This window comes from Trachypithecus francoisi, unplaced genomic scaffold (assembly GCF_009764315.1).
Source record: "Trachypithecus francoisi isolate TF-2019V2 unplaced genomic scaffold, Tfra_2.0 Lachesis_group5, whole genome shotgun sequence".
In the NCBI taxonomy this organism is placed as follows: domain Eukaryota; kingdom Metazoa; phylum Chordata; class Mammalia; order Primates; family Cercopithecidae; genus Trachypithecus; species Trachypithecus francoisi.
In genome coordinates, this window is record NW_022681470.1 from 101244383 (window position 1) to 101364204 (window position 119822).

A 119822-nucleotide genomic window follows, 5' to 3' on the forward strand; every position below is an offset into this window, starting at 1 on the left:
TGATTTTTTTTTTTTTTTTTGTATTTTTAGCAGAGACAGGGTTTTGCCATTTTGGCCAGGTTGGTCTCGATCTCCTGACCTCAGGTGATCTACCTACCTTGGCCTCCCAAAGTGCGGGGATTACAGGCGTGAGCCGCTGCGCCTGGCAGGGATGATGTCTTTTTTTTTTTTTTTTTTTTTGAGATGGAGTCTCGTTTTGTTGCCCAGGCTGGAATGCAGTGGTGCAATCTCGGCTCACCGCAACCTCTGCCTCCTGGGTTCAAGCGATTCTTCTGCCTCAGCCTCCCTAGTAGTTGGGATTATAGGCATGCGCCACCACGCCTGGCTAATTTTATACTTTTAGAAGAGACAGGGTTTTTCCATGTTGGCCAGGCTGATCTCGAACTCCCGACCTCAGGTGATCCGCCTGCCTCGGCCTCCCAAAGTGTTGGGATTATAGGTGTGAGCCACCGCACCCGGCCGAGGGATGTCTTTTAAATCAAGCTACAGACTTGGGCCACTAGGCTGTTCATGGTTCCTGCTTCTTTCTCACTGACCCTTTGCCTCTGGATGGGATGGTCCCCAGAGGGATGAGGTCAGGCTGAGGCTGTGGCCTTGAGATCCCTGACACTTTTCTTGCTCTTCTCCTGTTCCCCATTCTGGGCCGCTGGGGGCCCTTGAGGGTCTGGCTTTTTAAGGCAGAATCCAAACTGCCCAAGGACCACTGATTGTTTCTGTATCTTTTACAAAGGGGCAACCAAATATTCTTTTTTTTTTTTTTTTTTTTTTTTGAGACGGAGTCTCGCTCTGTCGCCCAAGCTGGAGTGCAGTGGCCGGATCTCAGCTCACTGCAAGCTCCGCCTCCCGGGTTCACGCCATTCTCCTGCCTCAGCCTCCGAGTAGCTGGGACTACAGGCGCCCGCCACCTCGCCCGGCTAGTTTTTTTTTTTTTTTTGTATTTTTAGTAGAGACGGAGTTTCACAGTGTTAGCCAGGATGGTCTCGATCTCCTGACCTCATGACCCGCCCGCCTCGGCCTCCCAAAGTGCTGGGATTACAGGCTTGAGCCACCGCGCCCGGCCCCAAATATTCTTTTAACCAATACTCTAAGAGTGCCAAGACCAGACCTTGCTATATGCAGGAACTCAGAACATGGCATGTTCTTGTTCTGTGCCTTTTTCTTATGTGGAAAAGGATTGTGTATTCTGACCCCTTATCTGGGAAAAGGAAGAGCAAATGAATTACTACTCAGATATCCTTGGCAGCCAGCTTGCAAGTATTAATAATTCACAGCTCTCCAAGGATCCTCAGGCCTCCCCTGTCCTGACACCTGGTTACTGAAAAGAGCTAGAAAGCTCCAGTCAGCAGTCATGTGGAGCCATGTGGCATTGCCCTGTCTCCAGCTTGTCACCCACACTGCTGTAAAACATTTATCTCAGTCTTGCATCTGGACCCTGGCCTAATAAATTCCTCCAAAGGTATGCAGAGTACACAGGCTGCCACTTAAGGTGGGATGAGGCCAGAGTAACAGAGAGAGTGGAAAGGGAGCCTGTCATAAATATTGACTCTAGACAGGGAGAGAAAACCACTGGAGCTTAAAATTCCAGGCTCAGAGTAAGTTAATGAGCTACTAAAAAGACAAGGTAGTAGGACATGCATCCTAGGACAATCAGACCTGAAGTTGGAGAAAAATTTGAGGATACCCATTATTTTGTTTTTGTTTTTGTTTGTTTTGAGACGGAGTCTCGCTCTGTCGCCCGGGCTGGAGTGCAGTGGCCGGATCTCAGCTCACTGCAAGCTCCGCCTCCCGGGTTCACGCCATTCTCCTGCCTCAGCCTCCCAAGTAGCTGGGACTACAGGCGCCCGCCACCTCGCCTGGCTAGTTTTTTGTATTTTTTAGTAGAGACGGGGTTTCACCGTGTTAGCCAGGATGGTCTTGATCTCCTGACCTCGTGATCCGCCCGTCTTGGCCTCCCAAAGTGCTGGGATTACAGGCTTGAGCCACCGCGCCCGGCGAGGATACCCATTAAACCAGTCAGACTGGTATAGTAGAAAGGGCATTGGCCATGAAAGCAAGAGCACAGTGTTTTTAGCCATGTGTCTGCCTGAGGTGACTTTGGCTAAGTCACTTCACGTCTCTGAGTCTTTGTTTTACAATAAAGAAAAATTGAGATGATACAATTCAATAACAACAAAAACAACTTGATTTTTAAAATGGGCAAATTGAATAGACTTTTATCTAAAGAAGACACAAATGGCCAGTAAGCACATGAAAAGATGCTCAACATCATGAATCATTAAGGAGATGCATCAAAACCACAATGAGATGTCACCTCAAACCCATTAAAATGGCCATCATTTAAAAAACAAACAAACAAACAAAAAACAGAAAATAACAAGTGTTCATGGGACTATGGCGAAATTGGAACCTTTCTATGTTGCTGGTGGGAAGCTAAAATGGTGCAGACACCATGGAAAATAGTATGGCAGTTCCTTAAGAAATTAAACGTATGATCCAGCAATTCCATTTCTGGGCAAATACCCAAAATATTTGAAAACAGGGACTTGAACAAATATTTGCACATCCATTTTCACAGCAGTATGATTGACTACAGCCTAAAGGTGGTAGCAATTCATTCCGTGATGGATGAATAAATAAAATGTGCTGTATGTACACAGTGGAATATTATTCACCCTTCAAAAGGAAGGAAATTCTGACATGTGCTACAACGTGAATGAACTTTGAAGACATTTGCTAAGTGAAATAAGCCAGTCACAAAAGGACAAATAGTATACTATTCCACACATAGAAGGTGCTTAGAGTAGTCAAATTTGTAGAAACAAAGTAGAAAGGTAGTTGCCAGGGGCTGGGGAGGAGGGAATAGAAAATCATGTTCAATGGCTACACAGTTTCACTTTGGGAAGATAAAAAAGTTCTGGAGATGGATGGTGGTGATGGTTGCCCAACAGTGTGAAAGTACTTAACGCCACTGAATTGTATACTCAAAATGATTAGAATGGTAATTTTTTTTTTTTTTTTTGAGGCAGAGTCTCGCTCTGTCGCCCAGACTGGAGTGCAGTGGCGCAATCTCCACTCACTGCAAGCTCCGCCTCCCGGGTTCACGCCATTCTCCTGCCTCAGCCTCCCGAGTAGCTGGGACTACAGGCGCCCGCCACCTCGCCCGGCTAGTTTTTTTTTGTATTTTTAGTAGAGACGGGGTTTCACCATGTTAGCCAGGATGGTCTCGATCTCCTGACCTCGTGATCCGCCCGTCTCGGCCTCCCAAAGTGCTGGGATTACAGGCTTGAGCCACCGCGCCCGGCCAATTTTCTTTTTTTGAGACAGGGTCTCGCTCTGTAGTCCAAGCTGGCATGCAGTGGCATGATCGTGGCTCACTGCAGCCTTGACCTTGCAGGCTCAATCAATCCTCCTGCCTCAGTCTCCTGAGTAGCTGGGACTATAGATGTGCACCACCACACCCAGCTAATTTTTGTATTTTCTGTAGAGATGGGGTTTCACCATGTTGCCCAGGCTGGTCTCAAACTTCTGGACTCAAGCATTCCTCCCACCTCAACCTCCCAAAGTGCTGAGATTATAGGCATGAGCCACTGTGCCCAGCCAGTTTTTTAAAAATTGAAGTGGAGAGATCAAAGCTTCCTGACCAGATTGCTCAGGTGTGCCACATGTAGGTTATTGGCATGCCAAGATACTGATCCCTTCCACTTTTGAATAGATCATGCAGAGCTGAGCATAGCTGAAATCCTCAGGCAGGTCACTTCTAGCCTTGAAGAGCTTCTTCTTACTCCAGTGTGCTAAATACATATTGTAATGTTTAAAATTTCAATATAATTTAATTATTATTTATACAGAATTAGTGCATGAAACAAAAATGCATAGCTCAATAATTAATCTTAAATACCTGTGTAACCTTCACTTAGCTCAAGAACTAGAATCTTGCCAGTATACCAGAAGTTAGGGTCATGTGTTACCACCTAACCGGGAATCCCCCAAAGTTCTGCCCTATATTTGGACATTATGTAAATGGAATCCTAGTATGAAAACAAATGAACTACGGCTACTCACAGCAACATGAGTGAACCTCACAAACATCATATTGAATGAAATAAACCAGATACAAAAGGAATACACCAGGCCTGTAATCCCAGCACTTTGGGAGGCCAAGGCGGGCGGATCACTTGAGGTCAGGAGTTCGAGACCAGCCTGGCCAACATGGTGAAACCCTGTCTGTACTAAAAATACAAAAAAATTAGTCAGGCATGGTGGTGGGCGCTTGTAATCCCAGCTACTCGGGAGGCGGAGGCCGGAGAATCACTTGAACTCAGGAAGCGGATGTTGCAGTGAGCTGAGATTGCACCACTGCATTTCAGTCTGGGCAGCAGAGTGAGACTCCATCTCAAAAAACACAAAAAACAAAAAAACTCACAATTTTTAAAAATTTCTAAAAACCATACAATAACAACTATTTATACGTGATGAAGGTAAGTGAGGCCCAGAGTGCTAAAACTGAATTACTTTGGATCAAACACCTGGGAAACGGTGGCGTCAGAATTGAACTCAGGTGTTCTTTCTTTCTTTCTTTCTTTTTTTTGGAGACAGGGTCTCCCTCTGTCATTGAGGCTAGAGTTCAGTAGCATGATCACGGCTCACTGCACCTCTGCCTCTCCATCAAGTGATCCTCCCACTTCAGCCTCCAGAGTAGCTGGGACTACAGGCATGTACCACTATGCCTGGCGTTTTTTTAACCTTTTGTAGAGATAGGGTTTCACCAGGTGGCCTGGGCTGGTCTCGAACTCTTGAGCTCAGGCAATCTGCCCGCTTCGATCTCACAAAGTGCTGGGATTACAGTGAACTCAGGTGTTCTGATCCTAAATCCAGATTTTCCCATTCTGCCTTCTGCTTTGAAAGATATAGAGGAAGCCAAGAGGGCTTAGCTCCGAGGTGGAGGAAGATAAGCTGGTATGAGGAAGCCGCTCAGTGTTTGTCATTTTAAACCGTTTATCCACTGGCTCAGGTCATGTCTTTGTTGGGGGCCAAGCCAAGGCCCAGCAAAGACAAATGGCCTTTGCAGTGTGGGTGGAAGAGGGGTGAGGTCACCCAGTCCTCGGCCTGTGGTTTGCTTTGCCTGAGTGCCGGGAGCAATCTCTTGCCCTGATTTGCAGTGTGGGCTGAGGATCCAGGTCAGTGAGAAGGCCAGTGCTAGAACTGTCTGTGGGTGCTGCTGATAGGAATCAGCTGCTGATCTTGGCTAGGGCTGGGGGCTGAGCACACCGGCACCAGCCTACTTCTCGGGCAGCAAGGCAGCAGGATGGAGGGGTTTGTAAAAATGTCTTCCGCCTACCCTGCTGGGCTTGCCTGAGAGACTCTGAGTGTATGAAGGGAAGACAATTATCACTAGGCTGGAGAACAGAAAGAGCGCCGTCAGGTGAGAAAGAGAAGAAAAAAAAGAGAGGGGAGAGAGTGGATAAGAAGGAAGCCTGGGACATAAGAGCAAGGGCTTTGTTTGCTAAACTCCTAGGGAGCACACAAGTGAGAATCCAGGGCGGAGGGAAGCAGGATGGGTGCCCTGAACGCTTGGCCGCATTTCCTGGGGCTTACTGGCCTCCTGGGTGGGAGTATTACAGGCTACTGCTCCTTGAGGAGGCCTCAGTGATTGAGGATGCTCCTGTATGAGTCTCGGCCCCGACCCCGGGATAGGGGACTGGAGGACCCTAATAGGATTGGGGGTTGGTTGGGTGTGACCAAGGCATCTGCCAAAGGGAGAGTACCAAGGAAAGTGGAAGCACCTCCTCCCTGGCTGTCCTTCGCCCTCTCTCTCCTCCTTGTTCTCTGGGAGTGTCTGGCAAGCAGCAGCCTCCCCGCAGGGCCAGGCAGGTGGGCCAGAGCATTTGGTTTGCTGAGGTTTGTCAGGTTTTCCAGCTCAGGGCCCAGCCAGCTGGCAGGAAGCAGGACAGAGGTCACTTGAATTCAGACCACATGTCCCTGTTAAATACATTAGCTTTTAAATCAACCTTTGTTCAAAGTCCAGTGAGTTGCAAGCCTAGTGCTCACCTGCAGAGACAGAATTCCTGATCGAACGAACAGAGCCGCTCGTCTTCCATCTCCAGGTAAGAACTGCTCGTGTCCTTGAGGGTGCTGGCCACTGGGGCCTGAATTACCTTCTTTCTTTTCCTTTTCCCTTTCTCTTTTTCCAAGCCAGTAGCTGGCTGTCTAGGGCAGAGAAGAATCCCATGGGGAGGGAGCCAGGCCCCTTTGGCGGTGGTTGGAGGTGAGAGATGATCCACACTCTGAGATTCTTTCTGCTGGAGAGGCCCCTCACCCTTGCAGGCTGGGGTCTGCTTCACAAAGAAATTGGCAAGCCGATCTCAGAAAAAGCTTTCCCTGGGTTGTACGGGGGTTTGATGTGCAGCCAAAGGGAATGAGACAACCGACTTCACAGGTAACCAGGCGGATACGCCCAGGACCTTCCTACTGGTACAGGGCCCTTGGGTAGCAGAGAAGACTCTTCTGGAAGCAGCCCTTAAAGGATGCAGCCTAACTTAGCTGGCCCACTTGATAATAAAAGCAGGCATCTTTCCTCTCTGTATTACATTGCAGCACTAAGACATGAGAAAAACCAGTGAATTTCCAGGCTGGCTGAATTTTAAAGCATACATTCCCCAGGCTCTCACCTTTGGCATTTCTAAGTCTCCAGGTCTTGTGTGAATCGAAAGATCTTTATTTGAAAACTCTCCTAGATCATTCTGATCAGTGCAGGTAGGTTTGGGAACCACTAGTAGTTTATTTATTAAGCAGAAGACTCATGAGACTTAAATATGACACTCATCTAAGGGTTCACTCACTATGAAGACTCCCGGTCTGGGTTGGATCCAGCTATGAAGATTTGGGGGTTGGCTCTGAGAAACACATTCTTCTTTATTTACTAAAATCTCTGCAATGTGTCACCAGGGCAGCTTTCAGTCTTGTACCCAGAAGGCAAGAGGGGATAGCGGGGACTGCCTCAGGCCATGATTGTCCAGTCATCTGAAGTCTGCAGCAAATTACTCAGGGTCTTTGAATTTCTGTGTTATGACAGTAATTTGTGCTTATCTTTGACTTTTGTATGTTCTTTGCACCATAGGGTGTGAAGTTGCTGGTAATGATGTCTTATATTCATAGACCACTGACTAGGCAGCTACTTCTCACCCAGGGGAAAGAACACAGGACTAGAATACAAATCATCAGAGTTTTGATTCAGTTGCTAGTGACAGGCCATTAGACAAACTACTCAGCCAACTGGAGGCTCGATTTCATTATCGATCAAGTGAAGGCCTGTCATTTTTTCCCCAAGAGTGTACTGAAAATAAAATTGTAAGTACAAATGTGTGGTCAGGCATGGTGGCTCATGCCTGTAATCCCAGCACTTTGGGAGGCCCAAGCGGGAGGATCACTTGAGGCCAGGAGTTCCAGACCAGCCTCGGCAATGAAGTGAGACCCCGTCTCTACAAAAAGTAATAATTAATCCTGTGTGGTGGCATGTGTCTGTGGTGTCAGCTACTTGGGAGGCTGAAATGGAAGGGTTGCTTGAGCCCAGGAGGTCGAGGCTACAGTGAGCCATGATTGCACCACTGCACTCCAACCTGGGTGACAGAGTGAGACCCTGTCTCAAAAACAAAAAAAACCATGAATGTGTTAAAAACACAACTTAAGATGCCTAGATGTCAAATGTATATATTGAAAGTCTCTATAGAATAGTAAGAAGAAACAAATTGCAGTCAGTTGGGAAACCTTGTCCTAGTCTTTTAATCTCACTGAGCTTCTGTTTGCTCACTGACAAATAAGAAGTTGAGACCAGATCATCGTTAATGTCTTTTTCAGTTGGCCAAGTATAAGGTAGATCCTGGAGCCTTGGAGGGTAGCTCCTTGTCATTTGGGTATGAATTCAAATGTCACCTCCCAGGAAGGACTTTCTAAAACAGCCTCCCATCTCCATGCCACCAGTATCTATCATTCATAGCATGTACCATCAGAAATCATCTCATTTTGGCCAGGTGCAGTGGCTCATGTCTGTAATCCCAGCACTTTGGGAGGCCGAGGCAGGTGGATCATCTGAGGTCAGGAGTTCGAGACCAGCCTGGGCAACATGGTGAACCCCCGTCTTTACTACTAATACAAAAATTAGCCGGGCATGGTGCCACACGTCTGTAGTCCCAGCTACTTGGGAGGCTGAGGCAGGAGAATGGCTTAAACCTGGGAGGCAGAGGTTGCAGTGAGCCAAGATTGTGCCATTGCACCCCAGCCTGGGTGACAGAGTGAGACTCCATCTCGAGAAAAAAAAAAAAAATCATCTCTTTTACTTGTCACCTTTGCCAGATGTTAAGCTTCAAGACTGCAGGGATCTTATCATTTGTGTTACTTGCTGTATTACCAGCCCCTTGAGCACTACCTGGCACAAACACATTTGCATAAATGGAATTGGTGTGGCAGGGAAGGAGCTGGAAGAATAGATGATGCAGATGGTGATGACTTTGATAAGGTGTTCCTCAGGAAAGGAGGTTGAAGGACTCCAATACTCTCTCAGGGCATCTGAAGCCCAGGGTCTAATCACGTGGGAATGGGTTTTTCTGGTCACATCTTAGTGAAATGATTCTTGCATTCGTTGCATAGGGGTGCGATGAGAGTGGCAAGCTGGAGCTGGACGTGTTTTCCTCAAGATCTCAGCAACTTCTTTCTTTGGTTCTTCATGAGGGACTGCCCAGATTTCCTTAATCTCTTTGCCTGGTGGGTATCATGGCTAAGTGATTAAGAAAATGAGCATTGGGATTGGAAACCTGCACTCTAGATCAGACTGACTTTTGCTCTCTAAGCTTCTATTTCCTCATCAGTCAAATGGGCATATTAGAATCTAGTTCCAGAAGTTACGAGGGTTAAACGAATGCACATAGTGCCTAGCACATCTTAAGTGCTATTGAGATAATCTTCAGACAGCTTTGCTATTACATGATCCCCGGAAATGAAGGAACCCAGGGAATGGCAGGAGTTTTGATAAGTAGAAAAGATAGCCCTAGCCCACTTAGTGGCAACTAGAGGAGGTTTGCTGTTGGTCTGAGGTGGTCACTGGTTTCTGAGTTGCCAAGCCTTGTTGGAGGCACAGATAGTCGGCATTCATAAAGCTGCATAAAACCACGGGGTCCCACTGGGGACGTGAAACTAAATGATCCAGAAAAGCCCGTGGGCTTTCCACCAGTTGTATTGAATACAAACTTGATGGTGTGAAAATACAGAAAGGGGCTGTGGTGCCTGCTCTTAAGAAAGCTTGTCTTGGCTGGGCACGATGGCTCACGCCTGTAATCCCAGCACTTTTGGAGGCTGAGGAGGGTGGATCACTTAAGGTCAGGAGTTTGAGACCAGCCTGGCCAACATAGTGAAACCCCATCTCTACTAAAAATACAAAAAGTAGCTGGGTGTGGTGGGGGGCACCTGCAATCCCAGCTTCTCAGGAGGCTGAGGCAGGAGAATTGCTTGAATCCAGGAGGCCGAGGTTGCAGTTAGCCGAGATCGCACCACTGTACTCTAGCCTGGGCCACAAGAGCGAGATTCCGTTCCCCTGTCCCGTGCGCACGCGCGCGCACACACACACACACACACACACAGCTTATCTTGCTGGGGACACACGACATGGACCCTGAAGCTCCTCTGTAGTCTACTGGATTGAGTCCGGGGTGCTTCACAGTCTAACCTACTTCTTTTTTTCAACATGTAACTGTGTTCTGACCTTCCTGAACCATTCGCCATTCTGGGAACGCATCTCGTGCTGTTCCTTCTGCCTGGGATGGCTTCCTCTTCCCAGTCTGACTACACGTATTTCCAGAATACATTCTACACCTCAGGCTTGGGAGGCAGGGTAGATGGTGGAAGGAATCCAGACTCAACTGGGTTTGAATCCAGACTCTGCTTATCCAAATAGCCAGGGGAAACCAAGTTGACTTTTCAAAGTCTCTTTTCTTTTTCCTTGTAAAATGGCCCATTAGGATTGAATCAGAATCCACAAAAAGTACCTAGGCTAATGCTAGTAGGAGCTCAATAAATACATATAACAATAAGAAAGCCTTTGTATTTAAATATTCCAGCACCCACACCGTTGTTCAGCAGTTATACTTCATAGCTCTCCCCGCTGGACTCCGGGCTCTTTCAGGGCAGGATGGTAGCTCTTCTGGATTGAACGCTGATACCTGCCTTGCAGCAGGTGTCACATAGAACTTGTTAAGTATATGAGCAATAACTGAAATTCAGAAGATGAAATGATACCTTCAGACTGTGGTGGTCATGGAAGGGTTTGTATATAATCTAAAATTTCAACTGAGCCTTGAAAATGGTAGGTCTTAACTTTGTTCACTTGGAAAAAATGTTTACTTAGCACTTACTGTGAATAAGTAGTCAGAAGTGGGGAAGGGATTCCAGGCAGAGCATGGGGCATGAGCAAAGGGCAGGCTCGTGTGGGTGACCATGCATAGACCATTTGGGGCTTGCTGAGGAGCTGGGGGCCTGAGGTAGGGCTGGATTATGCTGAGCCTCAGTGCCTGAGCAAGAAACTTGAACTTCTTTTCCTTGAGTGATTTTTTTTTTTTTTTTTTTTAGAGTATAGTATAAAAAAACCAGGGTCAGAAAGTTTGTCTTGAGGCAGGACTCTTGTAGTAGTTTAGATATACCAAAAAAAATGTGAGGGGGGTAGAAATGCAAGTTCAAAAAGTCATGTAACACTAAATGTCGATTTGGGGAAAACCCTTGTCTCAGCTGACCCTCAGGATGGTTGAGCTATTTTCAGGTACTAGTTCTATCAGCAGCGTGAGGATGTCCTCTCTCTGTGGGTGCCTCTGTTTCCACACAATATTGGCTCCATCCCTCTCCCAACTCACAAAACTCTTAGATAAGCAATCCAACTGTGAAAGGCCTTGAACTCCAGCCCAGAGTCTCGCCATATAGGATGAAGTATTGTTTATGGTGGCTGGGGGTAGGGAAGGTACTTAGTATCAACAGGCCAAATGAACTTTGAGATAAGTAGATTCCATTCTTGATCATAAATGAGAAATAAAAACTACTCAGTGGGTCTGTGATCACTCTTCTCCAGATAATTCTCAATGGAATAGATTTCATTGATTTCTCACATTTGAAAGTTCTCTCTGGCTAAGACCAGTAACTATCACAATGGGAAAGTACACTAAGCAAGTACATATTTTAGAGCCCTGCTTCTCCTTCTATTTTTGATATTAACTATTTGAAGTAAATACACTTGAGTATTTGAATTTCCATATGCCTTGCTTTTCAAAGGAGAAATCCAGGCAGCCTTAAATATGATCTGCATAAAAATATAGGATCTGTTCTAGGTAAAATATATTTGAAGAAGGTTGAAATTGAGTTGTCTTTATCTCTTCCTTGCTAGAGACATCAGTCAGTACCAGCTCAGATACAGCAGGATATTTTCCTTATGCTGTTGAAAGGAATGGCATGTGCCAAGGCTCTGTGGCAGACTCTGAAGAGGCCAGCCATGGCTGGTGTGAGGCATGAAGTCTTGGAGTCAGGGCTGATGCCTGTAAGGAATTCTCAGCCTGTCTATAGTTGCTGACTTAACATTGCACAGTCTCCACCAACTGTATTTTCCTAACAAAAGTCTAGTGGGTTTGTTTTCTTCTTTCTTGTTACACAGATGCATACAAGTGCTGCAAGAACAGCATTCCTCAAAGTGCACACTGTGGTCAAGCATCCTGAGAATGCTGCTTTTTTCTTGCTGAAGTTCAGAATGTTTTATAGGCAAGCGCGGAGTTCAGTGGAAAGTAAATAATGTCTAGGTTGAATGTTGCCAGAGAGACCCTGCCGTTTCTTTTCCTTATCCCTCAATGAAACAGAAATAACTTACTCTATGGTTTCACACTAGATTATACAATCAGATACCCTTCCACAGTCAAAGTAATTAGGGTTAAACATTCCTCACCAGCAGTCTTGCTAAGTGTTTTTTTTGAGATGGAGTCTTGCTCTGTTGCCCAGTCTGGAGTGCAGTGGCATGATCTTGGCTCACTGCAACCTTCACCTCCTGGGTTCAAGCAATTCTCCTGTCTCAGCCTCCTGAGTAGCTGGGACCACAGGTGTGTGACACCACGTCCAGCTAATTTTTGTACTTTTAGTATAGATGGGGTTTCACCACATTGGTCAGGCTGGTCTCGAACTCCTGACCTCAGGTGATCCACCTGCCTCGGCCTCCCAAAGTGCTGGGATTACAGGCGTGAGCCACCGTGCCTGGCCCCTGCTAAGGTTTTAGGGTTTAGTGTTTTCATGGATTGCGTGTTGGCTACATAAGTGCCTTGTGGGGAGAGGCTCTGTTTTCTTCGTGGTGTGATACTGACTGTGTAATTGATTCCTGATTACTATTAGATAAGGTGATGGTGGGTTCGGGTGTAGATGACTATATTTTTGGAATAATCCTGCCACTTCTAAGTCCCAGACCTTGGAATATGAGCAGAGATGACAGTACCTGGGCTCTTTCTTTCCTGATGGTAGTTCATTGCATCTGGCCATCGCTGGTGACAGCCCCCTTCATTCCAGCTCTGTGCTCCTTGTAAATCTAGAAATCCTCACATCCTACACTTATGGGTTTGTTTGAGATGGAGTCTTGCTCTGTCGCCCATGCTGGAGTGAGTGGTGCAATCTTGGCTCACTATAACCTCCATCTCTCGGGTTCAAGCGATGCCTGTGCCTCAGCCTCCTGAGTAGCTGCGATTACAGGCATGCACTACCATGCCCAGCTAATTTACTTATTTACTTTATTTATTTATTTTTTTATTGAGACAGAGTTTCATTTGTTGCCCAGGCTGGAGTGTAATGTCGCAATCTTGGCTCACTGCAACCTCTGCCTCCAGTTCAAGTGATTCTCCTGCCTCAGACTCCTGAGTAGCTGCGATTACAGACGCCCACCACCATGCCTGGCTAAATTTTGTATTTTTAGTAGAGACGGTGTTTTGCCAAGTTGGCCAGGCTGGTCTCAAACTCCTGACCTCAGATGATCTGCCTGCCTTGGCCTCCCAAAGTGCTGGGATTACAGGCGTGAGCCACTGCCCCTGGCCTTTAGTTTTTATTTTTTGAGGCATAGTCTCGTTCTGTCACCCAGGCTGGAGTGCAGTGGTGCAATCTCGGCTCACTGCAACCTCCGCCTCCCGGGTTCAAGCAATTCTCCTGCCTCAGCCTCCAGAGTAGCTGGGATTATAGGTGCCTGTCATCACACCTGGCTATTTTTTTTTTTTTTTTTTTGTATTTTTAGTAGAGACGAGGTTTCACCATATTGGCCAGGCTGGTCTTGAACTCCTGACCTTAAGTAATTCACCAGTCTCGGACTCCCAAAGTGCTGGGATTATGGGTGTGAGCCACTACACCCAGCCTACTCTTACGTTTTAAAAACATGTTAAGCCCCAATTTAGGGTAAAAGTTACCACTTTCCTTTTCTATTCTTGATGTATATTACTGTGAGAAAAAATAAACTTGCTGCTCCACATTTATTATATTTATATTTTTAACCTAAGTTGTTTCTTAGACATTTAAATTCAATTCATTGACTCTTTGTAGTGAACTAATGCTGTGGCCATTCGTTCACTGCCTTAGTTCACAAGCCTTAGTTCACCGCCAGCTTGGGGGCTCCATTCTGTTTTGGTTTACATAGAATTTCTTTTAAGTTTGAAATAGCTGTCAGTTTTTTTTTAATGGGGACATTTTATGTAAACCTAGATTTCCAGAGTCTCTTGAAAATTGAAAGGTGGCATGCTGGTCTCCTCTTCCTCATGCAGTTGTCTTCTCATGAAGAGCAGCAGCTGTTCCTCCGTCCCCTCCTGGCCACCTTCACTGATTTACCTGTTTGACCCTAGAGACTATTTTTCTGTGGTACTTTTGCTCCATATTCTCCAAGTTCCTGATTTTTGTCAACTATTTCATAGGAGAGATTGATGCTGAGGTAAGTGACCTTGTTTTCTTCTTTATCCCATTTTTTTTCTACTTCTCTCCTGCCCCCGGAGAAGATCATCAAGGATCATCAAGGCTAATCCCAGTTTTCATGTTCTCCATATCATCTCTTGATACAGAAACATGCCGATCATTTCCTTAATGTTAAAAATAAAAACATCCAGGCCGGGCGCAGTGGCTCATGCCTGTAATCCCAGCACTTTGGGAGGCTGGGGTGGGCGGACCATGAGGTCAGGAGTTTGAGACCAGCCTGATCAACATGGTGAAACCCCGTCTCTACTAAAAAAAAAAAAAAAAAAAAAAAAGCTGGGCGTGTTGGCATGCACCTGTAATCCCAACTACTCAGGAGGCTGAGCAGGAGAATCGCCTGAATCTGGGAGGCAGAGGTTGCAGTGAACTGAGATCGTACCACTGTACTCCAGCCTGGGTGACAGAGCGAGACTCTGTCTCAAAAAATAAAATAAAATAAAAATAAATAAATAAAGCATCCATCAATCCTGCTTTTCCCTCCAGCTGCTGCTCCAACTCTCTCATTTATCTCTTCTCAAATGTATCAATATTTGTTGCCTCTCTTACTTGGTATCCACTTGCTTCTTAGTGTCTTATCAGGCCCAGACTTCCATTTTCTGAATGTCAGTGGCATTTTCTGTTTTCATTCTCTCTACCTCTTAGCATTATTTGGCATTGTTAACTATCCCATCTTAAAATTCTTCTTTTAGTTTTGATGACACTGAAATTTTGGCATTTTGATTTCTGATTATTCCTTTTTGCTCTCTCTCTCTCTCTTTCTCTCTTGCCCCCCTCCCTCCCTCCCTCCCTCTCTCTCTCTCTCGCTCCCCCCACCCCAACTTTAGTTTTTTTGGAATAGGGTCTCACTCTGTTGCCCAGATTGGAGTGCAGTGGTGTGATCTCGGCTTACCACAACCACTGCCTCCCGGGTTCAAGTGATTCTCCTGCCTCAGCCTCCCAAGTAGCTGGGCTTACAGGTGCGTGCCTCCACACCCGGCTAATTCTTGTATTTTTAGTAGAGACAGGGCTTCACCAGTTGGCCAGGCTGGTCTTGAACTCCTGACCTCAAATGATCCACCCACCTCGGCCTCCCAAAGCACTGGGATTACAGGTGTGAGCCACCGCGTCGGCCTTTTTGTTTCATCTTCCTATCACTTAGATATAGGTATTGCACAAGGCTTTATCCTTGGCCCCTCCTCCTTTCGTATTTTCATTGATGGGCTTCACGTAGTGCTGCTGTGCAGATGGTCCCAAACCCAGACTCTAGTCCAGCAGCTCCTGAGCTCTAGGTGATGTTCTGTCAAGTCCTCTAATTGAAACCTACCCCAAACTGACGTTGCCATCTCATTCCTCGTGCCTACACCATCTTTTAATGGCATCACATTTCTGCCAGTCACCAAAGCATGAATTCAGTTTCCTTTGACACATTCCCTTTCCAACACACAGCCTGGGTGGGCAGCATTCCTCAGAAGGTGCTAGAGCTGCTGTAATAGAAGACCATAGAAGGCGTGGCTTAAGTAACATTTATTTTCTCACGGTTCTAGAGGCTGGAAGTCCAAGGTGTCAACAGGTTTGTGTCCTTGGAAGCCCCTCTCCTGTCTTCTGCCTGTGTCCTCACATGGCTTTATTCTCTGTGCAAGTGCATCTCTGATGTCTTTTCTTCTTTTCATAAGGGCGCCAGTTCTGTTGAATTAGGGTCCCACCCTCATGACCTCATTTAACCTTAGTTACTTCTTTAAAGTTCCTGTCTCCAAGTATAGTCACATTGGGGATTAGGGCTTCAATGTATGAATTGGAAGTTGGGGGCAAAAATCAGTCTATAATAGAAGGGGAGTTCAGGGCTTGAAGTAGGAAAGCTATCCAGGCTGGTTAGTAGAAAATACTGAGCCAGGGTCATTAGTTCAGGGAAAGTATTCAGCTAGCCCTTGTGGAGAAGCAGGCAGAATAAGTGAGCGTCCAGTGTCCTTACAATGCCTGGACTAAGAGGAGCCCAAAGCACAGTTGTGTTCAAATTGAGCTGTGGCCTCTGAAGACTTAACTGTGCATTTGCTGCTCTGTGACAGGGGAGCTTTCATGACAGTGAAACCAGAACAAAAAAACTACATGCCAGGGGAGTAAGCCGTCATTAGGAAGTGTGGCAGGAGCCTATGGGCCCTGACACTGACTGGGTGCTGCACACCTGTTGTTCCTCCTGGACACTTGTCATGGTGAGTGTAAAGAAGTGTTTTGGACATCTGTGTTGTCACAGCTGTTCTGTCTGAGATCATCTCTGCATGGAGAAATCTGAGGGGACAAGGCTGAAGAGTTACTACAATGTCACTTAGTCCTCTCTGTAGTTCCTCAACCTCTATCACCTTCATTCTGCTTCTTTCTTTCTTTCTTTCTTCTTTCTTTCTTTCTTTCTTTCTTCTTTCTTTCTTTCTTTCTCTCTCTCTCTCTTTCTTTCTTCTTTATTTCTTTCTTTCTTTCTCTTCTCTCTCTCTCTCTCTCTCTTTCTTTCTTTCTTTCTTTGTCTCTCTCTCTCTCTCTCTCCCTCCCTCCCTCCCTCCCTCCTCCCTCCCTCCTCTCTCTCTCTCTCTCTCTCTCTCTCTCTTTCTTTCTTTATTTTTTGAGGCTGAGTCTCGCTCTGTCGCCCGGTGGTTGGATCTCAGCTCACTGCAAGCTCCGCCTCCAGGTTCACGCTATTCTCCTGCCTCAGCCTCCCGAGTAGCTGGGACTACAGGCGCCCGCCACCTCGCCCAGCTAGTTTTTTTTTGTATTTTTTAGTAGAGACGGGGTTTCACCGTGTTAGCCAGGATGGTCTCGATCTCCTGACCTCGTGATCCGCCCGTCTCGGCCTCCCAAAGTGCTGGGATTACAGGCTTGACCACCGCGCCCGGCCTGTCACCTTCATTCTATTCTGACGGCTGCCATGTGTGTCAGGCCCTTTATCACGTGTGAGTAGGATTTTGAGAACAGCCTCTTACCTGGCCTCTCTGCAGTGTGTCTTTGCTTGAATCCAGCCTACCTGCCATTCTTGGAACCCAACTCTGATCCTGTTACTCCTCTGCTTAAAAGCCTTGAGTGGTGCCCCTTTCCACCAAGCTAAGGCCAGATCCCTTGGGCTGATATTAATGGCCTTTATAGTCTAATTTGTCACTCATGATTTCCCTTCTGTTGGCTGTCCTTCAACCACATTGGGTTTTAGCTCTTCCTTGACTACACCCAAGCTTTCCCTCTTTCTCTCTCTTTCTCTCTCCCTTTCTCCCTCTCTCCCTCTCCCTCCCTCCCTCCCTCCTTCCTCTTTTCCCTCCTCTTTGTCTCTTTTAACAGTGTCTCACTCTGTCACCCGGGCTGGAGTGCAGTGGCACTGTCTCGGCTCATTGCAACCTCCACTTCCTGGGTTGAAGTGATTCTCCTGCCTCAGCATCCTCAGTAGCCAGGATTACAGGTGCCCACCACCATACCTGGCTAATTTTTGTATTTTTTTGGTAGAGGCAGGGTTTTGCCATGTTGGCCAGGCTGCTCTTGAACTCCTGACCTCAAGTGATCTGCCCACCTCTACCTCCTCCTCCCAAAGTGTTGGGATTACGTGTGAGCCACCGCACCTGGCAAACTTTCCCACTTTCATAACATGGTGTCCACACTGTTCTGTGTCTAAAATGGTGTCGTCCTTCTGCACTTGTTGAAATGTCATCCATCTGTTGTTAGGGTTTAAATCAAGTCCTGCCTAATTTTGAAGGTTTCCTTAATTGTTTCATATTGTAGGTCTTACCTCACTTATACTCTGCTCACAATGATATTTTTCTTTCTTTCTTTCTTTTTTCTTTTTTCTTTTTTTTTTTTTTTTTTTTTTTGAGACGGAGTCTTGCTCTGTCACCAGGCTGGAGTACAGTGGCGCGATCTCGGCTCATTGCAACCTCCAACTCTCTGGTTCAAGCGATTCTCCTGCTTCAACCTCCCGAATAGCTGCGACTACAGGCATGTGCCACCGCACCCAGCTAATTTTTGTATTTTTAGTAGAGATGGGGTTTCACCATGTTGGCCAGGATGGTCTAGATCTCTTGACCTCATGATCTGCCCTCCTTGGCCTCTCAAAGTGCTGGGATTACAGGTGTGAGCCACCGCACCTGGCCAGTTATTTTTGTTCTAAAACTTTTTCTTAACTCTATTCAACTATAAAGTCTCTTGAGAATAGGGGTGGTGTATAAGTTTATCCTATCAACCACTTGACAGTGTTTTGCATATAAGTGAGGGGCAGATGCCTGTGGCATGAACAAATGAAATCAGGTTTGGGTAGTATATCTTCTTGATGCTGAAGTGGAAAATAGAAGGAACTATGTTCATGATCCCAAACAGATTTCACCTGCCCCAGCATGCTAACTGAAGAAGCTAATTGTTTGGGAAAGGGAAGAGATTGGTAGGGAGCAAAGAACTGTGGAGTAAATCTGGCAACCATCACTTTTTCTCCAGGGTTCACAGGATGACAGGTAGGGCCTCAATCCTGGGTAGATTCTGCCCATAGGATTGGAGGAGGATGAGGAACGGCCTCAGCTTTTAACGTTTAGGTTTGGGAGGTGGGGAGCAATCCCCTAGACTTAATTCATAGCATAAAGAGCCCATGTGAACTGTAAAAGGTTGTTTTATCTGCTTGGTTCTATGCTCACCCAACTCAGAACTAGAACTTGGGGAGGGAGGCACAAGGAACAGATTGCAGGTTGCGACATGCTCCTATCCTGCTGGCTGGGGCACTGATTGTGGGCACACAGGATCCCGAGGACTGCACAGTGTGACCAAGAGCTTCTCCTAATCAGGCTGCCACCTTGGCCTCTCAGGTTGGATAAAGGTGAGCCCGGGGTGGCTGTGATTAGTTCACTCAATCTCGACATTCCTCTGTGACCCATGAGGGAAGGAGTTATCCTGAGGCTGAGGGGAGACAGGAGGAGTCAGAGGCAGCCTAGGGTGATTTTTAAGCTCTAGTTCCTTTGCTCTGGTTTAGGTCTTTTGGTCTGCATTAGACCTGAGGTGGGGCCTAAGCATCGATTTTTCTAAATCTTACAGGTGATTCTGAGGGGCAGCTAGGATTGAGAATCAAACTTGTAAGGTGATTGTGAGCATTAAATGAGATAATGTGCCATAGAGAGTTTTCAAATGACATGATTTATTATTGCTAGCATCACCTGACACAGTCTACAGAGTTACACAATTTAAGCTAATTTTTTTTTTTTTTTTTTTTAGACGGAGTCTCTCTCTGTCGCCCAGGCTGGAGTGCAGTGGCGGGATCTCAGCTCACTGCAAGCTCCGCCTCCCGGGTTCACACCATTCTCCTGCCTCAGCCTCCTGAGTAGCTGGGACTACAGGCGCCCACCACCTCGCACGGCTAGTTTTTTGCATTTTTTAGTAGAGACGGTGTTTCACCGTGTTAGCCAGGATGGTCTTGATCTCCTGACCTCGTGATCTGCCCATCTCGGCCTCCCAAAGTGCTGGGATTACAGAAGCTAAATTTTTCTGCTTATTCAGATTAGACAGCTGAAGTCTTTGGGCATGGGTGGACAACTAGGACTGAGGAAATGAAGGAAGATCTTGTTATTCTGCTGACTTCACTCCTCAAGGAGTTGCCATTTATTTTCCTTCTTCAGAAGAAGAATTTATTTACCCCATGGCCCATGTTTTCTCTGGTCTCTAGCAGCTCCAGAATTCCTTTTCTTTTTTTCTTTTTTCTTGAGACGGAGTCTCTATCACCAGGCTAGAGTGCAGTGGCGCGGTCTCAGCTAACTGCAAGCTCCGCCTCCCACGTTCAAGTGATTCTCCTGCCTCATGCGCCACCACACCCAGCTAATTTTTTTTTTTTTTTTAATTTAATAGAGACAGGGTTTCACTATGTTGACCAGGATGGTTTCGATCTCCTGACCTCATGATCCGCTTGCCTTGGCCTCCCAAAGTGCTAGAATTATAGGTGTGAGCCACTGTGCCCAGCACAGAATTCCTTTTCTTTCTTCCTTCCTTTTTTTTTTTTTTTTGAGATGGAGTCTCACTCTGTCGCCCAGGCTGGAGTGCACTGGCACTATTTCGGCTCACTGCAACCTCTGGCTCCCAGGTTCAAGCGATTCCCCTGCCCCAGCCTCCCGAGTAGTTGGGATTACAGGTGTGCACCACCATGTCCGGCTAATTTTGTCTTTTTTGGTAGAGACAGGGTTTCGCCATGTTTGCCAGGCTGGTCTCTAACTCCTGACCTCAGGTGATCCACCCACCTTGGCCTACTTAAGTGCTGGGATTGCAGGTGTGAGCCACCACACCCGGTCTAGAATTCCTTTTCAAAATAACACCTGGAAGCTTATAGGAGTTACATGAAGAGTGCTCAGGAGCAGCTCCCAGCTCAGATTTCCAGCTTTCTGTGCAGAGGAGTTGGTGAGGGTGGTGCTAAGGATCTCATGTATCAATTCTGTTGGTGGCTGTCTGGGGGCTGAGAGTCCTTGGCCTGCCTTGGGCTTGGAAGAAGTCACCTAGGTCCCACCAGCTATTTCTTTCCTATGGAAAATAGACCAGTGGCTTTAGTTCTTTCTACTCTGCCATATCCAGAGGTCATACCACCCTCCTTTTCATGGTCATTACCAAACCTTCTTAACTTCTAAAAGCTATCTAATGTTTCTTCTTGACTGTGGCCCCATTATTCTCTTCCCTGGCAGCATTAATCTAATCATTTTGGAAAAAAGCAAAGTTAATAGTATAATTAGCTTTTTCATCAATAAAATTGGTGGAAAAAAAAATCTCACTGGCTCTCACCCCCGAGCGGTTCCTGTCTGCCAGCCAACACTTCATTCTCGTTCCCACAGATAAACAACTTTGTTGTCAACTATTGATTTTTCCCCCAGAGCTCAGGAATGGTTATAGCTTTCTTTCATCTCCAGTTTTTTTTTTTTTTTTGAGACAGGGTCTCATTCTGTTGCCCAGGCTGGAGTGGAGTGCAGTGGTGTGATCTTGGCTCACAGCAACCTCTGCCTCCAGGTTCAAGCCATCCTTCCACCTAAGCCTCCTGAGTAGCTGGGACTAAAGGTGTGTACCACCATGTATTTTGGCTGTTTGAACTGGGGAACAAAACCTGCTGGATTTAATGGACTCCAGCTTCAGATGATTTCTGCTAATGATAGTCTAGAAATCCATAGGCCTTCACTTCTTCTGTGTCTATCCACCAGAGGGGTCTGATCTCCAGATTTTCTCAGGAGGCAGAAGATGAGGTGGGGTTGAAGAAGTAGGAAAGAGTATCCTTAAATACAAAGACCCTTCCTAATTAGGCCCTGTGTTCCAGAGTCCCAGGCATCCTTATCATGGAGCAGTGACAGAGTCTTGCGAAAGAGACATACCCTAGCTCTGAATTAGGGGCCAGAGTAACACCAGGATGTGGACTAGACAGAACCAGGCCTGGAGGTAGACCAGAGCCCAGCTCTCCTGGCTCCTAGATGAATCATCTTTCTGCAAGATGGCAAAGGAAACAGATAGTTTTAGGGTCCCATGTAAGACCAGACTTTTGAGGTTTGGGTCTGCTTTCCCCATTGGTGCAGCTGGGGGTGTAAATATTTAATCAGTCTGGCCTGGGTACATGCAGATGGATGGACACAGCGTTAATCCATTAATGGCTGTGTGGTGGGGAGTACATAGTGGCAGGAGGCAGTCGGGGGCTTGCAGCAGTAGCTGTTTGCCCACCAGCATGGTAACATTTCACTATTGGTATAAAGTGGCTTTAATTTTCTGGCTTCAAACAGCCAAAAAAGGAACTGACCCTGAATGCTTAAGGCTTCAAAGCCATAGGTGCAGATCTGAGCGATCACCATCGGGCTGTTTGAAAACTCCAAACAAAAATGTCAACTTGAGATTCTGCCAAGAAACAGTGATTTGTGTTTCCTTGTGTGTCAGGCTCACAGGTCTCCAGTGAGACACAGGAAAACCTTTGTCTCTTCCCCTCTCTCCAAACACAGGGCTGGTTCTCCTAGTGAGGAGGTTTCACTTTCTATCCTTGGCCTACAAACAAAGAGATTAAGAGTTTGTGGTTGGCGCTGCAGAGCGTGAGACTGCTGAATCTTGGGTGTGCGTGCCTTAGAAATAAGCATTCACATGCTGATCACAAACAGCCTCATCTCTTGATGAAAACATAGTATCTGCTGGCCTTATTCTGATTGTAAGGACTTATTTTAAATTGTGTAGGATTTGAATGAGGTTCTCCAATAATTACCCCCAAGTTTAAGAGGGCTTCATATGTTTTGCTTGACATTCTATTTTCTTCACAGCAAGTGTCATTATCTGAAATGATCTTATTCATTTATGTAATTATTGTCTGGTCCTCCCCGTAAAGGACATTGAGACGTCGTCTTTCTTTTCTGATTCTTTTTCTTTTGAGGTCTTTTGGCCCTATGAAATGGAAAGGCGTAGGGATCGACAGGTGAGCTTGGACGTAGATGTGAACTCAAGCTGAAACTGAACTGATGCTCGCAGGTTGGGATCAGCAGAAAGAGGAGTGAAAGGTGAGGGAGCTGGAATGGGCTTGGATGTGACTCAACTCTGGTGATGCCATATTTTCTCCTTTCATCCCAGAGTGGTGGTTTCCTGGCAGCTGGTCATGGCTTTTGATAAGGCAGAGCTGCCTAGCTCTCCCAAGGTGCTGGTGTTGACCACTGGTGAGTGTGGCTTCGCTGTTTTCTTGCCTTGATGCTCGATGGGGAGTCTGTTTGTTTATTTCTTTCATGGCTGCTTAGTCACTTGTGCCACTGGCAGCATGGGCTTCCGACTTTGCGGAGACCGTGTGAGAAGCCTGGTATCAGGCAGTTGAGGCCTTTCTGTCCGATTTGTACTGTACGTCTCCATGGGCATGGTCAGGCATGGCTATCTTGAATCATCACAGCATGGCTTCTAGGGTGCATGGAGTACTTTGTGGCCTATTCTCCACCCTCCCCCATATCCTGTATGGTCATCTGTTCTTGTCCCTCCAGGAGGGAAGAGATAGGTGGTTTATTCTGATTTGTAGGTAGGGAACTGTGATGAGAGGAACTTGAGGGCTTGCTCTGCAGGTGGTGTGAAGAGCAGACTCCAGGGCTCTCTCGTGAGCCTTCTGCCTTCTGTATCAGCCTGTTGCTGTTCTGGCCCCTGTTCTTATTCTCCTATAAAAGAAAAAGCTTTCAGCCAGCAGGTGTCAGCGGCACTGGCAGAAGTCTTTCCCTTAATAATAACTGGGTGTTGGAACCCCAGCTGTGGTTTTACACTTGTCCTGTCTTCCTCCTATGGCTCAGGACCTTGCCTCTGCCATGAGGCAACAGGAGGGGCAGGATGAATGGAAATAGAGCTGCTTCAGACCAGGCATGGTGGCTTATGTCTGTAATTCCAGCACTTTGGGAGCCTGAAGCATGACGATCACTTGAGCCCAGGAGTTTGAGACCAGCCTGGGCAAAAAAGGGAGACACTGTCTCTAAAAAAAATTAGATAGCAGGGCATAGTGGCATGCGCCTTTAGCTCCAGCTATTCAGGAGGCTGAGGTGGGAGGATCGCCTAAGCCCAGGAGTTTGAGGCTGCAGTGAGCGGCGATTGCGCCACTGCACTCCAGCCTGGGTGACAAAGCGTTTGGGAGGGAGAGCCCCGACCTAGCCACAGGAATCCCTTTTCTATGGGGCATCTCTGCTGTGCTCTGGCTAGAGACTTCAGGGGCCGGAACAGTCTTTTCTAGTGCATCTCCAACATATTGGACAATCTCTAAGGCCTGGTGTCTTTTTTTTTTTTTTTTTGAAACAGAGTCTCAGTCTGTTGCCCAGGCTGGAATGCAGCAGCATGATCTTGGCTCACTGCAATCTCCACCTCCCGGGTTAAAGTGATTCTCCTGCGTCAGCCTCCCGAGTAGCTGGGACTACAGGTGCCTGCCACCATGCCCAGCTAATTTTTGTATTTTTAGTAGAGATGGGGTTTTACCATATTGGCCAGGCTGGTCTCAAACTCCTGACCTTGTGATCTGCCCGCCTTGGCCTCCCAAAGTGCTGGGATTATAGGAGTGAGCTACTGCGCCTGCCTTTTTTAATGGTTTAAGCTCTTCCTTGTCCTGTCCTACCTCACCAAGCTTTTACTAATCCTTCAGTTCTTGGAAGTGTCATTCCTTCAGGAAGGTTTCTTAATTCTTCCCATCCCGCTCCCTATTCCCAAGACCCTTTGTTATTTTCCCCCTTATCACTGCATTCTTCCCCAGCATGACACTCACCACGTGTGGTTATGGGAATGTAACTATGTTCCCCAATAGGAAAGGCAAGGTATGGGTCCGTCTTGTCTACAGATTTAGCCATGATTCCTTGAACTTGAAAAGCTCTTCAAATGTTTGAATGAGAGTGGGCTTGTCATAAAGTTTTGGGTTCATATATTTGGACTTAATTTCTTTAGGTCAGAGGACAAAGAGGAGTTTGGTTGGAGATACTGAAATGGCAGCATCTGTGTCCAGTACCCAGTAAAATATGTGGGTCTGAAACTCTAGTGAAAAGGTTGTCCTTGGGGAAACAGATTTGGAAATCATTAGCACGTTCTGGAAGGTGTCCTCCTGTGCCCCCAGCGTGTACCCAAGCAGTCTAGATTTGGTGATTGGAAAATAGAATTATAGGAGATGGAGGATGGGGTCCTCACTCCAATTAGTTTCTCTTTTCCATGGATTTATTAATTTTTTTTTTTCATCACAGAAATGACCTCCACCTTCAACCCCCGAGAATGTAAACTGTCCAAGCAAGAAGGGCAAAACTATGGCTTCTTCCTGCGAATTGAGAAGGACACCGAAGGCCACCTGGTCCGGGTGGTTGAGAAGGGGAGCCCCGCAGAGAAGGCTGGCCTTCAGGATGGAGACCGAGTGCTTAGGATCAATGGTGTCTTCGTGGACAAACAAGAACATACGCAGGTGAATGAGACATTTGGGGCTCCTCTTCCAGGATCTCTTCAGCCCCAATATCTTCTCTGCTGATTATAATTTTGGGGGTCAGTAGAGTTTGGTTCTTTTCTGGCTGCCACGGGCAAGGCAGGACACCTTTATTGCTGTACCTTATGTTGGCCAATCAAGTCTCCTATGAGGAACCAAGAACTGTAAACATTACTCTTGGATTTGAATAGCATCAGGTCTAACATGAATTGCATGTTCACTACATCCCAAAAATGGTGCTAGGCAATTTTATATTCATTATCTTGCTAAGTCCTCCCTATGACCTTGTGAGGTATATGTTACAATCTCACAGATTAGGTAGCTAAGTACAGACAACTTAGCTTGCTAACATGTTCATGCAGAGGATATATGGGAGAGTCTGGCCTTACCCTATTCTGCCTGACTCCAAAAGCATGCTCTTTTCCTTACACTGTGCTGTCGCCATGCACTCAGGAGGAACGGTTGCAATCTAGGGCAGCGCTCCTCTCTAGAAAGGGGCAGTCCTTGTAAGAAGCCTCTGGGCTGGGGTTGGACCACACTCTATATTCCAGCAGTGCCAGAAGCTCAGCCTAATCTGCACCTGGATCTCGGGAGGGCAGGGATGGAGGTGGCTGAGGAACTACCTGCTTCTACTTGGGTGTCAGGGGTCAACTAGCAGGATCTCCAGGGCCAGATATTGAGCCAGATGGTCAGCATTTCCCTCTGGCAGTTGATAGAGGGTTATTAAAGTTTTTTTTTTCTTCTTCCCTCCTAGGTTGTGGATCTGGTCAGAAAGAGTGGGAATTCAGTGACTTTACTAGTTCTGGATGGGGATTCCTATGAGAAAGCAATGAAAACACAGGTGGACTTGAAAGAGTTGGGTCAAAGTCAGAAGGAGCAAGGTTTGAGTGATAATACACTTTCCCCTGTGATGAATGGAGGCGTGCAAACTTGGACCCAGCCCCGGCTCTGCTACCTCGTGAAGCAGGGAGGCAGCTATGGCTTCTCTCTGAAAACTGTCCAAGGTGAGAATTTTTTGGGGGAGTAGGGGGAGGCAGGGGCAGGGCACAGACAACAGGCTTCCAGAACAAAGATGCTATTGGTTAACGACTTTTCTTCTTTTACTTTTCAGTTGCTTTAGATAGTTTGCAACAGCTTTCCTCCCTCCCTCTCTCCCTCCCTTCCTCCCTGCCCTTTCCCTTGCCTTGCACAGCTGTGCAATCGGGGAGGGACACTGGACAGCAGTGGGGGTGGCGGGCACTGGGCACTCCTCTCCCTGAGTGTTTGTCAGGCTGACACTTGAAGACTCTTTGAGGTCAGGGGGTCAGAGCGTTGATGCTTCTAGCCCTCTTAGGGTGAAAATGAAGGGGAGAATGAGGAATAAGAGGCAAGAAAAATGAGATTTTTCATAATATCTACTTTTGAGTAAGACTGGTGTCTTTTTTTAATCTGGGTGCCCAGATAGTCATTCATTTATTCAACAAATTCTTGAGCACCTACTGATGTGCCAGGCACTGTTACCTTTGCTGAGAATACTGCAAAAATCTCCACCCTCCTGTAACATTTTGATAGTATCCTCAGCTGTGGCTCAGCCCCACCTGTTCTGAGGTGCATCTTTGAGCTCTAAGAGGTACAGAGTGATTTGAGAAACCCTGACCATCAGGAAGCACTAGAAGTTCTGTTTCTAGAATTTCAGAGGTGCAGACTAACCTGTGTTCAGTTGACCATGGCTCTGGGGTATTGGTTGGAACCAGAGGGGCTGTGTTAGCTAGTCGGTTCCTTCTTGAACGTTGCCTCTGCCCATATTCTTTCTGGGGCTGGAGAAGCACTGGTGGTAGGTCATGATCTGGCAAGTGGTACAGCAGCAGACCAGTGGTAAATTCACAATAGTTTATGAGGCTTATTTAACCTGTACCAAGAGATGGAAACTCGCGATAAGGGGTATTTCTCAGGTTGGTCAGCTATTAAACACAGTGGTGTGGGTAGTCAAAGGAAGCTTGGCACATCTTCGAAGCCTATTATCAGTAAAGTGGTAAAAAAAAAAAAGAGAAAATCATAATTCAGATTCTACTCATCTGGCTCGTGTGCTAACGCACATGGTGAACAGTTTAGGTTAGCTCTATGAGGAAAATGGTTTCTTCATGACAAATATATAACAAGGTGGCAGAAGAAATGCTGAATGTTTAGGGAAGCAGAATTTAAGTTACTGTCATTCCTTACAAGTGATTTATGTAGTCATTAGCAAGCGATCCCTTGCCTAGGTTGAAATACAGGAGTCCCCCCTTACCCTGTTTTGCTTTCCATAGTTTCTGTTACCTTACCTGCAGGCAACTGTGGTCTGAAAATATTAAATGGAGAATTCCATACATAATGTTTGCATTGTGAACCATTATGAGTAGGGTAATGAAATCTTGTGCTGTCCTGCCCCGTCTTGGACATGAATCCTCTGTTTGTCTAGCATCTCCGTGTGGTATGTGCTTACTTGCCTGTTAGTCTTACTACTTACTACTCAGTTATCAGGTCAACTGTTGCGGTATTAAAGTATTGTGTTCAAATAATCCTTATTTTGCTTAATAATGGCCCAGCACAGAAAGAAAAATATCACGTGTTCTCATATGTGGGAGCTAAAAAAGGTGAATCTCACGGAGGTAGAGAGTAGAATGAGAGATACCAGAGGCTGGGAAGAGTGTATGTGGGGTAGGGCAGGGATGAAGAAAGCTAGGTTAATGGGTACAAACACAAAGAGAGAATAAGTTCTAATGTTTGATAGCAAAGTGGGGTGACTATAGTTAACAACAATGTATTGCACATTTCAAAAGCGTTGTAAGAAGATTTGAAATATTCTCAACACAAAGAAATGATAAATGTTCAAGGATGGATGTCCTAAATATTATACCACGATTTGTTCATATATGCTCTTGGTATCAAAATATGACACACACCCTACAAATATGTACAAATGTTATGTATCAATAAAAAATAATAGCCCAGGCCGGGTGTGGTGGCTCACGCCTGTAATCCCAGCACGTTGGGAGGCCGAGGCGGGCAGATCACGAGATCAGGAGACGGAGACCATCCTGGCTAACACGGTGAAACCCTGTCTCTACTAAAAACACAAAAAGTTAGCTGGGCATGGTGGCGGGCGCCTGTAGTCCGGCTACTTGGAGGCTGAGGCAGGAGAATGGCGTGAACCCGGGAGGCGGAGCTTGCAATGAGCCAAGACTGCGCCACTGCACTCCAGCCTGGGTGACAAAGCAAGAGTCTGTCTCAAAAAAAAAAAAAAAAAAAAAGCCCCAAATGCAACAGTTGTGATGCTGGCAGTTCAGACATGACAAAGAGAAGCTGTAATGTGGCCAGGCATAGTGGCTCATGCCTGTAATACTAGCACTTTGAGAGTCCGAGGTGGACGGATCACCTGAGGTCAGGAGTCAGGAGTTCGATACTAGCCTGGCCAACATAGCGAAACCCCATCTCTACTAAAAATACAAAAATTAGCCAGGTGCAGTGGCAGACACCTGTAGTCCCAGCTACTTGAGAGACCGAGGCAGGAGAATCGCTTGAACCGGGGAAGCAGAGGTTGCAGTGAGCCAAGATTGTGCCCCTGGACTCCAGACTAGGTGACAGAGCGAGACCCCATCTGTTAAAATAATAATAATAATAATAAAAGGCTGTAAAGTGCTTCTTCTATTAAGTGAAAAGCTCTCAATTTAATAAGGAAAGAAAAAATATTGTATGCTGAGGTTGCTAAGATTAGCTCAGTTATTGCTAATCTCTTACTGTGCCTAATTTATAAGTTAAACTCTATCATAGGTACGTAAGCACAGGAAAAAAAAAACATACAGGGTTCGGAATACTATCTAAAGTTTCAGTCTTCCGCTGGGGGTCGTGGAATGAATCCCCCATGGTTAAGGGGGAACTGCTCTATTAATATCTTTGAAGAATTGACAGCATTTCTGTAAGTAGCAGCTAAATCTCACCACCTAAATGCATTCATGTTCTTCCCTCACTCCTGTGCCTGTCCTTGTTAGCCTACATTGGTGAGATGACTCCATCAGAATACGATGGCTAATATAATAGTACAAACTAAAAAGGAGGGAATGGGAAAGATGCTTTCTGATTCTACAAATGCAAAAAAAGGGCATATAGACACAATAATGCAGTGTGGGTATGGTTTAGCGCTTTCTGGTACAAGGGGCCAAGGCCACCCAAGATTCCATCTTTGCATTTAGCTGACCTCAGAAATTCTATTCAAATCAACAAATATCCACTGAGTAAAGGCTGTGTCAAGTTCTGTGCCAGGAGCTATAACTGTGATTTTAGATCAGAAGCCAAAGGCTGTTTGAGTTAGCTCTAAAATTGGAAGTTCTAGTTTCACATTATTGGGAGAAAAGTCTTTACCACTGGATTTCTTTTTTTTTTTTGTGCAATGGAGTGTTCTATGAAAGGGTGGTGTATGCAAACCAGTCCTCGAATGCCGAAGGAGCTCAGAAACCAAAGAACAAGGCAGGCAAATCCAGTTTGTAGGTATATTGGAATTTATCAGGGGAACTTATGAACAGAAGGATGGTCTTGGACAGCCACAAAACATGTAGATCTCTGCAGTGTTACTCCCCAGACCCAAGGCTGATATGCCATAGGGAAAGGGTATATGTGCTCCAGCAAGGCATTCAAAGGCAGCCCTCTGCAATAGCCAAGAATGCTATATGCATCATGGCCTGTAATTTGTGTGGTAACATTAAGGTTGACATGTTCTTACACTAGGGACAGTAAATGAACTAGGAATCAGGAGGCATTCACAGGACTGGGGCTAATCAGAAGTCAGCATCGCAGATTACCATCCAAGAGGGAGTCACTTTTATCTCCACATGGAGTTCACCCCTACTCTCTTCCAGGTAAAAAGGGGGTATACATGACTGATATTACACCGCAAGGTGTGGCTATGAAAGCTGGAGTTCTGGCTGATGATCACTTGATTGAAGTGAATGGAGAGAATGTAGAGGATGCCAGCCACCAGGAAGTGGTTGAAAAGGTATGCCCCAAAGGGTACTTTTCTTACCGTCTTCCACTCTATTCTCATTGGAGGTGACAGGAAGACGGGTGGTAGGGGACAGCATGAGTTTATGATGGAAAAAATATCCAGCTGAGTTGCCCCTTCATATTAAGGGTGAACAGTGGTATCTCACTAGTGGTATAAGCAGTGTTAATACAGGTTTTGGAATAAAGCCTTCCCTAATTTCACATAAGGTCTACAAAACTATTAACTTTACCTTTTGGATCTTGTTTGTATCGGATTGGGAGCCCCCTCTGAACTGTCTGATTGAGACAAGGTCTCACTGTGTTACCCAGGCTGGAGTGTAGTGGCACCATCTTGGCTCATTGTAGTCTCGGCCTCCTGGGCTCAGATGATTCTTCCACCTCAGCTTCCTGAGTAGCTGGGACTACAGGTGTGCACCACCGCGCCTGGCTAATTTTTGTATATATATATATATATATATTTTTAGAGACAGGGTCTCACTATGTTGGCCAGGCTGGTCTTGAACTCCTGAGCTCAAGTGATCTGCCCGCCTTGGCCTCCCAAAGTGCTGGGATTATGGGCGTGTGTCACTGTGCCCTCTGAATTTACAATAAATTCACTGTTGAGCCGATAATACTGAAATGCTTTAATAGGAAGTGGGATATAACTGAGATTTTCCTTTGAGGTCATATGGAACCTTAAAAATTGACCAACCTTCTCTTCTCTTTGTAGAATGATTTTTTGACGTGGACTCCTACTTTATTTTCTTTTCCAAACTCCTGTTCTAGCTTTTATCTAGGTACCTTTATGGGTTTTCTGAATTCCAGCTCCTACTTGGGCTCAGTTAGTACCTATGTGGGTGGGTTATACTTAAATAAGGGAAAACAACTCTAGAAGTGGAGATAGATACATATCAGTTAGCTGGTAGGACATAGTGTAACAGCTTAAACTCAGGCCTTCCATCCCCTATCTTTTGTTGAACCTAGAGACTGTGTGCCTTCATACAGAAACTTTCTTATCCTCCAGCATTGTTCTCGGGGGTTGATGTTGTTTCTCATCTGTGTGTGTTGTTACAGGTGAAGAAGTCAGGAAGCCGTGTCATGTTCCTGCTGGTGGACAAAGAAACTGACAAGTGTCACCTTGAGCAGAAGTTACAATTCAAAAGAGAAACAGCCAGTTTGAAACTGTTACCCCACCAGCCCCGAATTGTGGAGATGAAGAAAGGAAGCAATGGTTATGGTTTCTATCTGAGGGCATGCTCAGAACAGAAAGGTAAGGTACAACAGCAGGAAACTTGGCAGTGTAACCAACAAATTCCTCATCCCAGTCTGACTCCAGAGTTCCATTAGGCTCCCAACTTCCAACCAGATGCATGAGGGGCACAGCAAGAAACTAGAAGGCACAGCTGGGTCAGAGTCTATGTCACATGAGGCTCTGATGTTGGGCATCAAAAGTTTCCATAGCATTATGATAAGGCAGAATTTGGGATCTGGGCAATGGTATCCTGGTAAGCTGGCTCTCTGGCGTGGGGGCGGGGGTGGTGGTGGAATACAAATTGGTAGCATTTGTTGGTTTTTGTGATGTAAATACTCCTCCCATGTCCAATTTCAACTTACTAACACGATGTCACTGAACACAACGAAGTGGTGCCCAGAACTGGCTTTTGTGAGCCAGTATAGCACACCGCTGGACCTGAGGCCGAGGTGTGGGTGAGGATCTGGGACTCAGAACCAGGAGTCCTCCTTCTTTGCAACTCAACAGGAAGAACACTAGGTTCTTTCAGGGAAGGTAAATACATAAAAGAACATGAGTTCAGGCCATATAAACTGTTATTCACCCGTAAGTTGTTATTTTCTTTTCACTTTATGTTTACATTAATTTAGCAAATATTAATTTGGTTTGTGTTTTGTAAAAACATCCTCAGTGCCTTGGAGAAAGAAAATCACATGAATCAGACAGGAATTCTTTAGTCAAGGCGTCTACCATTTAGTAGATAAGAGATAAGGGACTTATGTCCACAATGAAGGGAGATAGAGGTTAAGTACCTTCATACAGGGCAGATTAAGCGCTGTGATAATTCAAGGTTAGAGTAAGCTTTTCTCACTAAAAAGGTACCAGAAGCCCTCATAGTGGGGGTGGCCCTTGAGTTCAGGCTTTGTAACATGAATAGATTTGGGAAAGTAGGCAGGGCCGGGACAAGGAAGATCATTCCAGGAAGGGGGGAGTCATGTGAACACTGTCAGGAGACATGGGCACAGTTTAATTGGCACATGATGCGTGGTGCAAGAATTCATTGGAAGGGTAGGCTGGAGAGAGGTGATAAGGGAACTTCTATGCAAGATTGACGAGTTTGGACTTGGCTCATTAGATGATGGGGAGTTGTTTTTTGAGCAGTATAAGGGAGAAGAAAAAACCAGTCTATAATGTCTTGGGGGCTTTGCACGTCTCAATTACTCCTAACAATTATGCAGGAAGAACTGCTGAAATTGAGGGCTTGGAGAAGATACAGTAATTATGTAAGGTCAAATAGATGTTTAGTTCCAAAGCCCATACTCATTCTGTTGCACCAGGGAGTGACTTGGTTAAGAAAGTGCATCAAGATGGATCTGAAGGCCGATCTGTATCAAAGAGAAGGATTGGGGAAGGGAGAGCAGTAGGAAGGTGCTGTAGTAGTTTATGTAGAATTCTAGACAGGAACTAATACAAACTGCATTCAGGGTAGAGGAAGTGGGATGTGTAAGATATTAGGGTAGCATGAGAGGACTTAGCAATCATTTAGATACAGGGATTGGATGCTGGGGAAGAATCAGTTGCCAAGTGTTGGTGGCTAGGAGGATGTTGCTCCACTAACAGGTAACCAAGAGGAGGGGCTTTGGGGTGGAAAATGGGCAAAGCTCATTTTTGGTTTGAATACATTACAGTTGAGAGATCTATGAGATATTTTGTTGGAGATACCCAGCAACTAGCTGGAAAAGGGAAACAGGAGCTTGTTTAAAAAAAAAAAAAAAAAAAAAAAAAGCTCTGGCAGCATCTGGTAAAGATACCAGAAGGCCAAAGGCACATGGAGGCATGTATATACAAATACGTTCACAACTGAATACACCCAATTGCTACTAAAATGCCAGCATGGGTTTCTTAAGGTCCAAAGTTTTAGGTTTTGTTCTTTATTCTTCCCTGTCCTTTATGACAGCTTTTACATAAGAAGAATGGCTACAAGTGCGCCCACTGACTTCCTGGGAACTTACAGTCTTTTAATATGCTGTTGTGCCAAAATCGAACGTCAGACACTTTTAGTAACATGATTATTTCCAATAAGACCCCTTCATTGTTAATGGCTGGGTTAATTTCTGGAGCGAGTTCTGAGCAGGAAATGAGCCTAGATAGTGTGCTTATAAACTTCCTGGGATGCTGGTGGAAGGGACTATAGTTGTACTCAGCATGCCTTTTACATCTATTTCATCAGGGCTTTACGCTCCAGCAGAAAATGTTTTTTTTTTTTTTAAAGGGCCTTATTAATAATTTTATTTTTTGGGGTGGGGGGAGGACAGGTCAAATCATCAAGGACATAGATTCTGGAAGTCCAGCAGAGGAGGCTGGCTTGAAGAACAATGATCTGGTAGTTGCTGTCAACGGCGAATCTGTGGAAACCCTGGATCATGACAGTGTGGTGGAAATGATTAGAAAGGGTGGAGATCAGACTTCACTGTTGGTGGTAGACAAAGAGACGGACAACATGTACAGACTGGTAAGTAATACAAGGCCATATATTCATGCATTAAGGCTGGGCCCATTCCCTCATGCCCTCAACCTTTGCACTGAGTTAGGACTTTGTTCCTTAAACTGGAAGAGGCCTAACAATCATCATTAAGGCTGAACTGAAGCTCAACTCAAATTGGTAGTGATAAGAGAATGCCAAATGATTGATAAATGGGTTTTAAGTCCTTGGTCTTAAGATTTTCAAACAATTTGTGAATATAACTGCAGACTTACTCTTGGTGATCTGAGAAAATCTATGGAGAATATAAGCCTGGAAATAAAATTGTTCCCCAAATGCGGAACAATTAGATTTTAAGCTTTAGGTCAGTTAAGTTCTATCAACTGCACATAAAAGCCTAGAAAGGATTATTAAACAATTTGTAAACCTTTAGCAAATCAAAGAGAAACACAGATAGACCAAGACCAAGCTGAATCAAACTAACTTTTCTCTTAACAGCTCTTTATCGTAACATCTACTACATGTTTTAAGGTTTTATTTTATTTTAACACTTTTAACACAAGAACTGAGGTTCAGTCTAGTTTAACAGATACCTGGGGGGCCTTCTAAGTACCATCTGTCTTGCTAAGTGCTGATCATAAAGATGAACAAGATAAATGTTTTCTGTGATGTACAATGATAGTAGAATCTAAAATAAAATAAGTGGTACAGAGGGGGGAATATGATGGGTGGTGATATATTAGGCCTTCATCATAGATTAGGAAACTGAAGCTTAGAGAGACTAAGTGCTTTGCTAAAGTCACGCAGCTTAGTGAAGACTGAAGCTGGTATTTGAACCCAAATTCTTGGACTCATAATCCATTATACTATACTCCTCCTCCGCACATTTTCATGAGATATTTCAAGATAATCTTGTAAGCAGGATTAAAGAATGAATTGGACTAATAGCTTTTTTAAACTACTTGAACAATCATACCTAGAAAATACTTGCTATCAACCTGAATATCAACTTGAATAGAAGTCTCTAATGGCATGCTACTTGTTCCTAACTGTTTGTATTTAAAGTTGAAAGGAGATATGGAAAATACATTAACATACTTAAAGTGGTACTAGATAATTCATTTGCTGGAGAGTGTAATTAATACTCAAAATATTTAGTCAGGATAGAAAGAATAAAAACTAAAGAAGAATAAATTTCAGGTGTACTATGCTAACCTAAAAGTAAATTGTATGAATACCACATGGTGAGACCTGATCGAGGACTATAGAAAAAGATCAGAAACTTGATACTTCAAGTAGTTGCCCCATCCTAAATTGGCAATTTAAAAATTAACTGACACTTGGCTTCTGGAGATGACCATTACTGTACTTACTTGGTTAGAGCATACTTAAATTCCTGGTAATCCAGTTACCCCCTCTATCTGTGCTTCAGTTTCCTTAGTTTTAAGAGAGGGGTAGTAGCTACAGTTTCCTTAGTTTTAAGTGAAGGGTGGCTATGAGGGTTGAATTGGAATATTTAGAGCATGTAGAATAATGCCTCACACATCTAAATGTTCTATTTGTTAAATCAATATTGTGTCCGGTTTCAAGAACCTCACTTAAGAAGGCAATGACAAGGGTAACCAGGGAAGAGGTTTTGGAAGCCACCATGTGAGTATTTAGCTTGAGTAAGGCTTTGGAGACGAAAGCATCTTCGAGAATTTGAAAGGCTATTACATGTAAGAAGCAGCACACTTTTTTTTTTTTTTTTTTTGAGACGGAGTCTTGCTCTGTCATCAGGCTGGAGTGCAGTGGCGCCATCTCGGCTCACTGCAATCTCTGCCTCCCGGGTTCAAGCAATTCCCCTGCCTCAGCCTCCTGAGTAGCTGGAACTACAGGTGCGCACCACCACGCCCAGCTAATTTTCTGTATTTTAGTAGAGACGGGGTTTTACCATGTTGCCCAGGATGGTCTCGATCTCCTGACCTCGTGATCCACCCGCCTCGGCCTCCCAAAGTGCTGGGATTACAAGTATGAGCCAACGCGCCTGGCCTACACAATTTTTTAAAGGTGTCCTGTGGGGCAGAGCAGGACCAAAGAAGCCATAGTGAGCTAGCTTTTGGCTTAAGAACCAACTGAAGCTGCCAGGAATGATGAGTCATTTCACAGTTGGTAGAAAAAGTCAAGCAGAAATCAGAGGTGGCTCTGCAGCTGTTTGTTGTAAAGGGGATTCTGACCCCTCCTGATCTTATCACAGAATAATTTAATTGTAATTTTTCTGTTTTGGTTAATAGAGAACTTTGATCTAAAAAGAGGCCTGCCCTCATTCTCTCCTTCCCTCCTCTCCAAAGTAAGCCCTGTAGGTTGGGGTACAGGGTGGGTCTTTGAGATACATGAGTGAATAAAACACAACCCTCTAGCAGTCCCTGGCATATACTATACACCCAATTATCTGAATGAAGCATGAATAAAATCTCATTAAGTATTTGTTTGTTTTTTGAGACAGTGTCTCCCGCTGTTGTCCAAGCTGGAGTGCAATGGTGTGTTCTTGGCTCACTGCAACCTCTGCCTCCCACATTCAAGTGATTCTCCTGCCTCAGCCTCTCAAGTAGCTGGGACTACAGGTGCCTGCTACCACACTTGGCTAATTTTTTTATTTTATTTTATTTTTTTTTATTTTATTTTATTTTTTTTTTGAGACGGAGTCTCGCTCTGCCGCCCAGGCTGGAGTGCAGTGGCCGGATCTCAGCTCACTGCAAGCTCCGCCTCCGGGTTCACGCCATTCTCCTGCCTCAGCCTCCCGAGTAGCTGGGACTACAGGCGCCCGCCACGTCGCCCGGCTAGTTTTTTTGTATTTTTAGTAGAGACGGGGTTTCACCATGTTAGCCAGGATGGTCTCGATCTTCTGACCTCGTGATCCGCCCGTCTCGGCCTCCCAAAGTGCTGGGATTACAGGCTTGAGCCACCGCGCCCGGCCAATTTTTTTATTTTTAGTAGAGATGAGGGTTCACCATGTTGGCCAGGCTAGTCTCGAACTCCTGACCTCAAGTGATCTGCCCACCTTGTACTCCCAAAGTGCTGGGAATTCAGGCATGAGCCACCAAGCCCGGCCAAAATCTCATTAAGTGTTTTGATGTTACTGTACTTTGCCTCGAGATGAGCTGCGACTGTCAGATGCAGTTGATTTGCTTGTTTAGGTAGTGTCATCACATGTTATTTTTGTATGTAATGAGTCACCTGATAGTTTTCCATATTTTAAAGAGGGGAAAGACTCCATTGTGGAACTTGCAAGTATATGACTAAAAGGTCTGAAGTTAGTTGAACTGGGTAACTAGGAGGTTCTGTGCTGGTGGTATTCTCACTTAGAAAGGAAGGAGATGTGGTCTTGTGGTTAGTAAGACAGATTTAACCAGAGGACTCAAAATCTAATTTTAGTCAGGCTGCTAACAGTGCGATTTGAAGTAGAGCCCACACTGTGCTCACCTTCCATTGCTTGATTTCCTACTCATCGCCTAACAAATGTTTCAGACACTTGTGGGCAGCCATTTTGCTGCTGATCCAGGATCACACCATACCCAGGTCCACTCTAATTGTCTCAACTAAAACAGCCAGTTAGGCTCATAATTCTATTACAAAAAATCAGTCCTGTTTCCTGTTCTATGCCTCTTCGGTATTCAAGACCATCATTTCTTCACATGGATGGTCTGGGAGTTGCTATGAATTAGGAGTATTTAAAGATGTTGAAGAGTTTGGCATAACACAAGTGACAGCTAATGGTTACAATAATACGTAGTAAAATAAGCACACAGATCCCAGGTCTGGAAGGGGAGGGTGTTGGCAAGCAGCAAAGGGTTGGAATTAACTTTTGTTACAGTATGTGACCATATAATAGCTGTCACCCTCTCACCAATTATTACTGTATATATGGGTTGTTCTCTTCTAGTAGCTTTGAGTCTTCGGATAGTGATAAAAATAGTGTTATATTAACATTCTCCAGAGAGACAGATCTAGTAGGATATAAAGATACAGGTATGAGAGGAGATTAATTAGGGGAATTTATGGAGGCTGAGAAGCCCCACAACAGGCTGTCTTCAAGCTTGAAACCCTGGGATGCCAGGAGTGTGGCTCCGTCCATATCTGACTGAGCCACACTACTGGCATCACCCCTGGTTGGCAGTCCTACTTGTTTGCTTCTGTGCATTTGGCCTGAGAATCTGGGGGGCTGTGGCTGTAGATCTTTGAGTCCAAAGGCCAGAAAACCTGGAATTCTGATGTCCAAGCACAGGAGAGGAAGAGTGTATCCCAGCTCTAGCAGACAGACTGACACCTTTGCCTTTTCTGTAGTTCACTCGGACTCGCACACCAATCCCCTCTGGAACCACCCTCATGGATGCACACCAAAATAATGCTTTACCGGGTTTCTAGGTATTCCTTAATCCAGTCAAGTTGGCACCTAAAATTAACTATCACAAGTGTCTTGTGTTTTACATTTTTCGAATGTGTTTAAGGAGCTCTGAAGACCATCTGACCGAAAGGAAAAGCCAGAAGAATGTACTTTGCATGAGGTACCGGGCTAGTCAGTCAGATGTGTCATTTCCCAACAGGGGAATTATGTATAGGTTGTTCAGTGACTTGCTCACTATCATGAACTCAAAAGAAATTAGCAATTTTTTAGACATCTTTTTGGATCCTTGTACAGCATCCTATACTGCTTTTATGTTCATGTGTGCATTTGTGTACATGTATACACATATTACTCCACAACGAAGCACAATCTTCTTTTATACCTTTCCTGGTTGGGGTAGTAGAGAAATTTTACAGCCTACAATCAGACATATCCAGAAGAACAGTGGAATATGTATGATACCATAAAAATTAGCACATTTAACAAAGTGTAACTTACTTATGGTTACAACTAAGTTAATGTTTTTTCCCTTTATTTTTCAAAAGGCTCACTTCTCTCCATTTCTCTACTATCAAAGTCAAGAACTGCCCAATGGCTCTGTCAAGGAGGCTCCAGCTCGTACTGCCGCTTCTCTGGAAGTCTCAAGTCCACCAGATACTACAGAGGAAGTAGTTCATAAGCCTAAACTCTGCAGGCTGGCTAAAGGTGAAAATGGCTATGGCTTTCACTTAAATTCGATTCGGGGTCTGCCAGGCTCATTCATCAAAGAGGTATGGTAATCTGGTTCCAGCAGCCCAACAAACACAGCCACAATTAGGATAGTCTCAGCTTTTCCCACCCATTGACGGCTTAGTAGAGAGGTTCCATTGAAGGCACACACTCAGGGGTCTCACCTGGGTTCAGATAAATATTGTCATGGTCCCATACCATTTAGGTTAGCTACCAGCACATCATAAGTTCACGTGTTTTTTGCTTCCCAAACATCTGTTCCAAACAGTGTGAGTTGACTGAACTCTAGCTGACAGTCGCTATCAACCCTGATTGGCAGTCATACTTGTTTGCTTCTGTGCATTCGGCATAATGCCCCTTACCCTGTAGGGACTGATAAGACTCCCTATAGCTTTCAAGTTGGGAGTGAAGAAGGGGGACCTATTTATCCTCCTTCATCCCAGAAGACATGTGACACTGAACCATTAGTTATAATACCACTAATCATGTGAGTATGGAAGTTACAGCCTTCATAAATACAAAAGCATTAGAACATCTTTTTCAACTCTATACCTCAAGGAGAAATAACAACATGATTAAGAATAAATTCTTGAACTCCTCATTTGTCCTCTGAAGGAGACCTAGTCTGACATCCCCTTCTCTGTGTTTGAAATTGATGATAACTCAGAACTTCTGTTCACAGGTACAGAAGGGCGGCCCTGCTGACTTGGCTGGGCTAGAGGATGAAGATATCATCATTGAAGTGAATGGGGTGAATGTGCTAGATGAACCCTATGAGAAGGTGGTGGATAGAATCCAGAGCAGTGGGAAGAATGTCACACTTTTAGTCTGTGGAAAGAAGGCCTATGATTATTTCCAAGCTAAGAAAATCCCTATTGTTTCCTCCTTGGCTGATCCACTTGACACCCCTCCAGATTCTAAAGAAGGAACCGTGGTGGAGTCAGGGCATGACTCGCACATGGCAAAAGAACGGGTGAGTGGCAGCCTATTTCTTTTCGTGATCTAATTTACTGGAGTATGGGTATAGTCCCTATGAGTATATTTAATGTCTGTTTGCCACAGATTTTTTTAAAACTAGAAAATGACAATGTAAAGATAACTCACAAATCAAGTTGTTGTAGAGGACAGGCTGCAGTACAAGGACAACAAATTTCTTACTTTCATAGCATGCAGCTGACAGCAATTGTCTAGAGCTAATAAATCAAGAGGTAAAAAGTTTATCAGTATTGCAATGGGAACCCCCAGAACAGCCTGAATTGGATGATCTATGTATGAATTCTGGTTCTGTCATTTGTCAGCTGCGAGGAAATGGATTTATTTGTTCTGTTCCTCAGTTTTCCCACCCATAAAACAGGGATAATTTGTAGGATTGTTATCAGGATTATGTTAACTAAGATTATATTAACTATATTAAAGTGCTTTGAATAGTGGCTGGCTCATAGTAAGCATGTAAATGGTGATGGTTATAGACAATATTGTTTAAAATAATTGACAGGTATTCCAGTTTTACTACTAGGAAAGATTAAGCATTCTCTATATATTTGGATTAAACTTCTTGGTAAGTCTCAGTTTCATATTTTTGCCCAATTTTTCATAGATGAACTTGAGGTCCAAAAGTAAACTGACATCCAAATTCATAAAGGAAATTTATAGCAAAGCCAAGACTCTAAAAAAGTTTAACTCAATGTTGTTGTTCTTTCCATTATATTCTGCTAATTGGTGAATACTCATTTTAATAAACTCAGTTTAATGAACACACACAATGCCCACTGATTTGTATTCTGGAATGCTTAATAAACACTATTTTAGTTGTCATTTAAAAATTCTATAATTTCTCTTTAGGAAGTCAATATCCTAGTCTTATAAAAAAGAAATATATACAGACATTAAGGAATTTGTTAATGTGTCAAACAGCAAGTTGAAAATGGTCAAGTGTAGAATTCAGGTCACCTGACTTCTAGTCATACCTAGATCATCTGATTCAGGCTCTTCTGGGGGTTCCCATTACAATATTGATAAACTTTTTACTTCTTGATTTATCAGCTCTAGACAATTGCTGTCAACTGCATGCTGTGAAAGTAAGAAATTCTAGTGAGTGACCCTGCTCCCCGACTTAAGTCATGCAACTCTAGAATAGATCATCCCTCTTTCATTACTCTACCATTTGTAAATTCTTTGTTTTCTTTTACACAGGCCCACAGTACAGCCTCACATTCTTCTTCCAATACTGAAGATACAGAGATGTGATGAAAACAAGTAATAGCGTTGGCTGTTTTATTTGATAGCTATTTCTGGGTATTTAATAGGAATCCTTTCTCAAGGAATGAGTTGCGACCAGTTTACTGTCTCTTTAGAAGAAAAACTCCACTGGAAACCATTCACCATGTGTGATTGGTCTTACGGGCGGCTATTGCAGACTGCTAATTTATGCTTAACTTAGGAAGAGATAAGGCAAGAGCTAGATTTTTTTCATGTGATCTCTTCCAAGCTTCAACTTAACTACATTTCTCTGTATGATGATGTCTCTTACTTCTACAGGTTCCTTGAGCACCCAAAGATGATTCATAACTCTGTATAGGTGATAGCTGCTTATTAAAGCATCTTAGCAGATAAGCCTATTAAAATTGTGCTTTTGTAACAATGTTGTAGTTGCTAGAATAAATACCATTAACAAATGCCTTTTGAGTACACTTGATAGAGCTTTTGTTTTGGATTCACTTTTTATACTTTAACCTTCATTTGCTTCTAGAAACCCAAAACACATTAAGTACAGAATAAGACCTTAGTAATAAAATTCAGAATTTTCTTAAATTGCATGTCTGAATGTTCTAAAAATTTTTCAACATTTCCCTTTCACAAGTGACTTATTCCCCCAGTTAAAGTTATTCATGGTTTCACCCCACAGTGTGAGGGGCAGATAGAAAAAAAAAGGAAACATCACTACTGAATTGAAAGTAGGGTATAATACTAAGTTGACAGGAACTCAAGAAAAAATGACATACCTGAAATCTCTCTTTTGGTAGAATCTATTTCAGGTGCACACTACCCCTTTCCCGGAAAAGAACAGATAACCTCTTGGTTATTTTAATGGGGGTAGGCTCAGATGAGGAGGTGTGGGATGCTAACTCATGTCAGATCACACAAGCACAACACCAAGCTATGCTTGATGAAAGGAACCTAAGGCCAAAGTGTTACAATCTCTGATTTTAATGAGTCACTCTCAAGGGAAAGCTATAACCTTCTCCATGTGAACCTTAAAACGGAAATCCTATGTGTTTGGCCCAGCTACCATAGACATCTCTTGCCCCAGAGTTCCAGTGTATTTTTCCCCTTTAGTTTCTTGGCTCCTCTCCGCCTTTGCACCAGCCTCAAATCCACACGGGACACTCTCTGCTGAGTACTGTCTTGAGTTACTTCTCCCTCTCATGTTCTGGCTGATGCTACTCATGGTCGTTATCACCCGACAGGGAAACAGTATGCTATGAGGTGAAAAATGCTACCACAGCATTTTGTTGTTTATAAAATGTCAGACCCTGGTTCAATTTTTTCCCCCTCTTAGATCTAAATTTTGAAACCACTTGGCCTCTAACAGTCTGTAGTAGGCTTAAGTTCAAGGTGCCATATGTTTCTCTGGTGCCTGTTTGTGAGCCAAATAGAGGAAAAGTATGCTAGAGAGAGCGCTGACCAGGAAGATCACATCAAACCAACGGTGATAGAAGTTGAACTGTAGTTCTCCAAGGACTTCAGTGATTATGGTGCGGTATTCTAGAGGCATACTCATTCGGATCAGCAGCACAGAGGAGACAAAGTACATGCCCTGTAAGTCAAATGAATTAATCCAGAAGTGACTCTGAATGTAGTGAGGAATAGGACAAAGGAAATTATTAAAATTCTTAAAAGTATCAAGCACATTTCTGATATTTTACAGCTGTAAACATAAAGGTAACTCATTAAACTTACCATTATCTGTGCTAATAGCAGGACAATGACATTGGAGGACTTACTGCTAGAGATAGCATAAAAGAACTGTCAAGAAAGAGGGAGATAAATTTATGCAGTACTGTTAGATTCCTGTGTCATGAACAATAAGAAATATGGTTAACATTTGACTAAAAGTGTCTCTTCGATGCCACAATCCTGTATAGAACAATTCATATGATTAAGCCTATAAAGAAGAGACTTAAAATAGACTGCAGAAAAAGTTACAGTTTCCCCCGGAGGTAACTTCTTTACATAACATATGAAAGGATTCCTATTGCTATCACACTTCAGAAACTATGTAACACATGTGACTTAACATCACTATAAACATTAAGTCAGATCACTCCAGCCCACTCCGAGCGAGCGAGCGAGCGTTTGTAATTGTTACTAGGCTCCTGCGCTCTTTAAACTCTGCTGGATGCCTGCAGATCCCTTCCCGTCCCAACCCCTTCTTTCATTCAAAAGCTCCTGGATTTTAAATCCCTACCTTTCCTACCAGAGAGGACTCACTTTCCACCTCCGTGAAGTCTTCTTACATTGATTAGAAAATAGTTGAATTCAGTAGGTCCTTACTTAATGCCATTTATAGGATCTTGGAAACTGAGATTTTAAGTGAAATGATGTATAACAAAACTACATTTTTCGGCCGGGCGCGGTGGCTCACGCCTGTAATCCCAGCACTTTGGGAGGCCGAGGCGGGCGGATCACAAGGTCAGGAGATCGAGACCACAGTGAAACCCCGTCTCTACTAAAAATACAAAAAAAAATTAGCCGGGCGCGGTGGCGGGCGCCTATAGTCCCAGCTACTCAGGAGGCTGAGGCAGGAGAATGGCGTGAACCCAGGAGGCGGAGCTTGCAGTGAGCTGAGATCCGGCCACTGTACTCCAGCCTGGGCGGCAGAGCGAGACTCCGTCTCAAAAAAAAAAAAAAACTACATTTTTCTCATCAGCATTATAATGAAATGTTGAATGAAACATTTTTTTGAGGACTTGGTATATAGTTTTACTTAAAGCCGCTGTTTCCAAGAACTTATTGATGACATTGAGGACTTGCTATATTCTGTCCCCCTACTTCCATATCTTCTCTACAAGTGATTCTCACAATTATTCTTCCAGTCTCAAATATCTGCTGAATACCTGCTTACCATGTGCTAGGTTCTGTTCTAGATACTGATAACATATCAGTGAACAAAACAGAACCATATCTTTCTCTATTACCTTTAGTGAATGTACTTATCTATAATTGGTATATGATATAAATATATTGCCATCAATTTATGTAGTAGTTTAACTTTTTAAAAATTCGGTTGTATGTCTTTTAAATCCTTGGGACTATTTAAAGTCTCAGGAGGCAGAATTCTTAATTAGGTAAAATTATCTCATGGTACCACTTTTTTTTTTTTTGAGACGGAGTCTTGCAGGCTGGAGTGCAGTGGTGCGATCTTGGCTCACTGCAATCCCTGCCCCCCAAGTTCAAGTAATTCTCCTGTCTCAGCCTCCTGAGTAGCTGGGACCACAGGCACATGCCACCACACCCAGCTAATTTGTTGTATTTTTAGTAGAGATGGGGTTTCACCATGTTGGCCAGGATGGTCTCCATCTCCTGACCTCATGATCCGCCCACCTCAGCCTCCCAAAGTGTTGGGATTATGGGCATGAGCCACCACACCCAGCTGGTATCACATTTAATTAAACAAATGATAAGCAGTACTTTTTAACACTGTGATAAAACATACCTTGGTAAGAGTGATCAGCAGTCCTCTGATGGATGTAACGATGATTATTCCAACAAGAATGAAGGAAATGTGTTGGGACCAAAACTTCACCTGCCACCATAACAGGAATAAAAAACAGCTGCTAAAGCTCTGTTCAGAGAGATGTAAAGGCTAAGTAAAATCTATATCCTGATCATTTACGTGACTGTGAGAAGGAACTTCATTAGACCCTACCTGATTTTTTTTTCTTAAGGGAGAGAGGAAAGCAAGTAAGTGGCAAATAAAACAACTACAGAAAGACTGCAGTAGACATCTTAATTAGCAGACTTAATTAAACCTTAAAATTAAAAAAAATTTTTTTTTTAGAGCCAGGGTCTTGCTATGTAGTCCAGGCTAGTCTCAAACTCCTGGGCTCAAGCAATACTCCCATATCAGCCTCCCGAAGTGTTGGTATTACAGGCATGAGTCACCATGCCTGGCAGTAAGTACTGAGGAGTGATAAAAATAACACTAATAAATCAGAAGAAACAGAACTAATGATACAGTTTTACTGTGATAAATGAAAAGCAGGGATTAAAAAGAAACTAAATAATAGCTTGATTATTTTCAATCTCTATGAATAATAGTTCCCTAACCACCAAAACTTCAAGAAATCTTTCTTTTTATAATAAAGGAATATATAGACATTCTCAGCTAAATTCTAGGAAATAGCTGAACTTCACTGGAACCACATGATACCTTTTTCTCCTCCTGCACTGCTTCATAGTGAGAAGGAGTTTTGGGACCCTGTGTTTGATTCAGTTCTGAAAAGTATCTGCAAGGGAGCTGCTATTACTAACATCTAAAAGATTCGTTATTCAGAATTACAAAATATGGCATAAACAGATGAATTATAGATGGAATATATACATGACCATCTAAGTATCCTCAGAAAGTACAGAAAAGGAGAAGCATTGCTAAAAATTCAGCCCAGTAAAACACTTAAGAAAACACAAATGCAACAATAGCAAAGCATACTTTTTGTTGTTTTTTGAGACAGGGGTCTCACCCTATCGCCCACAATAGAGTGCAGTGGCACTATCTCAGCTCACTGCAACTTCTGCCTCCCTGGCTCAAGTGATCCTCCTGCTTCAGCCTCCTGTGTAGCTGGGACTACAGGTGCATGCCATCATATCCAACTAATTTTTATATTTTTTCTAGAGATGGGGTTTCACCATGTTGCCCAGGCTGGTCTTGAACTCCTGGACTCAAGTGATCTGTCTCGGCCTCTCAAAGTGCTGGGACTACAGATGTGAGCCACAGTAGTGCCTGGCCTGTAAAGCATACTTAATATAATTTATATACTACTTGAATAAAAGATACCATGCTCCTTCACACTCAAAGAGGATATACTATTGATCTAGCATCAAGAAACATGTACATTGAACTGTTTCTCAAGGATTGGGGCTCAGTTTGCTCTGGTTCATTTTCATTTTATCCAAGTCCTTTTGAGATCAGGGGCATGTCTGGCTGGGATGGATGTCTGGGGGTAGCATGCACTCTGCGTCTAGGTTGACAGCACAGCTAAACGGCCTATACTGGGACTAAGAATATGACATTGGGCCGGGCGCAGTGGCTCAAGCCTGTAATCCCAACACTTTGGGAGGCCGAGACAGGTGGATCACGAGGTCAGGAGATCGAGACGATCCTGGCTAACACTGTGAAACCCCGTCTCTACTAAAAATACAAAAAACTAGCCGGGCGAGGTGGCGGGCGCCTGTAGTCCCAGCTACCTGGGAGGCTGAGGCAGGAGAATGGCGTAAACCCGGGAGGCGGAGCTTGCAGTGAGCTGAGAGATCCGGCCACTGCACTCCAGGGTGGGCGAAGAGCGAGACTCCGTCTCAAAAAAAAAAAAAAAAAAGAATATGACATTGGTCTTACCATTAAAGTGCTATTCAGCCTGAGTCATTGGCTCTGGTTTATGAATAAATACACTGAACTTCAATTAGGACAAGGGTGTATTTATGACAGTAGTATTATGAAACAGTAAAAAGCCAATTTAAAAAAACAACTTTGTGCAGAAGTGACAGTTACCATCTTTAGCCCAAGGTCCACATTAATTGATAAAGATCATTTCTTACAGCAGAAATCGTTTCAGCTCTAACACGGAACACTAATTAGTAGTTAATTTTCCACTGGGGCATCAAAGGTAAGTTGTACGTTTGAAGAGCTCATCAAGAATCAGAGGGAAGTATTTGAATACTTTGGTGGGGAGAAGATGGTAAACTGGTAGCTGGCTATAGAGAAGCAGAGGAGCAGCTGTAGAAATAATCAGCATCTGACAATATTAAGTATCAGTCATTACTTCTGGCTTCATGTTAAGAGAGAGAATCTTGGCCTTTTACAAATTTTCCATGTGAATACATCAAAATATAAAAATTTTCCATGTGAATATGTCAAAATATACAGAGGAGAATGGGAAGAACAAAAGCAGAAGCAAGTACCTAAAGCATACAAATTAGAATCTTAACAATAAGTTATAGCAGATACAAGAGAAAGAAACATGACAAACCAGTATCTTGAATCTTAATATAACACTCACATCAAATTGGATTCCCAGATAATTCACAGTGATCTCAATGCCTCTTGTGACAGGATCCGTTTTCCCAACTCGATCAAAAACAATATTGATGGTAGCCTGCAAAGATGCAGATTTTTACATTGGAGCATCTTAACAATCACTTACTATTTCAAAAAGTGACTCAAACTAATGAATTAATCACTATATCTTACAGGTCAATGTTCCTAAAAATGCAGTTCTACTCTTAATCCAAATCATATATAGGAAATCTATTTTGGATACTCATATATAGGCAAACAAAAGTCCCTATTTACTCCATCTTTCTTTTCTGTAAAGAGTCAAGGGAAATAAAGCTATGGCATTATGCCTTAATTTATCAGGAGCCAGAAAGGTAACATTCTGGTAGATTGAGTCAGATTAAGAGAATCAAGACATCCTAGGGTCATTCCTTGTGGTTATTTTCTGAATGCTCTAACAGCAAATACTAAAACAATAATAAAAAAAGAGTTATAGCTAATAAGTCAACAAACGATATCAAATGGAATAATGAAAAATACCCAATTAATCCCCAAGACGGCAGTTTAAAAAAAGGAAAAAGGGAGAAAAGAACAGATGGGACCAATGAAAAGAAATAGCAACACAGTAGTTTAAAATCCAACTACATAAAAAAAAAATCCAACCACATCAATAATCACATGAAATGTAAATGGTCTGCATAATAGGTGAGCAAACTCTGCCACTGGAGTGTGACAGCAGCCACAGACAATACACAAATGAATGGACTTGGCTGTGTTCCAATAAAACTTTATTTCCAAAGGCAGGCAGTAGTTAGGTTTGGCCTGTGGGCTATAGATTGCTGATCCTTGGTCTAAACATGTCAACGAAATGGCAGAGATTGTTAGATTGGATAAAAATGCAAGACCCAACTATATCTTCCTTACGAAAAGCCCACTTTAATAAATATACAAATAGGTTAAAAGTAAAAGGATGGAAAAATATATTATGCTAACACTAATCATTAAAAGAAAGCCAGAATGTCTATATTAACGGCAGACAAAGTAGACTTCATAGCAAAAATACTGCCAGGTATTAAAAGGGACATTTCAGAATGATAACAGGATCATTTCAATAAGGGGTACATAATGATTCTAAATGTTTATATACCTGACAGAGCTTCAAAATACATAAAGCAAAACTGATAGAAATAAAAAAGAAATGGACAAATCCACAACAATAGGTGGATCCCCTCTCTCAATAATTAATAAAATTAGTCAGAAACTCTAATAATACCATCAATCAATTTGACATAATTGACATTTATAGAACACTCCTGCCAACAAGAGCAGAATACGTATTCTACTCACATACATGTAGGACATTTATCACCATATTCTATCTGGGACAGAAAACAAGTCAATAATTTGAAAGATTCATATCATACAAAACATGTTCTTAGTCCACATGAAATTAAATTAGAAATCAATTAGAGAATAATATTTGGAAGATCCTCAATATTTTATAACACACTTCTAAATCACCCATGAATCAAAGAAGAAATCAAAGGGAAATTAGAAAGCATTTTGAATTGAATGAGAAATACAATTCATTAAAATTTGTGAGATCTAGTACAGCAGTACATAGCAAGAAATGTATAGCATTAAAACCCCTATATCAGCAAAGGTCTCCAATCAATGATCTTAGTTTCCATCTTGAGAAATTAGAAGAAGAAGACTCAAAATAAGCAGAAGAAAGGAAATAACAAAGACCAGAGCAGAAATCAATGAAATAGCAGAAGATGAGAGAAAACTAGGCCGGGCACGGTGGCTCACGCCTGTAATCCCAGCACTTTGGGAGGCCGAGGCGGGCGGATCACGAGGTCAGGAGATCGAGACCATCCTGGCTAACACGGTGAAACCCTGTCTCTACTAAAAATACAAAAAATTAGCCGGGCGTGGTGGTGTGCACCTGTAGTCCCAGCTACTCGGAGGCTGAGGCAGGAGAATGGCGTGAACCCGGGAGGCGGAGCTTGCAGTGAGCTGAGATCGTGCCACTGCACTCCAGCCTGGGTGACAAAGCGAGACTCCATCTCAAAAAAAAAAAAAGAAAACTAACCCAGAAGTTGGTTCTTTGAAAAGTTCAATAAAATCAATAAACTTCTACTACACTGATAAAGACAAAAGAGGGAAGTCACAAGTTACCAATATTAAGAACAAGAGAGACATCACTGTCACACCCATGAGGATGGCTATAATAAAAAAGTTAGTAACAAGTTGGTGAGGATGTGGAGAAATAGGAACACACATTCCCTGCTGACAGGAATGTAAACTGTTGCTGCTGTTTTGGAAAAGTCTGGTAGTTCTTTAAAAGGTTAAATATAGGCCAGTCGCAGTGGCTCATGCCTGTAACCTTAGCACTTTGGGAAGCTGAGGTGGGCGGATCACAAGGTTAGGAGTTCAAGACCAGCCTGGCCAATATGGTGAAACCCTGTCTCTATTAAAAATACAAAAAAATTAGCCAGGCGCGGTTGCATGTGTCTGTAATCTCAGTTACTTGGGAGGCTGAGGCAGGAGAACTGCTTGAACCTGGGAGGCAGAGGTTGCAGTGAGCTGAGATTGCGCCATTGCACTACAGCCTGGGCGACAGAGCGAGACTCCATCTCAATAAATAAATTAAAAGGTTAAACATATACTTAGCATATGACACAGCAATTCTACCCCTAGATATACACGTAAGAGAAATTAAAACATACATCACATAAAAACTTATACACGAGGTCGGGCACGGTGGTTCATGGCTGTAATCCCACTTTGGGAGGCCGAGGCTGGTGGATCACCTGAGGTCAGGAGTTGAGACCAGCCTGGCCACATGGTGAAACCCCGACTCTACTAAAAATAGAAAAATCAGCCAGGCTTGGTGGTACGCACCTGTAATCCCAGCTACTCAGGGGGCTGAGGCAGGAGAATCGCTTGAACCCAGGAGACAGAGGTTGAAGTGAGCTGAGATCACCCCACTGCACTCCAGCCTGGGCAACAGAGTGAGACTCTGTCTCAAAACAAAAACAAAAAACTTATACACAAATGTTCACATCAGCATTATTGATAACAGCCCAAAAGTGGAAACAATTCTAATGTACATCAACTAATAAATGGACAAAAAATGTGGTATATCTATAAAATGAAACAGATATTATTCAGCCGTAGAAAATAATGAATTTTTTTTTTTTTTAAGACAGTCTTGCTCTGTTGCCTGCTGGTGTGTGGTGGCACAATCACGGCTCACTGCAGCTTCAACTTCCCAGGCTCAAGCGATCCTCCCCGCTCAGCCTCCCAAGTAGCTGGGGCCACAGACTTGTGCCTTTATGCCCTATTAATTGTGTGTGTGTGTGTCGGGGAGGGAGGGGTAAAGAATGGGGTCTCCCTTTGTTTCTCAGGATAGTCTCAAACTCCTGAGCTCAAGTGATCCTCCTTCCTCAGCCTCCCAAAGCGTTAGGATTACAGGCATCAGCCACTGTGCCTGGCCAGGAATGAAGTACTGAAAGACACTATGACATGGTTGTACCTTAAAAACATTATGCTGGGGCTGGGTACAGTGGCTCATGCCTGTAAGCTCAGCACTCTGGGAGGCTGAGACAAGAGGATCACTTGAGCCCAGGAGTTTAAGACCAGCCTGGACAATATAGTGAGACCTGTCTCTATGAAAAAAATATATATATATATTTTAAAATTACATTAAAAAAGCCCCCCCAAACTCCATTATGCTAAATGAGAGAAGTCAATCATAAAACAATATAAATTATGTGATTCCATTTATATGAAAGATTCAGAATAGGAAAATCTATAGAGACAGAAAATAGATTAGTGGTTGCTAAGGGCTGGGGGAGTGGGAATTGGAGGGAAATGGGGAATGACTGCTAATGAGTATAGAATTTCTTTTTGGCTTAATAAAAATGTTCAAAAATTGTGGTAATGGTTATAAAACTATGACTATATTAAGAACCATTGCATTGTACACTAAATGAGTATATTGTATTGTATGAGAATTATATTTCAATAAACCTGTTATATGAAAAAAAGAAGTCTCTACAGGTCCTAGATATTAAAAGGATAGTAAGATAATATTATGAGCAATATCATGCCAATAAACAACTTCAATAAAAATAGACAAATTCCTTAAGACTCAAATTGCAAAAGCTCACTCAAGAATAGATAACCTGCATAAACCCTGTATCTTATAAAAAAAAAAGATTGGTACTTAAAAATATCTTCCTGCAAAGAAAACTACAGGCCCAGACAGCTTTATCGACAAACTCTATAACACATTTAGGGGAGAAATAACAACTCCACACAAACTTTTCCACTAACTGAAAGATGTGGCAGTACTTCTCAACTCATTCTCTAAGGTCAGTAAGCATTACTTTGACACCAAAACCAAATACAGACATTATGAGAAAAGAAAACTATAGTCCAATATCCTCATACATATGGAGGCATTTTTTTTTTTTTGAGACAAGAGTCTCCCTCTGTCACTCAAGCTGGAGTGCAGCAGTGTGATAATAGCTCATTGCAGCCTTGGACTTCTGGGCTCAAGCGATCCTCCCACCATAGCCTCCTGAGTAGCTGGGGACACAGGAATGCCACCACACTCAGTTAATTTTTATTGTTTTGCTGAGATGAGGTCTTGCTATGTTGCCCAGGCTGGTCTTGAATTCCTGGCCTCAAGCAGTTCTCCTGCTTCAGCCTCCCAAAGTACTGGGAATACAGGTGTGAGCCAACATCCTCAGACAATGCAAATATTCTTAACATAATTTTAGCAAATCGAATCTAACAAAATAGAAAAATGATAATTTACCATGACCAAGTGAGGTTTATTCTAGGAATGCAAGATTGGTTTAATATTCAAAAATTAAGTAAATAACTATAGCAGACTAAAAAAGTAAAACCTTGATCATCTCAATAGATGCAGAAAAGGCATTTAACAAAATCCAACACCTTTTCATGACTAACAACACTCAATAAACTATGATTAGAATGGAACTTCCTCAACCTGATAAAGGGCATCTAGGGAAAACCTAACATCATAATGAATGGTGAGACTGGATGCTATCTCCCTAAGATCAGGAATAACAGTAGGATGACTATTCCTACCACTTCTATTCAACTTTGTACTGAAGGTTTTATAAGACTGGAGGAGGAGCAGGAGGAAAAATAAGAAGGAAGGAAGGAAGAACAGGGGAAAGGAACAACTTAATTAAAACACTGGCAAGGTCACAGAAGGGGCCAAGATGGCCAACTAGAAGGAGCTGCTGTTGGCCGCTCCTATCAAGAATGAAAACAGCAAGTAAATGCTGCACTTTCAGGCTGAGGTAACCAGGTTCTCTCATTGGGACTGACTAGGTGGTGGGCACGACCCACGGACAGCGAGGAAAAGCAGGGTAGTGCAACAGCCCCACCTGGGAGCCACACAGGGCAAGGGGAGTTCCCACCCCCAACCAAGGAAGGCAGTGAGGGATTGTGGCACCCTGCCTAAGGAAACCATTCTTCTTCCACAGATCTGTGTAACCCGTGGATCAGGAGATTCCCTCGTGAGCCCACACCAACAGGGCCTTGGATCCCAAGTACAGAGCTGCCCAGATGCTCAGTGGCCACTGAGGTTGCAGCCAACAGCAGCAGACTGGAGATTGCCTAAGACGACCAAGTTCCCGGGATGGCCGCCATCACTGTGGGTCCAGTCTGGCCTTTTTTCCCTGCCAGTGCTGGGAAGAATATGTGGTTTGGACCAGGAAGAATTCCCCACAGCACAGCACAGTGGCTGTGGCAGATTGTGGCCCGACTGCTTCTTCAGGTGGGACTTGGATCCATTCCTCTTCACTAGGCGGGGCCTCCCTGCAGAAATGTCAGCAACTCCAGGTAGGGGTTTAGGGGCAGAACTGATCTCTCTGGGAAGGAGCCCCCGGGGGTAGGGGTGGCTAACGTCTTTGTGGTTCAGCAGGCTTAGTCTTTCCTGCCTGCTGCCTCTGAAAAGTCTGGGCAGTCCAGAGGAGGGCGATTCCCTTCAGTGCAGCACACCTGCTCTGCCAAGGGGCAGTCAGAGTGCTTCCTTAAGCCGGTCCCTGAGCCCATGCCTCCTTACTAGGTGAGACCCTCACAACCAGGGGTCGCCAGACACCTTATACAGGACCATTCCTGCTGGCATCAGGTCAGTGCTTCCTCCCAGAGGAAGGAGCAGGCTGCCATCTTTGCTGTTCTGCAGCCTCTACTGGTGATACCTCCAGATGCAAGAGGGACCCAGGTGAGTAGAGTATGGATTCCACCCCCAACAAATGGCAGCAGCCCTACAGAAGAGGGGCCTGACTGTTAAAAACAAACAGAAAGCAACAACAACAACAACATCAACAAAAAAAGACCCCACACAAACCCCATCCAAAGGTCAGCAGCCTCAAAAATCAAAGGTAGATAAACTGAGGATGACGAGAAAGAATCAACACAAAAATGGTGAAAACTCAAAAAGCCAGAGTGCCTCTTATCCTCCAAATGATCACAATACCTCTCCAGCAAGGGCACAGAACTGGGCTGAGGCTGAGATGGATGAACTGACAGAAGTAGGCTTTAGAAGGTGGGCAGTAACAAACTTCGCTGAACAAAAGGAGTAATGTTCTAACCCAATGCAAAGAAGCCAAGAACCATGAACATTATAGGAGCTGTAACAACCTGATGGAGCTGAAAAACACAATGTGAAATTCACAATGCAACCACAAGTATCAACAGCTAAAGAGACCAAGCAGAGGAAAGAATCTCAGAGCTTGATGACTATCTTGCTGAAATAAGACAGGCAGACAAGGTTAGAGAAAAAAGAGTGAAAAGGAATGAACAAAACCTCTGAGAACTATGGGATTATGTAAAAATACCGAACCTATGGCTGATTAGGGTACCTGGAAGAGATGGGGAGAACAGAACCAAATTTCAAGTTGGAAAATATACTTCAGGATATCATCCAGAACTTGCCCAACCGAGCAAGACAGGCCAGAACTTCTCCAACCTAGCAAGACAGGCCAACATTCAAATTCAGAAATCCAGAGAACTTCAGTAAAATACTCCATGAGAAGATCAACCCCAAGACACATAATCATCAGATTCTCCAAGGTCAAAATGAAGGAAAAAATGTTAAGGGCAGCCAGAGAGAAAGGACAGGTTACCTATGAAGGGAAGCTCATCAGACTAACAGTGGTCCTCTCAGTGCAAACCCTACAAGCCAGAAGAAACTGGAAGCCAATATTCAACATTCTTAAAGAAAAGAATTTCCAACCCATAATTTCCTGTCTGACCAAACTAAGCTTCATAAGTGAAGATGAAATAAAATCCTTTCCAGACAAGCAAATGCTGAGGGAACTTATCACCACCTTGCAAGAACTCCTGAAGGAAGCACTAAATATGGAAAGGAAAAACTATTACCACGCACTACAAAAACACATTGAAGTACACAAAGCAATGACACTGTGAAGCAACTACAATAGCAAGTCTGCAAAATAACCAGCTAGCACCATGATGACGGGATCAAATCATACATAACAACGTTAACCTTAAATGTAAATGGGCTAAATGCCCCAATTAAAAGACACAGAATGGCAAATTGGATAAAGAGTCAAGACCCATTGGTGTGCTGTATTCAGGAGACCCATCTCACTTGCAAAGACACACACAGGCTCAAAATAAAGGGATGGAGGAAAACTTACCAAGCAAATGGAAAGAAAAAAAAAAAAAAGCAGGGGTTGCAATCCCAGTTTCTGACAAAACAGACTTTAAACCAACAAAGATCAAAAAAGACAAAGAAGGGCTTTACATAATGCTGAAGGGTTCAATTCAACAAGAGCTAACTATCCTAAATATCTATACACCCAATACAGGAGGACCCAGATCTATAAAACAAGTTCTTAAAGACCTCCAAAGAGACTTATACTCCCACATAGTAATAGTGGGAGACTTTAACACCCCACTGTCAGTGTTAGATCATTGAGACAGAAAATTAGCAAGTATATTTAGGACTTGAACTCAGCTCTGGATCAAGTGGACCTGATAGATATCTACAGAACTCTCTATCCAAAAACAATAGAATGTACATTCTTCTTGGTGCCACATGGCACTTACTCTAAAATTGATGACATAATTGAAAGTAGAACACTCCTCAGCAAATGCAAAAGAATTGAAATCAAACAGTCTCTCAGACCACGGGACAATCAAATTAGAACTCAAGACTAAGAAACTAACTAAAAACTACACAACTACATGAAAATTGAACAACTTGCTCCTGAACGACTCCTCGGTAAATAATGAAATTAAGGCAGAAATCAAGAAGTTATGTGACACTATGAGAACAAAGAGACAACATACCAGAATCTCTGGGACACAGCTAAAGCAGTGTTAAGAGGGAAATGGATAGCACTAAATGCCCACATTAAAAAGCTAGAAAGATCTCCAATCAATACCCTAACATCACAACTAAAAGAACTAGAGAACCAAGAGCAAACAAACCCCAAAGCTAGCAGAAGATAAGAAATAACCAAGGTCACAGTGGAACTGCAGGAGATAGAGACATGAAAAACCCTTCAAAAAAATCAACGAATCCAGGAGTCACTTTTTGGAAAGATTAATAAAATAGACCACTACTAGACTAATAAAGAAAAGAAGAAGAATCAAACAGACACAATAAAAAATGATAAAGGGGACATCACCATTGATCCCACAGAAATACAAATAACCATCAGAGAATACTATAAACACCTCTATACAAATAAACTGGAAAATCTAGAAGAAATGGATAAATTCTTGGACACATACATCCTCCCAAGACTGAACCAGGAAGAAGTTGAATACCTGAATAGACCCATAACGAGTTCTGAAATTGGGGCAGTAATAAGTAGCCTACCATCCAAGGAAAGCCCAGGATCAGATGGATTTACAGCCGAATTCAGAGATAAAAAGAGGAGCTGATACCATATCTTCTGCAACTATTCCAAACAACAGAAAAAGAGGGACTCCTCGCTAACTCATTTTATGAGGCCAGCATCATCCTGATACCAAAATCTGGCAGAGATACAACAACAACAACAACAACAAAACTTCAGGCCAATATCCCTGAAGAACATTGATGTAAAAATCCTCAATAAAATACTGGCAAACCAAGTTCAGCAGCACATCAAAAAGCTTATCTACCATGATCAAGTCAGCTTCATCCCCAGGATGCAATGCTGGTTCAACATACACAAATCAATAAATGTAATCCATCACATAAACAGAACCAATGACAAAAACCACATGATTATCTCAATAGACACAGAAAAGGCCTTTGATAAAATTCAACATCCCTTCATGCTAAAAACTCTCAATAAACTAGGTATTGATGGAACATACCTCAAAATAATAAGAGTGATTTATAACAAACCCACAGCCAATATCATACTGAATGGGCAAAAGCTGGAAGCATTCCCTTTGAAAACTGGCACAAGACAGGACGCCCTCTCTCCCCACTCCTACTCAACATAGTATTGGAAGTTCTGTCCAGGGCAATCAGGCAAGAGAAAGAAATAAAGGGTATTCAAATAGGAAGAGAGAAAGTCAAATTTTTTTTCTGCATATGACATAATCTTCTATCTAGAAAACCCCATCGTCTCACCCCAAAAGCTACCTAAACTGATAAGCAACTTCAGCAAAGTCTCAAGATACAGTCAATGTGCAGAAATCACAAGCATTCCTGTACACCAACAACAGACAAGCAAAGAGCCAAATCATGAATGAACTCCCATTTACAATTGCTACAAAGACATTACAATACCTAGGAACACAGCTAACAAGGGGAATGAAGGACCTCTTCAAGGAGGACTACAAACCACTGCTCGAGGAAATCAGAGAGGACACATACAAATGGAAAAACACTCCATGCTCCCAGATAGGAGGAATCAATATCGTGAAAACGGCCATACTGCCCAAAGTAATTTATAAATTCAATGCTATTCCCATTAAACTACCATTGACATTCTTCACAGAATTAGAAAAAAGTATTTTAAAATTCAATATGGAAGTGAAAAAGAGCCTGTACAGTCAAGACAATTGTAAGCAAAAAGAACAAAGCTGGAGGCATCACGCTATCTGACTTCAAACTATACTACAAGGTACAGTACAGCATGCTACCGGTACAAAAACAGACACATAGACCAATGGAACAGAATAGAGAACTCAGAAATAAGACCGCACATCTACAGCCATTTGATCTTTGACAAAACTGACAAAAACAAGCAATGGGAAAAGGATTCCCTATTTATTAAATGGTGCTGGGAAAACTGGCTAGCCATATGCAGAAAATTGAAACTGGAACCCTTCTTTACACCTTACACAAAAATTAACTCAAGACGGATTAAAGATGTAAATGTAAAACCCAAAACTATAAAAACCCTAGAAGAAAATCTACGCAATACCATTCAGGACATGGAACAGGCAAAGGTTTCATGACAAAAATGTCAAAAGCAATTGCCACAAAAGCAAGACTTGACAAATGGGATCTAATTAAACTGAAGAGCTTCTGCACAGCTAAAGAAACTATCATCAGGGTGAACAGACAACCTACAGAATGGGAGAAAACTTTTGCAATCTATCCATCTGACAAAGGCCTAATATCCAGAATCTACAAGGAACTTAAACAAATTTACAAGAAAAAATCAAATAACCCCATTAAAAAGTAAGCAAAGGACATGAACAGACAATTCTCAAAAGAAGACATTTATGCAGCCACAAACGTATGAAAAAAGCTCAAGCTCAGTATCACTGATCATTAGAGAAATGCAAATCAAAACCACAATGAGATACCATCTCACACCAGTCAGAATGGCAATTATTAAAAAGTCAAGAAACAACAGATGCTGGCAAGGCTACAGAGAAATAGGAACACTTTTACACTGTTGGTGGGAATGTACATTAACTCAACCATTTTGGAAGACAGTGTGGTGATTCCTCAAAGACCCAGCACCAGAAATACCATTTGACCCAGCAGTCCCATTACTGGGTATATACCCAAAGGAATATAAATCATTCCATTATAAAGATACATACGCATGTACATCCATTGCAGCACTATTCACAACAGCAAAGAATGGGCTATTTGGAATCAACCCAAATGCCCATCAATGATAGACTGGATAAAGAAAATGTGGTATATATACACCATGGAATACTATACTGCAATAAAAAGTAATGAGATCAAGTCCATTGCAGGGACATGGATGGAGCTGGAAGCCATCATCCTCATCAAACTAATGCAGGAACAGAAAACCAAATACCACATGTTCTCACTTATAAGTGGGAGCTGAACAATGTGAACACACAGACACACGGAGGGCTAGGGAAAATAGCTAATGGATGCTGGGCTTAATACCTAGGTGATGGGTTGAGAGGTGCAGCAAATCACCATGGCACATACTTACCTATGTAACAAACTTGCACACCCTGCACATGTACCTCAGAACTTAAAATTTAAAAAAAAATCGGCAAAAGATTTGAACAGATAATTCACCAAAAAAAAAAAAAAAAAAAAAAAAAAAAAAATTGGTGGAAAATAAGCACATGAAAAGATGCTCAATATCATTAGACATTAAGAAAATATAAATTAAAACCACAATGCAATATCACTTCATATCTATCAGAATGTCTAAAATTAGTGAGACTGGCCATATAGAGTGTTGGTGAGGATGTGGAACAACTGAAACTCATACACAGTGCAAGTAGAAATGTAAATGATACAATTTTTTTGGAAAAGAGTTGTCTGTTTCTTCTAAAGCTAAACATTACATCTGCCATATGATCCAGACATTCCACTCCTAAGTGCCTACTCAAGAGAAAGACAGCACATGTCTATACACAAAATTGTACACAAACGTTCACAGCAACTTTATCTGTAATATCTCCAAATTGGAAACAACCAAATATTCATCATCGGATGAATGGACAAACAAAATTGTGGCACATCCAAACCATGGAAACACTAATCAGCAATACAAAGGAATAAACTACTGATACACATCATAACATGGATAAAATCTAAAATAATCATGCTGAGTAAAATAAGCCAGACAGAAAAAGGATACATACTGTAGGATTCTACTTACATAACATTCTAGAAAATACAAAATATATAATGAGAGAAAGCAGATTGGCAGTCTGGGGACTAGAGGTGTGGGAGAGAGGCATTATGAAGGGACACCAGGAATCTTATGGCAGTGATGGATGGATGTGTTCTCTGTTTTGACTGTGATGATGGTTGTTGCATAGGTATATATGTGTGTCAAAATGTACCCAGTTGTACATAAATATGTTTGGTTTATGTATCAGTTATACCCCAATAAACCTGTTAAAAAATGACATGCTGGCTGTGCACAGTGGCTCACGCCTGTAGTCCCAGCACTTTGGGAGGCTGAGGCAGGTGGATCACAAGGTCAGGAGATGGAGACCATCCTGGCCAAGATGGTGAAATCCCATCTCTACTAAACATACAAAAAATTAGCCAGGCGTTGTGGTGTGCACCTGTAGTCCCAGTTACTTGGGAGTGTTGCAGGAAGTCAGGGACCGTGAATGGAGGGACCGGCTGAAGCCACGGCAAGAAGAACATAAATTGTGAAGATTTCATGGACATTTATCACTTCCCCAATCAATACTCTTGTGATTTCCCATGCCTGTCTTTACTTTAATCTCTTAATCCTGTCATCTTCGTAAGTTGAGGATGTATGTCGCCTCAGGACTCTGTGATGATTGTGTTAACTGCATAAATTGTTCATAAAGCACATGTGTTTAAACAATATGAAATCTGGGCACCTTAAAAAAAGAACAGGTAACAGCGATGTTCAGGGAACAAGGGAGATAACTGTTATGTCTGACTGCCTGACAGCCAGGCGGAATAGAGCCATATTTCTCTTCTTACAAAAGTGAAAAGGAGAAATATTGCTGAATTCTTTTTCTCAGCAAGGAACAGCCCTGAGAAAGAGTATGGATTCCCAGGGGTAGGCCTCTAAAATGGCTGCTCTGAGAGTGTCTGTCTTATACGGTTGCAGATAAGGGATGAAATAAGCCCCAATCTCCCATAGGGATCCCAGACCTATTAGGATGAGGAAATTCCTGCCTAGTAAATTTTAGTCAAGACTGGTTGTTGGCTCTCAAACCCTGTCTCCCGATAAGATGTTATCAGTGACAATGCGTGTCCAGTGGGACATGAAACTTCATTAGCAATTTTAATTTCGCCCCGGTCCTGTGATCTCACCCTGCCCCCACTTGCCTTGTGATATTTTACTGCCTTGTGAAGCATGTGATTTCTGTGACCCACACCCTATTTGTACACGCCCTCCCCTTTAAAAATCACTAATAAAAACTTGCTGGTTTTGCAGCTCAGGGGGCATCACAGAACCTGCTGACATGTGATGTCTCCCCCGGACACCCAGGTTTAAAATTTCTCTCTCTTGTACTCTTTCCCTTTATTTCTCAGACCAGCTGACACTTACGGAAAATAGAAAAGAACTTATGTTGAAAAATCAGGGGCTGGTTCCCTGATATGGGAGGCTAAGGCAGGGGAATCACTTGAATCCAGAAGGCGGAGGGGTTGTAGTGAGCCGAGATCGTGTCACTGCACTCCAGCCTAGGCGATAGAGTGAGACTCCATCTCCCGCCCTGCCCCCCAAAAAAGACATGCTTCCCTAGGCCAGGTGCGATGGCTCACACCTGTAGTCCCAGCACTTTGGGAGGCTGAGGTGGGCAGATTGCCTAGCTCAGGAGTTAGAAACCACCTTGGGCAACATGGTGAAACCCTGTGTCTACTGAAACACAAAAAAGTTAGCCGGGCATGTTGATGCATGCTTGTAATCCCAGCTACTTGGGAGGCTAAGGCAGGAGAATTGCTTGAGCCCAGGAGGCGGAGGGTGCAGTGAGCCGAGATCACACCACTGCATTACAGCTTGGGTGACAGAATGAGACTCCATCTAAAAACAAAACAAAACGAAACAAAAAAACAAAAAACAAAAAAAGACATGCTTCCCTAAAGGCTGCATCTTAGGAAAATACCTTTTAGTAGCTTTGCTAACTGAACATACTATCTTCATTCATTCTCTCCCACTGAATGAATCCAGATTTTAAAACGTCACCTGAGTAGTACTGACATCAATTTATTATAACACTAGATCCTTTATATAATGAAAATCCTCATTCATCTATATTGATCAAAATGAACTAACAAGCTGACAAAACTCCTCTTTGCACAAATACAAACCTAGCAGGAAAGTCATCAAACTAGGAAGTCAAATCAGCCTTTTCTGTAATCACACTGAAATCCATTAGTACCTGAGTCAGAGGTAAAGACAAATACTGTACATAAAAAATATTATGAGAAATCCACAAAAGAATTAGAGCTATATGTACAGCAAATGAATTTATCTATGGAAATACATTTTAGAATTTATTGTGAACTTAATTTTTTTTTTTTTTTTTGAGACGGAGTCTCGCTCTGTCACCCAGGCTGGAGTGATGTGGCCGGATCTCAGCTCACTGCAAGCTCCGCCTCCCGGGTTCACGCCATCCTCCTGCCTCAGCCTCCCGGGTAGCTGGGACTACAGGCGCCGCCACCTCGCCCGGCTAGTTTTTTGTAGTTTTTTTTAGTAGAGACGGGGTTTCACCGTGTTAGCCAGGATGGTCTCGATCTCCTGACCTCGTGATCCGCCCGTCTCGGCCTCCCAAAGTGCTGGGATTACAGGCTTGAGCCACCGCGCCCGGCCGTGAACTTAATTTTTTAGGTATACACATTATTAAAAAGGACAAGTAAATTCTGAGCTGAAGGTAGAAGCTGAGGTTATATACAGTCATGTGCTCATGGGTAACACAGAAAGGAGAATGTAAAGTAAGAATTGTTCACTCTCTCTCTCTCTCTATAGATAGATAGATAGAGTCTCACTCTGTCCCCAGGCTGGAGTGCAGTGGCGTAATCTTAGCTCACTGCAATGTCCGCCTCTAGGGTTCAAGCGATTCTCCTGCCTCAGCCTCCTGAGTAGCTGGGGTTACAGTGTCCACCACCACACCTGGCTAATTTCTGTATTTTTAGTAGAGATGGGGTTTCACCATGTTGGTCAGGCTGTTCTCGAACTCCTGACCTCAGATGATATGCCTGCCTTGGCCTCCCAAAGTGCTGGTATTACAGACATGAGCCACCACGCCTGGCCTCAATTTAGATATTTCATAAAATAAGGCCTTATTAACAATTTCTGACAGAAGAAAAATGCAACCTCCCTTTTCTATGTAATCTAAAAAGGAGAGAGGATAACGAATGAAGCCCAGAGATGTGAAAGATCATGCTCTCTGCTGACTCAATCACATTTGGAATTTAGTTCAATATATCAGTCAAATCCACTCTTATCTCCCTGCCATTACTAGGAAAAAACATCTAAATTCTGACAACTAAAAATAACATACTTACCATGAAAATTTTCCAAACACAGTAAATAGAGAAAAAGTAACCAAGAAAATTAAAGTATTTCCCCTTGAAAGTTTTGGAGTATTCTATTCTCTCCTGGGGGAAAACAAACACAAAACATGGTTCTCAGCAAAATATAAATTTATATTCAACACAAGTATTCTTCCCTCTATGAATCACTGCTCAGACTAAGTAAAAAAAAATTAATTTTACCATACACTGTAATAATATTAAACTAATATTACCATATACTGTAATAATATTAAACTAATAATAGTAGTTATGGCCAACACTTGTTGAATGCTTACTTTTAGCCAGAGACTGGAATAAACATCTTACATGCATTATCCACTTAATCTTCATACAACTCTTGTGAGATATGTTCTATTATCTTAATTTTACAGATGAGAAAATTGAGGCTTTGAGAGGTTCAATAACTTGCTCAAAGTCATACAGCTGGTGAGTAGGTTCAGGTCTATGTTTCCAAAGCCTATGTTAACTTCTATCCTATGAGGTTACTCCTGTAAAGTTATCCTAAAAAAGAATTAAAAGTTTGCAATCTTCACTAACAGATTTTGCATATTTAAATTATATTTTATTTTAGGTGTACATAAGAAAGTTACTTCTTGCAGTTTCGACACTTACTGATCTGGATCCTTTAAAACAGGGCTAGGCCATCCATGGCAGATAGGTGTCTACTGCTCTTAAAATATCACTAACTTATAAAGGAATAAAAGTAGCTACCATCTTTACCCCAGGTTAGTAGGAGGTGGTACACGCCACCTTCCTAAATGTTGAAAAGCCTCTTCTGACTATCCCACCAACTGCTACTATTGAGAGTGTTCCATTAAGGATTTTGCTAGTGATAGGAGCAATTTCATGAAGAGTGAAGATCCCTTATCCCCTAATGCTTCCTGGCTGATTTGAAGCTGTGAGGTATCTCTTGCTTGGCCACAGAGAAACCTAAAAAGCCATTTAGTCTTGTTCTCTCTTTAATCATAATGGTAAAAACCACACTTCAGATTCCTTGCTCTGTACCTTGGTAGCATACAGATCAGCTGTTTCCAGAAAAAGCTGCCTGCTTAGTTCTTCCAAAGCATCCACTTCCTGTTGAATAAGAGTAAGATCTGATACAGAACGGGCATCAAGGTTTAAATCACATAGGAATTTCCAGAAATGGCAATGAGAAAGCATATACTTTTGGTTTTTCCTATAGTGGATTCCAGGAATTGCCTGTGTTCTCAATTTCTTGTTTCACAGCCAGCAGTGCTACTTCAGAGCAACTTTCCCAACCTCTGACGCAGGTGTGTAAAAGCTTCTCCATCAAGAGCATCACCACCAAACAATTACCACTCAGTTTCTCTTAAGTTAAGCGGCTCAAACAGATGGTTTCATTTGTTTTTTGATTTACCTAGTTAGATTAAGTCAAATGTAATGTTCAAGATTGTAAATAGTTACATAATAATAACACCTCTAATAAAGCATAGCTGTGTCCTACATTATCTGAATAACTATAATGTTAGAAAAGGGAACTAATACTTTACTGTGTTCTAATATAGGCTAGGATTTACAGACATTACCTTCTTTCCAAACATTATCTTCTTTTATATCTTATCTTCATGGGATTGTCTTATCCCATGGTGTTATCCATTTTGCACATAAGGAAAGTGAAGCTCAGAGAGTTAAATAACTTGCTCAAAGTCACACGATTAATTGATAGAGATGCAAAGTCAGATCTTCTTTTCCTCCAAAGCCTGCTCTTTCCATTACACTATGTTATTTTCCAAGAACTAAATCAGGTAGAGTTATTATTCTCTCATTTAGAGAACAGGGACTCAGGGAGGTTAAATAATCCTGATACGTTTGTTGACTCATCATTAACACAGCTCAAACTCATATTATTGGCTTTTATGAACTTTTAAGTAATAAATACAGTAAATATAGCCCCTTCTAAAATAGAAGCACATACTTCAATCCAAACACTCTCTCCTCTCTGATTTTTCCCACTATTACCCAAATCAGTAAGTGCCCTTCAGTTCCTTCTTAAATACAGGCTACTACTGGCACGGTTCAGGCCACCAAACAATATGGTTTAACTAGTTACATGTCTGTCTCTCCCATGATTAGAGGGTAAGCTCCTTGAGGAGAAAGGCTGTACTCTAGTCATCATTTTATTATTTAGCACTCGGCCTGGAAATAGGAGATACAAAATAAAAGTTTCTTGATTAAATAAATCTAAATTAATCCTTTTTCTTTCTCTTCCACAATCGTCTTGCCTTTCTTTGATCTTATTCTTATCTTCATTTGACACCAGGACATAAATCATAATTTGTAGCAAGAATAGACATCTTTCTGTAATTGGGGCAAAAGGGAATTTGTATTTCCCTGGGACAGAGAAGGAAACAGGAGTATGCTATCTCATGTTTAGTTCCCCAAAGTTTTGACCTAATAGTGCCAGAGCCACACAGAAATTTGGTTACATAATTTGGGAAGTAGTTCAACATCTAAGCAGTCAGGAAAGAACAATTTATGAATCTATTAATCAAATCTCCTTTATTCTTTCTTAGTTTGAGACTGGGTCTAGCTCTGTTGCCCAGGCAGGAGTACAGTGGCACGACCTGGGCTCACTGCTACCTCAGCCTCCTAAGTTCAAACAATCCTCCCACCTCAGCCTCCTGTAGTAGTTGGGACTACAGGCACATGCCACTAGGCCTGGCTAATTTTTGCATATTTTGTAGAGATAAGGTTTTGCCATGTTGCCCAGGCTCGTCTTGAACTCCTGGGTTCAAGTGATCTGCCCACCTCGGTCTTGCAAAGTGCTGGGATTACAGGGATGAGCCACTGCGCCCAGCCTCTCCTTGATTCTTTAAACCAAAATGTTGCTGGAGAAGCAGAGCTACTTAAAAATTGTTTAGGAATACTAATTACTTTAGAAATGGGCCTTTACCATCCCATATACAAGCCATTTATTTTAGGTAGCCATTATGCTTTATGGTGGTTTTTCAGAGTTGAGAAATGTAATAGTGTAGTGGAAAGAACTATGAAGAGGAGATCACAGTTACGTTTCTAGCTTTGCCACAAACCACTGTGTGACTTAACCTCTCTGGGTCTATTTTCTCATCTGTAAAATGGAAAGACTGACTTTTTAGGACTGCTTCAGCTCAAAGACAATGATTTTATGATCTTGTGCGGGTGTTGGAAAGATGACTGTACACATGGTATTTCCTAAGCCTAGTAGCTCTTAGGAGTTTGGACTCTGATGCAGTCAGGTACCTTACTTAGAAGGGACTATCCCAATACTACTTTTTTCTTTTGCTCTTGATCCAGAGTTGAGAGAAAGAATCAAGTAGAGAGACAAAGGATACTTTCACTTCCTGGTGCTGAAGTGGTAACACTTTTTATCATTCCCCAGAAACCTGATGGTTTGTTATGCACTTCCCCTTTCTGGAACATTGTTCTCCGTGCCATTGCCATCCTGAAATGAAAGAAAATATAAAGCCTCAGCAAGGAAGCATGGACCCTCACAGTCTAGTCCCATCCACTTTCCAGTCTCACAACTGCCTCTCATGTACTGAGCTGTTTCTGGAAGGATATTGATTCTGGAGTCCTACTTTTCCACTACTTACAACTGAAGGGAAACTATGTGGAAGCAATGTGGCCTGGGTGAAGAACAGAATTTGGGCTGGGCAATAAATTTGAGGACTGGCTCTGCCACTTGGAAGCTGGGAGGTCTTAAGAGTCTTCGGCCGGGCGCGGTGGCTCAAGCCTGCAATCCCAGCACTTTGGGAGGCCGAGACGGGCGGATCATGAGGTCAGGAGATCGAGACCATCCTGGCGAACACAGTGAAACCCCATCTCTACTAAAAAAAATACAAAAAACTAGCTGGGCGAGGTGGCGGGCGCCTGTAGTCCCAGCTACTCCAGAGGCTGAGGCAGGAGAATGGTGTAAACCCAGGAGGCGGAGTTTGCAGTGAGCTGAGATCCGGCCACTGCACTCCAGCCTGGGCGACAGAGCAAGACTCTGTCTCAAAAAAAAAAAGTTTTCATTTCCTCATCTCTGGATGGTTGTGAAGATAAATGAGATAATATATATGAATTCATGTTGTCAACTACAACGTGTTATACATAGTTTAATTACTACAGTTACCATTTAAAGACAAAATAAAACAGCTAACATACCTGGCCGGGCGTGGTGGCTCACACCTGTAATCCCAGCACTTTGGGAGGCTGAGGTGGGTAGATCACCTGAGGTTGGGAGTTCAAGATCAGCATGGGCAACATGGTGAAACCCCGTCTCTACTAAAAATACAAAAATTAGCTGGGCGTGGTGACCCATGTTTGTAATCCCAGCTACTTGGGAGGCTGAGGCAGGAGAACTGCGTGACTCTAGGAGGCAGAGGTTGCAGTGAGCTGAGATCACGCCACTGCACTCCAGCCAGGGTGACAGAGTGAGACTCTATCTCAAAACAAAAAACAAAAAACAAACAAAAAAAAAACAGCTAACATACCTAACTAAAGGACCAAATACAGAGTTAGAAATGAAATACATGTTTTCTTCCTTCTTTTTCAAAGGCAGACAAAAGGAAAAAAAAAATAGCAAAGTTGCATAAACCCGTCCCCGTCTAAAATATTAGTCTCTAAGTCCAATACCCTCACTTTCTATAATCTGTCCTATGGCTGAATAAATCAACAGGAAACGTATCACTCTTTGTCCTCTCAGTCTGTGGAGGACCGACTAGCACAGTGGTAGCTGCTGGCATATCCCAACCCACCACAAAGGTATTAACAGGGTCCTAGTGAGGATCAAAAAAAAGATCATTTGTACATAATTGATTATTTAAAGGGTTTAATGGGCCAAGGCCTACAGGCATAAAATGAACTAGGATGAGTCTAATAAAAATAGAGTAGCAGGACCAAAGAAAAATGTAACTCAAGGTGGATGTTTTTGGGAGGCAAAAGATAAAAATGGTGAAGAGCAAGAAGCAGCATTGGTATTTATGCCTGGGACTAATACAAACAGTACCAATGGTACCAAAGATCAAATGATATTTCTATGGGTGAAATTCTTTGAGTCATTAGCTAAAATGATATTAACAAGAAAGAATGTCAGCCATGTTGACTTAACTGTTTCCTTTTGAAAATGACCTTTGCCTGGATACTGAGTGAATGAAACACAGCTCTTTTAGCTCTTTCTGCCTTTCTTCTAACTGCACATCTACCATCACTCACCATTTTGGGAAGATGTAATAAACAACCAAGAAGAGGCTCAGACCTAGGGAGATTCTGACTTGTAAGATTAAGGCTTAGTAATTCTAGGTTTTTATATTTTCATAGTTGAAAAAGCTAGAACACATACATAAAGAAAGCAAGGGTTTTATTCCATTCATTTAATAGTTCATTCCAGCTTAACATGCAGGATTAAAGGAGGCAGTTGTAAGAGAGGAAGCACAGAGCTCATTTCTACTGTTCTTATTTTCAGTGTCTACAATACAACAAACACTAATGACTGGCTGTGGAGTGGAATCGATTGAGTACGTAAAGTTGACTGACACTGTGCTGTGGTCTCATAATAGGCAAAGAAGTGTAATCACTAGAAGTGAAAGTTAGAGGCACATAGACAAGCATGGCCTTGTTTTAAACAATTCACTTTTACTTTCAATTGCATCAAGAATCTATTAATTCTAAACCAATTTTGCTCTTATCAAATGAATTGTAGATGAAAAAGAAATGATCATATATTTAAGAAGGTAACAATATTAAACCTTCTGAAACGTGAAAAGGAATTAAAAAACCCCCAACAATATGAGGTACTATAGAATTAGATCACCTTCATCTTCAACTTTTCTTTACTATCAACATCACTATTGACTCTTTATAACAAAGGTAGCTTACAAGAAATTATCTGTTACTAGCCCAATGTCATTTAAAAGTTCCTAATATGGAAAAACATATGCACTAGGCTGAGGTTTGGTGGTAGTGTACAAGAGAAGAAGCTAAAAAATGTCTATTGTGGTTTAAATATCAGTCAATTATTTTCTGGTCTCTGCTGTTTCTAGTAGGAAGTCAGCCATTATTTTTTTTTTAGTTAAACTTTTGAAATAATTGTAGATTCATAATGTGGTTTTGAGAAAAAACACAGAGAGACTCTATGTACCCTTTACCCAGATTTCCTCAACTGAAACATCTTGCAAAGCTCTAGTACAACCAGGACACTGACACTGATACTGATAGAGTCACAATACAGGACATTTCCATCACTACAAGGATCCTTCAGGCTGCACCTATACAGCTTATCTCCCTCCCACCTCCAATTCCTTAACTCCAGCAACCATGAATCTGTTCTCCATTTCTGCCATTTTGTCATTTCAAAAATGTATATATAACTAGAATCATACAGTATATATTATTTGGGGATTCTTTTTTCACTCAGCATAATTTTCTAGAGATTTATCCAGGTTGTTGCGTGTATCAATAGCTTGTTCATTTTTCCTGCTAAGTAGTATTCCATGGCATGAATGTACCAGTTTGTTTAACCATTCACCCACTGAAGAATATCTCATTTGTTTCCAGTTTTGGAGCTACTATGAATAAAGCTGCTATAAACGTTCAAGTACATTTTTTTGTGTGAACATAAATCTTCATTTCTCTGGATGAATGCCCTGGAGTGCAATTGTTAGGGTGTGTTAACTGCATGTTTAACTTTTTTTTTTTTTTGAGACGGAGTCTCGCTCTGTCGCCCGGGCTGGAGTGCAGTGGCCGGATCTCAGCTCACTGCAAGCTCCGCCTCCCGGGTTTACGCCATTCTCCTGCCTCAGCCTCCCAAGTAGCTGGGACTACAGGCGCCCACCACCTCGCCCGGCTAGTTTTTTGTATTTTTTTAGTAGAGACGGGGTTTCACCGTGTTAGCCAGGATGGTCTCGATCTCCTGACCTCGTGATTCGCCCGTCTCGGCCTCCCAAAGTGCTGGGATTGCAGGCTTGAGCCACCGCGCCCGGCCTGCATGTTTAACTTTTAAAGAAAGAGCTAAAATGTGTTCCAGAGGGACTATACCATTCTACATGGATGCCAGCAATGTGTGAGTGATCCAGTTGCTCTGCATTCTTATTAGTATTTGGTGTTGTCACTAATTTTTATTTTAGCCATTCTGACAGGTGTGTAGTGATATCTCAATGTGGTTTTAATGGCATATCCATAATGGCTAACAACGTTGAATCCATAATGGCTAACAACGTTGAACACCTTTTCATGCAGTTATGTGCCATTTGTATATCCTCTACAATAAAACGTTCATCATTTTTGCTTATTTTCTAACTGCACTGCTTTTTTTTTAATGTAAGCTTTGAATGTTTTTTATTCTAGATACTAGTGCTTTCTCAAATAAGTGGCTTGCAAATATTTTCTCCCAGTGGTAGCTTATCTTTTCATGCACTTAACAGTCTTTTTTTTTTTTTTTTGAGAAGGAGTCTTGCTCTGTTGCCAAGGCTAAAGTGCAGTGGCTCCATCTTGGCTCACTGCAACCTCTGCCTCCCAGGTTCAAGCCATTCTCCTGTCTCAGCCTCCCAAGTAGCTGGGATTATAGGCGCCCGCCACCGTGCCTGGCAAATTTTTTTTAGTAGAGATGGGGTTTCATCATCTTGGCCAGGCTGGTCTCAAACTCCTGACCTTGTGATCCAGCTGCTCTGGCCTCCCAAAGTGCTGGGATTACAGGTGTCAGCCACCACACCCGGCCTTAACAGTCCTTTACCGAGCAAAAGTGTTAAATTTTGATGGAGTCCAATTTATCAATTTTTCCTGTTATGGATTTTACTTTTGGTATCAAGTAAATAACTTTTTGCTTATCCCTTGATTCCAAAGATTCTCTCCTGTTTTTTTTTTTTTTTTCTGAAAGTTTTATAGTTTTACATTTTAGTCTATTATCTGTTTTGATTTTTTTTTTTTTTTTTTGAGATGGCGTCTTGCTCTGTCGCCCAGGCTGGAGGGCAATGGTGGATCTCGGCTCACTGCAACCTCCACCTCCAGGGTTCAAACAATTCTCGTGCCTCAGCCTCCTCAGTAGCTGGGATTACAGGCGCCCGCTACCACACCTGGCTAATTTTTTGTATTTTTAATAGAGGGGGGTTTCGCCATGTTCACCAGGCTAGTCTTGAACTCCTGACCTTAAGTGATCCGTCTGCCTCGGCCTCCCAAAGTGCTGGGATTACAAGCATGAGCCACTGTGCCCTGCCTGTTTTAATTTTATATAAGGTGTAAGACTTAGATTTAGATTCATATTTTTAACCTATGGATGCCTAATTGCTCTAGCACCATTTGGTGAAAGGCTATCTTTCCTCCACTGCACTGCTTTTGCATCTCTGTCAAAAATTAGCTGGACGTATTTGTGTATTTCTTTCTTTTTTTTGAGACGGAGTTTTGCTCTGTTGCCCAGGCTGGCAGGCAGTGGAGCAATCTCAGCTCACTGTAACCTCCACCTCCTGGATTCAAGCAATTTTCCTGTCTCAACCTCCCAAGAAGCTGGGACCACAGGCGCATGCCACCATGTCCAGCTAATTTTTGTATTTTTAGTAGAGACAGGGTTTCGCCGTATTGGTCAGGCTGGTCTCAAACTCCTGACCTCAGGTGATCTACCTGCCTCAGCCTCCCAAAGTGTTGGGACTACAGGTGTGAGCCACTGTGCCTGGCCATGTGTATTTCTGGGTTCTCTTTTCTGTTCCACTGATCTATGTTTACCAGTACCACAGTCTTGATTATTGTAGCTATAAAATATGTTTTAAGATCAGGTAGACAAATTCCTCTCATATTGCTCTTTTTAAAAATGGTATTAACTATTCTAGTTATTTTGCCTTTCTGTACAAATTTTAGAATAGTTTTGTGTATTTCTACAAATAAATCTTGCTGGGATTTTGAAATGAATAACATTAAATTTGTATATCAATTTGGGGAGAATTAACATCATTACTATGTTGAGTCTCCCAATCTATTAACATGGTATGTCTATTTATTTGTATCTTCTTTGATTTTTTTCATTAGTTTTATAATTTTCAGCAAACAGTCCTGTATACATGTTTTGTTAGACTTCTACCTAGGTATTTCATTTTGTGAGTGATTGTAAGTAGTGTATTTAAACATTTGATGTCCACATATCCATTGCCAGCTTATAGAAAGACAATTGATTTAAAAAAATTTGATTTTCAAGATGGGGTCTTGTTATATTGCTCTCAGGCTGCATTCAAACTCCTGGGCTCAAACAATTCTCTTGCTTTACCCTCTTGAGTAGCTGGTCAGGCGCATGCACCACTGCTCCTGGCTACAATTGATTTTTGTATGTTTATTTATTCTACAATGTTGCTGAATAACCATTACTTTTGTTTTCCATTGCTGCTTTCAAGATTTTCTCTTTATTTTTGTCTTTTAGCAGTTTCACTATATATACACGTAGGTGTAGTTTTCTTATGTTTTGGGCTGGTATTTCTTTAAATACTTTTTCTGCCCCTTTCCTTTTCTTCTAGAACTCCAACCAAAATAATGTTGGACTGCTTGATATTGTCTCCTACTGAGACTTTTGTTCATTTTTCTTCAATCTTTTTTTAAAAAAATATTTGTTTGTTTTTTCTTCTTTTTGAGACAGTCTCGCTCTGTCACCTGGGGTGGGGTGCAGTGGTGAGATTGCAGCTCACTACAACTTCCGCCTCCCAGGTTCAAGCCATTCTCCTGCCTCTGCCTCCTGAGTAGCTGGGACTACAGGCTCCTACCACCACGCCCAGCTAATTTTTAAATTTTTGGTACAGACAGGATTTCGCCATGTTGGCCAGACCTCAAGTGATCCGCCTGCCTTGGCCTGCCAAAGTGCTGGGATTACCTGGCCATTTTTCTTCAATCTTTTATCTCTCTATTCTTCAGATTAAATAATTTCTATTAATCTATCTCATTTTTTATTTTATGTTTTAAGACACAGTCTCGCTCTGTTACCCAAGCTGGAGTGCAGTGGCTTGATCTCGGCTCACTACAACCTCTGCCTCCTGGGTTCAAGAGATTCTCCTGCCTCAGTTTCCCAAGTAGTTGTGACTACTGGCACGTGCCACCACGCCCAGCTAATTTTTGTATTTTTGGTAGAGACAGCGTTTCACTATGTTGGCCAGGCTGGTCTCGAACTCCTAATCTCAGGTGACCCACCCACCTCGGCCTCCCAAAGTTCTGGGATTACAGGCATGAGCCACCATGCCCAGTCTGAATTTTTATTGATCTGATTCTTCTGTCATCTCAATTCTCCTGTTAAGCCAGCCTAGTAAAATTTTTATTTCAGTTACTGTAGTTCTCAGTCTTTGGATTTCTATTTTGTTGTTTTTTAAAAGTTTCCATTTCTCTGTTGGGATTCTCTCTTTTCACTTGTATCATGCTTTTGTTCACTTTTTTGAATATATTTGTAATGGTTACTTTCAAGTCTTTGTTAAATCTATAATCTGGATCCACTTGGAGTTAGTGTCTATTGGCTGCTTTTTATCTTGAACATTGGTTATATAGTCTTGTTTCTTTACATGTCTAGCAAGTTTTAGTTGAAGGTAAAATGTTATAGTGACTTTGGAATCTGTTTTGTTTTTCTGAGAACTGTTAATTTTTTGGTACTAGTAAGCAGTTAATTTACTTAGACTCAAACTGTGAAATCTGTCATACCTGCAGCAGCTAATGTTTCTGCTCAGTTTCCTGGTTTCTAGCTTCTCCTTTTTTAGCCTAACTCCCTGACAGTCTCCACTGAGCTTGAGCTTGTGTAGGGTAGTGGTAGTCTGGACAGATTCTATAGTCATATTTTAGGGCTTATCCTCTCTGGGATCTTTTGCTTCTAGGGATCTCTCCTAAATTTTCAATTGCTTTGCCAGTCCTGAGTTCTACCCTCTGACACCTCAAGCCAGTAAGGCTTTCACTTTCTGTCATCCAAGCTGTGTGTTCAACCTGCACATAGCTCAGAAAATGCACTCAATCAAAGGCACAGCAACCTTGCAAATCACACCAAGAAGCAGTTCAGTATATCAAGGGTAGACTCTCTTCCAGTTTCTGCCTATTTTCCCTCAGGCTCTTTGGTGTTTACCATGGAAATACATTATTTAATGATGACACAGGGATTTGGGAAGGGTTTCTACTGAGATTTTGGATCTTAGTCCTTCTGCATTTCCCTCATTTCCAAAATTTCCCCTTTAAATTTTCAGTTACTCAGCTGATTTAAACTTTTATCAATCTGCATGCTTGAGTGGGTGCTGGGAGGGTGGGTGGTGGCTGAGGAGCACTTCCAGGCAAGAAAGCCATAAACTTGCAATAGTTACCTGATGCTCTTAATTTCTACTTGCCTCTGTTCATTTTCCAGTGACTTCAAATACTTGCTTTTAACATTTTTTCCAGTTTTTATGATTTTCTGTAGAGGAATGGCTTAAATTCTTTCCACTGTCATTTCCGGAAGATTCCTCTATTATCGTTTGAGAGTGGCTGTGGGTGGTGCTGAAATTTCACTAGTGAATATGTTTCTTCCCCCATCCCTACAAAATTTCAAAGAGATCCTAGAAAAACTAATTCAAGGTAGAGGTTAACATTTTTTCCTCCACTGTTCCAAACGGGAAGACATATGCCTCTTTCCTTCTCCCACTTTAAACCATTAACTTTTTTGTATATAACAAATGTTACTTTTCTTGTATGTCATCTCACTGGCCCTCTACTGTTAAGGTAAAATATGGTTTTCTGGTCACTACTGCTCCCCAACTATGACTGTTTGCAAAAACATTTTTCTTTTTTATTAAAAAAATTTTTATTTTGTAAAACCACTTGCAAACAACAAAAATAGTTTTTCTATATTGTGGTAAATGGCAAGGGCACTGTATGAATCCTAAGGGTCCCAGTGTTGTCATGTTAGCTGTCTGTCTGCCCTGTTAGTTCCACTGGGTAAAGGACTGTGCTAATGGGGTCATGTTGGGAGGCTGATTCTTCTGTGAGCCACTCAAATTAATAAAACCTACTGTTGGACCACAAACCATTCCTGATCCTGACCAGACAATGCATTATAGGGGAAATGGGCTATAGCATGTACAGATCAGAGTCAATTCCTTAGCAGTATTAGTATGAAATGGCTTAAAAGTATACATCCACACTTGACATGGGTCACAACTTCACTTTTTTTTTAGACAGAGTCTCGTTCTGTCCCCCAGGCTGCAGTGCAGTGGTGCAATCTTGGCTCACTGCAACCTCTACCACCCAGTTTCAAGCAATTCTCCTGCCTCAGCCTCCCAGGTAGAAAAAATTCAGGACAATAAGGCTGGGCATGGTGGTTCACGCCTGTAATCCCAGCACTTAGGGAGGATAAGGCGGGCAGATAACTTGAGGTCAAGAGTTTGAGATCAGCCTGGTCCAACATGGTGAAACCCCCTCTCTACTAAAAATACAAAAATTAGCTGGGTGTGGTGGCACGCCTATAATCCCAGCTACTCGGGAGGCTAAGGCAGGAGAACTGCTTGAACCTGGGAGGTGGAGGCTGCAGTGAGCTGAAATCATATCACTGCACTCCAGCCTAGGCAACAGAGCGAGACTCTGTCTTAAAAAAAAAAAATTCAGGACAATAGACAATATTCTATTCTTCAAATACAAAAGTCACACACCAGTCCATGAGCATGGAATATCTTTCCATTATTTGTGTCTTCTACAATTTCTTCTATTAATATTGTATAGTTTTCAGTGTCCAGGTCTTTCTTCCTCCTTGGTTAAATTTCTTCCTAAGTATTTTTTCTTGTAGCTATTTTAAGTGGGATGGTTCATTATTGGAATGTTTGTTGAACATCAGTATTGTTAAGATGTCCATACTACCTAAAGCAATCTATAGATTTAATGTAATCCTTCTCTATCAAAATTCCAATGTCACGTTTCATAGAAACAGAAAAAATAATCCTAAAATGCATATGGAACCAGAAAAAACCGAATTGCCAAGGCAATCATGAACAAAAGAACAAAGCTGGAGGCATCATACTATCTTATTTCAAATTATACTACAAAGCAACAGTAATTAAAACAGCATGATACGAGCATAAGCACAGACTCATTGACCAAGGGAACAGAATAGAGAACCCAGAAATAAACCCACACATGTATGGTCAATTGATTTTTGACAAGGGTGCCACATGTACACACTGGGAAAACGATAGTCTTTTCACTAAACGGTGTTGGGAAAACTGAATATCTGCAGAAGAATGAAATTGGACCCTTATCTCACTCAATATATAAAAATTAACTCAAAATGGACTAAACACTTAAGCCTGGAAACTGTAAAACTACTAGAAGAAAACAGGGGAAAAACCACACAAATTGCTCTGAACAATAACTTTTCAGATTTAATCCCCAAAGTGCAAGCAATTAAAGCAAAAATAGACAAACGGGATTACATCAAAATAAAAAGCTTCTGCGCAAAAAAGAAAACAATTAGCAGAGTGAAGACACAACCTACAGACTGGAAGAAAATATCTGCAAGCCATATGTCTGATAAGGGGTTGGTATACAAAATACATAAGGACCTCAAACAACTCTATAGAAAGAAAACAAATAACCTGATTTTTAAATGGGCAAGGAACCTGAATAGACATTTCTCAAAAGAAGGCATACACATGACCAATAGATATATCAAATAATGTTTAACATACTAGCCATTAAGGAACTGCAAACTAAGGCACAATGAGCTATCACCTCATACCTGTCAGAATGACTATTATCAAAGGGGCAAAAGATAAAGAATGCTGGTGTGGACGCTGAGGAAAGGGAACCCTTATTACATTGTTGGTGGAAATGTAAATTAGCACAACCACTATGGAAAACACTGTGGAGGTTCCTACAAAAACTGAAAATGGAATTGCTATATGATCCAGCAATCCCACTTCTGAGTATTTACCCAAAAGATATGAGATCAGTAAAATGTCAAAGAGATATACGTACACCCATGTTCACTGCAGTATTATTTACAATAGCCAAGTTATGGTATCAATCTATATGTCCATCAACAGAAAAATGGATAAAGAAAATATGGCATATATAGACAACAGAATAGTATTCAGGCTTAAGGAAGGAAATTCTTTCATTTGTTAGTGAAGAACACCATGCTAAGCAAAATGAGTTGGACACAGAAAGACAAATACTGCATATTCTCACTTATATGTGGAATCTAAAACAATGAACTCAACAGAAGCAGAGGGTAGAATGATGGTTACCAGAGGCTAGATGGGTGGGAGGAATGGAGAGACAATGGCCAAAGGGTACAAAGCTTCAGTTAGACAGGAGAAATAAGGTTTTTTTTCTTTGCGACATACTGTACAGCATGAATATAATAATGTATTGTACATTTCAAAATCAATGAGAGTAAATTTCAAATGTTTTCACCACAAAAAAATAAGCATGTGAGGTGATAGATATGTTAATGAGCTTGATTTAATTATTCCACTTTGTATGCCACAAATATACACAACTATAATTTGTCAATTTACAATTTAAAAAATTAAACAAATTTTAATTTATCTAAGGAGAATGATCTAAATTCAAGAAATGAGATTGAATTTGAGAATTTTCTTTCACACAAAACACTAAATCTTTAAAAAAATTTTTTAATATTTTTAATTCTATTATTATTATTGTTATTTTAAAGGGATGGGGTCTCACTATGTTACCCAGGCTAATCCTGAACTTCTGGGCTCAAGTGATGCTCCTGTCTTGGCCTCCCAAAGTGCTGGGATCACAGGTGTGAGCCACTGTGTTCAGCCAACACTAAATCTTTGATAGTACTTTACCTTATAATAAAAATGAACAAGATAAAATTCCCTGCCAGCACCAATTCATAGTCAAATTTTCTTGTTGAGAAATTGTAACAGAGTCCAGATGTTTTACAGTGTTGATATCTTACCTTTTCTTTTTGCTTATGATCATATCCATGGTTTGGAGCAGTCGCCGTTCCAGGGCTAGAATATCTGTGTCAGTCACATTCCTACAAAAAGCACAAACTGCTAGCAAAATGTTTTGGGGTCCCACTCTTGGGCATGATACAGGGTATCTGGAGAGACACACAGACTTCAACTTTACCCACTACTTTTTTCTAGAAAATAATAAAATGACCATAATAAACTAAAATGCTTTTGCTCTCATTTCTTATAGCTAACCCTCTGGGATCTCAGGGAAATGGAATTTACCCAGCTCTCTTACAGTTTTTCTTAGCTTTGATCCAGTGACATTTATATATATACATATATATATTTAAATATTTTTATTTTATTTTTTATTATACTTTAAGTTCTGGGATACATGTGTAAAACGTGCAGGTTTGTTACATAGGTATACACATGCCATGGTGGTTTGCTGCACCCATCAACCCGTCATTTATTTATGAAAGAGTCTTGCTCTGTCACCAAGGCTGGAGTGCAGTGGCGTGATCTCAGCTCAGTGACATTTAGGATGTATGTTTAAGCACACTATTAACTTTGTATTGTCTTCTACTGGGAACTAAACTGGTGAAGTTGGGGTTGGTTTATACTGCTGGTCACTAGAAATGTGCCTTTAAAAAGTGGGAGGGGAGTGTCAGATTGAAATTTGCCATTCAAAATATAAATGAATGTAGGACAAATAGCAAAGGCAAGCAGTACAAGTGATAAGACTTATTTAGAAAGATTTCCAGGTCAATGCCCATAGGGACAGAGGAAGAGAAGAATAAAAAGACAGTGTCATAGATCTAATATATAATCTTAAAGATGGTGGCATAATATGACATATATATTCAAGAAGTAATGGGGCAAAAAAGAAAGGATGCAAAGCGCTCTGTTACCTGAGGAAGTAAGACATGTAAGTGTATGGGCAGTTGACAGCACCAAATCCAGAAAGGAGGGCCATGAGAGTCACTCCAATCACACCAACCCGGCTGATGAGCTGTTCTATGGATAAGATCCCTAAAAACATCAAGGCACATTAATGCCAGGCAACACAGATAAAATGGCTCTCATCTGTACTGCAAAAGAAAACATTACTGAAAACATTAACCATTACACATAACTAACTCATACAAGCCAACTTTTAATTATTAATGTGTAGATGATAAGAGTATAATAAATATACTAAATATAGTATATAGAGTATAATATATATAGTATATAAATATAGATAATAAAGAGTATAGTAAATATACTAAAAGTTTACAGATTTTCCTCTTGTCCTATATGCTTCAGAGTGATCTCTTTTATTGGGTGATAATAGTAAAATAATAACAACAATAATTATAAATAACAATCATTGACTGTTTACTCTTGGTAGCATGAATGCTAACAAAGCAAAGTACTTTTAGTAAAAGCATCGGCAAAAAAAACTAGAAAAGTAAATCTGCTGGAAAAGTATAAATAGCAGGAAATATTTGGTGCTAGTTATCTTTGATATATATGTATTTCCCCTAAGGTGATACTCTTTTGCTTTTGTCTTATTCTTTTTTGCATCCAATAAACACAGAATTCATCTAATAAATGAGCTACACTTATAGATGAATGAGTAATTCAAAGGCAAACACATCACTTTTAGATTATAAATTGCATCCTAATTATCAATTGTTTCACATCACTTGAGAATGCTGAAAATCAACTTAGCAGTGAAAATAAATACTGCTGGTTGATGTATTTGGGATAAATGAGAGAAAGCAATGCTGAAGAATAACTCAGTAAGTTTGCCGTTGCAGAAAAAGAATGGTTTTAATTGGTTTTCACTTTTATTTCTAGGATAGAATTCACTTCAGCCATCCACTCCTATGGTCAAATGCCAGAGCTATAATTCAGGAATTCTGTCAGCTTCAAAACTGAAAATTCCAATATTCCTTTTCTGACTACTGGCCTCCCTTCCTAGTCTTCGAGTTCTCTTTCTCCTTTATTTCCACTACACTCGTTTTAGAGGTCAGTGCACTGCTTCTCCATTCTTCACCTAGCTTGGACTCCAGGCTTGCTGGCTTCAAATTCTCTCACCAGGAGCCTCAATCTCCTAATATCTTCCTTCTGAGACGCTAATCCTACAAATTCCCAACTCTGGATCAGTCTAACACTCTGCCTTCCCTGTGCCCATGTTTTGCTGCCTAAAATTGCTAGAATGGATACTGATTTTGGAGCCATTACAAATGTATGGTCTCCGGTCCTAAGAGAGCTCTCATACTACTGACTAATCCTTATCTTGCCCTTGGTCAGCCATCTCTCTCCATTGTCTTTGGCAGTTACTCTTTATTTTTCCTACCTTTGTCCTTCTCCTTTGCCAATGTCCTTATTATAAAAGACATAAGCTATTAGACATAAACTACCTTCACTCTACACTATGGTCATGGATTTTCTCCTGGTTGCAAAATTCAACATTTTCCAATTCTTGTTTTATTGGCTCTTTTACAACATTGAATATACATCTGCAATCATCCTCCCAGCTTGTCTCCTTCAGAACAAAGTAGCATCCAAAGCTGACTTCTCCACTTGTGCTTCTGATCTTCTCTGGGCCCTGGGAACTGTCTCATCCTTTTATGTGAGTTCTGGGATATTGCTGGTGATAATCTTGGTGCTATTTGTTTTTGGTTTTCTGTCATGGGGGTAAGTGAAGCCAGATTGCCCCTACCCCACCATCTTGGAACTAGAAGTCACCATACTTTTGATTGTATTCAATCCCTTCCACCTCTTTCAGAGTCTTGTTCCATCATCTGTCTCCTCTCTCCTGTATATTCAATATTTCCTTCTTTGCTAGTTCTTTCTCTTTAGTTTCAAGTCTCTTTTCTAAGAGAAATTCTGTTCTTGGCTTTGAGTTTACCTGTAGTTACCAATCCCCATCTATTTCCTCCTTAATAGCCAGGCTTCTTAAAAGAAGTTTATAGTTATTGTCACCTTTTCTTCACCTCCAGTTCATTCCTTAACTGACTGCAATCCAGCTTTCTTCCCATTCTTCTACATTGAATGAAATCACTTTCACTAATAATTGTAATGGCAATATAATAGGTAATATGCATCAAGCACATGCTATGACTAGGCACTGTTCTAAGCACTTCACATGTTCTAATTCATTTAACCCTCATAACAATCCTACGAGGTAGATATTATTGAAAACCTAATTTTACATATGAAGAAATGGAGGCACAAAGAGGTTAAGTAACTTAGTCAAGGCCACAGAGATAAAAGGGGCAGAGTCAGGTTTCAAGTGCAGTCTAGCTCCAGAGTCTAGGCTTTAACCACTACAACACTTTGGTAATAAGTTTTCTCCTGGTTGCAAAATTCAACATTTTCCAATCCTTGTTTTATTGGCTCTTTTATGACACTGAATCATTTTTGTTTAAAATTATTTTATATTCTTGGCTTCCACAACACCATTTCCCAAGGATTACCCTTTTACTTCTCTAATTGCTTTTTCTCGGTCACTTCTTGCTCTGTATGGACCAGAGTTCTCTCTTTCACTTCAGTATACACAGTTTTTGGTTGGGTGATCTCACCAACTTCCCCAGCTTCACCTAATGGCATTTAGTTGATGATTTCTAGTTGTTTAGATTCCTGGAGTCATCTCTATGAGGACTGATACATGTATACTTTTCCCCTAAGCTCCTGATTTGTATATCCAATTGCTTATTTAACATCACCTGGATATGCATAGGTAACTCAAATTCAGCATATACCAAACTAAAATTATCTTTCCCCTCAACTTGTTCCTTCTTCTGCATTATCTGTCTTAGAAAATGACATAATCACCATAATAATAAAATCTATACACTATACGATTACTCTCCATTCTATCTCTCGCCTTTCCTTGAATACACCAAGGTCTTTCTGCCTCAGGGCTTTATACGATGTCTCTTGTGCCTTCTTGGTGGGTCTTCCTTTGGTCTTGTCCTTTAAATCTCAGCTTAAATATCGCTGTCTCAGAAAGGGTGGATCTAACTACTTACACTACATTATCTGCATTTTTCTCTATCATAGCAACCTGTTCGCTTCTTGATGACAAAGATCACAATTGGCAATCATTTATTTATATATTTACCTCTTTACTGTCTAGTTCCACCCACAAGACTGTAAATTTCAGGGGGGCAGAAACCAAGTTTGTTTTGTTTGTGGTTTATTTCCAGTGCTTAATTTATACAAAGTAGATGCTCAATAAATATTTGTGTAATGCTCAATAAACGAAGAAATCCTCACCTAAATTCTGTTGATTCTACTTGCTATATATACCTCTTGAATTTGCAACCCCTTTACAAGAAGACATCATGTCTTATTGATCTTTGTTTTCCTTACTGCCTGGCACATAGAAGGTGTTCAACAAATGTTTGTTGACTACAATATCATTCAATAACATAAAAAATCCAAGGGAGGGATTAATATGGGTTATTAAATATGAAAAAATGAAAAAATTCCCCCCTCTACCTTTATTCCTTTTAACATGGTGTCTTTGTCCTTTTATTACATATCTTTTTATGGTTTAAAGTACTTTGTAGATACTATTTACTTAATCTCAGCATTTCTATGAAGTAGGAGTCAGTCATCATTATCCTCATTTACCAGTTAATACATGGAAGTCAGATGAATAAGGAGACTAGCAGAAGACCATTTCACCTTTGCCACCTGCTCACACAGATTCCTTACAGTCTTTTGTAATCTCTCTGACTCTTTCCCACTAAAGACATTCCAAGGTTCAGGCACCACACAAGAAGTATTTTTACGGAATTTTTTTTTTTTTTTTTGAGTCTCGCTCTGTTGCCCAGGCTGCAGGGCAGTGGCATGATCTCAGCTCATTGCAACCTCAGCCTCTTGGGTTCAAGCAATTCTTGTGTCTCCAGCCTCCGGGGAGTAGCTGGGATTACAGGCATGCGTCACCATGCCTGGCTAATTTTTGTATTTTTAGTAGGGACGGGGTTTTGCCATGTTGGCCAGGCTGGTCTCTAACTCTTGGCCTCAAGTGATCTCCCTGCCTTGGCCTCCCAAAGTGTTGGGATTATAGGGGTGAGCCAACCTGTCCAGCCCATTTTTTGGGTGGTCTCCACAGCAATAAACAACTACAGTGGTTGTTGGGACAGTCCTGGGAAAGCTCTAGGAAGGTAGTGTAAGGCTGGTTGCTTCTCAGCTACCATCTAAACTTTCCTTCCTCCTTACTTATCTTAGAGGGTTAAATAAATTAAGATACCTGAACATTCAGTCATAAAACTGTAATGCCTATTGGAGTACAATGGAACGAAGAAAGCTGAAACTGTCTCCCTAGCTTTCTCCCTCAGTGTCCTTTTCAGGGTCATCCCACAGAATTTAGAAAAAGGGGTGGATGAAAGGACAATAGATACAATGGCCTTCATCTTCCCTTTGGTGTGTCCTGGCCGCACTGGTCATGTGAGCTGAATGCACACAGAAGAAAGCTGGAGAAAGGTGTCAGAGTCAGGTCTTTGTATTGCATGTGAGCCTGTGTTTGCCCTGTCAGCAGCCCTGGGGGCCTTTTGTAACTCTTCTCTCTGACTTCTACCATCACAGATAAATGTGTGTGTCTGTGGGTTTCTTTGAAACAGGTTTATATGAGAAATATACTGCCAGGACTCGTTAGTGCAAGTCTTTCCTTTCGTTGACCATTGACATAGGCATGCTGATCACATTAGCGTTTCCTAAATTCCTATCCAGAGTGTTAAAGTAGTAAACTCATTTACCACTTTGGAGAGACTCAATTTTCTTCCATTCACTGATTCAAAGAACATGTATTAAAACACTTGTTGTGTGTTAGGTTCCACACTAGGCACGAGGGATACAAAGACAAATAACATGTAGTTTTCTGATCTCAGGGAGCCCACAGGTTGATGAGGAAGTTGGAAAAGGAAACATGAAATTTTAAGTTTTATAGATGATATAGATACCTTGAGTTGGGAGCAATTAATATCTCCTAATGATGGCCAGGAAAATCTTCCTAAAGGAATTGACAAGAGTTGAATCTAGAAAGGATAAATAGGCATTTTCTAGGTAGACAGGGTTGGTGAAGGATTGTCCAGGCTGATAGAACAGCTCTAGAAACTTGAGGCTGGGTGTGGTGGCTCACACTTGTGAGCACTTTGGGAGGCCAAGGTGGGTCGATCCCCTGAGCTCAGTTCAAGACCATCCTGAGCAACGTGGAGAAACTCCATCTCTACGAAAAAATACAAAACTTAGCCGGGTGTGGTGGCATTCGCCCGTAGTCCCCGTTACTCAGGAGGCTGAGGTGGGAGGATCACTTGAGCCTGGGAGACAGAGGTTGCAGTGAGCCAAGATCATGCCACTGCACTCCAGCCTGGGTAAGAGTGAGACCTATCTCAAAAGGTAAATAAATAAATAAACTTGAAATAACTTCATAGGACTGGAGAATGCAACATGTATAGAGAGCAGTAGCCAGGCCATGAAAGGTCTCATACGCCACCTAAGAGTTTGAATGTTTTTGGTAGGCTGGTGTTATGTTAAGTTTTCTGGCCTTTAACATTATTTGAAATCTTGAAACAGTTATTCTTATTTTAAAAATACACAACTATTTATTTGGTATTGCATATGCTTTTCAAAACTGCGTATCTCCTCTGACCTTACTGCAGGAGAGTCTCATAACCTCTCTCTCCCGAAACTCCTGCTATAGGCAATGAGTATACGTGGAAGGGTGTGTGGGAGGTATGACAGATTCTATAATAGACACCGGCTCATTCAACATTAATTCCAATATCCTTTTCTAGCATTTGTTTTGGTACTACAGAGTTTAGAAAGCCAAACACTCCTTCTCAGACTTCCTTGAGGCTAAGGTTCTAAATGTTACCTAGGTTTCACCAAAAAACCAGGCCCATGTGAGGCCTCAGAGGCAAAAATGAACAATGTAAGAGTGGTGATAGCACTTAGGAGCTCAAATAGCTGGGACTGAGGTCCCTGATGTCATAGACCCTGAGTGGCATGTGATGACTTCAGTGAGGTTTTCTAGTTTAGTACTGTGGCATAGTTGGGTATTTCTCTTCACCATACAGCAGTTAAGGTTTGCATTCCTGCTTTCCTAGAAAGTCTATAAATTGCCTGACACTGTATAATTAATCACTTTCTGCTTTAAATTAGTTACAGTAGATTCTGTTTTCTGCAATAAGAACCCTGATAATAGATATGGCACGATGGTGAATGAACAGGTATAAATATATTTTTAAAAAGGTTCTAGCATGAAAGCTGCAGTATATTTATTACAGATGGGCTCTCTAATCTTTTTAAGGTAGATTCATACATACTTCTGAAATAGTTCTGGAAGGACTTGTTAGCTGAGGTACTTTTGTTCATTGATTTTAACTTAAAAATTAGGGCTCTGCCAAATCTCGTTTTAAAATAAACTTTTTTTGGCCGGGCGCGGTGGCTCAAGCCTGTAATCCCAGCACTTTGGGAGGCCGAGACGGATGGATCATGAGGTCAGGAGATCGAGACCATCCTGGCTAACACGGTGAAACCCCGTCTCTACTAAAAAAAAATACAAAAAGCTAACCGGGCGAGGTGGCGGGCACCTGTAGTCCCAGCTACTCAGGAGGCTGAGGCAGGAGAATGGCGTAAACCCGGGAGGCAGAGCTTGCAGTGAGCTGAGATCCGGCCACTGCACTCCAGCCTGGGCGACAGAGCTAGACTCCGTCTCAAAAAAAAAAAAAAAAATTAAAAAAAAAAAAAACTTTTTTTGTTAGAGGGGAGACACCGATTCTTGGAAAGCTTTTCTTTATCTACTAATTGTGGGCATTTTATGTCACCTTTCCCCAAATACGTATGCTTCCCTAATGTATCTTTATCATCACTTAAACAGTGGCCATTTACCTTTTGGGTCACAGACCCCTTTAAAAGTTTATTGATACCTTACCTCCAAATACACATACAAATATATTCCTGTAGTTTCATATACCATATGAGTTAGACACCGTTCTCTTTCCTTATACCCTTTAAGTAAGTATATTCAGTAAAGGAAGGTCAAAAATTCCTACTTCAGAATGATAGAAGTGAGTTCCAAAACCAGCATTAGTCATCTCTTAGAATAAAGGAGAAAATGTGGTTCAAAATCAGACATTTTTCAGAGAAATAGCTTGCTATCCTCCTCAAAATCAGAAAATTTTTTTCCCAATCCCAAGAACCTATGAATTAATAAATTATTTCCCCAAATAAATTTTTCCCCAAGAAATTTAATTAAATGTTTTTGAAATCAGAAAATTAAACAAAGCTTCTCCCTCCCTTCCTCTGCCCTCCCATATATACTCACCATGTTTTGGGCTGAGAATGGGAAAGGGATCTCCTAGTTTCCAGAAGAAATACATAAAGGTCAGCCATAAGAGACAGGAAAAAAGCAGTCGTTGTTTATGCACTGAGACAGAGGAGACAAAACTGTTAGGAAAAACAGATATAGGTTAAAGAGCTTGCTCTATTTAAAAATATAAGATAATGCTAATTAATATTTGGCTGCTAATTCACTTGGCAAATGAGTGATGAACAGTATAATTTTCAGTGAAAGCATCCTTACCATCGTAAGAGAAATTTAGCTGAATTTAAGATGTGGGATGAATTAAAGGAGACATTATTAATAGGTAGAAAAATAAAGTTGTGGCAGAACAAATAACCTAATCATTCACTCAATATTTACTTTGTGCCAATTCATTCAATATTTATTTTATATTTATTTTTAAGATGTTATGTGTGAGGTGTCCTCAAATAGTGGTAGCTACTGAAAGTTAATGTAGAAATGAAGCTATTCACAATCTAAGTCCCCTCAAATACTCATCTCAATCTATGTGCTGACTGAGAGGGCAAAATACTTACATAGTCGGATGTTGCTCACAATAAAATAGCCAATGTAAAAAGGCACCATGAAAACCAGGATCAGCAGAATTACACACAGGTTCATTTTCCAGTGAAAATAACGTGAGCTGAAATAAATATCAAAGACTGTCACTACGAGGGAGAGAGGGCAGCAACTTTCTTTCTCTTCAGTCTTCCAAAGGGTCTTTTGCTCTTTGGACTCAATATTGAATATATCCTGTCCAATCAGCCTACTAGGCTCTTATAATCTACTCATTTGTAGAGATTAAAAAACACAAATTTTTGAAAGGTATATATGACCATCTTAACCTCTGAAGAATTTCATATATTAAAATAAGAATGTTTATGTTTTTGATCTATTCATAGGCAACATATACCACTAACATGTATCAACATAAGACATTGCTGGTAGAGGTACCATTCCTTCTGAAACTATTTCAATCAATAGAAAAAGAGGGAATCCTCCCTAACTCTTTTTATGAGGCCAACATCATCCTGATACCAAAGCCTGGCAGAGACACAACAAAAAAAGAGAATTTTAGACCAATATCCCTGATGAACATCGATGCAAAAATCCTCAATAAAATACTGGCAAACCGGATTCAGCAGCACATCAAAAAGCTTATCCACCATGATCAAGTGGGCTTCATCCCTGGGATGCAAGGCTGGTTCAACATTCGCAAATCAATAAACGTAATCCAGCATATAAACAGAACCAAAGACAAGAACCACATAATTATCTCAATAGATGCAGAAAAGGCTTTTGACAAAATTCAACAGCCCTTTATGCTAAAAACGCTCAATAAATTTGGTATTAATGGAACGTACCTCAAAATAATAAGAGCTATTTATGACAAACCCACAGCTAATATCATACTGAATGGGCAAAAACTGGAAAAATTCCTTTGAAAACTGGCACAAGACAGGGATGCCCTCTCTCACCACTCCTATTCAACATAGTGTTGGAAGTTCTGGCTAGGGCAATCAGGCAAGAGAAAGAAATCAAGGGTATCCAGTTAGGAAAAGAAGAAGTCAAATTGTCCCTGTTTGCAGATGACATGATTGTATATTTAGAAAACCCCATCGTCTCAGCCCAAAATCTCCTTAAGCTGATAAGCAACTTCAGCAAAGTCTCAGGATACAAAATTAATGTGCAAAAATCACAAGCATTCTTATACACCAGTAACAGACAAGCAGAGAGCCAAATCAGGAATGAACTTCCATTCACAATTGCTTCAAAGAGAATAAAATACCTAGGAATCCAGCTTACAAGGGATGTAAGGACCTCTTCAAGGAGAACTACAAACCACTGCTCAGTGAAATCAAAGAGGACACAAACAAATGGAAGAACATACCATGCTCATGGATAGGAAGAATCAATATCGTGAAAATGGCCATACTGCCCAAGGTGATTTATAGATTCAATGCCATCCCCATCAAGCTACCAATGACTTTCTTCACAGAATTGGAAAAAACGGCTTTAAAGTTCATATGGAACCAAAAAAGAGCCCGCATTGCCAAGACAATCCTAAGTCAAAAGGACAAAGCTGGAGGCGTCACGCTACCTGACTTCAAACTATACTACAAGGCTACAGTAACCAAAACAGCATGGTACTGTTACCACAACAGAGATATAGACCAATGGAACAGAACAGAGTCCTCAGAAATAATACCACACATCTACAGCCATCTGATCTTTGACAAACCTGAGAGAAACAAGAAATGGGGAAAGGATTCCCTATTTAATAAATGGTGCTGGGAAAATTGGCTAGCCATAAGTAGAAAGCTGAAACTGGATCCTTTCCTTACCCCTTATACGAAAATTAATTCAAGATGGATTAGAGACTTAAATGTTAGACCTAATACCATAAAAACCCTAGAAGAAAATCTAGGTAGTACCATTCAGGACATAGGCATGGGCAAGGACTTCATGTCTAAAACACCAAAAGCAACGGCAGCAAAAGCAAAAATTGACACATGGGATCTAATTAAACTAAAGAGCTTTTGCACAGCTAAAGAAACTACCATCAAAGTGAACAGGCAACCTACAGAATGGGAAAAAATTTTTGCAACCTACTCATCTGACAAAGGGCTAATATCCAGAATCTACAAAGAACTCAAACAATATACAAGAAAAAAACAAACAACCCCATCAAAAAGTGGGGAAAGGATATGAACAGACATTTCTCAAAAGAAGACATCCATACAGCCAACAGACACATGAAAAAATGCTCATCATCACTCGCCATCAGAGAAATGCAAATCAAAACTACAATGAGATACCATCTCACACCAGTTAGAATGGCAATCATTAAGAAGTCAGGAAACAACAGGTGTTGGAGAGGATGTGGAGAAATAGGAACACTTTTACACTGTTGGTGGGATTGTAAACTAGTTCAACCATTATGGAAAACAGTATGGCGATTCCTCAAGGATCTAGAACTAGATGTACCATATGACCCAGCCATCCCACTACTGGGTATATACCCAAAGGATTATAAATTACTCTACTACAAAGACACATGCACACGTATGTTTATTGCGGCACTATTCACAATAGCAAAGACTTGGAATCAACCCAAATGTCCATCTGTGACAGACTGGATTAAGAAAATGTGGCACATATACACCATGGAATACTATGCAGCCATAAAAAAGGATGAGTTTGCATCCTTTGTAGGGACATGGATGCAGCTGGAAACCATCATTCTTAGCAAACTATCACAAGAAGAGAAAACCAAACACCGCATGTTCTCACTCATAGGCGGGAACTGAACAATGAGATCACTTGGACTCGGGAAGGGGAACATCACACACTGGGGCCTATCATGGGGAGGGGGGAGGGGGGAGGGATTGCATTGGGGAGTTATACATGATATAAAAGTCATGCACATGTACCCTAGAACTTAAAGTATAATAAAAAAAAAAAAAAAAAAAGACATTGCTGGTAGAATGACTATTGTTTTACTCTCCCCTAGGAATCTTATTACAATGTAAGAATTAAAGGAAAATAAATATTAACAGTAATAAATGCTATAAAGGCTCAAAAATATTTCTTTTGTACTCTTGAAATAAACACCTGATTTGCATGAATTACTTTTATTAATTTATAAGATGTGTTTTATTAAAACTTTTTGTTAGCACTTTTTATAAGTTTTAATGAGATATAATTTACCCATTTAAAGTGTACAATTCAATGGTTTTCATATACTCAGAGTTGGGCATCCATCACCTCAATCAATTTTAGAACATTTTCATTAGGCCATAAAGAAATCCTGTACCCATTAGCAGTCACTCCCTGTTTCTCCCTAACCTCCTCAGCTCTAGGAAACCACCAATATACTTTCTGTTTCTAGGAAACCACCAATATGTAATCTTTTATGACTGGCTTCTTTTACTTACCATAATGTTTGCAAGGTTCATCCATGCTGTAGTATCTATCAATAATTCCTTTTATGGTTGGACAATATTCATCCCATTATATGGATATATTATATTTTGTTTCTGGATTCATTAATTGAAGACATTGGGTTTTTGGCTATTACAAATAGAGATGCTATGAATGTGTGTGTATACATTTTGGTGTGGATGTATGTTTTCATTTCTCTTTAGGTAAAAATGGAGTGGAATTGTTGGGTCATATGATAAATCTGTATTTAATCTTCTGAGGCACTCCCACTGTTTCCCAATGTGGCTGCATCATTTTACATTTTCCTCAGGAGCGTATGAGAGCTCCAATTTCTCCTCAGCCTCGCCAACACTTGTTATTGTCTGTTTTTTTTTTTTTTTGTTATTAGCCATTTTAGTGTATGAGAAGTGGTATCTCACTGTGGTTTTGATTTGTATTTCCTTGATGGCTAATGGTACTGGGCATCTATTTATATGTGCTTACTGGCCATTTGTAGATCTTTGGAGAAATGCCTATTCAGATCCTTTATTCATTTTTTAATTGTACTATATTATTAAACTGTAAGAATTCTTTATGTATTTTAGATATGAGTCCCAGTCCATTATCAGATAGGTAATTTATAAAAATTTTTTCTTGTTCTTGGAATGTTTGTTCACTTTCCTGATGGTGCCCTTTGTATTTACCGATTTTAAATTTACTTAGGCCTTGTTTCAAAAAAGGTGTAAGTGGTTAAATGGCTTACAAAGATAAATAAAATACAGGATGATGAAATGAACTATAAGGAAATATGAACAACAATGGTAACAGATAGGTAAAATATTGGGCTAAGCCTGATGGCTATTATAAAATAGAATTCTAGAAAGTTGCTATGGGTAGGTCATAAATTTAGCTTTAAGTTTTCTAAAGGTCAATGTGAAATAAAAAATTTGATCAGTTAGATAAAATCATTGTGTCTGCAAGAAAATAACAAATTAATTTCTCAAAAGAAGCATAATTATCATTTATTGTTACTGAATTGTTACTAAGATTACAATGAAATTTCTTCAAAGACTTCATAAAGAAGAAAATGCAAAGGCAATTAACAGTGTCATCAACAACATCCTTTCAAGAGAAATATCACTTTCAGAGGGCTGTTTCTTACTGTTCCTTCCTTAGTACAGATGGCAGGCAACACAAAACAGCCATTCAGTAAAGCCTACCCTACAGGGAGTGAATACCATTTAGACTAGATACGTTGACAGCTTTTCGCTCCTCTAGGTTAACCTACTTTAGAGCATTTAGAGAAGGAAACAAGGTGGACATCCTCCAGGCAATCCTACATAGTATTTCAGCTGAGTTTCTGAAAGATTTTGGGAGGCAGTGGGTTTGAAATAACAAGTGCAACTTTAATTGGCAGTACGGACTCCCCCCCCCCCGAGACGGAGTCTCGCTCTGTCACCCAGGCTGGAGTGCAGTGGCGCAATCTCCACTCACTGCAAGCTCCGCCTCCGGGGTTCACGCCATTCTCCTGCCTCAGCCTCCCGAGTAGCCGGAACTACAGGCGCCCGCCACCGCGCCCGGCTAATTTTTGTATTTTCAGTAGAGACGGGGTTTCACCGTGTTAGCCAGGGTGGTCTCGATCTCCTGACCTCGTGATCCACCCGTCTTGGCCTCCCAAAGTGCTGGGATTACAGGCGTGAGCCACCGCGCCCGGCAGGACTGCCTATTAAAAGTGAAGCACATGTTTTAACTAATCTTTTGAGCTGAGAGCAAAGTGATATTCTCTTGAAAAAATTAAGGATCCCAACAAGATTACATATTTGGATAGGAAGTCATACAATCTCTGCTCAAAGGCGAGTCAAAGGAATATTCTGGCCAAGATTCTCTTTTCAAAACGTTCTGAGTCCAGTCAATGGACAGTTATACTACATCATCAAGGTTCACATTTGTGTTCCATAATTGGGTGAAACACTAGCATGAAAAAACAGGTATAACTGAAGACATGTCTCAGACTGAACAAACCCAATCCTCTACATAACACACAAAGAAGAATCAGATTTCAGCAATGCTACTTCTTATCCTCTTTAATTAACTAAGAAATTTAAGAAATATACACTACAGTATGACTGATGTTTCTTACTATATGGGTTATTAACTATAAGTTAAAAGTTAGGGGACATCATCTACCAAAAACAGAAACTATAGCTTTAGAATAACTGAATCCTCTGTATCTATATTTAGATGAGTAGTTGGCAAACTATGGCCTGGCAGCCACCTGCTTTTACAAATTAAGTTTTATTAGAGCATGGTCATGCTCGTTTGTTTATATATTGCCTATGACTACTTTCGCTCTACAACAGCAGGGCTGAGTAGTTGCAGTAGAAACCTTCTGGTCCACGGAAGCCTAAAATATTTACTATCTGTCCCTTTACAGAAGAAAGTCTGCCAACCCCTGCTTAAACAGCAGTGAAAGATGCAGGTTGTGATAATAAAATTTAATAACCATTATGTAAAATAATACTTGTCTATTCTCTATAGTCAAAGGAACTATATCTAGCTCATCCAAAAAAAGGTTTGGATTAATAAAGTTTAAAAGTAGGAGAATCAGAACATATTTCTATTTTACCATAATACATGTTATTCATTGTTCTATCAAGAGACCATTATTATCAACTCTGATTCTCTCTGTCTCACTCTTTTTTCCTAAGAGATGGGTCTCACTGTCTTGTCCAGTGATCACAGCTCACCGCACATTCTCAGACTCCTGGGCTTAAGGGATCCTCCTGCTTCAGCATCTAGTGTAGCTGGGACTATAGGTGTGTACTACTACACTCTGCTAATATTTTTAAAATTTTTTTGTAGAAAGTATACATATGTAACAAACCTGCACGTTATGCACATGTACCCTAGAACTTAAAGTATAATAAAAAATAAAAAATAAAAAAAAAAATTAAAAAAAAATTTTTTTTTGTAGAGACAGGGCCTCACTTTGTTGCCCAGGCTGGCCTTGAACCTCTGCACTTAAGTGATCCTCCTGCCTCAGCCTCCCAAAGTGCTGGGATTATAGGCGTAAGCCACTGTGTCTAGCCCCTCTCTCTTTTTTTAACCTTTCAATGTTTTGTGATTAACCATTTGTACAGTAAGTTTTTCTTTTTAATTCAAATTTTGTTTTCAATTCTGATTATTAAAGAATTTGAGAGTACAGTCTCTCTACCAGTCTCAAGTGTCAGGGGTCTATAATGAACTTATCTTGGTGCTGAGTCCTGACTTTAGAGTGAAAGACTACTTTACTCTTAAAGGTTTTTCCAGGTGGTGATAAAAAAGCACAACAAAGTCTGCATAGCATAGCTGAACCCTACATATAAATGCCACTAAAAAAAATTCTCAAGCTTGCAGATTAACAAGCAAGAAATATTTCAGATAGACTATCTAATAAACTAACAGGTCTATTATTCGGAAGGGAGTGAAGAGTTACTTTTAAAAAGTGTTTTAAGAAACACTTTAAATTCAACCAAACTTGACCATGACTGTAAAATCAATAAAAGTTAACTAAGTTAAGTAAGAACTGGAGTTCAGTCTTCAGAGAGATTGTTAAATCTTTTCAGGTAGAGATTTTCAATCAGCAGAACAATGTGAAGGGCTGTTACTGGGATTCAGTCAGCGAGCAGTCCCAGAAAAATAAAGCTTCCAGGAGTGAAGCCTAGTCTGCGGCTTCACAGCCTCACTTCAATGAGTTCTTCGGAGTTAATGGTCAGATCTTTTTTTTCCTGGTTTCTCATAATCTTTGTCAAACCAGCTATTAGATGGCTGTGACCCATATCTGCTGTGATCATTGTAGTTACTGAGACTAAATTATTAACACAGTGGTTTTTTTTTTATCTGCTATGAGATCCAGATAGCTTTTCCACCGTAAAGAATGTAACACAGAACCCTTCAAGAGGAGTTATTCAGTACTCTTACTCACCTGCTATTCAATACTCCTAAGATTTCAAAGATGATGAGCTCAAACATGGTGCAAGAAAATGCAAATGTCACAGAGAAGATCACCTGTACAACATACTGACGTATCTGTTAAAAGCCAAATAGAAATTAGAAGTTATTTCCGTGTTTAAAAACTGAACTGATAACCTCCTTCTGGTTATAAGTCAGAAAACTTATTTTGAGGAAATTCTCAAGTCACTGGATGTAAGGCCACAACAGCAACTTGCCTGGAGCTAAAGAAAAAGATCAAAGTAGGTGGCACTTCTGAATCATGAGTCACTATTACCAGCATCCTCTTGTGGATGAAGAATTTCGAGGACAAGAAGATGAAGTGACAGGGTCATAGGCAGCACTTAGAATTCCTGATGCACACTGACAAAAAACTGACAGATTCATACATAATGGTTAATGTTTAAAGGGGTTCTTCAACACTCTGCAGATCCTGGATCAGTTCGGGAACCTCCCTTGGGAGGCCTTAAAGTACTGGGCAGAAGAAAATCTCCAGAATTCTAGGCTCTTTCAGACAATAAACTCCCTGAGAAAGTTTAATGGAGAACATCCTAGAAACGACCCAATGTAGACTATAACCCCTGATCTTATTACTAATTAGGAAAACTAACTGGGAAATGTCCAGTCTAGGATGGTGATTTTCTGAATCCAAAGCTTAAGATAAAAACACCAGCTTTGTGTTGCAGGAAGTCAGGGACCCCGAATGGAGGGACCAGCTGAAGCTGTGGCAGAAGAACATAAATTGTGAAGATTTCATGGGCATTTATTAGTTCCCAAAATTAGGACTTCTATAATTTCTTACACCTGTCTTTACTGCCATCTCCGAATATAAATTGTGAAGATTTCATGGACATTTATTAGTTCTCCAAATTAATACTTTTATAATTTCTTCCGCCTGTCTTAATCTCTTAATCCCGTCATCGTCGTAAGCTGAGGATGTATGTCACCTCAGGACCCTGTGATGATTGCATTAACTGTACAAATTGTTTGTAAAACATGTGTGTTTGAACAATACGAAATCAGTGCACTCTGAAAAAGAACAGAACAGCGATTTTCAGGGAACAAGGAAAGATAACCATAAGGTCTGACTGCCTGCGGGGTCGGGCAGAATACAGCCATATTTTTCTTCTTGCAGAAAGCAGGTAGGAGAAATATCGCTGAATTCTTTTCCCAGCAAGGAATAATCTTGGGGAAGGAATGCATACCTAGGGGGAAGTTTATGAAGGGCCACTCTAGGAAGTCTGTCTTATGCGGTTGAGATAGGACTGAAATACGCCTTGGTCTCCTCAGTGCCCTCAGGCTTACTAGGATTTGGAAATTCCAGCCTGGTAAATTCTAGTCAGACCAGTTGTCAGGTCTCGAACCCTGTTTCCTGTTAAGATGTTTATCAAGACAATGCGTGCACAGTGGGACACAGACCCTCATCAGTAATTCTAATTTTTGCCTCTGCCTTGTGATCTTTTATTGCGTCTGAAGCACTGATCTCTATGACCCACTCCCTATTCATACACTCCCTCCCCTTTTGAAATCCCTAATAAAAATGTGCTGGTTTTGCAGCTCAGGGTCGCCGTCACAGTCCTACCAATATGTGATGGCACTCCCAGGGGCCCACCTGTAAAATTTCTCTCTTTGTACTCTTTCTCTTTATTTCTGAGACTGGCCAACACTTAGGGAAAACAGAAAGAACCTATGTTGAAATATAGGGGGCTGGTTCCCCTGATAGCCTTGGGATTTTGGTATTAACTTAGAATATAAGACTGGCAATTCAGGGCCAGATAGACAAATGAAAGGGAACATTTGTGAGACATTATGAATTAAATTCTCTCCTGCAGAATAACTATTTGCTATTGGTGCATATCCTGATATGACTAAGGCATAACATTCCTTTCTCCTAACTTCTGGGCTATATTTGGCTTGCCTTTTTTCCCCCCTTTTAAATCAATTAAGCCTAATTATATTCTCCAATCTAATAGTTATATAGTACCTATTTGGTAAAAGCTTCCTATCTTGGAAATGAACATAATGTTTCTTTAATGGAGACATTTTTCTTGTCAATCTAAATTCATATAGTGTAAGTATAACAAAATTATTTCTTCTCACCTCATAGTCTTTAAACAATTGGCGCATGAAGAAAAGCCACCCAAATCCAAAAAATAGTATCTGGAAGAGAAAGAAGATAGAATGTCAATATATATTTTCTTTTGAGAAATGTGTTACAGAAACTCTTTTATGATAAAAGGTCTGCTAACTAGACGGTTAACTTATTTCAGGGATTAAAGATAAGATCTACTCTTGCCGGGCGCGGTGGCTCAAGCCTGTAATCCCAGCACTTTGGGAGGCCGAGACGGGTGGATCACGAGGTCAGGAGATCGAGACCATCCTGGCTACTACGGTGAAACCCCGTCTCTACTAAAAAAAGTACAAAAAAACTAGCCGGGCGAGGTGGCGGGCGCCTGTAGTCCCAGCTACTCGGGAGGCTGAGGAAGGAGAATGGCGTAAACCCGGGAGGCGGAGCTTGCAGTGAGCTGAGATCCGGCCACTGCACTCCAGCCTGGGCGGTAGAGCGAGACTCCGTCTCAAAAAAAAAAAAAAAAGATCTACTCTTACAAGACCTACTTATTAAAGCTTATGACATTGGAAATAAATGTTTAAATGTTCTTGGATGTTTTAAGTTATACATGTTACAGAGTATGCTTCAAGACAAAAATGGAAGTACATATTTTCCCATAATCTTATGATAATAATTACATGAGCCAGAGAAGTTCGCAAATAGAAAAGGAGTCAGTGGCCAGGTGTGGTGGCTCACACTTGTAATCCCAGCACTTTGGGAGGATAAGGTGGGCAGATCACCTGAGGCCAGGAGCTCGAGACCAGTCTGGCCAACATGGTGAAGTCCCGTCTGTACTGAAAATACAAAAATTAGATGGGTGTGGACACCTGTAATCTCAGCTGCTCCCGGAGGCTGAGGCATGAGAATCCCTTGAATCTGGGAGGCAGAAGTTACAGATAGCCAGTATCGTGCCACTGCATTACAGCCTGGGTGATAGAGTGAGACTTGGTCTCAAAAAAAAAAGAAAAGGAGTCAGAGTGAGACTTGCTTCTTATGGATGATCCCTGATTGCGAGTATTTTAAAAAAATACCAGCCTGGCCAACATGGTGAAAATCCATCTCTACAAAAAAACACACACACATAAAAATGAGCTGGGGGTGGTGGGGTGTGCCTGTAGTCCCAGCCACCTGGGAGGCAAAGGTGGGAAGATCACCTGAGCCTAGGAAGTTGAGGCTGCAGTGAGCCATGACTGCACCACTGTGCTCCAGCCTGGGCAACAGAGTGGGACCCTGTCTCAAAAATAAATAAAAATAAATCAATTTAAAAAATAAAAACTTCAGGGGAGAGGAGTTGAGACCAAAATTAGAGAAGTAGTAGAAAGCCTAATATTTTTTATATCTGTTTCCTTCAGAGAGTTTTCTTAGCTTCTCCACCATCCTGCCTAATCTACATCAAGTGGTTTTCATCTCAGTGTAAAGCCGAGAGATTGCAGGATCCCTCTTTTGTCAGTTTTGTTTCAAACTGGCAGAGACCGTAGCCACATGACAGCTGACAAAGCTGGTCTGTAGTAAATAGAACTTTCTATACATAGACATGCACTGACACGACTAATCTTTTCTTCTTAAACTGGCTAGGACCTTTATGAATAAAATGATTTTATGTCTTCCTAGGGACTACTTTACTGAGCAAGTGTAAACTCAGTAGTTTAGCACAGACTACTTTAGCTTCTTATCATGCCCCTGCTGCCTAGCAAACTCATGTGTTCAGCCCCCTGGAACTTCCTTTGGTTCTTTAGACCCATATTCTTTCACATCGAGACCTCTGTAAATGTCCTCTGACAGGAAATTCTCTCCAGCCCTCTCCCAGTTATGCTATTTACTCCTGGAAGGCCCTCTCTGCCCTCCCAAACACAGATAAATTGCTCTTTTTATATAATCCTATTCTACATTGTACTTCCATCATCAAAGTGCTTACCATATGGTTTTGTAATGCCTGATTTAAATATTTGTTGACATTAGATTATAAGCTCTATGAGGACAAAAACCATGTTTGTCTTGTAATCTTTGTATCCTTGGCATCCAGCACAAAGCCTGGTATGTAGCAGCCTCTCCATAAGTGCTTGCTGAATGGCTAAGTGGTCTACATAAAAGATGGTTTATTCTTCAGCATTCAATCTTAAATCTTCTGTAATAACTCCTATGTGCTATGCTAGGTGCTGGGGATACAAAGATGAGTAGGACGGTTACTACCCTCTACAAGCTCACAATATAGTGAAGACACTACATAAATAACTATAACATAATATGGACGTGCAATGATAGAAATACATACATGATATTGTAAAACAATATGAAAGAGGGAGACCAAACCAATCTGTAGGGGCTTAGGACAGATTTTCTGGAGAAGATAATGCCTGAGCTGAAGGAAGTTTTAATTTGGGGTTACAACCTGATATTGTGTGCAAATTTTGGGATTATGTGTATTTTTCTAGAATGGTTTCAAGGTATTCATCACACATTCAAAGGTTTCCACCACCCCTAACATATTAAAAATCACCCTCTCAAAGGATGAATAAGAATCAAGTAGGGAGGCTGGACACAGTGGCTCATGCCTGTAATCCCAGCACTTTGGGAGGCCAAGGTGGGTGGATCGCTTCAGCCCAGGAGTTTGAGAACAGCTTGGGCAACATGGTGAAACCCCATCTCTACAAAAAAACACAAAAATTAGCTAGGTGTGGTGGTGCGTGCCTGTAGTTCCAGCTTATGGGGAGACTGAGGTGGAAGGGCCACTTGAGTCTGGCAGGTGGAGGCTACAGTGAGCCGTGAGCACGTCACTGCATTCCAGCCTGGGTGACGGAGCGAAACCCTGTCTCAGAACAAAACAAATGAACAACAAAAAAATGAATTAGGTAGGGTAAAAACAGGTGGTAGGGGTAGGAGGACAGGGCTTTCCAGATAGCAAAGGGCATGAATAAAGGCGCAGAGTGAATAGCATGGTATATGCCGGGAACCACACATGGTTTGGTGCTGCTAGAAGATGAGATTCAAAGAAGGAAGAGGTTAAAAATGAGGCTAGACAGGAGGAGTGGATGTCCAATCACTGACAGCTTTGAAGGCTACCCTAACGAGCTTAGATTATAGTCTGTAGGTGGTGAGGGTTATTTAAGCAGGGAAGTGGCATGGTCTGATTTGTTTTACATTATATAGAGCAGTATGGTGGCTGTGTGGAAGACGTATTTGAAGGAAACAACATTGTAGGAAGAGAAACATCATAGAAATGTATTATGGGAGTTCAGATGAAAGATGATAAAGCCCTGAATTAAGACATTTGGTGACAGAAGAGGAGATGACAGATTGGAGAACTATTTAGAAGGTAAAATCAGCAGGGAGAAGTCAAGGATGACTAGTTTGGAATACAGGATGAATAGTGAAGCTACCCAATTTATATAAAGAATATTGGAGAAAGAAGAGGTTTAGGAAAGAGGGCAGAGGATGGGGAAAATGATGAGCTCATTTTGAACACACTAAGGGCCTGAGGGACAGCCAGCAAGATGGGTCAAGATATCCAGCAAGCACCTGAATAAAAGACAGATTGTGAAGGCAGGTCTAAGATATACTTATGAGTTGAAACCATCAAAGTACACGAGATCACCCGGGAACAGTATCTACAGTAAGGAGAGCAATGTGCCAAGAAGAAAAGACTAGAGGATAAGGAACACAGTTTGAATGGTGAGGTAGGGGCAAGAACCAGAGTGTAGCAGGTCAGAATGAATGGGAGCTAAAGCAGTGGGGATAGTAAATGCAAATTACTCTAGGGAGGGCCAGGAATGAGAAAAAAAGAAAACACTAGATAATAGGCTAGAGAAGAATGTGGAATAAAGGGACAGTTTATTGGCCAAGGGGAAAGAAAGCAGTCAAGTAAGGAGAAAAAGATAAGAAGGATGATGGAATGCTAGAGGATGAACTGATACTATTAATTTATTATTATTATTAGGTAACTTTTATTGAGCATTTACTATATTCCAGGCTCTCTAAGTAGTACTTAGCATTATAATCTTATAGAAATCATTAAAAACCCAGTAAGGTAGGTTTGATTGTCTTATTTTCACAGAGAAAGATGAGGTTTAGAGAAGTTAATCAATTTATAGTAAGTGTCAGAATCAAGATTGAACTCAAGCCTGTCTGACTCCAAAATCTGTGCTTTTTTTTTTTAATATTATGTTTTCAGCTCTTATTGAGTCTGTCTGTTTAGAAAATCTGTGCTTTTAACCACTTCAAAATAAGCTACTCTAAGATCAAAGGTAAGTAAAATGGCCTTAAACTGGAGTAGGGGAACCCCATTTTCTGAAATGGAAGGAAAGGAGGTGAGAATGGTTGTGAACACAGATAACCTTTTAGATTATGCAGAAAGTATTCATAGTAGGAGATCATACCTTTTGGCTTCACTTTTGTTGAGTAAGTACAAGGCAAGGTTATCTGTTAAGAGTAAGACAGGTGAGTATAGAAAAGGCAGCTTTGAGGAGAGTGACAAAGATTCAGAGAAACTTTGAGAGGAATGAAACAAGTAGCTGATTAAGGTCAAAAAAGGAATAATTCAGTGAGTTGAGGGTTAAACTCATGGCGTTGGCAAAAAACTACACAGCTGTGTGATTTTCTACAGTAGCCTTCAGGCCTCTGTATTAGTAGACAAACTATAGCAATGATCCAAGTATGGACTTATATATATATGAAGGTAAACGAACAAGAGGGTGTAAGAAAGTAAGTTGGATCCAAGCATCTAGATCAAGTAGAAAAGGAAAGAGTCAAGCAGATTAGGAGAAAATGCCACAATATCCTTTGGCTATTACAAATGGTCACTTGTGGAGACAAATGTAAATTCAGAGTTTAGAGACCATATTCATATGACTTACGAAGCCACTACTGAAAACAGAGAGGTTGGGTAGTTAGGACTGAGAATGGTATGTATAGTGGAAATGGATGATTAAAAAAAAAACACAAAAAAACAAGATTGCTGTGAAATGGAACTTTAGACAAGGAAGAGAAAACAAGCAAAAAGTTTAAGTTTATATGGTGGGGAGGGGAATGGAAGAAAAGTGAAACAGATACATACCTTTAATATTTTATTGTGGCCTCCTTTCACATTGACAAAGAAAGTGTAAAAAGACTTTCAGAACAAAATTATGTCTTTTGCACCAACACAGATGCACCTAGAGGCCATCATCCTAAACAAATTAATGCAAGAACAGAAAACCAAATACCCCATGTTCTCACTTCTAAGTGGGAGCTAAATATTGGGTACTCACCAACATAAAGATGGCAAAAAACGAAACTGGAGACTACCTGGGGGCAGGGGAGGGGAGAAAGTGGAAGGACTGAAAAACTATTGAGTACTATGCACATGGTACCTGGGTGACAGAATCATTTGTATACCAAGCCTCAGCTCCCACAATATACCCAGCACAAATACCAAATCTACAATAAAATAAAAGTTGAAAAAAAAAAAGACTTTTAAACTACACACATACACAAAAGTAGCTGGAGAATTCGTTTACATCCAAGATAAACACAAATTCTGGCAAGATTATAGAGGATCCAAAAAGAATGCAGAAGCAAAATGCAATTTCAAATAGCTTTGCAAATAAAATGGAAGGCGCATAGCTTCTTATTAAAAACGAGACTTAATACTTTCAGAATTGTACAGAGTAAAATCTTGACCTTAGGACTTAAGAGTGTACTCTGGAACTGATAAGTCTTAATGACTGTATAGAGGGCTCAAAACATGAGTTAGATCACAGTTGCTTTTATAAAAGTGACTTCTGGGTTGAAAATTAGCTACTGTTAAAAAAAAAATGGCCATCAGCAGGGTAGTTATTAAAGAATTAACTATAAAAGACACCTTTCTTGGATCATTTATTCACCCTTTTAATCATCTAACAAGTATTTATTAGTGCCTAGTATGTGCCAGGTCCAAAGGATAGAATGGCAAACAAGAGAGCATGAATGCTACTCTCAAGGAGTTTATAATCTACGGAGGAGATAAACCAGTAATTACAAAACAATGTGACTGTGTTGTTACAGGGGAAGTAGGTGAAGGGTACTATGGCAGTATGTACAGGGACATCTAGTCCACTCTAGGGGAAGCTTCTTGGATGTTCAAGTTGAGATCTGAAGGCTGAAAGGGGAGGGATATAAGGAAAAGGCTCAGAAAAAGAAAACACACTCTGGAAATCTGGAGGCACCACAGCATGGCCAGGTTAGGGAACTAAAAGAAGTTCAGGAAGTCTAAAGAATAAAATGGTGAAAGCCATAGCTGAAGAGAGAAGAGCCAGAGTCCTATCAATAAGGGACCTGATAAGAGCGAGGGTCCCATCCATAATGGACCTGAAAAGCCACCTAAAGGAGTGTGAACTTCATCCTGTGGCGCGGTGAGCAAGATTCAATATGTGACCTTTGATTTCAGATTTCATTTCAAATAAACCTTTCAGTTAATACAACACAGAAAAAATGCGTGGGGAGGGGCTCGGGGGCAATGGTGGTGTTTCCAAGGTAACCACACCTCTCTAGAGAAGTGCTTTTTATTAAATAAATATTCACTACAACTCTACTATGTGCCCACAACTGATCTAGATGCTGGTGAATACAGGAGAGAACAAGAAAGACAGTATCTTGGACTTCATGGACAGATAACAAACACATGAACATACAAATGAACTATAGTAATAAATGCCAAGAAGAAAATAAAACATGGAAATGAGGAAGAAGGCAGCCGAAATGGAAATCTACTTCAGCTTCGGGCAGGGTGTCAGGTAAAATCTTCCTAAAGTGACATTTTTACTAATACTGAAATGATGATAAAGTAGCCACATAAATATTTGAACAGAGAACATTCCATGCAAAGGAATCTTTGGGTCTTTCTTCCACATTTGTAAAGAGCAGGTTTAACAATTAATTACTGCATGTGGATGCATGTGTGAAGTAAAAGTCTATGATTACAAGGCATACAAAATTAGAAAGCCACTTCCTTGGTTCAACGTATCAATTATATCCACGCTAAAAATCTTAGAGGCTGCAATGCAAAGCCAATTTTCTACTGACATTCTTATCTTTATTCTAAGTGGGAAAAAAAAGACTAATTAAATATTGTTATTTTTCTTAAACTGGTACTAGAGTTAAAAACAACCCTGAGCTGTCACCAAGGGCACTGGGTAGTCTTAGAAAGGTTTTAAGCAGAAGAGTTATATGCCCAGGTTTTTTTACATTAATACATTTGAATACTATGAAGCCAATAAAAACAATAATTATGAAAACTATAGCAAAAGTGGTAAATTCAAAACATGAAAAAAAAAGATTGCATTAGAGTGGTAGGATCATGGATGGCTTTTCCTTCTTTCGTAATTTCTTAAATATCGTAAAAGTTTTTGAAGAGAAAAGGGCAATGCTCCGCTCTACGGAGACGAGTATTAAGATGAAGCAATACAAAAACTTAATCAAAGAACAAAAATTTAGTTCACTTTAAGCCCCAAAAGGTAACTGTTTCTGTTATTTGCCATTTGAGAGAAAGAACAAGCAAAAATAACCACACACACACACAAATCTTTAAATTATTGGAAAGACGAGGGGAAAAAGGAAAATAGGTAGTCTGAGCTTCACAAATATTAACAGTTGGCCAACAATTATTTATTGAATGCCTGCACTTGGAAGTGGGGATACAGCTATGAACAAGGCAGGATCTCAAAAAACAAAATCATAAACACATACATAAATGATGCCAGTGCTATGATAAATGCTAGGAAGAAACAATAATTAACAGTGGATTACATGGTAAAAGCAAGAGGCTCACTAGAGGAAGCTTCTATTGAGCAAAGACGGTGTCTTATATGTTTGTACGCTCAGGGCTTTATATAATGGTCGATAAATGTTTGTTGACTGTACAAACAAATGAAGGTGACCAATGGAGAAATGAGGGTCAGAAAAACATCCGAAAAGTGTGGGTAAGTAAGCAGAGGATAAAGGATGAGGCGTCAGTGCAAAAACAAAATCTTAACTTTTAAGCATAGGTGTAACCTGATATTGATACTTTGCAGCAGCAAATTTCTCCACACCTGGATGCAGGATTTGACATCTAACAACAAAGCCTGCACTGACGTGTCCTCAGTATCCAGCCCTGATTGGCGTGCCGCACACCCCGCGCCCGGAACCACACAGGCTTCCCCAGCCCAGGGTCAGCGGCGCAGCCTGGAAGCTCCGAGGAGCTCTGAGGACCGCCGCCTTAACTGGCGGCGCCGGCTCTAAGCGTGGAGGCCGGCGGACCCCTTCCAAAAGTGGACCGAAATTCCAGGGATGGATGCCGGGTGGGGCCGCGGACGGCCGCAGGCCAGCCTCCTGACAGCCGGGTCTGAGGGAACCGGAGGCAGCAAATCGCACACCCTCTTCGTGCTCTGGGTCCCGGAGTAACTGGCGCAGGCCGCTTGAGAGAGAAGTGAGACCCCGCACCAGCCCGCACCGCGGAGGACCCGAGAGGGCGATTCGGGAAAGGGAAGCGGACGGGTGTCGGGGCGGGAGGCAGTGACTCACCTGGGAGGTAATCATGATGCTGGAGTCGATCAGGAAACTCATGGTGAAGTGTAAGGAGTGCTCCTGCCTCCACTTCACACTCCCCGAGGCCACGGCACGCTGGGGCCACAGGCCCCCTTACACAGTCCGTCTTCTCCCTGGTGCCGCAGCCGGGACTGCGGCTCTCCAGCCCGACGCCATCAAGCTGCGCCCCAGCCGGCCAATCAGCGGCTACATCCAGAGCCCCGCCTCGGGCTCGGCGTGGGTGGGGCAGACGCTAGGCTCCAGCCACTGAGGCCCCAGGAGCGGGGCTTGTTAGGGACGATGCTAAAAGCATGCAGTGCAAGGTAACTTGAACATTTCGGAGGCTGAAGGAGGTAGGGCCTGAGACCTAAGTGGCAATTCTGTTTTGTAAAGATCATAAGATAATAGTAATTATAGTAAGTCAGGCATTGTGTCCTAAATGTTATAACTTTTACTTGACTCGGCAAATATGACTGCACAAAGTGAGGAAAGACTGGAAAGTCAGACGAGACGTTAACAAATATAACTAACCAAATACATTTCTGTGACAACAACGAAAAGCACACCGTCTGTAGCAATTTAGTGATAATATTGTACTGCATATCAGTCAGGCCACAGGTGGAGTACTGCACTCCGTGTACCACTCTTTTAAGAGAATTTACAGGCCGGGCGCAGTAGCTCATCCCAGCACTTGGGGGAGGCCGAGGCGAGGGGATCACCTGAGGTCGGAAGTTCGAGACTAACCTGACTAACATGGAGAAACCCCATCTGTACTAAAAATACAAAATTAGCCGGGAGTGGTGGCGCATGCCTGTAATCCCAGCTACTAGGGAGGCTGAGGCAGGAGAATCGCTTGAGCCCGGGAGGCGGAGGTTGCGGTGAGCCGAGATCGTGCCATTGCACTCCAGCCTGGACAACAAGAGCGAAACTCCGTCTCAAAAAAAAAAAGAAAAGAAAAAAACAAAGATTATACAGAGACATATTGGAGCTCGCTCAAATGTGAGTCACCAGATAAGGACTGGTGGAAGGAGGCGAAGAAAGATGACTCAGAACATGACATATGTCTTCATGTGAAAGAATGGGTAGAACTGATGTGGCGCTGACAGTTATCTGTAGGGCAAAGGACTGGAAGTTAAATGAAGACAGATTTTAATTCAAAACAAGGATCAGTTCTTTAAGAGTCTGAAGAAGGGTTATTTTAGGAAGTAGCTTCTTCTGCCCCCTTCCCACCTGTTGCAGTGGATCAAATATACACTGAATCACTACCTCATTCATTGAATACTCATTTCATGAAGGCTTAATGCATTGCTGTGGGGCTTACTCTGCCGCCGCCCTGGGGCCTAGCTAGTCTTTGTAGTCTACATAGTCTCATAGTCCTGCAAACTGGTTCCAGCCCAGGAAATCACCCTGTGTAGGAGTGGCTGCAGTCAAGATCCAGGAAGACAATCCTGAGGGCACCTGACATCCAGCGTCTGAGTTTGGACTACTATAGTTTGAATAAGTGACTTGCAGATTCATTACACACAAGAGAACGTGTCTTCCTTTCGTTGGATTGAACTCTGTCATGCCAAGCAGTCAAAACTGCCTGTTAGATGTCCAATCCCTGATCCAGAATTTCAAGGGGCTGTGGAGGCAGCTCTATTATGGGAGTGTCATAACCAGAGAACTTTGTGTCCTGGCTATATCTGTTAGGGAAGCAGGTAGATTCCCACGTAACAGCGCCTAACTGACATTCAAGACTGTATATACTGCAGAGTGCTGAGAGAGACGATCAAGGCAAGCAGTTTACCTTGGTGGCTTACTGGGATGCACAGTGGAGATTGGAGTCTCAGTAACCAGGAATAGCAGAGAAAGGTGTGCAATGCCTGCTGGCCTAAGGCCTATGCAAAGCTTTGGGTGATGCCATTCAGGATTCTCCCTACTGTACCACTTGTGTCCAGGTAAAGGACAGGCCTAGGTGATTCAAGGGACTGCTTTACCCCCTGATTTTGATTGAGGAATGTCTTTAGAAACCTTCACAATGCATTTAGTATCCAATTGACTCTCCTCTCAAAGCAAGTCTCTACTGCTGATGGTGGACTCTGACACTAAAATGGCTTGTCCTCCCATCTCTACCACTGGTAATATTCTCCCGATCCACTCTAGCTGCTGCCATCCTCTTAGAATAGTGAGATCTTTTGGTTCTGCCTCCGTGGACAGTCAAACCATCTGGGCTCCGAGTCCCCAGTTTGTGCTATTTTTCCAAGGGAGCTTTGCAAAATATGTCATGTTCATAACTAGTAGCCATTGTTTGCCACTCATCCAGAGATCTATAGCCAGTCCCATAGATGGGCTATAAAGAGTCGATTGACAAGATATCAGTCTGTGTCCTTTAGATGAGTGTTTGTTCACACTACTTTACCGTCCTTTTTCATAGTAACTGCAGTGTTCATACCTACTGTACTCTCACACTTGCCAGCACCACCTGACAGCTAACTATTTCACCCCCTTCCTCCAAATTAATGCAAAGGACTGGGCCCAGGGGTTGACACTAATACTAGATCCCTGGGAAACATCCTAGTACCTCTTCTCCAGGCACATACATAGCACCTGCCCATGCCTGTGGCTGGATGATCTCTGTTAGGGATTTTCTTTTTTTTTTTTGAGATGGAGTCTCGCTCTGTCGCCCAGGCTGGAGTGCAGTGGCGCGATCTCGGCTCACTGCAAGCTCCGCCTCCCGGGTTTACGCCATTCTCCTGCCTCAGCCTCCTGAGTAGCTGGGACTACAGGCGCCCGCCATCTCGCCCGGCTAGTTTTTTGTATTTTTTAGTAGAGACGGGGTTTCACCGTGTAGACCAGGATGGTCTCGATCGCCTGACCTCGTGATCCACCCGTCTCGGCCTCCCAAAGTGCTGGGATTACAGGCTTGAGCCACCGTGCCCGGCCTGGATCAGTATTTTCTTAATGCTCCATTTTCCCCTCAAACTTTCATTCTATCATCAAAATGACTCTGTGGAAGTTTCTGTACAGTTTTTTGTCTTCGTCTATTAAACTGAGAGCAGTAACCAAATCTTTTGTCTTCCCAACACCCAGAAAAGTGTGTGACTCACAGAGGTGCTTAATGACTATTTTCTGAATATTAAGTCTTTATAAAAGACTTCATAAAAGACTGCTTAAATCAGGGCTATATGTACTGTTTCTTACACTTGTTAGGAAGCATCTTAATCCACAAATTATATTTTCTATTTATTTTGAATCCTCTTGATTCCCACCTCTCAATGTTTTCCATATAGTGGAGACTCAACACAGGTGGAATAATATCTTAAAATTATATAAACAAATTTCAGAGTTCTATGAGCCCGGTTTTCATTGAAATCATGTAAACTCACCTGAAGCAAATGCTCCTTGTGACTCAGACTATGGTTTAGGTGCTGGATGTTTTGTTCCTGGGTTCGAATCTCATTGTATTTTTCAGCCTCCCGGGCACGAAGCTGTTGGCTCTTGTTCTGCAATTCTTCTTGTAGCTGCTGCAAGGCTTTTTGCAATTCCTGAATTAAACATATTACCTTTTTAAAGAGATCTAAAATTGTCACATGGTTATCAGAAATTACAACTAGACTTGTAAAGCGCTTAAAAACCATCACTCCCACTCTCACCAGAAAAAAAGCTGAACAAACCGAACATCAATAACTCTACTTATATGCAACAGAAAATGGAGGTCCTAAGACATGCCAATCCTATGAAACTTCGAGCCATGGGCAAATACAGAGAATCACAACTTACCTGAATCAGAAACCACCGCTGGAGCCAGCATTGGGTAGACATAATTTAAAGGGAATTGGCTAATTGCTGGAGCTGACAGCAGCCCAGCCTGAGAGGTAAAAACTCCTGGGGGCCTAACTAGTGGGAGCCTCCCATATCTTCATGAGTTTTGTCTCCAGAAGACTTAGGGTGAGAATTGGAGACAACTCCTTGCATGCTTCTGGAGGGCAAGGAGAGGTAACCATTGAAAAACATGCCCGGTGCATTCTGTTCTACTTAACAAACACATGCCCTCAAAAGAAAATTGTGTTTCCAGAGTCTAACCAATGTGGGGAAAGGGAAAAACCCAACTCCAGCGACCTCTAGCCATCCTGTCTCACCTAAGAGGGAACAAAATTTGAGAAGGACTTTTGAAGGTCACAGCCCAGGGGCACAGGCTCACCACAAGACTGAGACCTAATCATAGGATTATAGAACACTTCCTTCCCCTACTCCTTACCACTGTATCAATAGGTCATATACATACATATACATACACACACTATATATATATATAAATACACACACACTACACACACACATACACACACATATATATATAGAGAGAGAGAGAAAGAGTAAGAGATTTATTACGTTTGATCTTTCATATCTGTGGGTTCTGCATCCATGGATTCAACCAGGCCTGACTCCAAAATATTTTTTGAAAACTTATGATTGTGTCTGTACTGTACATATATGGACTTTTTTCTTTGTCATTATTCCCTAAACAATACCACATAACAACTATTTATATAGCACACGGGAGGATGTGAGTAGGTTATCTGCAAATTCTACATCATTTTGTATAAGGAACTAGAGCATCCATGGATTTTGTTATCTGCAGGGGTTCCTGGCACCGATCACCCAGTGGTGTTGAGAAATGACCGCACAGGAAATTGGTTCATGTGATTATGGAGGCTGGGAAGTTTGAAATCTGCAGTGTGGCCTGACAGGTTGGAGGCTCAGAAGAACTGATGGTACAGATGTATTCCAAAGGTCATCTGTCAGGGAATTTGCTCTTATTCCCTCTTGCTTGAAGAGGCTGGTCTTTTTGTTCTAGTCGGGCCTCCTACTGACGGAATGAGGTTCACTCACATCATGAAAAACAATCTGCTTTTCCCAAATTCACCAATTTAAGTATTAGTCTCATCCAAAAACATTCTCCATGTTGACACATAAAACTAACTCTCTCAGGAAGAAAAGAAGTATTTTTCCAAAATTAATAAGAGATTCCAAGCCATAGATCCAAGAAGTTCAGAGAACACCCAGCAGGGTAAATACTAAAAACTGTACACCTAGGCATGCAAATCCTAGTAAACATTCTCCAGAGAAACAGAACCAACAGAAGATAGATAGAAATAAAGATGGAGAGAGAGGGAGAGAGAGGAGAGAGAGAGAGAGAAAGAGATTGAGACTGATTTTAAGGAATTGGCTCACATAATTGTGGATGCTTGGTGAGACCAAATCTGATGAGGTAGATGAGCAGGCTGGAGACTTAGGGGAGAGAGTTGCAGTTCAAGTCTAAAGGGAATCTGCTGGCAGAATTCCTCCTTGTTAGGGGGAGGTCAGGTTTTATACTATTAAGGCCTTCACCTGACTAGATGAGGCCAACTCACACTATGGAGGGTCATCTGCTTTACTCAAAGTCCGCTGATTTCAATGTCTCATTTCATCAAAAAACACCTTCACAGAAACATCAGAATAATATCTGACCAAATATCTGGGCACCATGGCCCAGCCAAATTTACACATACAATTAAGCATCACAACATATAGTATAGAAAATGTAGAAAATCAAAGACCAAAGAACATCTTGAGAGAAGCTAGAGAAAGAAAACACCTTACCTTAGAAGAACAAGGATGAGTATTACATTAGACTTCTCTTCATAAACCACGCAAGCAAGAACAGCATGCAGCTGACATATTTAATGTTGGAGGAAAAATAATCCTGCTAACCTAGAATTCTGTAGAATTACCCTTCAAACGTGAAGGAGAAATAAAAACTCTCTGACAAACAAATATTGAGGGAATTTGTCACCAGTGATTTTGTCTTCCGTGAGAGGTTAGAAAAAGCTCTTCAGAAAGAAGAAAAACTACAAAGATCAGAGACAAATCTACACCAAAGAAAGAAGTTAGAGAAGAAATAAATGAAGATAAAATAAAATATTTTTTTATTTTTATTTTTAATTCATATAATCGTCTGTCAAGGAAAATAGCAATAATAGATTGGATGATTATACATTATGAATACATCAAATGAATGATAGCAATGTTTTAAAGGGTGGTAGGAAAGGAATAAGGAATTTTGTTTTTAAGTTACCTGCGTGACCCATGAAGCATCATAGCATTACTTATACATTGACTTAGATTAGTTGTAAATATATATGGCAAGCAATAGGGTGAAAACAAAAACACTTTTTTTAAAATGAATGAAATTCATGTTTTAAGAAGAAGAAAAAAATGGGATCATATAACATGTTCAATTATAGCCAGAGAAGGTAGAAAAAGAGTAAAAGACACAAAAGAAAACAATGAAGAAAGTCAAAGAATACAAACAGTTACATGTACGGTACATATTAATCCAATGATATCAATAGTCACTTTAAATGTGAATGGTCCAAATATACCAATTGAAAGAGACTGGCAGAATGGAAAATGAGTCCCAACTATGTGTTTTCTACAACAAACCTACTTTAAATAAGAAGACACGGCCGGGCGCGGTGGCTCAAGCCTGTAATCCCAGCACTTTGGGAGGCCGAGACGGGCGGATCACGAGGTCAGGAGATCGAGACCATCCTGGCTAACACGGTGAAACCCCGTCTCTACTAAAAATACAAAAACTAGCCGGGCGAGGTGGCGGGCGCCTGTAGTCCCAGCTACTCGGGAGGCTGAGGCAGGAGAACGGCGGAAACCCGGGAGGCGGAGCTTGCAGTGAGCTGAAATCTGGCCACTGCACTCCAGTCCGGGCGACAGAGCGAGACTCCGCCTCAAAAAAAAAAAAAAAAAAAAAAAGAAGACACAGAGATATTCAAAGTGAAGAGATGGAGAAAGATATACCGTACTCATCGTAATCAAAAGAAAACTGGAGAAGCAGCCAAGCACCGTGGCTCATGCCTGTAATCCCTGCATTTTGGGAGGCCGAGGCAGGTGGATCACTTGAGATCAGGAGTTCAAGACCAGCCTGGCCAATATGGGGAAACCCCGACTCTACTAAAGACACAAAATTAGCCAACCGTGGTGGTGCATGCCTTTAATCCCAGCCACTTGGGAACCTGAGGCAGGAGAATCGCTTGAACCTGGAAGATAGATGTTGCAGTGAGCCAAGGTTGTGCCACTGCACTCCAGCCTGGGGAACAAGAGCAAAATTCAGTCTCAAAAATGAAAACTATATAAGCTATATTAATTTGAGACAGAGCCTACTTCAGAGGGAGGAAAATCATGGGGATAAAGAGTCATTACATTATGATAAAGAGGTCACTTCTCCAAGAAGATACGACAATCCTTAATTGATATGCACCTAACAACAGAGCATCTAAATACGAGAGGCAAAAGCGGATAGAACTTCAAGGACAAATAGACAGGTTCACTATTACAGTGGGAGACTTCAGCTTCAGTAATTGACAGATCCAGCAGGCAGGAAATCAATAAAGATATAGTGAAACTGGACACCACTACCAGTCACCTGGATCCAACCAACTTTTTAGATTACTTCATCCAACAAGAGCAGAATACGTATCCTTTTTAGGTTCACATGGAATGTTCACCAAGATCCACGATATTCGGGCCCATAAAACACATTTCAACACATTTAATGGAATAGAAATCATACCAAATATGCCCTTCATTCAGAGTATGAAACTGAAGTAGAAATCAATAGCAGACAGATAGCTGGAAAACCCTAAAATTGGAGATCAGACAACACACTTCTAATAACACCTGGGCCAAGGAAAAGTCTTGGAACAAATTACATGAAAATGAGTGTATAACTTACAACAAAATTTCTAGGTGCAGGAAAATTGTTGCTTAGAAAGAAATTCATAGTATTCAATGTATATGTTAGCAAAGAAAAAATATCTACAATTAATAATTCAAGCTTACAATTTAGGAAACTCAAAAAACAAGAGCAAATGAAACCCAAAGTCAGTGAAAAACAAGAAACTAAGAATTAGAGGAGAAATCAAGGAAACAAAACCAGAAATCAAGAGAGAAAAATCAACAAAACCAAAAGTTAGTTCTTTAAAATAATCAATAAAATTGAGAAACATCTAGCTGGTGAATCAAGAGACAATGAGAGAAGATACAAATTACTAATAAAAAAAAGAAAAGAAGGTCCTTATTTCTGATCTCATGGACATTAAAAGGATAACAGATGAGGATTATCAACAATTCTGTGCTCACAAATTTGATAACTTGATGAACTGGAGCAAGTCCTTGAAGGACACAGTCTACCAAAACTCACACAAAGAGAAGTAGATAACCTAAATAGATCTCTATTACTGAAATTGAAGCAAAGCTTAACAACCTTCCAGAACAAAGCACCAGGTCTAGATGGTTTCCCTACTAAACATTTAAGGAAGAAATGATACCAGTTATCTCTAGAAAATGGAAGCCGAGGGAACACGTCTTAACTCTGGTCTAGGAGGCAAACTTTACCCTAGTAGCAAAACTAGACAGATGATTTTGAACCAGAATGTAGAACTAGCCTGCACTGCTGAGCAGCTCCTGAAACCCAACCCTGGAAGAACTGTAGAAGCAAGAAGGAAACATGGTTTACCGAAACTGTGAAAAACGGTAAACCTCCTATAGAGACTAAGGCGGTTTTGAACCAGCGTGCGTGGAAGGTTGATATTCACAGGTAGGAGAGAGAGAACGACATAGAGAAAAGCATTTTCGATTCTGCTCTTGCTTCTGACTCCATGGCTATGGGCCAAATGGGGCTCTTTCCCCTTTGGGGGAAGATTTGTCAGTGGCTCTTAATCCGCCAATGTGACAGCTGCAATGTTACATCCTGGACCCACGTAAGTTTCGCTGAGGAAAAGGGTAGATGAAAACAGGGGCGGACAAACCAGATGATCCTGGAGCATTCTTTTTCCAGGTTTCCTCCCCAAACCTCCAGAGCTAGTGGTTGTCATGGCCTCCTGACCACGCTGCTTAAAGAGAAGCAATAAAAAGAATCCCTTGGACAGAAGATTTGCCTGGTGGAGTGTAAAACAAACGCGGGTGATAGAAATGAGTTTTGGGGACACGCTACTCTCCACTCGGGGCCCATCCTTCATTTTGCCCAGACCACCAAAGACTGGGCCTTCCTCAACAGGAAGGTCCGAGGCCCCTCTCCACAGCTCCCCTCATCTGCACGCGAGTTCCTCCTCACACGCCTCCCCTTTCCCTGGGTTTCAGTTCCCCATCACTGCATGTGTCCGCCCTACCCCACAGCTTCTCTCCTTTCGGGAATGTCATTTATTTCTTAAGCTGCACTCCATCGCGAGACATGGTCATATGGTCTGTCCAAAGTCCAGGCGGTGAAATCAATGTCCAGGTGACTCTTTGTATTTCAGGGATCCGCCAGAAGAGACAATAAAAGTCCCTCTGGTTTTAGGGCCAAATATGCAAAGACGCAGAGACCAACCAGACACACTGGCTAATTCAAAGACAATCTCTGCAAAGTACCTGCTTAGAGAAATTCCACTCCGGAAGGAACCCGAAAGCTATACAGTAGTTCCCTTTTTCTTATCTTTTTTACCGCGTTTGTGACCTACCTGAAGAACAGTTATGGTAAGTAAATGTAAACACAAGAGAGTACAAAACCAGACACTGCATTGGCCGGGAATCGAACCCGGGTCTCCCGCGTGGGAGGCGAGAATTCTACCACTGAACCACCAATGCCCACTGCTCACAAACCCTGTGGCCTTTCCCTGGAAAGAGGGAAGATACAGACTCAAGGTTTTCCCCGTTCTCTTTGGAAGATTAACTAACAAAAAAGACACTCAGAGCAAAGGCTTACAGTGGAGGTTTGCATCAGGCAACACCACAAACTTACGGCTTCGCATTAAAAGAGTTGACTTGAAAAAGCCTTATTTTGAAGTAGGCTCTGTGCAACTGGAAAACACCAGAAATTCACCCGGTTTCCTGTCTCAGGTGCTGTATCCAACTTGGGCCTGTGGAAAGTTCTTGCCTTGCTTCTTGATATCTTCTCTTTGCCTTCCCGCCGCTTGGGGCCTTCCAAACCCTTTCCTCCCAACCTTAACACGAACATCAGTACTTTCCCCAAAAAGGCCTTCAGAACCCAGGGACCCCAGCTTGGAAAGCTGGACTCTTGGCACTATACCTGGGATACTCCCGGAGACCTGGGTGATAACTGAGCTTCTTTCCTCATATACCTATTTCGAATTCCTGGAAAACTCCAGGGATCAGATCTTGCTTTTAACTTCTTATGCCTTACAGAGACCAAAACCAGAGCGAAGAAATGGACGTTTCGCTTCAAGATTTTTTCCCTTCACCATGCCCTGGTCGGCCACCCAAGGAGGCCAGTTCAGGAAAAAACAGTCCCATTCGATTCCGTTCGACTCTAGGTAGATGCTAGGATGTTACTCCTCTAGCTAATGTAAAGCGTTATTTTGCTGTTTGCCTTTGTCTGATATCCATGTTTTCACTCTCATTCTTTTGTTTCTGATAAGCCTGGTACAGATTTGCACCGCTCTCTTTGTTGTTGTTGTTTGTTTTCTTTTCTTTTTAAATGTTTCATTTCCAATTTTTACTTTAATTTCAGGGGTACATGTGCAGGATGTGCAGGTTTGTCTCATAGGTAAACCTGTGCCATGGTGGTTTGCTGCACAGATCATCCCATTACCCAGGCACTAAGCCCAGCATCCATTAGCTCCTCTTTCTGATGCTCTCCCCTCTTCCCAGCCTCACCCTCTGGCAGGCTCCAGTGTGTGTTGTCCCCACCCCCATCCTATCTGTCCAAGTGTTCTCATCATTCAGCTCCCACTGATAAGTGAGAACATGTGGTATTTGGTTTTCTGGTCCTGCATTAGTGTGCTAAGGATAATATGCACGGCTTTTAATATGTAACCCTTTTCTGTCCATTAAACTGTTAGAGCCAGCATTTCCTTTTCTATCCAATCTGAGAGATTTAGATCCATTATAATTAGCAATAATTAGTGTTATGTTGGAGATGATGGGCATAGTTAGTCTCATTCCCAGCATTTCATTGTATGATTTCCCTGTTTTTGCTTTGTTTTTTAATGTCTCTTCCTGCCTTTCTTAACTAGACTGGTCTGTCTGGGTAAACTTTCTGTTTTCCTATACTGTTTTTGAAATTCCATGTCCTTAGCTTAGGATATATTATGGTGGCCACTCTGAGCAAGACCCATACTGTCTATCCTTTCCTCTGTTTATCTGATTCCTATTCCCTTGTCCACTTCTAGAAACTCGTTCTGAGAAGTTTAGTATATGCTCTTTTATCCCACACTTTCTCTGCATATTTCAATAAGGGGATGTCTTTGAAAAACACACATTGTTCTTGGATGGGGATGTTAAAACAACTATAAAATGTGAGTTGGTTCCCCAAAACCCATTCCAGCCTCTTTACTCCATTCTGTGTACTAGCTTCTCAATTTTTCTATTCTAACAGTAAAGTTTGTGTAAAAAGGGGCAAGGGGGAAAGAGTCAAGCCAATTTAAAATGAACAAAACACTTGAACAGTGTTTTTTCACAAAAGAGGCTCTCTTCATGTCCAAATGTCAAAAGAAAGAATTCTCAGCACCATTACTCATTCAGAAAACACAAATCTAAAATGCCATGAGACACCATTACATGCCCATCAGAATGGCCAACATTTAAGAGACAGGGAAAACCACTAGTCTATAAGAATGCAGAGCAAATATATCCCTTGTTGCTGGCAAGAGAATATGATAGTGCAACCATTCTAAAAGACTGTCTGATAGTTTCTGATAAAGTTAAAAATACGCCTGCTCCATGACCCGGCCATTCCATTACTAGGTTTATACTCAAGAGAAATGAAGGCACAGGTCCATAAAAAGGCCCATAGTACAATATTCCTAAACACTTTATTCACAATAGTCAAAAGTAGAAATATCCCAATTGTCCATCAATGGTATTGTATTCATCAATAACATCGAAAAGCTGAGATACATGTCATAAAATGGACGCATCTCAAAACCATCTTTGCATTAAAAAACATAAAAATAACAACAACAAAAAAACCACAGACAAAGTCAGTATATTCCTTTACGTGAATTTCAAGAAGAAGCAAAAGTAATCCATGGAGACAAAATCAGAATGGTGATTGCCTACCTGGGGATGGGGTGAGGACTGACTGTAAAGGGGCTCTAATGACTTTTTGGGCTGGTGAAAATGATGCCCTGTAACTTGATCTAGGTGATGGTTTCTTACATCAAAATGCACTGGGCTGTGCACTTAAGATTGGCACACTTTGGTCTGTGTGGATTATATTTCAGTCATTTACTGATAGCAAAAAAAATAAATAAATAAAAACAGAAATAAAAATTTTGTGTTGGGCAAAGACATTAAGTTTAGATTTTATTGTATTCTTTAGGCTTTACTTAAAATTCCCAGTTGGAGTGCAGACTCTCCTCATGTCCTTTCACTTGTTTCTGATTTGGCCTTAAAAGGCCAAACCGATGTTTGAAATATCTGAACCAGAAAAACAGTATGGCCACATCGTGTCAATAAGGCTGACTGAGAAGGAGTAGCTCACGTTTTGGGTGTTACACTTGCTCAGAGAGGGAGCAAAAGCCCAGCCTTCAAGGTGACCGGACCCCAGCGTGCAGGGCAGGGGTTCCTTCTATTCTCACCGCTGCACAGAGCTCCGAAGGCACGGGTAAGTTCTAACCTCTCTAGTCGCAGGTAAAGAGCGCAGCCTAGGCAGAGGTTGCAGTCTAAAGGGAAGGAGGAGTGCCACGCCCCAGGAGGGATACTGCCTGGACTCGGATTTGACCCTTGGCCACGATGCAGAGTACTAACCAATATACGATCACAGGAAGCCGCCTGCTTTCTTCTTTAAATTTAATATAAGGCTGCTTCGGCCTTAGAGTCCTCATGATTTTCCTTCTTTCTTGGTGTCTCTCCATTTTTCCTCCCTTTCTCCCCACTCTGCTACAGGAGAAAAGGTGAGCTTCATCTCTCAAGGATCCGGTCCTTCCCGCTGAACAAAGCTACTGGGAAGTTTCCTCGCCAGGGTTCCCGCCTCTACCGACTTCCTTGCTCTCCTCCTTGCAGTTCCCCCTTAGACCCACCCCATGCCCCGCTCCCGCCCAGGTGCCCCAAGCACCCACTCAAAAACAGTGCAGCTGAGCCCCTGCAGCTTCACCTGGCAGAAGGTTTACTGGAGGCCTCGCCCATTGTCCGCCCCACGGGATGCCAGGAAATCCATCGGAATAAAAGCTTTTTAAAAAGAACTTACTTGCTCTTCTCGACCAGCCTGGGCAACACGGCGAAATCCCGTCTCTATAAAAAATACAAAAATTAGCACGTCGTGTGGCTCACGCCGGTAGTCCCAGCTCCTTGGGGGGCTGAGGCAAGAAAATCGCTCTGCCCCAGGAAGTCGAGGCTGCAGTGAGCCGTGTTTGCACCTCTGCACTCCAGCCTGGGCGACCAAATCAGACCCTGTCTCAAAAACAAAACAAAACAAAACTTCCCCATGGAAAAACAGTTCCTGATTACTATTTTCAGAGCTCTTCAAAGCACTAAAAACTAAAGGCGACGATGGATTAATTCAAGTCCTAAGTCGTGCGCCCTGGTGAGTGCCAGACCCTGTTTCCCGCGAAGGCACGCACCAGAGACCCTCACCACCATCCCTGCCCTGGTGGAGCCCCCGTGCGGGACACAGGATCCGAAGACGGCAGCGGAAGCTCCGCAGCTGCCTCAAAAGCGACTGGCCAGGGTGGGCACAGGCTCCCTTAGTAGATGAAGGCGGCGCAAAGAAAGGGAAGAGGCAACCCGGGAGCCCACCGGGCGTCCTGCTTCCCTTGGGTCCCCAAGGCGGCCTCTCGGGCTCGGGTCGCGGACCGGGGCGTTTCCGGGGGCATCTGAAGCAGGCGAGGGGCAGGGCGGGCGAAGGCCATACGGCTGTCCTTCGTGCTCTAGAATGTCCCAACGCGCGCGTGTCCAACACCACAATTCACCGCTCTAATCTCTCCAGTTTTCCAAGGACCTGGAACTTACACAGTCATCCTGCCGGGAGGGCCCTGAAGATTTGAGGGGATGGGGAGTTTGGTGAGTGCACCCTTCCTATAGCGCCCAGAAGAAGGCACGGAACGTGTTTCTGTGGCGCAATTCGTCAGAGCGTTCTGCTGTTAACGGTAAAGGTTGGTGGTTCGAGTCGGGCCCTGGCTTTTATTTTAACCTGTTTCTGTTGATTGGACAACCAACTCCTGATTGATCACAAGACACACGTGTCCCCACTTCCTATCCACCTTAAGTCTGAGGCTTAGCAAGGGCCACCGCACGCCATACCTGTCAAACTCAGGAATCCCATAGACCTTAGAAAGGATCTCGCTTGTGGTGTGATAAAAATCTTCCTTGCTCCCGTGACTTGGGTCAGTGAGGTAGACATTTTGTGCTTCAAGTTTTTCATGTTTAATAATAGGAGACCTATTACAGTAGTATCCTATCCCCAGGATGTGCCTGGGTTTACTGATCGCCCTATCAGTAATGTGACCAGTGGAATCAGTCATCCTCATGGTGATCCTCGCCATTGTTCGTGAAAACAGCATTTCTTCCTCAGTTTGTGCATGATTTATTTAACCCTTTTCAAAATGTTTTTGAAGTGAGGTGCGTTTCACGGTTTTAGGATTACAAATGATGCTACAATCACCATCATTCTTGTACACATATCTTCGGTCACTCATGCAGATATTTCTATAGTGTAGAGAACAAGATGTGCTATTTTTACATTATAGAATTTATTTAATGCTTCTAATTTGAGTACATTCTGCAAATTAATCTTTCATAGGAGTGGTACCAAATCATATTCCAATTTGTTTCCCAATTCTGTCAATGTCCCTTTTGTCATTTATTTGCCAGCACAACAAACTTTCTACACATCGATGTATGATATTCCAGCCTTGGTCCCCCAGACTGGAGTGCAGTGGTGCAAACATGGCTCACTGCAGCCTGGACCTCCTGAGGCAGAGCGATTTTCTTGTCTCAGCACCCCAAGGAGCTGGGACCACAGGTATGCGCCACACGATGGGCTAATTTTTGTATTTTTTTGTAGAGATGGGATTTTGCCGTGTTGCCCAGGCTGGTCAGGAGGGGAGAGGCACCCTCCTGGCTTAACTGAGGGGTTATACAACAGAAGGACATGGTGGACATCACACACAGATACTCTTTGACCTAGGATGAACTGATAAACTTCTAAGATACTTTAAAGTCCTGCAACATCCGTGATTGTTTTCTGTGATGACCAAGTCACACTGGTCAGGAGAAGATGCGCCGCAGTGACCTCTTGGAAATCTTTCTGTCAAGTCCCCTTATACAAGGGGAGCAAAATCACAAAGGTCCCAGGCGATTTTTTCTTCTCCCCTTTCCTCTTTTCTTCATAAATCTTGGTTTTGCTTTTATTTGCCAAAACCAATGTAATGCCCATTCTCCCTCCTATACAATGGTAAATTAGCATGCAGATAGCTGTCCCTGTATTATTATTTGATAGATTTTTTTCAAGGGCTGTGTCCATAACAATTAGCCTATCTGAGAAACATCACTGGAGCCAACAGAACCCTCCACCCTACAGGCATCTTGTGAA

At 41.9% G+C, this 119822-nt stretch overlaps 2 protein-coding genes, 1 long non-coding RNA gene and 1 other non-coding gene across 15 annotated transcripts; 1 reads left to right on the forward strand and 3 right to left on the reverse strand.

Annotated features, from left to right (window-relative positions):
* Window positions 1-5182: 5182 nt before the first annotated feature.
* PDZK1 (PDZ domain containing 1) lies at window positions 5183-41493 on the forward strand. 9 transcript variants are annotated; one of them, XM_033197882.1, is made up of 11 exons: window positions 5183-5422; window positions 6021-6104; window positions 13884-13969; window positions 24663-24874; window positions 25647-25896; window positions 29764-29900; window positions 30962-31157; window positions 33434-33630; window positions 38530-38754; window positions 39396-39686; window positions 40907-41493. In XM_033197882.1, exons 4-11 carry the CDS (start codon window positions 24665-24667, stop codon window positions 40958-40960), a joined length of 1560 nt encoding a protein of 519 aa, XP_033053773.1. In that variant the 5' UTR covers window positions 5183-5422; window positions 6021-6104; window positions 13884-13969; window positions 24663-24664; the 3' UTR covers window positions 40961-41493. The 9 variants fall into 9 exon arrangements, with proteins under 9 accessions (XP_033053773.1, XP_033053770.1, XP_033053772.1 ...); XM_033197879.1 differs by lacking the exon at window positions 13884-13969; XM_033197881.1 differs by lacking the exon at window positions 13884-13969 and having other exon boundaries at window positions 6026-6104.
* Window positions 24619-27913, reverse strand: LOC117075533. Its single transcript, XR_004434035.1, has 2 exons — window positions 26582-27913; window positions 24619-25037 (listed from the first exon to the last, which is right to left on the reverse strand). It is a non-coding gene; the product is annotated as an uncharacterized LOC117075533 (long non-coding RNA).
* A 161-nt stretch (window positions 41494-41654) lies between the features above and the next one.
* Window positions 41655-104467, reverse strand: GPR89A (G protein-coupled receptor 89A). Of its 4 annotated transcripts, XM_033197895.1 has the most exons (15): window positions 104252-104442; window positions 100981-101017; window positions 95728-95787; window positions 93602-93705; window positions 86250-86356; window positions 85696-85797; window positions 78278-78398; window positions 77366-77446; window positions 65820-65929; window positions 63493-63581; window positions 62458-62550; window positions 46990-47085; window positions 44430-44519; window positions 42674-42739; window positions 41655-42530 (listed from the first exon to the last, which is right to left on the reverse strand). In XM_033197895.1, exons 2-15 carry the CDS (start codon window positions 100984-100986, stop codon window positions 42324-42326), a joined length of 1332 nt encoding a protein of 443 aa, XP_033053786.1. In that variant the 5' UTR covers window positions 100987-101017; window positions 104252-104442; the 3' UTR covers window positions 41655-42323. The 4 variants fall into 4 exon arrangements, with proteins under 4 accessions (XP_033053786.1, XP_033053790.1, XP_033053785.1 ...); XM_033197899.1 differs by lacking the exon at window positions 100981-101017 and having other exon boundaries at window positions 85696-85817; window positions 104252-104467; XM_033197894.1 differs by lacking the exon at window positions 100981-101017 and having other exon boundaries at window positions 41724-42530; window positions 104252-104467.
* Window positions 104468-113846: 9379 nt separating this feature from the next.
* TRNAG-CCC lies at window positions 113847-113917 on the reverse strand. The gene has a single exon. It is a non-coding gene; the product is annotated as a tRNA-Gly (tRNA).
* Window positions 113918-119822: the final 5905 nt, after the last annotated feature.

What these genes read in the sequence shown, in the direction of transcription:
- PDZK1 (XM_033197882.1), top strand. Translation starts at nt 24,665, where the DNA reads ATGACCTCCACCTTCAACCCCCGAGAATGTAAACTGTCCAAGCAAGAA. An exon ending in ACCAGGAAGTGGTTGAAAAG is followed by an intron (nt 29,901 to 30,961) that starts GTATGCCCCAAA and finishes GTGTTGTTACAG; the next exon opens with GTGAAGAAGTCAGGAAGCCG. An exon ending in CGCACATGGCAAAAGAACGG is followed by an intron (nt 39,687 to 40,906) that starts GTGAGTGGCAGC and finishes TCTTTTACACAG; the next exon opens with GCCCACAGTACAGCCTCACA.
- GPR89A (XM_033197894.1), bottom strand. Translation starts at nt 104,293, where the DNA reads ATGAGTTTCCTGATCGACTCCAGCATCATGATTACCTCCCAG. An exon ending in AATTGTTTAAAGACTATGAG is followed by an intron (nt 93,706 to 95,727) that starts GTGAGAAGAAAT and finishes GGCTTTTAACAG; the next exon opens with ATACGTCAGTATGTTGTACA. An exon ending in TTCAGCACCAGGAAGTGAAA is followed by an intron (nt 63,582 to 65,819) that starts GTATCCTTTGTC and finishes GTTCTGTATCAG; the next exon opens with ATCTTACTCTTATTCAACAG.